Below are 123,593 nucleotides of genomic sequence, written 5' to 3'. Positions count from 1 at the left end.
CAAGTAACGTGTTGCAAATATGTAATGTGTTAATTGATACTTTACTTGACGATTAATTTAAGTATATATAAAAATCCTGATATAAAAACGCTTCACATCCAGGGAATTTGGAAATTTTCAAGTAGATATGTAGATAAGGATTACATCATCAAATAGATGAGATTAAGGGTTGAAGAAGTATGAATACATCATAAAATGCGATACGTAAGTGGATAGTTCCATACGTAGACCACATTTTAAGAAGAACAAGTCAGTGGAGAGTCAATTAGCAAAGAAAGTGTGGTAGGAATAGAGCAGTAATAGGTCTTTCTGCCCTTAATTAAAATATTTGTAGTTAAAGTAAACAAAAATCATATAGTAAGTAATGATTATGAAATACTTTACTTGGCACTATACTTGACAATTAAATTTACTTTAAAAATGATACATTTTGAAAGACGATGTAGCATTAAGTAACTTGAGAATTTTGCTATTCTTTATCCCATACATTTTGTCTTGAAGCACGTTACATCGCAAGTAAGTGTTGCAATATGTAATGTGTTAATTGATACTTTACTTGACGATTAATTGTAACTATATATAAAAAATCTTATATAAAAACGCTTCACGTCAAAAAACGATGTAACGTGCTTCAAGACAAAATGTATGGGATAAAGAATAGCAAAATTCTCAAGTTACTTATTGCTATATATCGTCTTTCAAAATGTATCAGGTAGTCGGATGACCTTTTTTTTCCTCTCTTTTTGTGGACCGTTACAAATGCTTTACAGATGTGCCGAAAATCAGATAATTGAAAATGGTTTCTAAACCCTAGATAATAAGAACAAAACGTGTACTGAAATCGACAATTGAGGAAACATTTTCCAGGAAGGTTTTTGTAATGGGTTTTACCTAACATAAATTGTTAGTTTTCTTTAAAATATGAAAACAAGAAAAGAGAATTTCTACAGACATACCAAATATTGGTTTCTTTTGAATATTTTGGTGAATTGTATGAAATTCATTGTTTACTATTTTTTTTTATGTAAATATCTTTCCTGTTGCATCGAACGTGCTTGTCTTATCTTGTATTTTACTTGGTTTGTTTAGGATTCGTCTTGTTTGTCAAGGGCCGTAAATTGGTAGATTTGTTTTATTTGCTCCAAAGAAAAACTGAATAATCGAAAAAAAATTGAAACGAATTCTTGTTTATTTTATATAAAAGTATGTTGTAATCATTTTAATTTAATATTATTGAAATTTACATTTTCAATTTTGTGCAAATTTTTATTGAATCTATTTGATGATGCAATAAAAACTACTTGTGTTTATTTTAATCTTCAAATTTGTCTTTTGTGTCAAAGAACTGCTGAAATATCAATTGAGTCGTTGTATAACTTATAATACATAAATATAGCATGAGAAAAGGTTGAGAAATGCAGCAGAAAATGTATAATACGGTATTCTATAAAATGTCTAGCCAATCCGGTGGCAATCACAAGCCCGGCAACCGAAATACTGTCAATATAATTCCCGACGGACGAAATTTCGACTGCATCGAAATCCCGACAACGATAATCCCGACTATATCAAAATCCCAACTGTATTAAAATCCCGACAACCATAATACTGACTATCAGAATCTCGACATCCATAATATCGACTATATCAAAATCCCGACTATCGAAAATTTTTACAATAACATTTTTAAATTATTCCGGAGCGTAGTGACTTTTAAATTGTTATTAATAATAAATAATAACAATTAATAATCTAATTCTATTTGAGATTATTTCATAATGTTAAGGTTTATTATGAATAATTCAACAAAATCAAATAAATTATGCTTGTCGAGATTTTGATAGTCTTGATACAGTCGGGATTCTGATACAGTCGGATTATGGTTGTCGAGCTTTTGATATAGTCAGGATTTCTAACGTCGGGATTTCAATAGACGGTCTTTCGGTTGTCGGGATTGCGATATAGACCCAACCAATCTGTAGAATATGCAGAATATTGCCTATGTATTATATAGAATGCCAACATTATAAAATTTTCCATAATTTCTATAAACAAAAAATAGTAATGAAAGTGCATTAAGATTTATTTATTTATTTGAATATGCGAAATGTAAATGTTACATGTCTACAACAAAAAAAAAAATCAGTCCTATCCGTTAAAACTAAGAGTTATAAAAGAATAAAAAGTGGAATCTTAATATCTATCACAGAGAAAACAGAAGAATAACAATCGTAATACTAAAGTCAAACGGGAATACATCGAAAGCACAATACATTGTTTTGTCCCGATTAAGTACACTTAAGAGTCCAGTAAGTATAAGTTTTCTTCTTCGAAAAGGCACTTGATACAATAATATCGTCGAGTTATTAAAATACATATGAACCTTTTTAAAACGTTGTAAACTTAGGCACATTCGAGATTCGTTTTCTATAAAATTATATTGTATATATTTATATATATATATAAATTATCATATCAGTGATTGCAATAAAAAATTCTATTATTAATTCTAATACTAATAATGTTAAGCTTACGAAATATTTGTTTTGTTTTTTTTGGTATATCAATGTTAAGAAGCGGAAGCTCACAGTGTTCACAATTTTTTTTGGCAGTTATTGTTTTCGATTCGAGTAAATGCGAATAAATATTTGTTTTTTAAATAATTCTCTAAATATAAGAATCTATATACACGCTCACTCCATTTTTCATAAGCAAATATAATAAACTAATTGAAGATTTAAGCGCGTTTTTAATTATTTTTTATAAAAATCTTCTTGGGAAGAACAAATTCCTTAACTTTTTCCTGCGTACGTGGGGTTCTTGAACGTGGACGTGGCTTGTTTGTAAATCGGATTTTCGCCCTGAAAATAAATCAAGAGATGAAAAATTAATTATTGATTGATTGATAGTTTGAATTTTTGATGTAATTACAGTGTCCCATTTGGCCATCATGCGTTCCTTCTCGAACTTGGCGAACTCCCGACGATCGTGTATCGTTGTCAACAGTTTCCATAGTAATAGGATAGCTAAACCTATGAAGACGATCGCTGCTATGACGCCTAGTACTATGCCAACAAGGAAAACCTAAAATTGATGTTGATTTTTGATTGTTTGCGTGTGATTTGTTTTATTCACCTTAGCTGGGCATTCGCGATCCTGCTGCGCTTTAACGACAACCTTATTGAATTCATCGAAGTAGTAAACGTACGCGAATCTGCAATCGTCGTCATCGTAAAACGCGCACAAATTCTCGTCGTTCTCCTCTTTGGCTTCGACCTGTTCCACGCCGATCGGAGTGAATTTGGTGCAGTTCTTCGCGCAAACGTTTTCATCGAATGGACCCGTCTTGTACATTTGGCATTGAACGCAATGCTTGAATTCCTCACACCGATCGGAGCACGTCTACAAAAAAAGAAACAAAACATTTGTTAATAGGTTCTGATCAAAATATCGACACAGACAATAATATCAAATTTCTTCATTGTCAGTATTTCGATATACTCTTGGTGAATGAATATACTTACAGGACATTTTTCGCAATATTTCCCTGAATACCTTCCCTCTTCAGTATTCTCGCATTTGCAGACACCGCACTTGCAATCGCCGTGACCAGAACAGATTTCACCATCGGCAAGTCCTGGCGCTTTGCAAGTCTCATTCGACATCCTACAATCGCACGCCGCTCCGCCCCAAGGTTCTTTGCAAACGCAAGAGCCGCAATCGCAGGAGCCATGAGTCGGACCGCTGCAAATTTTACCTTCGTGTCTGTCGCACGAAAAGTTGTCGCATTCACAAAAATTCCCATAAACTTTCTACAAAAGAAAAACAACAAATTCAATAAAATGATATTAACATTAACAAATTTACAAACCTCATCTTCGTTATTCCTGGAATTACATTCGCACCGCCCGCAAACGCAGCTTCCACGACCGGAACAATCCAAACTACTCGTGTTATCCGCGCGACATCCTAAAGTATTGTTGAAGAAATCCACTTCGCTAGCGGAGCACTCGCAGTATCTACCGAAATGCGAGCTGTCGCATTCGCAGATTCCGCACTTGTAATCTCCGTACATGTTGCAGACATCAGCAGATTTTTGGAATGCCTACAATAATTACAGTTTAATAATAATATAATATAATTGTTAAATTTAACACTTACAATGTGTCCGGGCTGTTCGCAAGGACACGAACAAAGCATCTCCAAATCCACCACCAAACTTTCGTTAATTCCAACAGGGTAAATCTGTAACGTCTGCTTCCAATCCTTGGGATCTTTCGGACATGCGGTCACTTCGATCTCAATCTTAAACTCAACAACATCCCCAACCTTGATGTTTCCGCATTTGTTCGTTTTCTTATCGCTTCCGGATCCGTTCAAACACCTCGAGTAATAATTGATCTTGATCGCGTTCGTCGCGTTATCTTTCAACTCAACCAGAGAAGAAATTTGCTATACAAATAATGTATTTAATATTATTTAATTCAATTATAATGATTGAAATTACCTGGTATTGATCTTTAACTAAATCAACGATGTTAGATGAATCATTGGATAATTGACCGCTGGAAGCTCCTTCGATGTGTTCCTTCAATTTATTGTAAACGGAAATCTGCTCTTCGGTTACAGCGAAAATCACATTGATCGCATTCTGCTTCACCTTCAAATTGATCTGCGAGATACTCGGATAATCTTGGAGAGAGGAGTGCGTGTATAGACCTTTCTCTAAATGGCAAAGACCGTCGTTGGGTTTAACAATTCCTCCAAGCTACAAACGATAAGTAACAAATAAATTTCCAACTTTAAGAAGAATTAATCTTAACATACTTTGCCATCTCCTGCGTAATGAAAACCAGCATCAGTTGAGAAGACGAGCAATCTTCGGGCCTTCTCGCGCCAACCGATTTGATCTCTGCAAACCACAGCTTGCATGATAGCATCGAAACCGCCCTCAGGAGCATCCAAATTTCCAGAAACTGCAGCTGCCTTCACCATAGTCTATATAATAACAAAACAAAACATTAACAAATTACTCCTTCAATGGAATCAATGAAAAACCCATTGATCAAAGTCGTTAAAAGCAATGAAATAAAAACAGTTATTAGCGTAATGCGTTTTTAATTGTGATAATATTTGGTTTATGAATATGTTTTTAGCTTTAGATGTCTTCCTCCAATGAGTATTGTAAAAAGCATTTGCTTGAGAAACTATGAATGGACGAGTAATAAGTTCGTTGTTGTTGTTTATAAATTAATAGCGTCATGCAACAAACACCCCGTTGTTAAATCGTGAATGTGTTGTTTTCTTTCTTTCTGACTTACTGAGGTGTCATTTTCTCCATTTCTCACAATTATCTTAAATCCTCCGGGCTGGTTTCACAACTATAACTCATGCAACAGAAGACTCTCAATTGCCGGACAATTATTTACACGGGCAATTGCTTCGAAACTATCTATATACGAAGAGTAGTAACAAGGTCACAAACAGAGGGGTATCGCATTTCTTTACGGGTCGTAAAGATCGTCCAAGAAATGAAGGTTTATAATAAGGTGGCTGACATTTGCATAAGACTCACCGAAAACCTTGAAGTGTCCGTATCCAGAGTCATGTGGTTCTTGAACCCGTACGGCGGTTCGCAGTCTTGGCAAGGCGCCTTCAATCTACAAGAACAATTGTCGTGTTAATTAAGAATTTAAAGAAATTAACATATTTTGGTTAATATACTTTTTCGGTACTGTGCTAACATATGGCATGACGACTTTATCGACGAAGCTACCGAAACCTAATCTAAAATTAGAGGTAATATTCTTCATGGAATCCGCCAACAGATTTCCTAGTAAAGACAATTTGCCTTTGTCGTCCTCCATGGATTTGGAGAGGTCCATGAGGTAGTACAGATCGACCGGGTAATCTTCGGCTTGAGTGTAGAATAAGGAAAACCTCAATGATTGTCCTGAAATTCAAAATCAATTAAACGATTTTACATAAAATTATTTATCAAACATACTCGCTCTTAGTTTCAAATTAACTCGCTGCGGAGAGACTTGTATGATATTAGATTCTCCGCTCGAAGAAGCAGATGAACCATCTCCCAAATTAGCTTTGAAGCTACCGCCCGCATTCACAGTGGACAACGGTTTATTCATCACGATTCGCTTCTGATTATCCGGATTGATCACGTACTTTTCCGGGCAAGTCATGGATCCGGGATTCGACGGTTGGAAACATCTTGTTCTCTCACCAAAATCCTACAAGAAAACAATTAAAAAAAGAACAATTTTGTTAGTGAAAATAAAGTGTTTAATTCCTTAAACGAATTTCCAAGAAAACGTTCATTGAATTGCTAAACAGTAGCTTACTTGTTTGTAGCACCAGGCACAGGATGGAGTCTGTATACATTCATGACAGGATGTCTTCGATATGCACGGATTCTGCACCAATTTTTCGGCGACTTGAGAAAACGCTCCGTTAATTGAAAGCAGCGCAAGCAGAAGAAATCTCGCACCAGCCATTCTGAAATTGAATAAACATCTGTTATAATAATTATAATAGTTGTTGCATTGGATGCTGCAGCAAAAAAACGCGTTTCACATGCTTATCTGTATTTGTACATTGCAAATAGTTTCCAAGAAGTGAGATATAAAAGCATTGAACTGTAATGTGACCATTAGGTCAATGCATTGCAGCCGATTGACAAGTTTTTTCTACTCTCTCACTTATTGCTTCCCCATTCCTGGCCTTGCTGTTCATCATCATTAACTTGTCCATTCAACCTGACCAACTTCCTATTACAGCGCAAGTGAATCCTTGATAGCCACAGCAAGTCTGCACTGAATACAGAGTGTTTGATTACATTGATGATAATGCATCAAAAGAGGAAAGAGTTGTTTATAAATATTTATGAATATGAGTATACATATTGATTTTAAATTGTAGGGGACTGCTCTGCAGAAGGAGGCAGATGTTCTATTAAGTGGAAGTTATTTTAAGAGTTTGCCTTCATTAAAATATTTGTGTTATCTGCAGTATTTACATATTGTTACAGATAACGAGTGTAGCGTTTTTTCATATTTTGTTAACGTTAGCTCAAATAATAAAATGTTTCGTAAACGAATTTAATGAGACATGAAGATTTGTTTATTCTTTTCTCCATTAAAGCAAATAGATTTAAATCCCCTAAACATGAATGAGCACTGCTTATTGATTCTTTCAGCTAAACTACGAGTTACGATATGTTGTGTTTACCTGTATCTATTGACTTGTTTGCACAAGTAATCTCTTGGTCAATTCCTTATCTTCTAGATACACTCATATGAAACAACTGAAGATAATCACTGCACATAACGCACACCAACTTCCTGCTCATCCGCTGCTCTTGTGTTTGGTTTATGCTGGTTGTTGGGTTTAGTCTGCCGACTTACCACGACCCTTCCACTCTAAACTAATACAAAGGCGACATCTCTTGCAAGACCTCAACAACTACAGGAAGAATTCCTTAATTATCTAAAAATTTAAATCTACAAACAGGCCTCGCAGCTACCCTTAAATACTGTTCTTGTTTATAATCGCATTGAAAAGACAACAAAAAACATAGTGTACTCATTGTTCAATACTTCTCAAGACAATAGCTTGAGCAAATTAAACATGTTTATTATGTAGAATAAGCTTGGTTCATTTAAATATAATGCAGAGTAGTTTGCAAAGGTTGATTTATTAAAATATTCTTCTATCTTCAAAAGACAACACCTTTCCGTTATTTATGCCACGAAACAATGCAGTCATTACAGAGAGTGACTATGCAAATTAAAGCTGAAGCTATAGAGAATTAAATGAGACTTGCTAATGTTATATTACCATACGTTTCTTTTGAGATGGAATGAACGCATTTTTAGCTTTTAATTGAATCAGCTTGTACTGTTTTTGGTTGAAAATAGAATAATTAAAGCCACATATAAGATTTCATTATAATTTTATTCATATGTATAATACAGAGTCAATAAATATATATATTTTTTTTTGTTTAATCAACTTTGATATTCGCTTATGAACTAGGAGAAAAAACAAACAAACTGGAATCGTTTCTGCCAGTGAAAATCCGAGGGCGGACGTGAAACGGCATTGATAAGAGTCTTCTCATTCGCTAGATAATAATTAGGTATGTACAAAATGGAAAGCAATTTAAATATTTTTTTTTTGTATATTAGAAAGCCGTCCTTTCAGTAACTGCTGCTGCTGCTCGTCTTTCCAAGATCCATGTTCGTGTAATATTGAGGATTCTCGTTAGTCGGTGTTTGCGCCCTCTTCGTCATAAGCTTCACCGGAGTCTCGTATCCTTGAGTCAAATCCTTCGCGGGGCTCAGCTGATTCGTGCCGTTATTATTCAACTTAGGCTCATCCAACAGCTTACTGGAATCCCCGCACTTCTCCGGCTCCTGGTTGCTCTCCAAGTTCTCCTCGAAGAGCTCCTCTTTGACGATGATGTTCTGATTATCGTTCTCATCTTGAAACGTAATTTTAGTTATATTGCGTTTAACAACCACGTTAAATTTAACTACATTTACCTTGAGCTTCGATAGTGCAAAAGTAGCTTCTATTGTGGATAGCGTTCGGTGTTAAATCTAAATACTCCATTTGATCTCCCAGCATCTCTTCCCATTTTTGCGAGAGCTGCTGGAAGCTTGGCCGATGATCCGGATCGATATCCCAGCAGCTTGTCATTATCTTATAACTACAAATTAAAGATGTTTTAATCAATTTATTGATTGAACAATATTATTCAAATGGTATTTACAGAGTTGGTGAGCAGTTTTCCGGTCGTTCCATTCGATACCCGGATTTTAGCAGGTGAAAGAGGTTCTGGACTTGTATGCCTGGATACGGTGTGGCTCCTAAAGTGATCAATTCCCATATCACAATGCCGAAGCTCCAGACGTCCGATTTGGTGGTATATAAATGATCCGAAAGCGATTCCGGTGCCATCCATTTCACTGGAACTGCAATAGAAATAGGATCAGGATTAATTCGTTTCGCATATATTCATCGGGCGAAGAAAGAGAAGTTTTAAACGCGGCGATAATAGATTGCTTTTAGTTTCGCGTGAAGTTTTTTTTCTTCTGTTGTAACAGCTCGCAACAAAAGGCTATTAATTATATTCAGAGAGAAGCTATTATTCTCGCATTTAGATGCGGTTTCTTCAGAAGCTTTACTTTTAAAATTTATTAATATACCTCGGCCCTTGCTCCGCTTGAAGTAAGTGTCGTCCTCGTAGATGTCTCTGGTTAATCCGAAGTCGGAGATTTTGCAGATCTTGTCGGAGGTGAGGAGGACGTTGCGAGCGGCCAAATCCCTATGGACGAGCTGAAAGAACACAGTATAATAAAAGTCTAAACATAGGAAACTTTTCAAGGAATTTTCTAGTGAACCAAAAGTAGAAAGTTCAAAAATCTCGAAAGTTAATTAGATCATTCAATATGTAAAGTAAAGATAAATCTATGATCATTCCAATTAGATCATGCTATTTATTCATCTATTGTCAGATTGGAGTAATAAAATGATGTAATCATAAATATTGATGATTAGGTTTCGTTCAAGATATATAAGAGTGTTGAAAAGTAAGTTTGAAAAGTGTGTGTTGTTACCTTAACATCGCTGAGATAAGCCATTCCATTAGAGATTTGCCATGCGAATGAGAGTATATCCTTCGGTGTAACTTTGCACTCTTTCGGCTCGTCGTAATTCTCGTGTCTTTTGGCCCCATCCAATCTAGCCGACGTCGGTAATTGGCTTTCGGATTTAACGTGCCTGCTTCGCCTCAGGTAGCTCCTGCAAAAGTTGAGCGTGTTAGTTCAAGGATTGAATTACAGACCGGAGAAGGATCTTCGTACCTCAGAGAACCGTACTGCGCGAATTCGATGATCAAATAGACCGGACCTCCGGGTACAGTCGAAACGCCGAGCAGCTTGATGATGTTTGGATGTGAGACTTCTTTAAGAAGTTGGTACTCTGACAATAAATCAGAAAGTTCTGCCTCTCGGGCGTCCTCTTTCAGTGTCTTAACGGCGACGATCGAGTATCCTGTTGTACAAATTAATTGCAGATTTAGTTTCGCGGTCTACAAATACTGAAGATTTTGTTTTTCATTACGTGCCTAATTGTCCGCTGATGTCTTTGGCCTTCGCCCTAAGCACCCTACCGAACTCCCCTTCGCCTAGAGTCTGCTCGATGATTAGTTGGCTCCGTGGAAATTCCCACTTAGGATCCGGCTGCAACGCAAAACTCAGCTTACAAGACGCAAACTAACGACCCACTTAATTATCAGACCCAATTAGCAGTGGAAAGATAACTTTTTCTTTGGGCGAAATTAAAGAAACGAGTAAATCACCTGCATTTTCATCTGGCCTTGCTGCTGAGTGAGCGACGTGGTCATGTCAAAGTTCAAGGACAAAGTATTTTCAGGCAGGATACCTCTATCAACGTAATCGGAAAGAGGAGCAGACAGATCGGCGTTCTCCTCGGTGAACTTTCCTCTGACTTTGTGAACTCTATCGAAACGCCAGCAGATCACGATCGTAGCTATAGCTCCCAACAGAAATAATCCTCCGGCTAATATACCCAGCAGACAACTCTTACCGCAAGCCGCTTTCTCGAGACCTCAAAGTTACAAAACCACAAAAATATTTTAAAGAATTTACAAGAGTGTATATAAAGCTCACCTCTATGTCTACTCAAATTGGGAGCAGCCGAACTGATCGGCGCCAAAGTGATGTTCAAGAAGTTCACCGTCGACTCAGTCTTCTTCGAATTCTTCTTATTGTCCTTCCTCGCCTTAACTTTCAACTCGCACACGCAACTCGACGTATTGTCGCAAATGCAAACGCCACGCGCTGTTTTTATACCTCGCCCAGTCTCGTCGTTCTTCATAGTCGGAAATTGGATGTGCTCTAAATCAATCAAACAATCAAACAATAGAATTCATCAATTAATTCAGGACTAACCGGAACAATCTTGTGGACAAATCAGACGGTTCAATCTCTCCAAAGAGTCACAGACTCCGTCCGGACAAGTTTCTGAGTCTGGTGTGCACGTGGAGTACAGTTTCGTGGAATGACGCAGTTCCGGTTTCCGGTCACCGCGCCACATACATCTGCGCCACTTTTCACCTTTTTTTCTGAAAAAAAAATAATAATAATAAATGAAACAAAACAATTTCTTATTACAATTTCCTTCAGTTCATGGTTTATTAATCGAATTTCCTCGACCACAGAAAACACTCATTTTACACCGTCTATAAATTTTACTTTAACACGCAAGCATCTTTCTTCTTGAAGCTAATCAAAAATTTAACCGCAATACAATACATTTATTTTAACAAAGAAAACTTTCAGAAAATTCACAAAAGTCAAAGTAAAATCTGTTTCAAAACTACACAATAAGTTATAAAAATATTCATATAAGTCTCTTTTTAGTCTTTATAATATATTTATTTTTTGTATGTATAAAATTATTGCTACAAGTATAAAATTACATAAAACTGTATAGATAAAAACCATAAGAAATTAGTATTTGTTAATAAATGAATACATAAACTATAGAGTTTATATTCAAGCAAATGCACAACTAACATTTGTATCAACGTGTATTTATCATTGTCAGAACTGTGGGTTTGCAATTACACAATGTGTTTCCTGTTTTGGAAAATATTATTGTTATATCTGTTGTCTGATTGCAGCACGGAAACTTAATTAATTAATTTGTATTTTAATAAATGTTCGTTTGTTCTCTACGTATTCCAGGTTGCGGCTTTTGATGCCATTTCGCAAAATACACTAATAATGTCGCAACTTTTTAATTAATTATAGAAATTTTCCAAAAAAAAATATATCTGTAAAATATATTAGGACAAAATAAAATGTTGATAAACAAATTGATAACATATTGAGATTCAAAGTTTTAACTCCTAAGTACTATGGATGGGTCAGAATGACCTAATCGAAAAGAAATAGTGTTTTTTTTTAATTCAAGAAAACAACAACATTTTGCGACAAATGCAAGAGACAAAACTTGTTCTACTTGCTTAGAAAAAGATTGTTCAGACTGTATTGAGCAATAACATATTGAGATTTAAAGTTTTAAATCGTAAGCACTATGGATGGGTCAGAGTGACCTAATCGAGAAGAAAGAGTGTTTTTTTTTATTCAAGAAAACAAGAACGTTTTGTGACAAATGCAAGAGACAAAACTTGTTCTACTTGCTTAGAAAAAGATTGTCCAGACTGTATTGAGCAATAACATATTGAAATTTAAAGTTTTAACTCGTAAGTACTATGGATGGGTCAGAGTGACCTAATCGTAAAGAAAGAGTGTTTTTTTTATTCAAGAAAACAAAAACGTTTTGTGACAAATGCAAGAATCAAAACTTGTTTTACTTGCTAAGAAAAAGATTGTCCAGACTGTATTGAGCAATAACATATTGAGATTTAAAGTTTTAACTCGTAAGTACTATGGATAGGTCAGAGTGATCTAATCGAAAAGAAATAGTGTTTATTTTTAATTCAAGAAAACAAAAACGTTTTGTGACAAATGCAAGAGACAAAACTTGTTCTACTTGCTTAGAATAAGATTGTCCTGACTGTATTGATTAATAACATATTGAGATTTAAAATTTTTACTCGTAAGTACTATGGATGGGTCAGAATGACCTAATCGAGAAGAAAGAGTGTTTTTTTTATTCAAGAAAACAACAACGTTTTGTGACAAATGCAAGAGACAAAACTTGTTCTACTTGCTTAGAAAAAGATTGTTCAGACTGTATTGAGCAATAACATATTGAGATTTCAAGTTTTAACTCGTAAGTACTATGGATGGGTCAGAGTGACCTAATCAAATAGAAAGAGTGTTTTTTTTATTCAAGCAAGAGCGACAAGAAAACAACAACCGTTTGTGACAAATGCAAGAGACAAAACTTGTTCTACTTGCTTAGAATAAGATTGTCCAGACTGTATTGATTAATAACATATTGAGATTTAAAGTTTTTACTCGTAAGTACTATGGTTGGGTCAGAGTGACCTAATCGAGAAGAAATAGTGTTTTTTTTATTCAAGAAAACAACAACGTTTTGTGACAATTGCAAGAGACAAAACTTGTTCTACTTACTTAGAATAAGATTTTCCAGACTGTATTGAGCAATAACATATTGAGATTTAAAGTTTTTACTCGTAAGTACTATGGTTGGGTCAGAGTGACCTAATCGAGAAGAAATAGTATTTTTTTAATTCAAGAAAACAACAACGTTTTGTGACAAATGCAAGAGACAAGATTTGTTTTACTTCCTTAGAAAAAGATTGTCCAGACTGTATTGAGCAATAAAATCATGAAAATGATGTTAAATTCATTAAATGGTAAGAATTAATCTGTATTTATTGTAAAAATCAATAATTTTTTCTATTTTTGGAATATTTAATAAACGGGTCATTTTGACCCATAGGTAGTACTAGTGATTTTTTTTCTTTTGTCCATAGTAGTTAGGTTATTAGCACATTTTGCACTTATTCACTTCTAAAAATTATAAAAATATGGCATAAAACTTTAATGTTTTGAATGAAAAACTTTCATAAATAAATGAAAAACTAAAATCGAGAATAAAAGTATTATATAGCAATTTCCAAGTAAAATATAAATGCTAACAATTAACTCAGACATAAAAATAGTCTTTAGTTGTAAAAAAAATGATATATGAATTAATATGAAATTGCGATATAAAATTTTATATCAGATGAAAATAATAGGAAATTTCGATGTAAAACTTCATTCAATATTCTGCATTAATTTCAGCGGTGTTGAATATTCACAGCGAAATAAATATTAAAGTCTGCTATTATTTTAAATGAAAAACTTAGTTTTTTCGTATACAAATATTTGATAAATTAATTAAAATGAAATTCCGATATAAAACTTTATTCTGTACTCTGCATAGACGTTAAATATTCACCACGAAATAAATATTAAAGTCGAACATTAAAAAGGGATTTTCATGTAAATTATGAATTAAAAACGATAATAAAAAAGTAATATTATATAATCGAATCTTGTTCAAAGTCAAACTGTTATAAATCATGGAATTTGCAAATGAGAGTGAAGTAATATTTGCCCGATCGATTTTGTAATAAAAACAAACCTGTCAAACATAAAATTAGAAGTTTTGCAGTTAAACTGAAATCTGTGCGTTTTTTTTATTGTCGCATTAAAATTTTATTTCAATCAAACTGATTATTCATTACCATTAAATTATGTGTAGACAATAGATCTTTGTATGTTATTATACAACAAATTTTGTTTATTATTATGTGTAAAACTAATAAGAAAAGAACATTTTGGATATAATTTTTGTGTATTGTTTGCTGAACTAAAATTTTATTTATATACTCTTAATTACAGCAACATGGAGTAATTAAGAGACTCTTCATCTTTCCTCCCCGTTAAATTTCCATGTTGAAACTTCATAATGTTCGCAGGTAAACAGGTGTGATAATTTTTTCGAAGAGGTGCGGGATGAGAGAATTTCCACGAAAGTTTCGCTTCGTGGAATTACAACAATTTTGCAAACTGGATGGAAAACATTCGGAAAATCTGGATGTTTTTCTTTTTACTTGGGATTCCAACGTATTTGATAAAACAATTTTAATTAATATTGCATTAAAATTGGAAAATTGAGCAAAAATTAGTTTATTTAGTTCGTAAAATTAGGCAGTTTTTACTTGTAATTTCAACCCATATATTTCAATAAATCAATATTTAGATACGAAGAAAATTATCTTGATATTAAATTATGTAGAGATTTTGAAAGATGTTTCTGTATTTTTTAAATGAAGTAATAGAATTGCAATGTTTGGATAGCCGGAAAATTGTGTAGTTTTCAGAGAAAAACCCTTTTAGCTCCGTTGATTTTACCTCATTTCCCTTAAGGATTTTGAGACATGACCTGATACATCTTCTTGTCTCCAAACGTTTGGAGCCAAGAGAGGAGCAAACATCGGTGAACTAATTTAATAAAACCCTCACGAAATCGTCCCTGCAATAACTTTTATTACGTTTTTCCCTTCATTTTACGATGACAAGAAAAGGAAACTGAGGTGAATAATGACCAAACGTAATAATAAAAAAAAAGAGAACATCTCAATCCATATAATGTAAAGGTTGGTTAAAGTTGTGAAAACAAAGAAAAACATAACTTGTGTTAATTAAAATAAATAAAATATTGGTTTTGCAAAAGCGTTTTGGGAATTTGAAAGCGATTAAAGGGAGAGTTGAAAAAGGTCGTGTCTCTGGGTATTTCCGGACGGTGTGCGAAGCCGGAAACGGAAACAAGAAAGAGAGGGAGGGAGGTAAATAAAAGGAGGACAGACGTTCGGTCCGCTGGGCGTGAAAGCCATTTAAGGAAATAACTTTGCGTCTCTGTTGTTAAATAATCAAAATGGAAGAAGTTCTCTGAACTTGCACAAATCAATTCCGCTGTGAGGTTTTTACGGAAAATAAAAGTCACGGTTCAAAGAACAAAACTATAAAAAATACACCTTGAGTTCCTTTATTTCTGTAAACGATTTTGTAACTACATGTATTTAATTATCGAGAAATACTATAATAGATTAAAAAAGTTCTATTTTTAATATTATTTAAATTTTGAATAATAATTTGTTTATAAAATTTTACAACCATTTTTAATTTTTCAGTAAACTATAAAAGTTTATTAGAAATTTTATAATTGTAACAGAAAGAGTCTTAAATTTCACATCTTTTGATATAATAACAGTTACGTAATATTAATTAATGACGATTATGACGATTTTACTACTTTTTTTCAAGTATTCGCATTTTACTTAATTACTCGATAACTGTGGATGCTAACTATCTAGCTAAAGAAGTAAATTAAAGATGAAATTATGAGCTTTCCTATGTGCCTATTATAATATTTGAAATTATTGAATTCCTTCTGTTATTTATATTTTATTTACAAATTTTATATTAGTTGACTTGTGTTTGTTGCCCTTAGGGCCAATATTGCGAGAAAGTCATGTTCGTTAGATTAATATTTATCCCTATAGAATAATTCAAGATATTTTATAAACCTTGCATGTCTGCATCATCCTCTTGGGATTTTGGGAATTTGTTATTTTCTATTATTCCCATGTATCCGGCGCATCCACAAAAAATAAGAAAAATATATTGTCTTCCTTTGATGATTGACATTTAAGGCAAATTTGTAATGATTCTTAGCATTTATCTTCAAATACTTGTAAATTAATCTAGTGAAGTGAATGATTTTGCTATGTTTTATTATTTCCAATTACCTGGCGCATTCACCAAAATATATATATATAAAAAATGTAATTTCATCTATTATCCTAATATACTTTAATTATAATATTTCAGGTCAATTTGTATAGATTCTATAAAAAAAACATTAAATATTGAAATACTCATAACATAATTTACTAAAGTATACAATTTAGTTATATTCTATTCATCCACCAAGTAATTATACAGAACTAATGTAATTTCTTCATTTGATAATTAACCTAATAACTTAATTATTATATTTCAGGTAAATTTGTAAAAATTCTATAAAAAAACATTCAATGTTTACTAAAGTATACGATTTTGTTATATAGCATTGATGGCCAAGCTTCTGGATAGTCCGAGTCATTTTTCAAAATTTGAAATTGCAAGAAAAGGTATACAAATTTTACTTCTCTTGATAATTCTTTAAAATTTGGTGAATAATTGGTGACAGCACTTCTCAGTATTTTTTTGACATGCTGCTGGCCTTTTTTAATTCAGGATACTTCGATTCTGGTACAAATTTCCAAAACTCAGTAATCGACGTCGACTTATATTTTAATTGTAGAGCTTGATCTTCTTGCATCTCTGTTAATTCTAATTCTCCAGATGCTTTTTGGGTCATAATTATATTGGAAATGGAAAACTCACCTTGAATTATGTCAATTTCAAATCGATTCAGAAAAAAATCAAAGAGACGATTTAAAATATTTCAAGTCTTGAAATCTATATTAGAATTCCGTCAATATTCGCTCAGTTTTCGATGAGTAGGGGGGGAATGAGTAAGGGAACTCGGGTACATTTATCGAGATCCACAAATAATTCTTCAAAGAGCCGCATGCGGCTCGCTCGCATACAACAAAAATATACAAAAAATGTAATTGCTTCATTTGATAATTGACCTAATAACTTAATTATTATAGTTTCTACAAAAAAAAAAAATGTTTACATACTCTCAAGATAATTTACTAAAACATATATGATTTTGTTATATTCTATTCATCAACCAAAAAAATATATACAAAAAATGTAATTTCTGCAATTGATCATTGACCTAATATACCTTAATTATAATATTTGAGGTAAATTTGTATAGATTCTATACAAAAAATATAAAGTGTTTAAATTTTCATAATAAAGAATACAATCTTGTAATATTCAATTATGTCCATTTACGTGGCGCATCTTTCTTCTATTTAATCAAAAAATAAATTCATTCAATTAACTTTTTAGGTCAATTATAAGTTAATTGTTACATTTTAAGAAAACTTGTAACGATTTTGTTATATTTTAATGTGTCAATTTTGTCAACTCATCCTTCGACAAATTAATATCTTATATCTACATTTGCCTTATAACTTATAACCTTATAACTTAATTACTATATTTTGGGCTATTTTGAACAGATTCCCCTCAAAAAAATAGTTATAAAATAATATACTAAATGGAAAATGGATTATTAGGAAGTATCAATTATAATAACTTAATTATTATATTTTAAGTCATTTTGTACAGATTCTATAAAAAAACATTTACCATTTTTTAAACAAAAATTTAAATTTATTCAATTAACTTTTTATGTCAATTATAAGTTAATTATAACATTTGAAGAAAACTTGTAACGATTCTTAAAGCATTCATTATTAAAATATAAGAAAATTTACTAAAATAAACGATTTTGTTATATTTTATATATTAATTAATCTAATAACTTAATTACTACAAACTTTCAATAAGTTTTCTTCATTATTCGTTTACTGAAGTATACAATTTACTTATATTTTCTTATGTATATGTATCTGGCGCATTCACCAAAAAAATATGCAAAAATGAAATAATTCTTTGATTTGACAATTGTAATAATAAGTTTGATTATTACAAATTCGCAGTATTCCATTACCAATTATTTCAATAAATCACGAATGCAAATAGACCTATTCCCATTTTAAGTTCGTTAATAATTCTAACGTTTAATCCACGGCCGTCGTTCGAAGTGCGCAATTTAAACAATTTAGTGTTCGGTCATTTTGTGGGAGGGGTGGACTGCAGTAAGCGCTTACGTAATAAATTCTCGCTTGTTTTTGGCGGTCGAAGTTGTTGTATTCGTACCATGCAGAAAAGTAAATTTCGCCTCTAGTGCATTTCGAAACGGATGGTAGAGAAAATGCATTCACGTACGGATGATAAACAACTGCGAATGCAACTGGTCGTGACACTGGAATATTGCTAGTAAAGCATATACTTTTAGTGTTCGTTCCATGTGGAAATGCAATGGAGAAATTGAGTCTCGTTTATATTCATGCACACTAAATATTTATGTTTATTTTGTTTACTATTATGGTATGCGTTTTTGGTTTCAATAACATATACATTTTGCTTTAAACCAAAATTTACACCTACGGAGCTTCAATTAGTCCGCATTAATTCTCACTATAGTCCGGGTTTAAAAATTTAAAAGCAAACTAAGTTTTAATTCAGCAATATAAATATAAAAAGTATCTAAAAGTAAACAAAAAACAGCAATTCCCAACATAACTATAAAATGAATCTAAACGAAAATAATATAAAGTAATACCTCGCATAGTACGGCTTCGATTAGTCCAAATTGACTCCTACTATAGTCCAGGTTTAATCAGTTCAAAACAATCTAGGTTTTGATTGAAAAACATAAATTTAAACGTAAACAGAATACAGCAATACCTCACATAGTACGACTTCGATTAGTCTGCATTCACTTCTAGTATAGTCCAGGTTTGAAAATATCAAAACAAGGTATGTTTTAATTGAGTAATATTAAAAATATATATATTTTTTCTAAAAGTAAACAATATACAGAAATATCTCGTATAGTTCGGCTTCGATTAGTCCGCATTATTTTCTGCTATAGTCCGGGTTAAAATAGTTCATAGCAATATAAGTTTTAACTGAGAAACACAAATAGGTATCTAAACGTAAACAATATACAACAATACCTCGCTTAGTACAACTTCGATTAGTCCGCATTATTTTCAGCTAAAATCCGGGATTAAACAGTACAAAGCAATATATGTTTTAATTGAGAAACATAAATAGTATCTAAACGTAAACAGAATACAACAATAGTACAGCTTCGATTAGTCCGCATTCAGTCCTAATATAGTCCGGGTTTAAAAATGTCAAAGTAAACTAAGTTTTAATTGAGCAACATAACTATAAAAAGAATCTAAACGAAAATAATATAAAGCAATACCTCGCATAGTACGGCTTCGATTAGTCCGAATTGACTCCTACTATAGTCCAGGTTTAATCAGTTCAAAACAATCTAAGTTTTGATTGAGAAACATACATCTAAACGTAAAAATAATACAGCAATACCTCGCATAGTACGGCTTCGATTAGTCAGTATTTTTTTCTGTTATAGTGCGGGTTTAAACAGTTGAAAGCAATCTTGGTTTTAATTGGGAAACATAAATAGTAGCTAAACGCAAACAGATTACAGCAATACCTCATATAGTGCGGCTTCAATTAGTCCGCATTGACTCCTACTATAGTTTGGGTTTAAACAGTTCAAAGCATTGTAAGTATTAATTGAGAAATTTAAAAAGTATCTAAACGTAAACAGAATACAGCTATACCTCACATAGTACGACTTCGATTAGTCTGCATTCACTCCAAGTATAGTCCAGGTTTTAAAATTTCAAAGCAAGGTATGTTTTAATTAAGTAACATTAAAAAGATAAATATCTCGTATAGTTCGGCTTCGATTAGTCCGCATTCTTTTCTGCTATAGTCCGGGATTTAATAATACAAAGCAATATAAGTTTTAATTGAGAAACATAAATAGTATCTAAACGTAAACAAAATACAACAATACCTCGCTTAGTACGATTTCGATTAGTCCGCATTCTTTTCTGCTATAGATCGGGTTTAAATAGTTCATAGCAATCTAAGATTTAATTGAGAAACATAAATAGTATCTAAACGTAAACAAAATACAACAATACCTCATATAGCACGGCTTCAATTGACTCCTACTATAGTCCGAGTGTAAACATTTCAAAGCAAACTAAGACTTAATTGAGCAACATAAATATAAAAAGTATCTAAAAATAAACAATATATAGTAATACCTCGCATAGTACAGCTTCGATTAGTCCGCATTATTTTTTGCTATAATCCGGGTTTAAAAATTTCAAAACAAACTAAGTTCTAATTGTGCAACGAAAATATAAATAGTATCTAAAAGTAAACAACATAAAGCAATACCTCGCATAGTCCAGCTTCGGTTAGTCCGCATTCTTTTCTGCTATAGTCCGGGTTTAAACAGTTAATTGAGAAACATAAATAGTACGGTTTCGTTTAGTCCGTATTCACTACTATAGTCCGTTTTTTGAAGTTTGAAATTTTAGAATCCATATAGGAAAATATGAATGTTACGTGGAACTGGACAAGAATTTATCTAAGCAATTTTTACAAAATATTGCTAAAAGGTTATTGACCATAGATCTCTTCATTCATAGTAATTATTATCATTTCATTAATTAATATTTTTCTCTTGTATTTCACACAATATTTGCAAATTTATATTTACTCAGTACGAACTCATAATTAAATATTGCGACGATGTAAACGGTTGTAAAAAAATATATACGAGCGTGCGACAATATTTGCTCGAATATCACTTACATAACGGACGGCAATTTCCTATGGACGGAAGAATGTAGTCGACAAAAAAAAAATACAAAATAAAATTGAACTCGATTTTAAACTGGAAATTGCAAAATCCAATATATCATACGCATGTTGAACGATAAAAAAATTGTAAGTTTTATGAGTAAATTTAATTCGTAGTTACTTTAGAATTATAACAATTTGGGAGATAATTCTGTTCTATTTAGGGCGACTAATAGCCGAATGGTTGACTTAACCTATCCACGATTTCGTGGGCGCCGGTTCGAATCCTGGTCAAACCAGGCCCTTTGCAGCAATAGGACAGTGAAATGAATGAGGTTTAGCATATGGACCTTCAGCCAAGTCGATGGACAATGACAGTGTTAAGGATAGCAGCAGATACACAGACAAGTGGAATCGCAGAGTATCAATATACTACTAAAGTTAACCTACAAGACAGCAGCCAACCTACAAATTGTAGACATTGGGCAGGATAAAATATGTTCAAGTGGTTATGTACATTTACTTGACAAGTAGCGCGTACTTTGGATTGAAAATTCGTAAGTTTTAAAGGTTTAATAATGATATAGAAAAAATACTTATAAATTTTATGAGTTATAAATTAAATTCATGTATATAATAAAGCTCACTTTAATTATTAAAGGTTTTGTATTAATATTTACATCTATATTAGTAATAAGTATTTTTTATTTCAAGAAAATTTGGTGGACAAATATTTGGTTTGTTAGAATTAAATACAATTTACAAACAAACAAATTATAGATATTTCGGGTTAGTATAATTATTACCCTAATGAAGACAAATGAAGTATTACTTGTAATGTAATTAATATCAATTATCGTAGAAAGAAATTACATTAATTTGATACACATTTCGTTTATTTATTACATTATCAAGGCCATATTTTGGAGCACATCTGTATAAGAATAAATACGTTATTTGTAAACATATTATTTAATTGCTTCTTGACATTTTCGTTACTTTTATATTAATGAAATGAAACATACGTTTTTTTTAATAAATCCGTTAATTATTATAGAAAAAAACACATTTTAATAAATTAATAACGGATTTATGTATTTTCTTTACGATCTATCACAAAAAGGACATTAAGTAAATTTGTTAGCTGTAAATTTGATATAAAAAAAGTAATAAATTAATGCTTAAATATTTTCATATTTTGTTAATGATATTGAATAATTTAGCAAACACAAAATGTCTTTTTGTTATACAAAATGTTTTTTTTATAAGATTTGTATATAAAGTATAGTAGTTTTTCAACTTACGACGTTCTGAGTGTCGTAAGTCGAAATTCATATAATTTTTTAGACAAAAATAGACAAAAACTAATGTAACTCGAAAAGTTATTATAATAAGAATTTCAATGTTATTAGCACAAGTAATATTTGTTGAAGGCAATTTTCTTGGCAATTAGTTTAGAAATTTAAGTAATTGGTATAAAGATGTATTTGCAGGTAATCCTTGAATACAAGTGTACTTGTTATCATTTAATTTATTTGAAATTGATTTACTTGGAAAGTTAACGCTGATGATGTTTAAGAAAATAAATAATATTGACTTACATGTGTTCAACGCTGACTGCTCCACCCGTCGAAATCCCGCAAGTTTCGTAACAATCATCGGGATTCTGTATATCGGCGCAATGGGGCCACAATTTCACTCCAACGCTGATGTTGTAACAGGCCGATGACGGTTCTTCGATGATATTGATGATCAGCTCATCCCAATCCATAGTACCGTTCAAGAAGAACCATTTCACATTGATCCTACAAGAAATAACAATATTTGTACTTTAAAAAAGATTCATGAAAATTGATTGATTTTTTAAAATTAAATTAATTGCTGCATTATCTCATGTAATGATGCTTCGATTAGTCCGGATTGATACATACAAATTCTATATATAATAATTACTATACAAATGATATTTTCTTTCCCTTTTATGTAATCAAACCTCTTTTTATGTATCTTTATTTTAATAAGGTTTTCAAGTCCTCGATTAGTCCGGTTTCTAAAAACAGATTACCCGCACTATGTAAAGTATTGCTTAGAAAATAAGGATATTTCGTCAAATTGATAATTTGCTTCGATTAGTGCGGTTTCAAATAATTTTCAATTTATACATAAAAGTTTGTTTTCTTTCTTTATGCGGTTTGAAAGTCCTCGATTAGTCCGGTTTCTTATAGACCGGGATATTGGCTAAACCGCACTATGAAATAATTTTATTTTCATTAAATAAATAAGAATTAACAAATCTTAGAAATTAAGGATATTTATGAGATCCGAAAAACGTCAAATTTATGATTTGCTTAGATCAGTTCGGTTTCAAATTTTTAAATAATTTTCAATTTATACATATGAGTTCGTTTTTCTTCCTTTGTGCTGTTTGAAAGTCCTCGAGTAGTCCGGTTTCTTATAGTCCGGGATATTGGCTGAACCTCGCTATGCAATAGTTTTATTTTCATTAAATATTGTTTTTTCTTTATTAATAAATCTTAGAAATGAAAGATATTTATGAGATAGGAAAAGCGTCAAATTGATAATTTGCTTCGTTTAGTGCGGTTTCAAATGATTTTCATTTTATACATAAAAGTTTGTTTTTCTTCCTTTATGCGGTTTGAAAGTACTCGATTAGTCCGGTTTGTTATAGTCCGGGATATTGGCACTATGGAATAATTTTATTTTCATTAAATATTGTTTCTTATTAACAAATCTTAGAAATTAAGGATATTTATGAGATCCGAAAAACATCAAATTTATGATTTGCTTCGATCAGTTGGGTTTCAAATTTTCAAATAATTTTCAATTTATACATAAAAGTTCTTTTTCTTCCTTTGTGCTGTTTGAAAGTCCTCGATTAGTCCGGTTTCTTATAGTCCGGAATATTTGCACTATGAAATAGTTTTATTTTCATTAAATATTGTTTCTTATTTATTAATAAATCATAGAAATTAAGGATATTTAAGAGATGCAAAAAGCGTCAAATTGATAATTAGCTTCGATCAATCCGGTTTCAAATAATTTTTAATTTATACATAAAAGTTCGTTTTTCTTCGTTTATGCAGTTTGAAAGTTCTCGATTAGTACGGTTTATCATAGTCCTAGATATTGGCATTGCACAAAGTATTGCTATAATATTTTTTCGTATTTATTAACAAATCTTAGAAATTAAGCATATTTATGATATCAGAAAAGTGTCAACTTGATTGATTGATTGTTTATTCGAAAATAAAAATAATTATAAGTGAAAAAGGTAGATTTGATCGGATTTCCTTTTACCTAACTTCGGCGGGGGACTTCCTCAATAAGCTAATGTCCTGGACGTAGAGGATTCCCTCTTTGGGGGTGACGTTGAACGTCTTGTTGTGTGTGCTGTTGTCCGATAGGACGAATCTTTCAATTTCCTTTATCGACCCGACTCTGGGCTGAACGATCCTCGCGAAGGGCCCAGCCGATCTGCACATAATCACGAAAAAAGCAACAAAAAAATATGTAATAAATGATGAATATTCTCGTGTTTTTTTTTTGTACCTGAAAACGGAAATGATTTGCTTTCGGTAAAGCGTGAGCGCCTTTAACGGAAGCGTGATGTGACCAAGGGAATGGGGATACTCGTCGGTGGAATTCGTGGAATGCAGCAGATGTATTGGAATTGTGACCTGCAATTTCAATAAATAACATTAATCCACGCATGAATTTCAATAGACTTTGGATTAATCGATATGTTTACCACAAATTTATATTTTGGTGTATGAAGATTAATACTGTTAATGCATACATAATATTGATCGTGTCTCTATTTAGGAAGTACATGATTTCTGTAAACTCAATTCAATCAAATTTTACTTTTAATAAAAGTTTAGCAACAATTTTTGAAACTTTTATATTGAATCAAAACTATATTTATATACAGTAAATCTCTTTTTACGGAAAAAAGCATGTATTTATTTTATATTAACGTTAATATGTGCACTTCTCAGAGGACACTTTCTTGGTATTCGACGTTGCAATACATTAAAGTTCACGAAATTCACCATTTTGGGAATGGGGAGAGGTTGTAAATATTTTAAAACTGTACTTGAGATAAACTCCTGGATGTTACGGAATTTACGGCGGATTTGCCTCTCGCATCTTATCTAATGCTCTAATGAAACTCCTCCACGTATAAAAGCTCTAACATTTACAGATTCCAAACACTTAAAACTTATTACAATCGAAGAATGGAAACGTTCCAAATACAATCATTACTTAAAGATAAGACTTATTTATTTCTCAATAATGTAATGATGAAATTTAAAAAAAAATGTGCAAAGTTTCTTATAATAATTTATGAATTTATATAATTAAATAATTATTTATAATTATGTTTTTTTTTTATTAATTCGTGCCTATTTCAACATAAATTATTACAAACAAAAATCGTATTCACATTATTCATATATTTTTGTTTATTTTCTCCATAGTTACCAATTAAATAATTACAAAAAAATAAAAATTTAAGAAAGAAATTTATCATAGATATTTTCAAGATTTTCATTGTTATTTCCTCCAATTATCAGAAGTATTGTTTCTATTAAGTTGTCAGCTAAATACTAATGAAAGTTATGATAATACAGTTTATTTCAACTAATTCTATAAATTATTTTGTTATTTTCTCTTTCAAATTGTAATTTTCAATTTATACATAAAAGTATGTTTTTCTTCATTTATGCGGTTTGAAACTCCTCGATTAGTCAGGTTTTTTATATATTAAATTTATATAATTAAATAATTATTTATCATTATGTTTTTTTTTATTAATTTGTCCTATTTCAACCAATTATATAAATTATTACAAACAAAAATCATTCACATTATTCATATATTTTTGTTATTTTATCCATAGTTACCAACTAATAATTACAAAAAATAAACAAGAAATTTAAGAAAGAAATGATATTTTTCATGGATAATTTCAAGATTTTTATTTTTATTTCCTCCATAATTTTAACAGAAATATTGTTTTTATTAAGTTGTCAGTTAAATACTTTTGAAAGTTATGACAATACTGTTTATTTCAATCAATTCTATAAATTATAATTTGTAATTTTCAATTTATACATAAAAGTTTGTTCTTCCTTTATGCGGTTTGAAAGTCCTCGATTAGTGCGGTTTCTTATAGTCCGGGATATTGACTGAACCTCACTACAAAATAGTTTTGTTTTCATTAAATATTGTTTTTTCTTTATTAATAAATCTTAGAAATTACAGATATTTATGAGATCCGAAAAGTGTCAAATTGATGATTAGCTTCGATCAGTTCGGTTTCATCAGTTTTCTCCATAGTTACCAAATAAATAAAGTTCTTTTTTATTTAAATATAACTAAATTACTAATTACGCTAATAATGTTGATTTCAATTACTTAAATAATTACAAATTACAAAAGTATAAATTTAAAAAAATTCTTATTAATCATGAATATTTTCAATATTAAAATACAGAAATAAATTTCTTAGTCCGGTTTCAAGCAGTGCAGTCTTTATTATTTTCTCCTTAGTCACCTATTACAAGTTTATTTCATCAACCTTGTGGGTTGATAGTATTATTCAATTAATTAGATACTAACATTTTTATAACGTATATTTAATTATAAGTCTATTGTTTAACCCTGACGCGTTTCTTGTGATCTGTTTGCTCTTTTGGCCCAGGTATAGAGAGAAACTCAATTAGTTTAATAGTCTATCGTGTATCTATTTCGGTAATAGAGTTGCCTTCGATATTGCACTGTATTGATCATTTGCGTCAAACATAAATTTCGCCTCGGAACGTGTCGGCCCTTAAGAAAAACTCTATCTCTTTCGGTCGCTTTATTATCCGGTCTTCTTTATCCTCACCATTGGCGAGACTCGATGCTAAATGGGGGGAGGGTGCGCCACCCTTTCCGTGCATCCACCCCTCAAAACCAACCGAAGGATATTATTATGGTTATAGTTATTTTCGGCAATTATCTTTCACCATTTTCGCCCTTACACAAATAATTGAACGAAAATTGGGCTTAATAATATAACATTGGATATTCTACAAATCTAACGTACTTTCATTATTCGTCAAATTTATGTTATGAAGTGATAATATTATTATGATTGCGATTTTATTATTTACCCAATTTTCCAAACTCGAAATAATTACTGAAATTATTAACTTGATTAGAGAAATTTTGCAAATTGTATAATCATTCAAGTTACATAAATAATTTATGAAATTTGGGCTTAATTTTGATATTTTACACTTCTATTATACTTTTTAAAATTTTAACTAGTAGAAGGATACTAATTATTAATTTTTGTAATAAAAACTAATTATTTTGATAATCATATACAAATTTTATTATTTACTTAATTTTACAAATTTTTCATCATTTTTAGATACATTTTAACCAAAGAGTCGAACCGAAAACCGTAAATCGAAACTATTGAAAAACCGAAACCAAAATTTTAATTACGGTTTATTTCGGTTTCAATTTACACAAACAATGTAGAGGAGAAATCGATGAAGTCTATTTGAATACTCGAATTCTTTTTGGAACGTAACCGTAAACCGGAACGAAATTAATTTCGGTTCGACTATCTGATTTTAACATAATCATAAAAATCGGTGTGAGTTATTATTATAAAGATACATTGATTTTATTACTTTCATACTGTTTATAAAATATTTTAAAACTAGAACATATTATTAATTTTTACAATAAACACAGATTAATACTTCTTATTTAATAAATTTATCATTAAATTATTGTTTTGAGCAAGTAGAACAAATTGCTCTTTTTTTCACTGTGCTCCATCCGTTAAATCGAGTTTTACCATATAAAAAATATAAATAAAGATTAAGTTCATAATAAGAAAATTTGAAAATTGTTGCTATAACTTGTTATTAAAGGAATCAAAGTTTTACTACATTGACAATGTAAACAAAGTTTTAGTTTATTATAAAAGATAATAATAGTTTTGAAAATTGTTGTTACAACTTATTTTTAAAAGGAATTTATGAATTAATTGAGTTTTTAAAAATCATAGAAAGACTAGTTCTTAAATTGAGTTTTACTATATAGAAAACCTAAAAGCTTTAGTTCATAAAAAGAGATAATAATAGTTTTCAAGATTTGTTGCTATAGCTTCTTGCTAAACGAGTTTTTGAATGAATTTTGTCTTTATAAATCATTCGAAAATACTTCTTGTATCGAATTTTATTATATAGAAAATATAAATAAAGTTTTAGTTCATAATAAAGATAATAATAGTTTTGAATATTGCTGCTATAACTTATTGTTAAAGGAGTTTTAGAATGGATTTCGTCTTTAAAAATCATAGGAAAATATGCCTTGAATCGAGTTTTATTATATAGAAAATATAAATAAAGTTTTAGTTCATAATAAGAGATAATAATAGTTTTGAAGATTATTGCTATAACTTATTATTAAAAGAGTTTTTGAATGAATTGAGTCTTTGAAAAGCATAGGGAAATACTTAACTTGAGTTTAACTACATAGAAATAAATAAAGTTTTAGTTCATAATAAGACATAATAAAAATAATTGTTAAGTGAGTTTTTATATGAACTTGGTTTTTGCAAATCATAGAAAAATATTTCTTGACTCGAATTTGACTATAGAGAAAATATAATTAAAGTTTTAGTTTATAATAAGATATGATAATAATAGTTTGAAAGGTTGTTGATATGACTTATTATTAATTTTATATCTAAATGTAATTAAATATTTGATGTTGGTGACAAAAAATCTCATGTGGGTGGGTTTATTTGAATATTTCATATGTGGCAGATGGATTTTCGGAAATCGATGCTAATTCTCATTTAATTACGATATTTTTGAGGCAGAACTCACCAGGCTTTTATTCCCAGATCCTGGAAGGAGGTTTGTGTCATTCAGTTGAAAGATGACCTCGTACGGCAAACGAGGGACATGCATGGTTTTGGCGAAAATTAATTCTGAAAAAAAAGAACATGAGAAAATTACATAAGCTTAATTAGATCCAAGCGTGGGCGGTTTTCACAACATGTAGAAAGACACTCCTTACCGCAGTAAATGACGGTTTGCGCTTCATCATTTCTGCTGTCCTCGAAAGACCTGAGGACGACGTCGAAGAGTCCCAACGAGTCGTTCAAAATCTTCACTTCGTAGTTGTTCACTGTGGGCGAGTCCAGGTCGATGAAGATCAGCTTGTTCCGGCGATGGAACGTCACCACTTCGCCCTGCAATTAACGAGGATCAAATTACTGATTCGGACGATTTAACCCATTTAAACCGGTGTATTTATTGTTCCCTTAAGGGTGCGTGGGTGTCGTTCGTAATGCTTTCAAACCCTTCCCCAAAATTCACCTTTTGTATGGACAAAACACACACACACACATTCACACAGAAAAAAAAAGTATGCCCGCACATTCATCAGCACGATAGGCATCGCCTTTATTCGTCGTGATTACAACTGATTAACGGAAGTTTAATGGTAGGAAAACGAAAAATAGGATTTATATTACGCCTTTCCGCGTTGCTAAAGTGGAGACTTGATGAATGGACGCGTGGTTATATCATTTATTTAATTTAATTAATGGATTGTACTTTTCATATTAAGATAAAAAAAGCTTTTTTTGTACATATCATTATTATCACCATAATTATGCAATGCTTTTATACATAAGGCAGAAAATTTCTTTAACAAAATAATTAAAAATATAAATATAAAACTTTGAATAATTATTTGCTAACTTTCCAAATGAGAATATTTCTAAACTATTTAAAAAAGAAATGAAACTTTGATAGATTAGTAATTATATCAATGTTAATTGACACAAACTGGCTATATTTTATATTTATTATTTTATATTGTATAAAAGTTGATTATTTTGTTAATTTGTATGTAGATTTACAATTGAAATGTAAAATTAAAACATTCTCAGAATAATGCAAAAAATAGACTAAATAATCAAAAAAGATAAATATAAAACTTATATAATTATCTGTTAAATTTGCAATTGAAAATATTTAAAAACTATTTAAAAAAAATAAATTTTGATGAACTAGTGTTAATTATGGTAGATTTATTGAATTTATTTTTATAAAACTATATAAAAATTGATAATTTTGGATGTTTTAAGTAGATTTAGAATTAAAAAGTAAATCAAATACAAATAAACTCAATTTTTAGACTAAAATAATATTAAGTTTTAATAAAATAATGGATGAAAATCTTAATATTATATAAAAAAAAGATTAAAGTAGTTTTTTCTTCTTTTGTCGTTTTAAGTAGATGAAGATTTGTAAAGGAAGTCTAAAATTTTCTCAGAATAATGCAAGAAATATAGTAAATAATCAAACAAATAAATATAAAACTTATTTAGAAAATAAATTAAATTATGTTGAACTAGTATTAATTAAATCATTGTTAATTGACATACAATTGTTTTGTTCTATAATCATTAGTTGATATGGTAAATTTACACAATTTATGTTAATAAAACTGTATACAAGTTTATTATTTTGCATGTTTTAAGTATATTTAGAATTAAAAAGTAAATCGAACACAAAAAACACAATTTTTAGACAAGATAAAAAAAAAATGGGTAATATTCTTATATAATATTAAGTTTTAATGAAATAATTAATAAACGTTAATATTATATAAAAAAATTATTAAAGTAGTTTTTTTTTCTATTGTCGTTTTAAGTAGATGAAGATTTGTAAAAGAAGTCTAAAACTTTCTTGAGAATAATAATAATGAAAAAAAAAGTATATAGAATTAAAAGAGCGTAAAAAAGTCCATTTAAAAAGTTTGAAACCAGAAAGTAAATCACTTTGTGTAACAAGTTTGTCCTCACCGACTTCCATTAAGAACTCTTCGCCGAACAGCATCAAATCTCCTAATAATCAATTCGTATCGTAGCTCATATTCTTATGACATACAATGAGAAATTCTGAAAACTGAAATTCATGTATTAAGGAGTAAAATTAAATTTGCATTTAATATTTCATGCTTAACTAAAGTATATGCAAATTTAGGTGCAAAAGTACAAGAAACTATTTTTTTTGCTAATTAGAACAAATTGCAAATTAGTAAATCTTGAAACCTCGTATTTTTATGCATATGTAAATTAAAGTTAGAAATACTAATTACATAACCGATGCACTTTGCCACTAGCACCCCCCCCTCGATGTATGGCATAAAACCCATACCGGGTGTAACTAACATCAAAGTAAGGCCACTTAATAAAAAGACGTGTGATCTACCTAAAGACCTTCAGGACAATAGAATTCACAGGCCAATAACAATACATGACCATAGTTAACACCTAAACTCTCCAAAGAATGCAGAAAATCGCGCAGAGTTGCTGCAGCGCTTGAGAAGACGATTTACAGACAACTTTAATGTTGAATTACGCGTCTGCTTTTCGGAACATCATGTTTATGTTCTAATGTTCGATGTGGATGATTGGGAGCGGGAGCCTCCTACGGATGTGAATCAGGGGACGGCTGGGTCTTTCATCATGAAGGGTGGATAGTTCGTGCCCCGGGCGAATTTTATCATTCTTCAGCCAAATTCAGAATATGTTATTATTTGTTCATTTTCAGAAGATTTACTTTTATCTGACTTACTTTTTTTTCAGAATTCAATTTTTGTATATGATTTATTCTGACAATTTATGTTTTTTTCTTGGCAGAAAAATTTAGGTCGATAGCCCTTGGTTGCATTGTAACTAATAAAGATTATTATTACTAATTACAATTTGATTAAATACAGATTTTTCACTGTAAAATTACAATTTTTTTGCACAAGTGATTAAAATATTATTACAAAATCTATTATTTGTCAAATGTAAACAAATTAGAAAATCATTAAATTCAGCATAAATTATTATAATTATACATTTTGTTTTATTATACAGGGCTTTAGTTTATTATTATTTTTTATTATTATTTTCAAATTTTATTCATCGAACCTTGTTACACCAACATGCAAAATTACACGAACTAGAAACGGACCAAAGTGGTAGAATTTTACTTTTCCAATGGTCGTTCAATTTTACTGACATTATTTCAACACCAGAGATGCACCTAGCCAAACCGCAATTAATCGTTTAATTGTACGGTTCCGACAACAAGGTTCAGTGTCAAACTTGCCACGAGGAAGACCGAGAATAGTGTAGAACAAGGTGAACATTGATTGTGTACGGGACAGTGTTGAAGAACATCCGAAACATCGACACGACATTTACACATGCATCCATACAAGGTCCAATTGGCCCAACAACTTTTACCAGTTGACTATCATCAACTACTAATTTGGGCAATACGCTTTCTGGTGTTGTCCGCAGAAAATAACGAGTTTCTTAATCATTTAATTATGATGAAGCTGAGTGATATAAGCAAATATGCAATTTTAGGGTACTTCAAACCCCCCGAGTTGTTCACCAGCGCCAATTGCACTCGCTCAAGTGTACAGTATGGTGTGGAGTAACATCACAAAAGGGTCAAAGGGCCCTACTACTTTGTGAATGAAGTTAGTAATGCTGTGACAGTGAATGTTGGTGTAACAAAGTTCTTATAATTTTATGTATGTGCTATGCTTATGCGGCTCAATAAATAAGTTGTAACAAAGTTCGATGAATAAAATCTAAAAATAACAATAAAAAATAATAATAAACTAAAGAGTTATTCAATTTTTACACATAAAAGTGACTTTTGGCTCACCTTGTATGAATAATGTGAGTTAGTTTCTAGTCAAATTATGACTTGCTAATTATTTCCTATTTAGTTTCGTCTTGAATATTATTGATGTATACAAAAAATCTAGGGCAAAGGTAAATCTTTTAAAAGTAACTTATGGACATTTTAAGTTTTGAAACACATTATAAAGCGAATTTTCTTATTGAGCAAAGACATGCGACTGTATGCAGCATAAATTGGAAAAGTTTTGAATAAAAAATATAAAAAGAAAACACTAATTAAAGAAAAAGTTGTGAACGCTGCATTTAAAAAATATATTCCTTTAAAAATTAAAATAAAGAAAAACCCCCATTTTCATAAGATAATTAAATCGCAGAGAAATAAGATTATATTAAATAATTTTTAATTGAATGTAACTATTAATTATTATTTACAAAATGAAATAACGTAATTTTCTAAGACAATTGTTAAAACAAATATGTAATTAATATAATTTTATAAAATACTAAAAATCGAAAATATTATATTAAAATTTATAATAAATTGTATTATTTATAACTTTATCATTGATTTTTTTTTAATATTTTTTTTTATATTAATTAATCGCAAACATAACATTACTTTATAGATAAATAAAGTTATGTAATTTTGGTATAATACATCAAATTTTTGCCAGAAACAAATATATTTATATAAAAGAAGTCGTGTGGATATTACAGGAAAATTTCTTTGAAAAATATTTAACTATTGGAACTTGTTATGAAAATTGTGTTTTTGTAGTTGTTAAGATTAGATTTATGAAATTGAATTAACGCTTCAAAAAATATTGTTTTGTGCATTTGTTGCCAGTATGTTCATTTCACTACGTTGCGCAAAACATGAACGGTTCACGTTTGGTGCAGTTGGTTTTAATAAAACCGATATCGTTTGCGATGCAAATGCCTGCCGTTATCATCATAAAATCCGCTCATTTTAATAATAAAATTTGCGCATTTCGGCTCTATAATATATACGCACGGACAACGTTTGCATAAATATGCATCATTTGCCGTTGCACATTCACGCAATCCGCAAGGTGAATCCGCAATTAAAATCCAAAAATAGGTCTCATCAAAACGAACTTTTTTTCCTCTAACGTGTAACATCAATTAAAATTAAGCAAATTTTATACATCCAACAAAAATAATATTATATAACTTTATTTAGGGCGACTAATGGCCGAATGGTTAAGTCGGCCTACCCAAGACGGCGCCGGTTCGAATCCTAGTTAAGCCAGGCCCTTTGTGAGCCCTCTCGGTGCTTGAAGTAATAGGGCCATCGTTCATCAAAGATGGACAGTGAAATGAATGAGGTTTAGCATATGGACCTTCAGCCAAATCGATGGACAATGACAGTGTTAAGGATAGCAGCAGATTCACAGTGAAAGGAAATATTGGAATCGCTGAGCATCAATATACTACTGCAGTTAACCTACAAGACGACAGTAACTATCCACCGGGATATATAACTTTATTTTTCTATACAATTTTACAAATTCTAAAAAATATTTACAAAAAATTTATTCACATTTTTAATTAATTTGAAGAAAGTTATTTCTATTTATAAGATTAGATAATATTATTTGATTGTAACCAACTACGATTTTTACACATATTTTAATTCATTCCACAGATTATTTTGAATATTGGATGTAGGAAAAAATTATATAAATTATTAAATAACCAACAAAAAACTACGTTTTTTTGTATAATTTTGAATATTCCTAAAATCAATAAGAATGTTTTCTTCAATACTTCAATACTTTGATTATTTGGAAGAAATTAAAGATTTAGAAATGTTGAATAGTTATTTTCATTTATAATAAACTAAGACAACATTGTATATTTTTTGTGTAACTAACAAAAGTTTGAATATAACATTTTTACTACGATTTTTATATAATTTTAAAATGTCTATAAGTAATTAAAAAAAATTTAGTTGAAATCTTCGGTTATTTTGAAGAAACTAAAGATTTTGTTTATTTATTAACATATTTGAAAAGTTGTTTCAATTTATAATAAGATTGGACAACATTAAATAAATTATTATGTAACCAACAAAAGTTTGATTATTACATTGATTGTGTAACTTACTACGATTTTTATAAAATTTAAAAAATTCCAACAAAATGTCAAGGAAATTTTAGATTATTTTCAAGAAAGTGCAGATTTGGTTTATTTGTTAACATTTGCAAATATTTATATTTTTTTTAAATAAGATAATTTGAAAATATATAAATTATTATGTAACCATCAACATTTGATTGTTACATTTACTGCAGTAAATTATAATTTTTATATAATTTCAAAGTTTTAATTAAGGAAACTGTAGTTAAATTCATTGATTATTTTGAAAAAAGTGAAGATTTAGTTTATTTATTAACATTTTCAAATATTTATTTTTATTTATAATAAGATAAGAAAACATTATATAAATGATTATGCAACTAATAAAAGTTTTATCATTATATTGTTTGTAGCCAACTATATTTCTTACAAAATTTTAGAAATTCAAAAAATCATTAAAGAAATGTTCGTTTATTTCATTGTTTTTTTTAAGATAGTGAAGTTTATTCAAATTTTGAGAAGTTATTTTTGTTTATAATTAAATGAGACAACATTTTACAAATTATTATGTAAACAACAAAAGTTAACTTATTACATATATAATCAATGTACAATTTTTGTATAATTTCAAAAAAATCCAAGAAAATATTAGTTCAATTCTTTGATTATTTTGAAGAAAGTGAACATTTTGTTAATTTATTGACATTTTTGTATAGTAATTTTCATTTATAAATTAAATCAATAAACTTTCGATTATTAGATTGATTGTAGAGATATATGATTTTTATTGAATTTTACAAAACAATTAAGAAAATTTTAGTTTATTTCTTTGATTAAATCAACAAAATTTTGATTATTACTTGTTTTTTCTTCTTGTTCCTGCTTCTTCTCTCTTGGAAGAGCCTCTAAAATTTAGCTACTTTGATTGTAAATAACTATGATTGTTAGAGCGCAACAGTGCTTGTGTATAAATGGTGACAACAATGTACACCACGAAGTTGTTGAAGAAGTTTAGCTTGGAGGAGTTAAGCATGGAAAAGATTCATTATTGTTAGTTAAGCATTATTATTATTAGTCGTTTAAGTAGTTTAAGTAACATTATTTGTTTAGTAGTTGAATAGAATGTTAGTTAATAATTCTTGAGACCACAGAAACGATTTCTTCCAATGACCCGCGCAACTAGATCCTTCGTTCAAAACATTGAAAGAGCATTATTGTTATTAGTTCGGTAGTTTAAGTAATATTCTTCATTAATTAGTTGTATAGAGTGTTAGTTAAGAATTGTATTAAGTATAGAAGTGTAAGATGTAGTTAATAAACGCCATCTTTAAACCACAAAACGATTTCTTTCTTCACCCGCGCAACTTGGTCCTTCGTCAAAAACAATGATTTTTATAGAATTTTAAAAAATCATTAAGAAAATTTTAGTTTATTTCCTTGATTATTTTGAAGAAAGTGAAGATTTTGTAAGTTGTTACATTCACTGACGATTTCTATTAAAAATACAACAATCATTTAGGAAACTTTTTCATTTCTTTGATTATTTTGAATAAAGTCAAGATTTGGTTCATTTAATAACATTTCCGAATATGTTTAAGACGACATTATATAAATCATTATGTTATTAACAAAAGTTTCATTGTAATTAACTTCGATTTTTATAAAAGTTTAAAAATTCCAAAAATCATTAGAGAAATTTTAGTTCAATTTTTAGATTATTTCGAGCAAAGTAAAGATTTGGTTTAAATATGTCAACTACGATTTTTATATAATTTTTATTGAAAAATAATATTCAAATAAATGAACTGAAACAAAGTAAATATTTGATTTATTTAAATTAAAATTTTCAACTAGAGAAATAATAAATTGTAATTTGTAAACAATTTAATAAATAAATATATTTATTGACAAAATATTTGGTTTTTAGAAAGAAATAACAAACATAAATTCCATTCAGTATTTCAATATTTTAAAAGACTACACTTGACGTAAACCATCGTCTTGTTTTCTCCGTACGCTTCGAATACGCCGTACTTGTCTTTCCCAGTTATTTATTGTAAAATTGATGGAGGTTTTATGCCCAATAAAATTGTTTTCATCCCGAAATTTCATGAAATATGGACACAATTTCCACCCGTAGCACATGGTTGAATTATTGTAATCCTGCATCCATTTCCCTTCGATTTATCAGGAATTTCGCATCATAGGAGCAACAAAAAAAAACAACGATTCCAAACAACTATTTACTGGAATTACTCCACCCTGAAATTCTCGAAATACCATTAGTTAATTAAAGCAGATATAATTGAAATTTAACTTTGTAAACTATTTAAACCAATGAAGTTTCAACAATTGCTAAAACAAATCACATTGTGTAAGTTAAAAGTCTAAAATTAAATGCATGAAATAACAATAATTTGCATGTGAATTAAGTCGTTAGAATATTAAAAGTTTCACGAAAAGCGGAAACTATTTTTGAATAGCGGCGTGTGAGAAATACTGAAGGGAATTTTCTCAATGCCAAAACGTAATTTCAATTCATATTAACGTTTTTTTTCCTCTCTTTCTCTTTGGTGACACGCAATTTTTATGTGTCGACCTTAATAATATTAATGTAACGTGGTAATATGTAAAATGAAACAGCCCACGCATTTTCGCGTTTATTTTCAAGAATTCCTTCGCTGCACAAAGTGTGGAATTAAATACAAAGTTTCCGTTAATTGGAAATAAAAAATTCTTGATTTAACGCGGTGCTAAAACTGGAATTTATAGCGACAACTGTTACAATTTAGTGTAAGATTGATGGATGTTTTTCGTAATTGGGATGTTTCTTGATTGCAGTCCTGCATATGGAGGGAACCAATTAAGATGATTGATCGGACGAAGCGGATGTTCGGGGCTTTGCCTGCATGTTGATCTTGGCAATGGGAATGCGGGATGCGGTATAATCATCTAATTCAATCAACTCCGGTCTGAAAACGTTTGCATAAATGGGAGCGACGAGACGCTACAAATGATCCACACGCGATAACTAGTATTTCATATTTTTACGCAGAAATCGACAGTCTGATGTAAAAAGATTGAAAGGGATTAAATGATTGAGTCAGATTTAGAAGAATTTGTGATGGGAATTACATAGTATTAAGAAATAAACCCGGCGCATTCACTAATTCACATTGTATTCCTATTAATTAGTAAAAAGCAGAGTCAAACCGGAACCGAACCGAAATTAAACGGAATTTTTCACTGAACCGTAACTGTAACCGGAACGAAAAAATAAAAAACAAAACCGGAACGAAATTTTAATTACGGTTAATTTCGGTTCAATTTAATTTTTGTTATATTAATTCATTGTTATATAGTCATATCAAAAAATAATAATTTTTGGATATTGTGTTGGTCGGTCTATAGTGAATAGAGTATATAAACAAATAATGTATAAGAGACATCTTTGAAGTCTTTTTGAATACTCCGATTTCTTTTTTCAAATAAACAAATACATAATAAACAAAACCATCCAGGAGAATTCCTTGGGAACGCTTAATTATCAATATATAAATAATGCTTCAATCATCACCAATCAAGCACCGACCAAAAAGAGAAAATTTGAAGAAAAAAGGACAAGCACAAGTCTTGCGCAACTAACATTAGAACAAACTCAAATTAAAGTGATTAAAAAGGATATTACTATAAACATGACTGCAGAAACATTACAAAGTACATGTGTTGAACTAGTCACTAATTAAGGTTTGTTTCTTTTTTCAATTTTATAATTAAAAATAATAGTTGATAAAATTAAATCAAAATTTGATATTGGATTCGATTATAAATTTTAACTAACCAATTTAAATTGCTTTTCTTTGTCGATTTTAAATTTTTATTTCAACCGGAACTGAACCGAAATTTTTAGAGGAACCGAAATCGAATCTGGAACGATAAACATTTACGTGGAACGTAACCGTAAACCGGAACGAAATTAATTTCGGTTCGACTCTCTGCGAAAGATTTATTCACTTTGAAGGGAAACCTATTAATTATTTTACTTACATATTTATTTTGTTAATATATATTCTAACGGTTTTCAAAATTAATTGACAATACATTGACAATTAACATAATTGACAAATACAGAAAATTTTCGTCTCTCTTTTTAAAACAATTAATTTCAATTTAAGCCAATCTATGGCAGGAAATTATTATTAGTAACAAGAAATTAATGAACTTTATTACTATTATTTTAATATTGTTTCAAGATCATATTCTTATATATTTATGTTTTTGATTGAAATAACTTAAACGAGGATATCTCAAATATTTTACTACAAATCTGTAATTATTTCAATATATTTTAGACTAAACACATGTATAAAATGATTTATTAAAATACTTACTGTAGTTTCAAATTAATAATATGAAATACTATTTTTTGATTATTATATAAGTCACAAACACATTTACAGTTTAATCATGTCAACATTGCTTGGGCTTAATTTGAAAATCTTCTATTTATTTTGTAATATAAAGTAAAAAATAAACTTCTGAGCGTTTTTCGTTAGATGGATTTAATGAGCCATATCTCACGATATATTGCATCTATTGCGACTTAAAGGCGACATAACGCTTTAAAAAAAATCTTGATAGTTTTGTGTTTAGTGAATCCAGTTGTGAGATAGAGCGTTCCAAAATGGATACATTCTTCAAAAGTGTGTTGTTTATGGACCCAGTACAGTATCGAATGCAATTGCAAAGCTTTGGTTTCAACGATTCATTTCTGCTAATATGGACGTCGAAGATGAGATACGCTTTGGTAAGTCAATCGGTGAAAATGTTGATAAAATCATGGACAGGCATGTTAGCACTTATTATATCGCCCAGAACCTGAAGATTAGCCAGAAAACCGTTTGAAACCATTTGAATAAGACTGGTCTCAAGAAGAAGCTCGATGTATGGGACAAAACCCTCTGAACTTTTTACTTCACCCTATTATATATTATAAATGTATATTTAAAGTTTCAATACATTTTTTTTTCTTCAAATTTTCATTTCTTCAGGTTTTTTTTTAATAAAAATATGTTTATGCGAATTAAATCATTTAAAACTTGTTTTCATGAAAAACTACTATTAGTTTGATTCAATCTCAAGATGAACCTCAACTTTGCCTTCGCAAATAAAATATTTTATAATTTACAAAACATAATTATTTCTAAGACTGAGCGTGATTATAAAAGTTTTCGTTTTTCTACTATAATAATCACATTTTTTTTTGAAATATTGCAATAATTATGTAAAAGTTAATTGAAATTTTACCTGAAAGATTTAGCAGTATCTTGAATTTATTATTCACGTTATTAGCGTAATAATAACTTATTTTTTTATAACAAAATTAATATGAAGTATTGAAATAATGAATTGACAATAAATTAACATAGACGTTTTGCAAAATAATTTAAAAAATTTAAAAAACACTCCTTCACTTAAAAAAATATATAATTTAATTTCGATTTGGAAAAAAAATGTATTTTTATTTCATCAAATTGAAATGTATTGATTTTTGTTAAAAGTTAATTAACAATTTACGTAAATGATTGAGCACTATTTCGAGTATTAATTTCTATCCCTCAATTAAATTGGAATTTGCAACACATGAAACACAAAAAAAGTATATAAAATTAAAACATTATTTTACTAAACCTAGACACGTCGGTTTGCGCAAACACAGTGGGGAAACACGGATTCGTGTTATATTTTCTCTGAAAAAATCCCCAGTTATTTATACAAATACGCTGAGGAACGTAAAAAGAATTTCTTTTGTGTGTAAAAATGTAAATTTTATATAAATCTCTGAAATAAAAAAAGTTTTACCTTTTTCACGAAATCTCCGTTTAAGGTGACGTTAATCTCGTCGATGTGGCGTTCTTGAAGTTCCGGAAGGTTGTCGTCTTCGTCGAGGACATGGACGGTGATGTTTTTGAGGATTTCCCGTTTGGTGCCGTTCGGATCTTCGATGGTGCATTTCGTGGAGATGCGAATGAACTCTCCAATTTGCTTGTTTTCTTGCGAAAATTGTCTGGCCGACTGGACGTCCCTCTCTAATGGTTTTCGGGTACGAAGCATCCACGATTTATTCTGATCCGTGGGCGGAATCACCTCCACTCTGTTTTCACCTAAAGAAAAAAGAGAAGAAACAAGGCTATTAACGTGAATATTTTACAAAAGAGAATCGGAGAGGAAAGTCCAAAGACAAAGCATCTATTTATAGATTTCTTGACCCAAAATCTTAATGCAAATTCAAGAATATATAATCATTTAACATATAGTCTGTTTATTTTCATGAAAATTAACGTTTTGAGGACGATCGGCGGATATATCCGCCATATTATTTACACAGGAGATTTTGCTTATGCTAATTGCTTTTATGGTCACTGTGGTAGCGCAGTAATCGAATCTTAGTTAAGAGCGTTGACGTTAGTTATCTAGAGGCGTCAGAGTTGAAATTGTGACCTTGAAATATCCCTTTAAGTACGCTAATTCCAAACTTTCTTCGAAAATTATTCTCTTTACAGAGTTTGTGAAATATTTTATATTGGGATTATCAAACTTTTTCAAATCCATTCAAATAAAATAATCGTTACAGAATATGTCCTTAATTACCATTTCAAATGGGTTAGGATTAAGATGTTGGTGATTAGGGTGTAGGTCAATTGATTCGGATCACCGCTAACGATTACCAAGTCAGTCATCGAAACAATGAGACGAGCAATTTGTTGAGGTCAGCTAACGGCGCATCCACTTTAAGGGTAAACATATTATCCGGAGAATTCGCAATTGGTCAACCACGTAAAAGTGTCCCTTCGCATCCAAACCCTTAGTTAAATAGAGTACTTCGAGAACTCTGTTACGTCGAGGCCATCGCACAGAAACCCCCACAGAACACTTCAAGTATTACAACCAACTTTCATCCCATTACTATCAGTATTAACAACCTTTTCCGACTTTACTCTCGTTTATTTTTTAAATTTTTTTTTGTTTCTTTGTTAAAACTATTAAGAAACGTTATTTGCACTAATTTTTCGTTGTAACTTATTGAAAAAATGTTAATACAAGAAAAAGTAAATAAAATGAGATAAATTAGTCTGATAAAAGCTTTTTTGTATGAAAATCAAGTAAATTATGATAATTTTCAAATACTCTTTCAAATTACGAGCAAATTAATTTACATTTAATTGAAAAACGTATTATTTATAAAATGATTCAATATATGTTGCATACAAGTAAAATATAGTCAAATACTGAAACGTTTCAAAACGGATTATTGTAGAATTTCAAGTATCTGAGAAATATTTCAATTTTTATGTATTTTGTGATTTTTTTTACTGAATAAAGAAGGATATTTGATAACATTCATGAAATATGTCATCTCTCAACTATTTTTCATTAATTTATTTTTTACAAAAGAAAATATAATTAACATAATTGTCAAATTTAAGTTAATTTTTATATTGTTAAGTTTTCACTGAATTATTTATAATTAAATAATAGTTATTGTATATTAAAAAACAAGTTTTTTGTATAAATATCTAAAATTTTATATATAACTTAAATATAATAATTTATTGCATATATGTACAAACTTTCGGTTATTAACAGCAGTATTTTAGCTGTAACTTATATATATTATATGGAAATGGTCAAATCTTCAAAAGTTCCGTATCGAATTCACAGAAAAGTATCATTTTTCAAGTGTCTCTAGAGACTAAAGAAAATATTTCATATTTTTTTAGGTCTTTTATCATGGCGATATTTCATAAAGTAGAAGAAGGAAATTTGATTAAATTTTGAACATTTATATTCCTCAAATTATTGTATTTTTGAGTTGTCACTAAATTATTTATAATTAAACCCTTTGTATGTTATTATACAATAAATTTATGTAAAAGTAATAAATAATAAAAGATCAAAATATTCATGTTATTTATTTGTATTCAAGTCAAATATATTGTGTAGAAATGTATAAGTTTCGTATTGAAATTCTTGGAGAATTCTCACTTATCAAGTGTCTCTGGGGGCTTTATAGAATAGTTCAATAGTTTTATGTGCTTTATTAAAGTAATTTTTCATCGAATAACACATGGAAATTTTATTAGAATCAATGTCTTGTCAGTTTTTCAAAACATTTTTTTTTAAATTTTATTTAATTTTTATCTAATATTTATTTATATAAATAGATTCACTCTAAACATTAAATAAACCTATATATTTTGTAATTTCTAGTAAAAAAAATGAAGAAACAATATTTTCGTGATTTTTGATAATTATTTCTGTTAATTAATTAATCGAAATCTGCAAAAGGTATAATTAATATTAAACATGGAAATTAAAGAGTAGTTAGTGTAATATTTGTAACTTCGGCTGTTGTGTAATAATTTATAATAATAATTGAGTAAATAAATAAGATAACTTGAAAAATAAGTATTTTCGTATTTTATTGAATTACTCGAAATTCACAAAAGCTAGAACTGACGTTGAACATTTAAATTAAACCTAAATATATATGGAATAATGTGTATTTAATGTAATATTTGTAAGTATAGCTGTTTTGTAATAATTTGCAACAATAATTGAGTAACAAAATAAGAAAACTTGAGAATCTAGTGTCTTCATATTGTATTGAATTATTTCAAATCTACAATTAAATCTGAATATACATAGAAAAATGTGTGTTTACTGCAATATTTGTAACTTCAGCTGTTTGGTATCTTCATATTTTATTGAATTATTCGAAATCTATGAAAACTAACCTTGAACATGGAAAATATTGCCGATATAATGAATTAATGTAATATTTTAATATTTGTATAATAAATTTAGAAAACTTGGAAAGGTAGTATGTTCATATTTTATTGACTTATTCTAAATCTACAAAAGCTAGAACTGATGTTGAATTTGGAAATTAAAGCTGAATATATGTCTTCTCTAGAAGTAGTCTCAGTAAAACCTTTAAAGATGAACATAATTTTAAAGAATCTTAATTTGATGAGCATAGTCTCAGATGAATCTTAAATCGACCAAGTAACAAATAAAGTGATGTAAAACCAAACGAATTTCATTAAATTCCCAACAACTGAGACTCCCCAACGACAACACCATACAATATTCCACTGTATTCATTCCTGGGACATAACATATATACGGAATAATGAGTACTTGCTATAATATTCGAAACGTCATCTGTTTTGTAGTAATTTACAATGATAATTGAGTAATAAAATAAGAAAACTCGAGAAAGCACTCTCTTCACATTGTAATGAACTTCTCCAAATCTATAAAACTGATGTTGAAAATGGAAATTGAATCTGATGATATAAGAAGTAATAGGTGATTTGTATAACATTTGTAACTTCAGTGATTTGGTTGAAATTTGTAGTCAAATATGAAGAAATATTAAGAATCGAATATTTTGACTGTATGTTTAACATGAAGATTAGTATTTAATATTAAAAGTGATAAATATGTTCATTTTCCACGAAAAAGAAATCAAATTGAGAAGTAAATTAAAATGTATGCTTATTCTAAATAATATTTAATGAAACAATTTTTTTTTATTTAAAGACTTTTGATTTTATTTACTGAAGACCATATAATGCAATTTTTCACAAACTTTGAGTAATTATTTTTTTTTAACATTTTTTTATGTGGCTGAAAACATAAAATTTTGCAGAAATTACTAAAAATCGTAAAGCGTTTCAATTACATTTTTGTTATTTGAATTGGTATAATTGCTTGATCCAATTACGGTTCGTGATTACGCGGCAGATCGAGTAAAGACAAACACGGATGTAATTCGTATCTGGAAAAGCTTTATAATGCCAATCAATTCGGAAATCCCATCTACGCTCAGGGGAAATGCGGATCGCACCGTGACCAATTAACACTTCAGTGGTTACAAAAACAAAACCACTTGACAAAAAAAAACTAGTTCCAAAAGCGTTAAATAAACAGTTCATAGATTTGAAATAATTTAAGATTTCAGCACGAATTAATTGAAATGAATTGTATTTTTGTTAAGTTTTTGAAATAGGAACGTATTTGTAAAAGCATTAATTAACAAATCCATGAAATTTGTAGTTGTAAAAGGAATAAATTGAAATCCATTTTCTTCAAGTTTTCAATTCAATTTCTGGAGAATGAATGTATTTCAACAACAATAGTAATTGTTATTTTTATTGTATAAAGGAATAAGTTGTGTTTTTTTTTTTACAAAAATCTATTTTTCAATATGTCAATCCTGACAATCAAAATCAGGAATTTGATTTTCGGGATTTCGGTTGTCGGGATTTCAATGTAGATCTGGTTTTTAGAGCAAAATTGAAATTTAATGTTGGGAATTAAAACAATATTAGTTTTTTTGCTTTTTGGTTGAAATCTAACAATAAGAAGATAGTTTTCAATATAATTAGACTAAGAATGTATTTCTTAAACAATTGAATTGAAATAGTAATAGTTTTTTAGTTAATTGGGGATAAATAAATTGAAATCTATTTTCTTTTTGTTTTCAATTTTCTTTAGGAGTGAAAGAAAACTATATACCTTTTATAAAATTAAACTGGAGTATTTTCGCTTTCGGTTATATCTTTTTTACTGAATCTACGACGTAATGTAATTCCACGTAATTTACTGTAATTCCCTCGGCCCTTTTCCCTCACTAAACATGTCTTCTCGAATCTCATTCAGATTTAGTGAAAACTACACCGACGAAAATAAAGAGAAATAAACAAATATGCGGAGAAAGATTTTTATGCTCTCTCCATGCAAGTTGTTTGTGAAACTTTTCCAGTGGCTTTTCTCCACTTTCAACACGATCCGACGCCGAGTTTATCTCTTTATAAAAAGGAAACGTAAACTTTTCTTGTTATTAAAAGGAAGCAATCTTCTAACGTAAACCCTATTTCTTGCAATATTGATTATAGTATAATAGTTTTAATTATATATTTTTTTGTTAGTGGAAGGGAAATATTTACCTTTGTTGATGGTGTAATTGAGTTTGAAGCCAGGACACAGATCGGTGAGGAACGGGGAGCTGAGTGTTCCAAGAATGGTCGGTTTTCTGTTCTCGAAGATCCTGTAGTCTGCGGTCTGCCAGTAACATAAGTCTTGAACGATGAGAACACAATCGAGTTTATCTGGTGGAGAGATATTAACTCGGACGCTCGTTTTATTTATCCTTCCGCCGTCCGACACAGATGCTGTCATATCGAAACTGACTGCTCCTGCGGAAAAAAAAAGAGGATAAACTTCTAGATAATTACTAAATCATGTGTTGAATGAAGAAAGAAGTTACGTTACTTTTTTTTATTCAAAATTGATTATACTATCATTAGTTCATTTAAATTTACCAATAATTACTCAAAGTTTATAAAGTAAAAATGAAACAATTATATATCTTTATTTTGTTGAAAAATGATTAGTATAAGCAATGATTTTATGTGAATTCAAACTTATGCAACGTTTAATTATTGGATTTGTAACAAAAGCACATTTAATAATTTGCGAACGCGCGGCGGATATATCCGCCATATCCTTTTCACAGGAAACTTACATTAAAATATTCCCATTTTCAGAAAATCAATTATATAATCATTATTTAATTTAAATTTGTTAATAATTACACAAAGTTTATCTAATAAAACTGAAACTATTATACTTCTTCATTTTCTTGAAAAACAATTATTATGCAATGATTCAATTTATTTGTATTCAAACTAACGCAACTTTGAACTATTGTATTTGAAAAAAAGCACATTTAATCATTTGCGAACGCGCGGCGGATATATCCGCCATATCCTTTTCACAGGAAACTTACATTAAAATATTCCTATTTTCAGAGAATCAATTATATAATCATTATTTCATTTAAATTTGTTAATAATTGCACAAAGTTTATTTAATAAAACTGAAACTATTATACTTCTTTATTTTCTTGAAAAATGATTAGTATAAGCAATGACTTTATGTGAATTCAAACTTATGCAACGTAACAAATTGGTAAATATTGGATTTGTAACAAAAGCACATTTCATAATTTGCGATCGAGCGGCGGATATATCCGCCATATCCTTTTCACAGGAAACTTACATTAAAATATTCCTATTTTCTGAAAATCGATTATATAATCATTATTTCATTAAAATTTGATAATAATTACATAAAGTTTATTTATTACAACTGAAACTATTATACTTCTTTATTTTCTTGAAAAACTATTATTATGCAATGATTCAATTTATGTGTATTCAAACTAATGCAACTATTGTATTTGAAGAAAAGCACATTTAGTCATTTTCCAACGAGCGGCGTATATATCCGCCATATCCTTTACACAAGTGACTAACTCACTTACATTAAAATATTCTTATGTTCAAAAAATCGATTATATAATCATTTGTTCTTTTTAAATATATTTCATAATTACACAAAGTTTATATAGACAAAATTAAACTATTATACTTCTTTATTTTCACATTTAATAATTTGAGAACGAGGGGCGGATATACCCGCCATATCTTTTTCACAGGAAACTTACATTAAAAGATTCCTATTTTCAGAAAATCGATTATATAATCATTATTTCATTTAAATTTGTTAATATTTACACAAAGTTTATTTAATAAAACTGAAACTATTATACTTCTTTATTTTCTTGAAAAACAATTATTATGCAATGATTCAATTTATACGTATTCAAACTAACGCAACTTTCAACTATTGTATTTGAACAAAAGTACATTTGAGCTTTTGCAAACGCGCGGCGTTTATATCCGCCATATCCTTTTCACAGGAAACTTACATTAAAATATTCCTATTTTCAGAAAATCGATTATATAATCATTATTTCATTTAAATTTGTTAATAATTACACAAAGTTTATTTAATAAAACTCAAATTATTATACTTCTTTATTTTCTTGAAAAACAATTGGCAGGCAATGATTCAATTTATGTGTATTCAAACTAACGCAACTTTCAACTATTGTATTTGAAAAAAAAACAATTTTAAACATTTGCCAACGAGCGGCGTATATATCCGCCATATCCTTTACAAAAGTGTCTAACTCACTTACACTAAATTATTCCTATGTTCAAAAAATCAATTATATAATCTTTTTATATTTATTTTGTAATTACACAAAGTTTATGTAGTAAAAAATAAAGTATTATACTTCTTTAATTTCACATTTAATAATTTGCGAACGATCGGCGGATATATCCGCCATATACTTTGCACAGGAGATTTCGCGGTATAAAAAGACAAAACATTATTTTCTTAATAATTTGTATATGAAAGTAGTAAATTTGAAATTCTTAAGATGTTCTTACAACTATTGTTAATTACTCTAGTAAAGCCTTATTTGCTGACTGAATGAATGGTGACTAAGGATATTCAATAATGCTTGAAATATCGTAGTTGAAGATCTACGTAGGCGGCGTGGGTGTAGGTCAGTGAAGTGAACTGAATATTACGGTTGGGTGGATGCGCCGGGTTACAGATAACTAAATCCTCAAAAAAAGGCATAATTCTCACACGTTCGAAGACGATAACTTCCTACTCTATTAATAGCTATTGATGCCAAAGTTCAGGCCAATTAATTTTCACTTCTGTCGACAATTTAATAAAAAAAGAACAGAAAGATAATACATTTCATTCAATTTACATCCCAAAAATTAATATAATTTTAACAGTTTTTTTTTTCTATTATATCTAACTTAAATTAGAAAAATTAAAGTAAAAAAAACTCAAGTTTGTAAACTGTTGCATTCTTTGTGCATTTATTTGAAATTCAATTAAATCCACGTTGGCTTAAATATTTTTGTTTTCTCTACAAATTAATTAAGGAAATTAAAGGATTCAGGTAATTTAAGAAGCTTTACATATTTTATTCCGGTAATCCCGAAACCGGTTTCAAGTTTACGCTCTTAAAGCGAACATTCGCAACTAAAACCTACTGACCTTTAAACCTCCGTTTTAACATGCCATAAACAAATGAATCTCATTAAAATACTTGATTAAATTAAAGATATATTAATGGTTTTTAAAAACATAATAAAATCTCATATAGATTTTTATTAATTTGAGAAAAAAAAAATAATGAAAATTAGTAAAATTATTAACAATATTTTGAAGAAAATATTTTAGAGCAGATCAAAAATTACTCTGTGAATATCAAGTAAAAAAAATTAATAAAAAGTATTTGGAATAAATGGAATTTCTTGATAAAGTTAGATTGTAAAGTAATTATCGTTGAAGCCAGTTCTTAGAAGTTTTAAGCAGTTTTCTGATTAACAAAAAAAAAATAATGAAGGAAATTTTTCTTAAAAAGAAAATATGCAAATTTTTACTCCATACATAAAATAATAATATTAAAATAATTTAAATATAAAAGGAACGATTGAATGCAGTTAAAAAAAACATAGTACATAATTCAATTGTACTAAAATGATTCAATTGGATCGTTAAAAGTTTGCTCAATTTATTCATTATTTAATATTACGTAAACACGTCACCAAGAAGAAAAACAAATGTAATTGATGAATGCGTAATAGGGCATTATTTTTTTGTTGTTTTTTTCTTCTTAAAGATCTTAACTGTACCCACGCAACTATGAAATTTATTTGCGTCGATGCATTATGCACGTAACACAATTTATGCATTCATGCATGTTGGATAATCTAAAATCAATGCCTTTTTAATAACTCCGAAGAAACAACGAAAACACGACACAAGGCATTACTTAGATTCAAATTTTGATATTACCATATGTAAAACAATAATATGTTTAGTATATGCGATGAAAAGAAGAAATTTCAAAGTGATATTTAATAGTTTTTTTGTATATTTTAAGAAAGTTAAGCAACGTGTGTTGTTAAAAAACAGTACATTTAATCATTAGCGAATGAGCGGCGGATATATCCGCCATATGCATATACAATATTTGTTTAGTATATGCGGGAAAAATGAAATGTCAATGTTACGTTTAAAAAAGTATTATTTTTTTTGTATATTTTAAGAAAGTTAAGCAATGTGTTGTTAAAGAAAAGCACATTTAACAAGCTGCGGATATATCCGTCATATTCAAATACAATATTTGTTTAGTATATGCGTGAAAAAAGAAATATCAAAGTGACGTTTAAAAAAGTATTTAAGTGTGTTATTAAAGAAAGGCACATTTAACGAGCTGCGGATATATCCGTCATATTCAAATACAATATTTGTTTAGTATATGCGTGAAAAAAGAAATGCCAAAGTGACGTTTAAAAAAGTTTTTTTTTTGTATATTTTAAGAAAGTTAAGCAATGTGTGTTTTTAAAGAAAAGAACATTTAACGAGCTGCGGATATATCCGTCATATTCAAATACAATAAATATTTAGTATATGTGATGAAAAATAAAACTGTATGAAAAGAATTTGAATTGATAAACATAATTTATTTGTAAACCTAATCAATTAATATCTCTTTTTTAGGCTTAATGTATAAATATTTCTGGAAGCACAAAAGATTGCTTCTTTTGGAAACTGAATTATTCGAAGATCTATTGTACTAGAAAATGTTTCTTGAAATGTTCAGGAATGCATAACGACTCATTTAAATAAGTTAAGAAATGTAAAATTTTCCTGATGGGATGAGATACTTGCCTTTAAAATTGGATTCCAGGTATTCCTTGGTGAAGGAAACGGCGCCGGAGTGTGGATGAATCTTTAAATATTTCATGTTGGGATTGAGGATGGAGTAGGTGAGTCTCGTCCGGTTTCTATTTGCTTCCGGCTGCGCGTGCAGCTTCAGCAGGATTTGCTTACTTCCGGTCGGGTACTTGCTCCTGTCACCAGGTACATTAACCGAGACATCTGTTATGGAAAAGTAAGCGCCGTCAACTGCAACAAAAGAAGAAAAAAAAAACGAATAAACTTCAAGGCAAAGATATAAAACTTATCTCGTGCATATGCAAAGCAATGCTCATAAAGATGTTTTGGACGTAACGTATTTTTTTTGTTAGAGGGCGCAGGTTTAGGGGATTCCCCTTTTGAATGTTCGTATTTATTATATAATATATATATATATATATATATTCATTCGACGAAACTTGTGGGGTGGCTTTATTAAACCGTTTTACGTCAATTCGAAAACAGGGAAACCGGCTGAATGAGCAGAGGAGGCCCGTGGATCCATTGTACAATTGCCCGCCTCTGCAGTCCAAAACCGACATTCCCACATCCCTGAAATACGGAACATGCGGCTTTCAGCACTTAGCATTTCAACGAATTTATTAAATCTACATTATTCAAATTCCTGACATATCTAATATGGTGGAACATCTTTTCCGAGAATACAAAGAAACTTGTTGAATCGCGGTTAAATTAATTGAAACATTAAATTAACTGTCTTTGTCACTGATTTAACGCTTTGAGTATTAGTGGTCTTATGATGAAACCACCTTTAATAATTTTTGTTGTAAGAGTCCTATAGATGCCCACACGATGAATGTGTTAGCATACCATTGTTTGTTATTTTAAACCTTATCCGACGAGCGGCTGATATAGTCGCCCAATTCTTTACAAAGAAGACACACTTTTCCTGACACTACACTTTTTCGCATAGAGCAATATTTAATAATCATGTATATAAATCAATATATTCATTAATCAAATAATGAATGTTACAAATTTTCAACTGAAAACTTTCCAAGAAGAATAAATAAGTAGTAATAATTACATTTTAATGTTGGATGCAATGATTTGAAACGTGTCTCTTGTTATTTAGTTGTTGTCAAGGAGATATATAACCTATTCAAGCTTAATTTAGTATCTACTGCTGTTTTAATTATGATACTTAAGATTTCTATGTACTTTTAGGTAAGTCAAATCACTGTTTATCTCTATAGTTTTACGTAATGTATAATTGCATATCTCATGATATAATTGAGAGGGGAAAAGTTATTTTTGAGAACAAATACAATCTATGTAATTTCATCAAACATTAAATTATTTCGAGGTTAAAATATCAATATTGTATTATTAAAGGTAAGTGTGAAATATAGCGATCAATAGCTTTTTGTACTTAGATATTCATTATATTTTTTATTACATAACTATTTTACAAAATATGACAGATCTGTCAAATTGTTGTCAATTTTCGAAATTTGAATATCGTTGATTATTCATACTTCCAAATATCTCTTATGTAACAACACCATCATATGGAAATTTAAAAAATACAATATTTTATTTGTTTCCAGCAATTAATTTTTTTTAAATATTTGAAACTTTTTTTATTCATTACGAAAAATAAATTATTGATTAATAGAAAGAAAATCAATAATTATTTATGAAAAAAAAAGGCTCTTTACTAATTCGTATTGATACTTAATTTGTCCTTGAAAAAATACCTATGAAAATTTACAATTATTCTTCTAAAATTTATTGTCGATTTAACCAATATTTTAAATAAAATGTGATGAAATTAATTATAAATATTTTTTATTATCTACACATTTTAATTGGCTTCCATTGAGACTAAAAAGGCTATAAATCTTATTGTGTCTGTTTTCTTTATATTTGTGCATTATAAGAAAAATAAACTTTATTTAATTTTTAAACTTTTGGTAAATTATTGCAACTATTGCCATAAATATCATTATTACATAAGATATAAACAAGTTTTGGTTTTACTTAAGCATATCTGTATTCATCTCCAAATCATGATATATTTTAATATAATTAATGATTATTAAAGTCCATTTGAAGAATGAATCCCATGTATTATTATCAGACAACAGTTTAATCATGATTTTAGTAGTTTTTTTTTTCTTAATGATTTCCGAAATGAAAAATAGGAGATGCGGAACAGAAAAACAAAATATAAAGAAGAACCACATTCACATTTTAATTAAGATATGCATTTCTAAGGCATGTACATTCTGGGAATAATAATCAGAATGTTAGGGTGGACGACGACGGCGAAAATTCCAGACGAGTAATTATGAAAAATTTTCCGGAAAGAATGTTGCACGCCCACGTCCCGTCTCAGCCCCCTTTTTATCCATTGCGTTGGATATGCCCTTATGCCATTCCCATTGTGCGCGCCCTATGGCCATTTTCATTTTCATTTTAACGGTGCGGCTTTCATTCGAGGATCGCTTTCAATGCATGCACAAACCGACAGAAATAAAAACATTAAAAGGATTGTTCGAGGGGTGGAGAAAACGAAAGGGGTTTTTGTATCGCGTTTATATTGAACTGTCATTTGGATTGAGAATTGTATACAAGCTATCTTCAATGTGAAGTGTTTCATCCTTTTCCTCGTCCACCGAACAGATCAATCCATATTTACAAATTCGCAAACAATGAGTGTGTGTGTAAAGAGCAGATAAAAGTAAATGAACCGTCCGTAATCTATTTCCCAATAAATGTTACGACCTATGTCAACACAATCGACCTATTTCCCTTGTTTTTTTTTGTGTTTTGTTTTATACGTAACAAAATCAATTGGGGTCTGGAAATAACCTTGCACCTCACATTTTCAACATTGATTAAGTACATACATTCAAGTAAATATAGTCAATATATGGAATATATCGAAAATAAAAACAATACATACCAAAATAGCTTTGAATCCTTCACAAATAACAATGTTGTACATAAATATGAGATACATTACAAACAAAAAATAAATATTTTGTTTTTTTCGGTAAATTTTATAATTAACGAAGTTTCTCAGACGCCATGCGAGTAACTAAGTTACGAAATGACGCTTATTTGTCTTTTGTATATATCATAAAACTTTGCTCTTCCAATGAGGTTCTCATTGGAAACCAAAATTATTCTACTTTGAAATCTAAATATTGATGATATTTGCTAAAGATCAGTCATTTTGACCCGAAATACACTAAATAAAATACTTCTGACCACGACTGCTTTTGGTCCTACAGAAAAGTACATTAGAAAATAGTAGAATAGTAAATTGCAATTGATTTAAAACAAATATCAGTTGGGTTAATCTCACCCAACTTTGGTACTTACGGGTTAAAAACGAAATATTTAAATTTAATAAATAGATTATTTATTTTGTTTATATATAAAATTGATTGATTTTGACCATAGTTAATTGACATAATGTTTTTTTGCTAAATATAAATTAAATGAATCTGAATTGAATTTAATTCAACAATATTGCGTGTTTTCAAAACAAGTTTTCAAACTTCAGCAATATTTTATGTCCATCAAATTTCAAATGAGTAAAATTTACTTAAATTTAGGTTTAAAAATAGGTTTAAAAATAAATATAAATTATTTTTATGTAATTTAAAATATTAAAATAATATTAAAATATTGATTTAACAAAATCAATTGGGGTCTGGAACCTGGCACCTCACATTTTCAACAATGCTTATGATACATACAATCAAGTAAATATAGCCAATATATGGAATATATCGAAAATAAAAACAAATAACAATTTTGTACATAAATATGAGATACATTACAAACAAAAAATAAATATTTTGTTTTTTTCGGTAAATTTTATAATTAACGAAGTTTCTCAGATGCTATACGAGTAACGAAGTTACGAAATGACGCTTGAGTTACAGAACTCTATTGAATTTTTTAGTTCAGTTTTATAATGAAAAATTACAAATTGTAAGAAAATAAATAATAAAAAAAATATGAATACTAAAATTTTATCAAAAATATTTATCAATTACATAATTTTAACCATTGTGGACGCGCGCGCATTCTTATTACATGAAGACCCGCACAGGGTATATTTTACCCACTATCTATTACATCAGTTTAAATGTTATCTTATGTAATTATGATGTATAATTTCTTATAAAAAATTATTTTAGAAGGCATTTAGTACACAAATAGGAATTTTAATAACATATTTTTTACAGATAATGATTTTGTAATTTATTGCTAATAATCAGAAATATTATTAATAAAAAAAAGTTAAAATAGATAAAATAGTATTGTTTATATTGAGAATAAAATCTACTATTAATAACTATAAGAACGTGTGTTTCCAATAAATCAATTCCATTTATAAACGACATTCAGCAAATACCTTATGTATCTGAGTTTCACATCTATTGATGCGATTAAAAGATAAACCATTATTTGTACCACCAGAAATAAACGTTAAAAATCAATTCTATTTATAAAACAAAACCATCGATTAAAGCCAAGTTAGCATAAATAAAACCAAACCATGGCAACAGCATACAATTTCAACAAAAAAAAATGAAACATAACCAATAAAAAGCAATTTTATTAATAGTAAAATACGCAGTTACAAATGGGACAAAATATCCATTCTCTATGCAAATAAAAAAGAAAAGCTTTTTATTAATTTAACACCGCAAATAAATTGATTGATTCGTTTAATTCTTTTACTAGTCAGAATTTTTGGATTGTTGTCAAGCGCTGCGATATCTCATTAATTGCGATTAGGTAAAATAAGCAAGTTCAAGGTTTCGTGCCGACGAACGAAAAAGGAATAAAAAAAAATAATGTAACTGCAAATAAAAATAAACCATTTTAAAGACACGCTCGTCACGCAAAGGTAAAACGGCAGTTTGAAAATACCTACGTTCACTCAATACTTTATGTAATATATATATGTATGTGTAGTTCTATAAAAATTTAAAGAGTGAGCTTTTTTTTGTTTTTCGAATTGTATCCTTGGTTACGAGGCTTTTTAAACAAATGCGGTGGATGCGCCGGGCGATAATTATGATTGCGAATCGATACGGCAGTAAAGTTCAGGTTCAAAGGTGTTTTAATTTAAGTAAAAGCTACGTTTAGTCGGCGGATAGTAAAAAAAAACTGTAGCGTATTAGTGCCCATCCCCTTGATAACATAGTAACAGAAGATATTGTGTATTTCTGATGAATTTCGTGCAATACTTTTACATTGTTCGCAGTTTAATGATGGTATAATTATTGATTGCAATTAACCAAGGTTGCTGATAATCATAATTATATGCGATAAGTGTGTTTGCAATATAGATAAAAGTACTTGACAACGATCTGATAAGAATAAACAACGCTGAAAAATGTAATATTTAAGTATTAATTACTGCGGACAAATAAATGAAATACATGTACTACCTGTGGGTCAAAATGACCCGATGATCAGATATTAAAAAAAATACAACGAATTATTAATTTTTTACAATAAACACAGATTTATTATCATTATTTAATGAATTTAAAGCTGATTTTATTACTGAAAACAGCTTGCACAATTATTTTTAAATAAGTAAAACAAATTGGTCTTTTGTATATGTCACAAAACTTTGCTGTTCTTATCGCAAACTTGTATAAGAAAAAACCTCATTGGAAACCAGAGTTATTCTACTTTGAAATCTAAATATTGATGATATTTGCTAAAGATGGGTCATTTTGACCCGAAATACACTAAATAAAGTATTTCTCGCCGCAACTGTTTTATTCCAACATTTGCAATTGAATTAAAACAAATATCAGTTGGGTCAGATTGACCCATATCAACATATTAAAAATATTGAAATTTAATAAATAAAGTATTTTGTTTATATATAAAATTTATTCATTTTGACCACAGTTAATTGACTGAATGTTTTTTTGCTAAATATAAATTAAATGAATCTGAATTTAATTTAATTCATTAATATTGCGTTTTTTTCAACAAAAAATTGAACAAGTTTTCAAACTTCAGCAATATTTATGTTCATCGATTTTCAAATGGATAAAATTGACTTAAATTTATTAAAATGCGAAGGAATATTTTAGGTTTAAAAATAAATATAAATAATTTTTATTTAATTTAAAGAAATCCTCAATTTCGACCAAATTCCGACGTTTTTCTGTAAAATTAAATGAAAATTAATCTGAATTGAACTCAACAATATTTTCTGTTTTATACAAAAAATTTAACAAGTTTTCAAACTTCAACAATATTTTATGTCCATCGATTTTCAAATGCGTAAAATTTAAGTAAATATTTTAGGTTTGAACATAAATATAAATTATTTTTATTTCATTTACAAAATCCTCAAATTCGATCAAATTCCGACATTTTTCTATAAAATTAAATGAAAATTAACCTGAATTGAATTTAACTCAACAATATTTTCTGTTTTATACAAAAAATTTAACAAGTTTTCAAATTTCAACAATATTTTATGTCCATCGATTTTCAAATGGGTAAAATTTACTTTAATTTAATAAATTTTAAGTGAATAGTTTAAAAAGTCCTCAAATTCGATCAAAAATCGTCGTTTTTCTATAAAATTAAATTGAAATTAACCCGAGAATTTCAAATATACGAAAAATTATTTAAATTTTATTTTCAAAATTTATTGAACAAAATCTGAAAAATTTCTAGAAAATGATAAAAAAATAACTTGAATTGTAATAATTTCAATAATATTTTATGTTTAATATAATAAAACTTAAATTCATTTCAATAAAATTTCTCAAATTCTCTATTACGTGTAGGAGATTATCAGGTGAAATTAGTGCGGATTTATGCTGGGATCCACGAAGTAAATCGGTTGCATTTGAATATGAATCGCTTCATGAATAATTTCGGACACGGGCTTTAGCACGGTTCAAATCGCGTATTAATGGACATTATCGACAGTATTTGGTTGGCATTAATCATTTCCAATGAAGTGATTTCATTGTTCGAAATGGGCACGCTTTGTTTTCTTTTGACGCAACGTGATTCACATGAATTATATTTTTATTTTTTTGGCAGATGAATGAGTGAATGTATGAGTATTGCTGGGTGGAAAGATTCTAAGATGATCGATGGACCCGAATAAAAAGTGGGACAGGAAAAGTGCAATCCGTGAGTGCAGCTGAAAAATGAGCTCAGACGTTTTTCCCAATGAAATAGAATTAAGCGTTGATATCTATTGTTAACTTGGAAAAGGGAATAATACAATGTAGGGATTTTAGTTTTTGTGCTTTTTGATTTACACTTTTTGATGCAGTTTTTATATATTTTAAGAAAAATGTATACAATTTATTTATATTTATAAAATTGTATACAAGTACAGCAATACTTTTTATAGTCAGGTTTGAAACAGTCCGGATTCACTATAATCAAACTGTTTCAACAATTCAGTTTCAAACAGTGTTGGATATTGGTGGAATCGGACTATGCGAGATATCGTTGTATAGACAAAGTAAATATTTTATTTTGATTTACACTTTTTGATGTAGTGATAATATTATAGGTTTTTATTTATTTCTAAAAAAATAAATATTTATAATTTATTTACATTTGTTAATTTGTATGGAAATAGATTAATAAATCGAATAGTCCAGCTTCGATTAGTCCGGATTCACTAAAGTACGGTTTAAAATTTGTATTACAAACTAGATTTTAATTGATCAAAATAAAAAAATACAAATTATAAAAAGTAATATTTTTTTTGCTTAATACAATCAAATCTCTATTTGTATTGTTTTAAAGTCTTTCATTTGTACAGTTTCAAACAGTGCATAGTTTTGAACAATCCGGATTCACTATAGTATGGTTTATTTTATTTCTAAATTTTATAATTAGCTTATTGTATAATGAAATCTCCTTCAGTGTTGTTTATTTACATGCCCTCTATTAGTCCAATTTCAAATAGTGCGGGATATTGGAGGAACCGGACTATGTGAGGTATTGTTGTATAGACAAAGTAAATTTAGTTTAAAGTCGTGTTAGATCTGTTTTATTTTGATTTCCACTTTTTAATGTAGTGATAATATTATAAATTTTTATTTATTTCTAGAAATTAAATATTTATAATTTATTTACATTTGTAAAGAAATAGTCCAGCTTCTATTAGTCCGGATTCACTAGAATACGGTTTAAATTTTTTGTTTATATACGCGGTTTTAAAGTCTTTTATTTGTACAGTTTTAAATAGTGCATAGTTTCGAACAGTCCGGATTAACTATAATCAAACAGTTTCAACAGTTCAGTTTCAAACAGTGCGGGATATTGGTGGAATCGGACAAAGTAAATATAGTTTAAAGTCGTGTTAGATCTATTTTAGTGATAATATTATATGTTTTTATTTATTTCTAGAAAATTAAGTATTTATAATTTATTTACATTTGTAAAGAAATAGATTAATAACTCGCTTAGTCCAGATTCAATTAGTAGAATTCACTAGAGTACGGTTTAAAATTTTTGTTGTTAATTTATATGCAGTTTTAAAGTCTTTCATTTGTACAGTTTTAAACAGTGCATAGTTTCGAATAGTCCGGATTCACTATAGTATGGTTTATTTTTTTTTTCTAAATTTTATAAATAATTAGCTTATTGTATAATGAAATCTCCTTTAGTGTTGTTTATTTATATGCCCTCGATTAATCCAGTTTCAAATAGTGCGGGATATTGGAGGAACCGGACTATGCGAGGTATTGTTGTATAAACAAAGTAAATTTAGTTTAAAGTCGTGTTAGATCTGTTTTATTTTGATTTCCACTTTTTAATGTAGTGATAATATTATAAATTTTTATTTATTTCTAGAAATTAAATATTTATAATTTATTTACATTTGTAAAGAAATAGTCCAGCTTCAATTAGTCCGGATTCACTAGAGTACGGTTTAAAAATTTTGTTGTTTATATATACGTGGTTTTATAGTCTTTTATTTGTATAGTTTTAAATAGTGCATAGTTTCGAACAGTCCGGATTCAATATAGTATGTTTTTTTTTTCTAATTTTTATAAATAATTAGCTTATTGTATAATGAAATCTCCTTAAGTGTTGTTTATTTATATGCCCTAGATTAATCCAGTTTCAAATAGTGCGGGATATTGGAGGAACCGGACTATGCGAGGTATTGTTGTATAGACAAAGTAAATTTAGTTTAAAGTCGTGTTGGATATATTTTATGATTTTCGTTATTATAAAATGTATTTTTTTATATAAATAAATAAAGAAATAATAAGTATATAAATTAATAAATATTTTGATGTGAAAATGGATTTAAATAAAAAAAAGTGGATTGAAAATATTTTCTAAAAAATTTTCAATCAAATTACTGGAATTGCATTTGAATGTGTCTGTGTCTCGGTGATGCGAACAATAAAACCGTAGTGGGAAGTCTGAGTCACCCGAAAGAGGATGAGGATGGCCGAACTTGTCGTGGGATGAGCATGATAATATCGTGAAATCAATGTAGAAACAAACTGAGACACCCCAGGAATCCCGATGATGCAACATCACCATAACGACCGGATCAAATAAGAGTCATGGAAACCGTAAATACACAAAGAAAATTCAGCAAAGAAATATGTATAGGAAGTAAGAAATATTAAGAGGAAAAGTAAAAGAGTTAAGTAAAAGTTATATAATAAAATCGCAAATGTTTAGTTTAATTGTCGATTATTATGGTTAGAAAGTTAAGATAAATTAAAAGTTAGACAATAAATATAAAAGCCGTAAATCCACAAAGGAAAAGTTAGAAAATAAGGTAATTTTTTCCTTAATCTAATGAATGATGTATTGACTCAGACGCCACGCGAGTAACGATGTTACGAGTAACGAAGGATTATAAAATAAAATGGCAAGTGTTTCCTTTAATAGCCGATTTGATCGTTAATTTGTAGAGGAAGTAAGAAACTCAGATAAAAAGCCTACGTTTAATTAAAAGTCAGTTAATAAAATTGCAAGTGTTTCGTTTGATTGCCGTTTTCTTATCGTTAATTGTAGTTTGCCAGTTGTTAAATTAGATCGATTTGTGGTAGAGAGAAGAAGTTTTTTTTTATGTTTGGTCGAAAGGAAAGTAGTTTTCAAATTGATGAAAATTTGCTAGAGGGAAAAGTTTCGTGGCTGAAGATGAAGAGGATGCTTGAAATCTTCATTAAATATAAAAGAGTTCTTGTGAGTTGCGCTATTGCTGCTGGGAATTGGAGATGTACGTGCATTCGCATATTCTCTAAGCTTTGAAAATATAACAGAGAAATTTGATCTCAATATTTTGTTACGTATATAAAAATTTGAAATTTATGTAAAATTTGTGTATTAATTAATATATTTACATCGAATTTCACTTATATCCTTATACATTTTATAAAATATACATACTCGCATAGTCCGGATAATCGGTTCCACAAATCTTTTGACTTCTTGAAACCGGAGTAATTGAGAAACTAAATATTGACAAAAATAAACGGTAGAAAAGGTAACTTGACTGTATAAAGACAAAAATCTATAATTTATATATACAAATATTTTTATGTATTAATTTTTTTAGAAATTATTTTTATTTTCCTCAATTAAAAATTAGTTTACTTTAAATGTTTCTACAGTGAATCCGTACTGCTTGAAACCGCACTGTGTGAGGTTTTTATATTTATAATCAACAGTGATATTTTTTTATTCTTTTTTTCAATTTTTAAGTAATTCATAGTTTAAATATTTGATTGTTTGAAAGCGGACTAACCGAGGAACTAAATAAACCGTAAAACAGGAAAGTTGACTATATAAAGTGAAAAATAAACAATTTATATATACAAATATTTGCTCAATTAAAAATTTATTTACTTTGATTGTTTCTATAGTGAATCCGCACTGTGTAAGGTATTTTTATTTATTATCAATAATGATAATTTTTCTTCTTTTTTTTTTCATTTTTTAAGTAATTTATAGTTTAAAGATTTGATTGTTTAAAACCGGACTAATCGAGGAACTAAATAAACCGTAAAACAGGAAACTTGACTATATAAAGAGAAAAATAAACAATATATATATACAAATATTTACTCAATTAAAAATTTATTTACTTTGAATGTTTCTACAGTGAATCCGTACTTTTTGAAACCGCACTATATGAGGTATTAGTATTTAAAATTTATAATCGATAGTGATGATTTTTTTTCTTTTTTTCAATTGTTAAGTAATTCATAGTTTAAAGAATTGATTGTTTGAAACTGGACTAATCGAGGAACTAAATATAAACAAAAATGAACCGCAAAACAGGAAACTTGACTCTATAAAGAGAAAAATAAACAATTTATATATACAAATAATTGTTCAATTAAAAATGTATTTATTTTCAATGTTTCTATAGTAAATCCGCACTGTTAGAAACCGCACTATGTGTGGTATTTGTATTTATAATCGATACTGATGATTTTTCTTCTTTTTTTCGATTTTTAAGTAATTCATAGTTTAAAGATTTTATTGTTTGAAACCGGACTAATCGAGGAACTAAATATAAATAAAAATGAACCGCAAAACAGGAAAAAGGGAAAAATAAACAAATATATATTTATAAATATTTGCTCAATTAAAAAATAATTTATTTTCAAATGTTTCTATAGTGAATCCGCACAATTAGAAACTGTACTATCTGAGGTAATTGTATTTAAAATTTATAATCAATAGTGATGATTTTTGTCTTTTTTAAATTTTGAAGTAATTCATACTTTGAAGATTTGATTGTTTGAAACCGGACTAATCGAGGAACTAAATATAAACAGAAATAAACCGTACAATAGGAAACTTGATGGGAAAATCCATAATATATATATAAAAATATTTATGTGTACTAATTTTTTAGCATTTATTTAACTCAATTCAAATTCAGTTTATTTTCAAATCTTCTATAGTAAATAAGTATTGATTAAATCCGCACTAATCGAGAGATATTGCTGTATTTAAAATTTGTGATTAATTGTGTTGATTTTTATATATTTTCTTGATGAATTTTTTAAAACTTTACTTAAAGATTTTTTAATAGATAAATACTTTAAATTTAATGTTGAATAATGATGATATGCATATTCATATTTTTAGATTAATGAAGTTATTAAGATTTCAGCGAAATGACTTGACAAGAATTTGCGAAATCTTAATCACTAAGCGTAGAATTACAAAGCGAAAATGAACATTTTATGGTAGCGAAAGGTTCCGGAGGGTTCGACCCTTCGGTCATGTTTCGAACAATTGCTTCTGCATATGCACATTTCCCTATTCCAACAAATGCGTAAAGGTCAACTTTTAATCGAGAGATCGATACAGTTGAAGAGTAAACAACGCATATGTCCAAAGCGAACAAATAATGTTTCGGAATGAAACATGTATTCATGAGAACACGTATGTTTTGTTCCTTCCACTCAATGATAAAGTCAACTTTCCGTGCGTTTAGTCTATATATATAGAAAGAGTATACAATGAGCGAAATAAACGAGTGTGCAGGAAAAGAGAGATAAAAAAAATGTGTTGTGAAACTTTAAGTATTCGCATAAATTTAAGTCGGTCGCATAAGGGAGAATATTGATAAGGACGATTAATAAGCACCTAATGGATGCGTGTGTGTATGCAACTTGAAAATTATCGATCTGCACGAAACCTCCTTCCTCCTCCGCGTGCTTTACGACCGAAGAAATTATCCTACGACGAAGGAAGTTTCGCAGCACGCTCTTAAGAATTATAAATCACAGACTGCGCACAAAATACTTCAATACTTACAAGATACGAACTTTACATAATTATTATGTTTATATAATAGATTCGTTTTTTCTGATAATAGTTTCATGAAGATGCTAGAAATACAGAGTTATAACGACAATACAACAAAGTTTTGTAATCCTGACTTGCATAATGTAAACTAGGAACAGTAACTTCATTAAGGAACGTACACACAATTCGAATTAGATAAGCGTTTGTAACAAGTAGCAAATCTAAACTAAAATACGTGATGCTAATTTTAAACTGAATTATATTTGCATTCATCTCTACACGAAAATTTTATACTTTTATGAATATATTAAATACAAATTGATATAAATTACTTCTTTGCAAAATATTTCAGTCATTGTTATTATTATCATCTGAAATGTAATTATATAAAAATAAATAATGTTTCCAATAATATAATTATGAAAACAGTCGATTTTTGTCAATATTCCGCACTTTTTGAAATTTGTTTTAGACAAGACAATAAGTTGTAAACAGGGATTTTTTTTTGTATAAAACATAATTTTATGTACAAATATTTTTTTTTGTATAATGAAAATTTATTGTATTATGAAATTTCCAAAACCGGACAATTGTGAATCCGGACTATGCAAGGTTTTGTTTCATATTGTTATACTAAGATACACTAAAATTTTATTGATAATTTGAATATAAATTTTGAAATAGTTTTAAATAGAATTATTTATTAATGTATATATATGCATTTAATAATATATCCATTAATTACAAGTGTTTTTGTAAATATAATCAGTGTGCAATATCTGATGCTAAAAATGGATTAAATTCTATTTTCATTCATAATTATAGGAAAATACTTCACATATATAAAACATATTTAAATTATGATAATTTTCGTTATAAATAACTTTTTTTTTCCAATTTATTAAAATGATTTGTGTTAAATAAATTGAAGTTTATTGTATGTAGATAATAAAGCTATTTATTAATATTTTTATGTTATTTTAAAGTACAAATCTATGATAATAACTTAAATGTGTAACGAATGATGTAATTTCCTATTGTTTTAAATACAATTTAGCAGCTGTTTTGATTATATAAAGTACAATTTTTTAATCAAAGTTAATCATGTAAATAATTATGAAATTTTCTATTATTTTATAGTTTTGATAATTTAGATTTCTTTTAAATTATTTTTAATAAATCTTAGCGCCGATTTATTTTGATTATCTTTGATAAAACAAAACAACTGATCAAAATATGTTAATTTCTAGTGTTTTATATAAAACTTAACAACATAATTTTCTATTATTTTAAATAATAATTTTTAATAATTTTAATTATATACATTTAGAATCTTTGATAAAACCTAAACAAGTACAAACTATGTTATTTTCTATGGTTTTATAGAAAACTTAGCCACAGTTTTGATGATTTAAAGTACAAATCTGCAGTCAAACTTAAACAATCAAAATCAACAAAATTAGCCACCGTTTTGATTATTTAAAATACATTTTTTTCTTAAAACTTCAACAATTAACAAATGATATAATTTTCTATTATTTTAAATAAAACTCAGCTATATTCTTGATTATATATACTTAGAATCTTTGATAAAACTTAAACAAGTTTAAAACTATGTTATTTTCTATGGTTTTATAGAAATCTTAACCACAGTTTTAAATATTTAAAGTACAAATCTTTCATTAAACTTGAACAATTAATAAGTGATATAATTTTCTATTATTTTAAATAACTGTTAGCAAAAATTTTAATTATATAATTTCGAATCTTTGATAATACTTAAACAAGTTTAAAACTATCTTATTTTCTATTGTATTATATACAACTTAGCCACAGTTTTGATTATTTAAAGTACAAATCTTTCGCAAAACTTAAAAATTACCAAATGATGTAATTTTCTATTATTTTAAATAAAACTTATAGTTTTGATTATATAAATTTAGAATCTATGATAAAACTTAAACAAGAAACAAAGTATGTTAATTTTAATACAATTTAGCAAAAGTTTAAATTATTAAAAATGCAAATCTGTAATAAAATTTAAACAATTAATAAATGCTATTTTATATTATACCATATAAAATTTGATTTGTTACTAATTTTAGTATAAATCTTTTAAAAACCTGAAACAAGTAATTAATGAAAATATACATTAAAAATAACTCTCTACAACTGTCGTATTTATGAATACAAAAGGTTATTATTATGATGCTTTTTCTCTCAAAAAAAAACTATTGAGGCATTAAAGCGAAAACTGTAGTAGTACATAATCCAGTACTCCAAACAGAGCAGAATCTGCATATGCATGCAAGTGCCAGAGCAGCAGCAATTTCACAAAATTGCTCTCGGAACGCGCTAATTCCCAGCACCACTAACTGTTGATCCACGAATTCCATCCAAAACCTTTTTATTATTTCCACTCCATCTTTATTTCTTTCTTCCTCTCATTCCGAATTTAGGCTCAAAAAATCCTGCGTTTTCATCAAATAAAAAAAAAAGAAGTTTTTCTATTCCTACACGCACTAACAGTTTTCACCAAAAAAAACATTAATATTTCCGCGTATCGGCATTAGCATTCTATTTTCAGGCGCACTTGTATATTAAATATTGGATTGCGAGGAGAGAAAAGAGAAGAGATATTGGAACGGTCCCAACCATCGTGCATATTGTTGATGCTACCAGTATCAATTTCCATTGCTCCAAATTTATATAATTAGACGTTAATCGTCTTTGAACGTCTAAAAATATAGTTGCGAATTGTGTTCTTCCAACATTGTTAATGTTATTGTTCTGCAAGACGATATATACACAATGAAATTGAAGAAAAACAAAATGAGTTTTTAGAAGAGATGTGAAATGTTTAGTTCTTTTTATGTTGCATCATGCTCATAGCGCTCTGTCCCATTGGGAAGGCAGTAAAAATGTAATACACGTAAATTACTCAGGTAGGTGTAACATTTTCCACCTGAAAAGCAATTACATTGAACGTTAATTAACGTTTTCTCTGTATGCGTATATTTTACTTCAATATAATTATTTTGATAAGTTTCTTCCTATTATTTCAATATTACAAAAAATATTTTTAAATTTCTAAATTAAATAGACTATTGTAAATTATGACTCTGTACATATTGAGAGTCATATGTATGTAAGGATGGACCTGAGCCATAATTTATGTTCCTCCTTTTTATAAGCGACAAAACGACGATTTAATAAACGGAAGGCAAATATGATAAATGCATTTTAATATGCGCCATTCCATTCGAGTCCTCACTTCCTTCCTCTATTCCTTCCTTGGCATTCCGCCCTTAATATCCTTGATTGTCTCAACAGGATCGGGACTTCTTAGTATGTCAAAGACGCTTCTTAATAATTGATTATATCAACATTGAAGTTCTAATGGGTTTCCTTAATTAACCCGGTTTTCTCTCTAGCACACATTCACACTTACATATACATTCGCTCTTACGTACATGGATTAGCCGTCCTTTTGTTCTGTTCAAAACGCTAGTTTTCATTAAGCAATTCGCGTTTAATGATGTGTGAAAAATACAGTTTGGTAAAATCGATATTTTGCTAAAATTATCTATTATTCTCGTACAAATTCACATTTACTTATATATTCGCTTTTACCTACATTGAATTAGACGTTATTTTGTTCTAAAATTAACAATTATATTCTATTATGTTCATATATATTGACATTTACATACATATTTGCTCCTACGTACATTGCAATTATGGATTATGGACATTTACTTATATATTCGCTTTTACGTACATTGAATTACACGACCTTTTATTCTAAAATTAACAATTATATTCTACTATTCTCGTATATATTCACACTTATAATCATATTCGCTCTTACGTACTTTGCCTTTATGGTTAAGACGTTCTTTTGTTCTGTTCAAAACGCTAGTTTTCATTAAGCAATTAGCGTTTAATGATGTGTGAATAATACAATTTAGTAGACTCGATATTTTGCTAAAAATTACTATTATTGCTTTTATTATTATTGTAAAAATTCACACCTACGTACATATTCGATCTTACATACATTCAGCTTATGGGTTGGACGTTCTTTTGATCTGTTTAACACACCAGTTGTTATTAAGCAATTCGCGTTTAATCATGTGTGAAAAATACAATTTGGTAAAATCGATATTTTGCTAAAAATAACTATTATTTCTTTATTACTCTCGTACAAATTAATATTTACTTATATATTCGCATTTACGTACATTGAATTACACGATCTTTTATTCTAAAATTAACAATTATATTCTACTATTTTCGTATATATTCACACTTATAATAATATTCGCTCTTACGTACTTTGCCTTTATGGACGTTCTTTTGTTCTGTTCAAAACGCTAGTTTTCATTAAGCAATTCGCGTTTAATGATGTGTGAATAATACAGTTTGGTAGAATCGATATTTTGCTAAAAATTACTATTATTGCTTTTATTATTATTGTACAAATTCACACTTACGTACATATTCGATCTTACTTACATTGTGTTTATGGGTTAAACGTTCTTTTATTCTAACATTAACAATTATATTCTCGTATATATTCACATTTACATACATATTCGCTCTTACGTACATTGCAATTAGAGATTAGACGTTCTTTTGTTCTGCCCAACACGCTAGTTTTCATTAAGCAATTCGCGTTTAATGATGTGTGAAAAATACAGTTTGGTAGAATCGATATTTTGCTAAAATTAACTCGTTCCATATTTTTTTTTCATTGTGAACGTACGATTAATTCTGCACTTTTTGATCTCCGAAGGTCGCCTCGAAAATTGTATTAGCAATTATTTACGTGCGCACCGCCTTTGATCTTGAATATAAAGTTCATTTGTTTTTATATCCAAACGTTTCACTTTCATCCATAGACAATTTTTTTTAATTAAAACATTTTAAGCAAATAGTTTAGTTAAATATAAACTAATAACTTTATTGAACAAAATCGATAAGAACTTAACTTTTCTTCAAGAGAAATGTTTAATTTGTAAACTTGCAGTAAGTATTGATAAGAAAGATCAAAATGTTGTATGGATTAGAGAAAAATTGAAAGAGAAATAGAGGTTTCTGAATGTGGAAAATTTGTTTAAAAATACGAAAGAGAGATGCGCATAAAATCAAAGTTTATTTACGCCGACACTAATAAAACAAATCTTTAATGCTCGCTTTTACTATTGACTTACTCTAAAAATAAATTTCAATAATGAAAATATTAATAGTTGAGGAAACCCGTAACAGAGTAGAACATTAAAACGAATCAAACTTCCGATTTTCGTAAAGTAACAATTTAAAAAAAAATATATTTTCCTAATTCAATTAAATGTTTTGTTCAGCAAATTTTTACAAATTTAAATAATTAAAGTAAAAATCTAATTTCAAAATTCTCGAAATTATGCTATAAATGATGTAAAAATGAATATTGTATTGAAAATCTTTATATTTCTGCAAAATCTATTTTTTCCATTAGATTATGTAAAAAAAAATCTAAATTAAATTTGGTGTAAATATTTATTATTTATTTATTGTTTCGTTTTCGAAATAATGAATTAAATTAGTTTATGTCATAAATCACAGTTACCATCAATAATGAATGATTATATGCAATCAAATCAATAACTAAATATAAAATATACAAATGAAGTTAATAAATATCCAATACAAAAAAAAATGTTTATAAAATTATACATTTTTAAATAATCCAGATTAATTCTGATAATCCAGACTATCTGATTTAGTAGACTGTTAATATCCGATAAGTCGACATTTATTGGAGCCTCAATCCAAATATTTGCGGGCTTCGCTTGCAGCAGAAAAAAATAATAAAATATTTCGGCACGCGAAAAAATATAAAATAATTATGTAGTTTGTGGTGGAAAAAGAAAGAACGAGAGAGTTTTGCGTGATGTTGCGCAGAAATTGGTCGTGTTGTGCGAGGAAAGAAAGAAATCACGAAAACGTAAATATTTACGTAGCAAAAAGAAAGAAGAGAGAGGAAACAAAAAAATGAAGGAAAATTCAACAGCGTTAATTATAATTTTCTAACGTTTTATCCATTAAGTAATTTTATTTTTGGTTTTGTCAGTATTCCAAGAAATGGTAATGAAAATACGTATTATATCTTTCTTTACAATACCCAAATTAATTGATGAATTAATATAAAGTTTTTTGATGATTTTTTTTTGCAGTATTTTAATTTAATTATCGTGAATAAATATGAGTTTTTTTGTATTATTATTCGAATTGTTACAACGAATTGTGGTCACCCATTCATTGTTTAACTCTAAAATGTAATATTGAAAATAGTAAACTATTTATTAAAGTGTTGTACTTTATTAATTTTATGATATATAATATGAAAGTTGTAATAATAGCTCAAGTTTCTGAATTTAATAAGAAGTTTCTGTCTCAAATTGTTATTAAGTGTCAAGATTTTTTTTAATGTAGCAAAATACGTGTGTGCTAGTTATGCATTGGTAAATATCACCCGTCTGTTGCTTAACTTTTGTAAATAATAGTAAAAATGCAGTATAAATATCCTTTTTTTGCTCCATTTATTATCTAAATGGTGGAAATGTTGAAAGGATATATAGAAAAGGCAAACGCTTACCGCGTAAAAGTGGAATGGTTACGAAGATTAGTATTAATTGGTTCATCATTTTACGAAGGACAACACACAGGACACGCACTACTATTATTAGATTCGACTGTATTCGACGAGGAGGACGAAGAGATTTAGTTCTTTGCCATTTAGCAGGAAGAGTTTGGCGCGCGTCTGCTTCCGTTGTGGACGAGCGCGAGCGACGTCGCAGGATAACTGTTCGGTGTTGTGGCGGCGGCGGCGTCGTCGGCGTCGACCGGCGTCTATCTGAGCGTCGCAACGCCTACACTCTGATAGCGCCTAAACTGAACCCCCGTTTTTTGCCGCCCCCGCGTCACGGCATTCGCGTGAGGCCTATCGCAGTAAAAATTCTTTCTCCCTTTGGGTCCCGTTTCGAGTCTAGTTGGCCCCGCGCCCTTCACCACCGCAACCTGCGATAAGGTCCAACCTGGATATGCTTCACAAAATAGGAAACTCATTAGTGGAGTAGAAAAATTACTATTAATGTTAATGAATTAGGTCGCATCACCCACGTAATAACTGACCACCAATAACTCGAATCGCGTTGATTTTATTTCCGTGTCATTTCGATGTATGGAAAGAACAGAATTACTATTTAACATCGATTATCAAACATAAATTGTTCTTAAAAACTGCTTGAAAAGAGAATTTCTTTAAACACAGAAATCATTATTAATATTTACAATATATTGCAAAACGTAAAGCAATAGAAATACGGTTATTATTGAGTGAATTATATTCGAAAATCGAATATATTTGAAAACTGAATTCATTATTAACATCAAAAAATTTATGTAAATTGTGGAATGTAAAGCAATTGAATTACGTGTAAATGTGAATGATGTTCGTAAACCGAATATCTTAAAAAAAATTAAATCATTATTAACATTACAATTTATTGCAACAAGAATATCTAAATAGTAGAACGTAAAGTAATTGAATTATTGTTATCCAATATATGTGAATGAAGTTCGAAAACCGAATTTCTTTGAAAACATTTAATCATATGTACATTGTACAACGTAATGCAATTGAATTATTGTTATTAAATGAAGTTACAAAACAGAATTTATTTAAAAAAATGTAATCATTATTAATATTTCTTCAATAGACAAATTTAATTAATTTCTAAACGCTGTTCGTAAACCGATGTTTCTAAAAATAACGCTGTTTGAAAACCGAATTTTAAATATCTGTGTAATAAAATTTTATGCATTTTCTATGGAATCTGAATTTATCGAGTAGCAAGATTCCATTATAATTATGTGAGTAAATTAATCTTTTATTGTTTGAATAAAACATGTAAATATATACATATATACAAAGTACTACAATTACATATTACTAGTTGAAATTACAATTTTAATTATCAATGGAAATTTTCATTGGTTACATATACTGTCAATCGATAATTCAAATACCGTTGATTTTATTATTACTGTATTGTTCGTTATTTTGATTTGAAAATCATAAAATACAAATCAAAGGGCAGATAGACCTATGGTCAATAGCCCTTTGTAAACAGTTAATCTTTTGTTTTACTATTATTATTGTTGTGATTTAATTTTGTTTTTGACTGTTACAATAAAGATTATTAATATTATAAATCAAATTTGAAAACATGATTATATTTCTGTATTATTTTGCCAAAATTACATGTTACAATATCTATTATAATTTTATCATTTATTGAGTAATTGAAGACAACAGCAGGAAATGGACTATTGAACATTTTTAATAGTTATATAAATCAATTGATTTTATAATTGCATCGTTAATTATTTTAATATTGACAATAATTACATATAATAATTCACAGCAATAACATTAATAAAACAAAAATAATAAATGCTACAAAAACCATAGGTTATTCTAAATAACAAAAAAAGATAATATTATTCTTTATATATATCAAGTCACATTCTTTATATAATTTATTCTCATATTTTACTACGCTTTCTTATTGTTTACATGTTTCATTTGATTGTTACACCTTTTAACAATAATGAATGTCAATTTTTTTCTTATTTTATCTATTAAAAAAATTCTTATGATTGAGTCTAACTTTTACGTATTAAGACATTTTTCTTTGCTTCCAAGAACAATTTTCTATACATGTTCATTCCCAAATATATGACTTATATTGTACTTATTTATAAAAGTAAATAATTTAATTGTGAAGGCATTATGCAAAAAACAATATATCTATGAATGAATACGTAACAATAATTTCGTTTGTTTTTCTAATTAGTGGCTAATTTCATTAACTTACTCAATGATGAATTAATTAGCATAATCCAACTTGATTACAGGTATCCTCCGAATTATGAACAAAAACAATTGCAATAAAACAGATGAGTACATCTTCCCAAAATATTTTATTAAAGAAATTATCAATTTTTGTTAGGACAGTTAATTTAACCCCTTGTAACAAGTTACAGTTTTAGAATTTTGTTTGTAAGTCCGGGAGTTCGTAAGTCGGGGGATAACTGTACATGATTTTAACATTTTGACTATTTTGATCAATAAAATCAGTTTTAAATGATGTTAAATTCATCTGTTTTTGCTGTATAAATTGTACTATTATTTTTAAATTTAATAAACTAGTCATATTGACCCATAGTTAGTTGTTGTGTTTTATGTATTTGAAGTAGTAGTTACGGGTAAAATCTATAGCCAAATAATAAATATATAAAATTGAATAAAAATGAACAACATGTACAATATATACAATAAAAATGATTTCCAAATCAGGAAAAACCTTGAAATGCATAACATTTAGATCGTGCAATTTATTTCCAATTACAATTATTAAAAACAATGAACAAAGAAATTGAATAAGATCTAGTGGCCTGTTTGAACAAATGTAAATAAGACAAAATAAAAAGTAAATAAATATAAAATATTTGTTTGAAACTTATTTAACTTACCTTACATTTTCTGTTGTTCTTTTTCATTGAAAATTAACTGTAAAATATTTTATATAATTTGAGATTTTAGATTAAGTCTATAAAATTGTTATAAGTCGTGTGTATTTAATTAATTAATTAATGTAATATTTTTAATTTAATAAATTTTTGCTTTATTTTTGTCAAATCTATCTAGGAAACAATTTAATTTACTTTAAATATTCTTTTGATACAAATTAGTTATAAAATATTTTGTATAATTTATAAGAGTTGTGATTTTAGATTAAGTCTATAAAATTGTTATAAGTAGTGTGGATTGAAATGATTAAACATGTATACTAGTTTGAATGAAAAGTAGAACAACAAAGTTATATAATAAATCTTGTTGCAGCGCGGATTGATCATTATATTTATGGTTAAAGATTAAAAAGGAGCGGAGAAGAAAAGAGCGAAATGAAAGTATGAGTTTTACGACGACGCGAAAAGTCTTTCTTTTTCGCAATAAAAGGGCCGCAGATTTCCGGTTTTCTACCCCAAGCGAAATTGATGAGCTCGAAATAAAAAAATAAAAAAAGAAACAAAAGGGCGTGAATTCACCCTTCTTATTTTATATTTATAATAGAGCAATAACTCCAAAAGTAACCAGTTCCATGCACTAAGTTCGGATTGCATCAGATACATAAATTAATTAAATCGTGCCGCTCATTAGGAGCAAACCAAGCCCTTAAGGCCCTTAACGAAAATGGAACAACAACAAAAAAAAAGAGAAATTTAATTTTGAACGTACACGCGTTTCGCACGAAATTCAGATTGCTCATCACATCCATATACAAAAGTCATAAAAGTTATTTACGACTTTACCATCATTGTCCTCGCGATGAGGGTGTATTTGGGTCGTCTTTTGAGGCCGCAAAGCTCAACACGTATTCGACAACAAAAATTATGCAAGAATTTTTTTTGTTAACTATTAATTTTCTTCAATGTTTTAGAAATTCATAGCGCTCCTCCTTGGGCATATTTAAAGGGACAATTAAAACTGTTCAAATATTTGCCGGTTGTGCAACGCGCCGTTTAGACGTAGGTGTTTATTGACGTTGCGGGCATGAAGGAAACGGAAAATAAGTTCACCCACTTCCGGCGTCAATTCGGCCACCCCACATTCATTAGAGCGATAACCAAGTAAACAGGATTAGTTTTCACCGTTCAATTAACAGAAAATACATCAAATCATCCTTTTTGTAAATGCAATACGATCAATATTCACATACTCATTGTTAATCCTACAAGAATAACAGTTAATTAACTGTTCAAATATATACGTTTGTTTATGCATTAAGAGATTTTGATGTTTATCCTGAAATAATCCTGCATAATTAATACAAATAATTAGTTTTAATCCTTGAAATACAACAGTTAATTTACATATGAAGTACAAATATTTTGTCTCTTATAAAATAAAAAAATATTAAGAGATTTTGAAGATTATCCTGAAATAATCATGAAAATACAGGAGTCTATACAAATAATTAGTGTTAATCCTTGAAAAGCAACATTTCATTTACATTTGGGGTACATATATTTAATTTACAGTGAAGTAAAACTATTAAGAGAATTTCAAGATTATTCTGAAATAATCCTGAAAATGCTAGAATCAATACAAATAATTAGTGTTAATCCTTGAAACACAACAGTTAATTTGCATATAAAATACAAATATTGTGTCTCTTTCATTTACGCTAAAGTAAAATATAAAAATATTAAGAGAATTTGAAGATTATCCTGAAATAATCCTGAAAATGTAGGAGTCTGTGCAAATAATTAGTGTTAATCCTTGAAAAACAACATTTAATTTATATTTGGAGTACACATATTTACTCTCTTTCATTTACAGTGAAGTAAAACTATTAAGAGAAGTTGAAGATTATTCTGAAATAATCCTGCAAATGCAAGAATCAATACAAATAATTAGTGTTGATCTTTGAAAAACAACATTTCATTTACATACAAAGTACAAATATTTTGTCCGTTTTATTTTTACTAAAGCAAAATATTAAGAGATTTGAATATTTTCCTGAAATAATCCTTCAAATGTAAAAATCAATACACATAATTAGTATTAATCCTTGATTCATTTACATTTGAAATATTAACAATTAGCATTTAGATTTTGCAGATTATCGTTAAATAATGTAATTAAATAATTTCTACTTTTAATAAATCTAATAGTATAATGCATTTGAATTATAACTTCTTTGACAGTCATTTCAATATTTGACATTGAAATGAATTTGATTAAAAGTCAAAAAATTTTCTTTGTTATTTAAGAAATAATAAAATAATAAAGTAAATTAAAATCATACATTCAGAGATTATTCTGAAATAATCCTGCAAATGCAAGAATCAATACACATAATTAGTGTTAATCCTTGAAAAGCAACATTTCATATGCATATGAACTACAAATATTTTGTCTCTTTCATTTTCTCTAAAGTAAAAAATATATTAAGTGAATCTGAAGATTATCCTGAAATAATCCTGCAATCACAACACGTAATTAAGATTAAACCTTGAACAACTACAATTAATTTAGATTTCAATTACTAACAATTTACATTACGACTTTGTTGATCCTCAACTAATCCAACACAATAAGTTTTACTTTCAATAAATCTAATAAGAAATAAACTGAATGCATTTCAACTAATAATGTCTTTGATATTTAATTAAATTTGATTTTGTATCAGTTTTTATGAAATCCATACTTTAAGGAAAAATCATGAAATATCCTGTCTTATTTAAGAAATAATTAAATAAGAAAATCATATAGTAAGAGATATTGAAGATAATCCTGCAAATGCAACAATCTAAACAAATAATTTGAATTAATCGTTCAACAACTACAATTAATTTACATTTGAATTACTAACAATTTACGTTACTATTTTGAAAATGATCATCAAATAAGCCAATTTATTAATTTCTATTAATAAATCTAATAAGAAATAAACTGATTCCATTTCAATTTCTTGTATCACTTTTTAGCAGATTTTCATTATTTTTTTTTGTCTCTATTCATACTTGAAAAAGTCAATTACATATCATTTCTTCTTTAAGAATTAATTCAATAAGAGTTTTGAAGATTATCTTGACATAATCCTGCCAATGCAACAATCAATACAAATAATTAGAATTTATTCTTTAATAACTACAATTCAGTTATATTTGAAATACTAATTTACATTAAGATTTTGAAAATTATACTCAAAAAAATCCAATACAATAATTTTTACAATCTATTAATCATTTATTAGACAGTTATTTCAGTATTTGACATTTAATTAAATTTGATTTTGTTTCATTTTTTCTAACGGATTTTCACAGGTCACTATGAAATTATTTAGTTTAATTAATTTTATTGTCGTTTTTCTTTGGATATTAATGAATTAGTTAAATATCCTTTCTTATTTAAAAAATAATTAAATAATCCAGTAAATGAAAATCATGCATTACCAAATGTTGAAGATTAACCTGAAATAATCCTGCAAATGCCAAAAATTATACAAATAATAACGATGAATCCTTGATCAACTACATTTAATTTTCATTTTGAAATACTAACATGGGAGGGCCGCTACTACCTAGGAAAAAAATGTGAAGATAATACACTCATGTATGATTTACAAATACTAACATTTTACACAAAGTTTTTTAAGATTATCCGCAAATAATTCAATACAATAATTTATTTGACAGTTATTTCAAAATTTAATTAAATTTGATTTTATTTAATTTTTATTAGTGGATTTTCAAAGCTTTCTATGTAATTATTTAGTTTAATTTATTCTTTGTCGCTTTTTATTCGCATTAATGAATGAATTAAATATTCTTTCTTAGTTAAGAAATAATTAAACAATCCAGGAGATGAAAATTATACATTAAGAGTATATTAAGAGAAATACCCTGCATATAGTTATAAAATAACACTACAAACCGATTAATGAACATTCTTTTATTTACATTAAGAGATTCTAAAGAAAAATCATCTCTAAATTAAGAATCAGAATCATTTCAGTTCACGAGAAAAAGGTAGTGTTAATAATTTCTTTGACACTTATGTCAATATTTGAGATTTAATTAAAATTGATTTTATTTTATTTTTTAGCGGATTATCAATTTGTTGTCTCTTTTATTTTGTTTCAATGAAAGCCATAATTTAAGGAAAAACAACCAAATATTCATTTTTGTTTTAGAAATAATCAAATAATCCAGTAAATAAATCAATTAATTCACATACTTATAGTTAATCCGTTTATAACATTATAATCCAATATTCTCCTTATAGTTAGAAATGAAAAATAAAAACATAAAATAATAATACAAATCCATTAATAAACATTCTTTCATTTAAATTAAAAGATTCCAAAGAAAAATCATCTCTAAATTAAGAAACAGTATCATTTCAGTTCACAAGAATAAAGGTTGTGGCTCAATTCTGGTAAGGAAGGTTACACTCTTTTTTTTAATAATGTTGAGTGTATTGCGTTTAATTACACATCCGAATGAGATTTTCAGTTGGATGGGTTCTCGGCTTCTGTCGCTGATTTGAATATTCGTGCGTGACGCAATATAATATAGATTTTTTTGGTTGATAAAAATTCCTCATTAAAGTAATTCTCGGAGTACGCTCTTTTTTTGTTGTTGTTGTACGACTAAAAGCTTTTTGTTAAACTAGAAAGAGGGATAAAACGTTCTCTTAATTTCGAGCCTATCTACCAAGTAAAACTACCCGTAGGCGTAGGTGATATTCATGTATATTTACGTCCGTCAGCGACACGAAATTGCATTTAATTTGAATAATTCAAATAAGAGAATTTTGATTGAAATAGATACGTCTTCTTATCTGAATTAATTTTAGCAGTATCTTTAATTAATTTAATAAATTTGATGGTAATTATTACTTGATAAAAATTCAAAAAAACATTCCATTTGAAACTCGCTAACGCTATTATGTAATGTCCCAAAATGACAGCTGTCACCTTTTGTCAAAGCGTTAAAAAAATATAAACAATTGTTACACACTACATTTGAAAAGGTCGTTAAAAAGGTTGAGAAACGATATTATATAATTAGTTTCAAAATAATAGCTGTCACTTTTTGTAAAAACGTCAAAATATTGTATTATAATTGGAAAGTAATATGTTGTATCGTGGGTCAAAAAAATTGAGGAACGCTATTATATAATGGGTCGCAGAGTGACATTTGTCGTCCTGCGTCAAAACGTCAAGATATTGTATTATAAACAATTGTGTCGCATTGCATTTAGAAACAAATACGTTGGGTCGTGGGTCAAAAAGGTTGAGAAACGTTGTTATATAATGGTCGCAAAATGACCGCTGTCACCTTACATCAAAATGTCAAAAAATATGTATTATAACAACTATAATTGAACTATAATTGGAAACAAATATTTTGGGTAAAAAAGGTTGAGAAACGCTATTATATAATGAGTCGCAAACTGACAGCTATTACCTTGAGTCAAAACGTCAAAAAAATGTATTATATAAAATTGGTTCACATTACAATTAAACGAGAGTTGTCACCTTGCGTCAAAACGTCAAAAATTTTATATTATAAATAATTCGAAACAAATGGTCAAGAAACAGCTGTCACCTAGCGTCAAAAAAAATTGTATTACAAATAATTGGTTCGCATTACAATTAAATGACAGCTGTCACCTTGCTTCAAAACGTCAAAAAATTTGAGAAAAGTTGAGAAACGCAGTGATATAATATACATTTTAAGTGATATTAACTGCATTATTACATAATACGGTATTAAATGAAACCAGTTTGATGAATCAATTTAACGATCAAACTCTACTTCAGATGTACAGCTTCCACTCTTCAAAGGTTGCGCAACGATTAAGGGTGGTCCTTTGAAGGAGCATAATGTAAACTCTGCATAAGGAAGCGGGGCTTACCGTGTTTGAACTACATTAGATTGGAACAGGTGCTGCTGCTGCATCCACGTATACGTATTTTATTTTACATAATATCAAAACGAATATACGAAAACATCAATATGGAAAGTCGATTTGCAAGTGAAATACATCTATTTATTTATTTTTCTTGATTATATAAAAATTTCCATTTTAATCGAAACCTGCAGACTCGAAACTTTTCTAATAAGCAAATTTGCATTGCAATAAAAGCAAGCACAGGTGCCTCAACTATTTTTGTTCTGTCTGTTCGAAACGAAGCGTGTTTATTACCTGATTTAAATTTGATTCGATCTTGTTTTATAATTTGCATTTCGACAAAAAATAAAGATTTTTTTGACGAAATGCAAATTTTGAAATCTTTAGTTGTAGAGCTAAATTTCTTTTTTAATGTTTGTTCGAAAACCGAATTTATTTTCTCCAATTAATATAATATTGGATATAATCTGTTCTCAAAGCCTGATTGATTATATAAACCATAATAATAGTATTTTAAACTGGTTCATTGTCATGCGGAAAATTTAAATTTTGTTTGTAAACTGAAATTATGTTCGAAAACCGAGACATTTTGGAAATTTCTTGTATGATTTTTAAGATCTATTTGCAGATGGTGCTGAAGTTGATTAATGTATCTTTGGTTGCAGTACGGTGGTGAAATTTTAATTTTAAGCAACAATTTTTTTTATTTGTATGTTTATAAATATTGTGCAAACACTTAATATTATTTTTTTTTAGAAAATTAGTCGAAACATTTATTCATTCAGGAGAAATGTGGACTTAAATAGACATAAATTCAGAGAAAGATATTTGCAGAAAGATTTTTTTAATTTATATTCTTAATGTTCTTCCATTCCTTATAAGGAATACAAATTTTTAATGCTAGTTCTATTCTTTTAAATGTAAAGGTACATTTTCATTATTGTAACAATCAATAAAACTTTATTTTTCTTTACATATTACAGGAAATATGAAAGTTTAGTTGCCTACCTTATATTCCTTGGAGATTAGGAAGGACTTATATATATGAAAATGCAAAAGATACAATTTTATTTTTACTACATTCTCATTCTTTATTATTAAAGCGTTGTAAATGAAGAAACGAATAATTCTCTTAGCTAAGTTAGCAACGAATATTTGGTTTGTCACTAGGCTAAGTATAATTTATTTCAGAAATTGTCCTTTTGATGGCGCTTTAATATATCTTTGGTTGCATACAGTTATGTAACGCAGTGTCAAATATTTTTTTCAAAATGGATTTTTTCAGTTGTTTTCAATATTTAATTTAAATTTTTACAAACAAATGTCTTGAATAAACAATAAATGACGCAATTTTAATTAATAACAGATATAAAAGTTATTTGATTTATTTTGTGATGTCTTCACAATTTAATTAATTATTCAATAACCGCTCATGATAATTACATCATTAAATACGTAAATCAAAGACAAAACTATGACTTTTGCAATGAGCCAAGTGCTAGATTTGTAACATTTTATTCTTATCAAATTTAAGAAATACTATTTGAGATTAAAAAACATCTTAATTTAATTAGAATATATTTATTAGTCTTTTGTCAATAGTCTGAGTTAGATAGTTAAAGAAGAAAGAAGAGGAATAAGTAGAAGACAGTGATAATTTACCATTGCTTTTCTTATGCTAATACTAAAAAGACTAATTTATTTATTTTCCATTATAATTAAATTATTTACTTCAAATTAAAATTGTTAATTAAAGAAAATAATCTAGATCATTTAAAAATACATCACCTTTAAATATCTTCTGCTTCAAACTGAGAAATTTAAGAATAAAGATAAAATATATAAGATTTGTTTTTGAATCATGAATAATTAATAATACAAAAAATAGTTTTATTATGATTTCAACATTAAAATTGTAACTTATAGAAATGTATATATAAAATAGATTACGTAAGGTGATTGATATCAGTGAATGCAACTGGTTAGGTAAGCACAAATCCTCGAAACATTAGTTCCGTGTGCAATTGCGGTGGAGGCAGGTACTCGTTTTTTCATTAGCATTCGGGGCACGTCTGCAACTTGGAATGAATTTCCACTAATTAAACCGGGTAACGTTCTTTTAATTATTTTAGGACAGAAATACGACTATTTCTCTAATGAAAGTCGTATTCAGGGTAGAAAAATAACAACATAAAGAAACAGAAACAAAAATGCATGAACTGATGACTATCATAGAAATATATATTAAATTTAGATAAAACTAAGCAGTTCTTGTTTTGCAAGTACAAGTTACTTGACAAGCAACGCGTAGCGAGTGAACGAATTGATAGATATTGGTTTATTTATACTAGATTTAATAAATAATACGCTTATTACTCAAATTATGAGGTTATTCTACATTTGGACGTAAGTTAAAATGTACGTAAGTTGAATTGGCATATGTAGATAAACAATTGATATATTTTTTGAATTCGTAAGAAAGCACGTAATTTTCGTAAGTCGAATCACCTCTCTACTTAGAGTTTTGAACATTTGAACGTAAGTTGAAATGTACGTAAATTGAATTTTTACAAAATATATAATTGGCATATATACATAAAAAAGTTTATAATATACAAGTAAATTATTGTATAAAAACAGTAAAAACAATGATACAAATTTTTAATTTGTAAGTGCACGAAACACTTAACACGGAAATTTGAATGTAGATAATTATTGAAAAAACTGTATAAGAAAATATACATTTTTTGTCGCAAGTTCGAATGGTTGTAAGTTGAAAATTTACTATAGTTGGATTCAATGTGAGTATAACTCTTTGCAGATGAAGATTGCTTTTGTGAACTGCTGTTAATTATTACGTTATGGGTTATTTCGATTGAAAAAGTTACGCCTCTAAGAAACAAACGTTAAAAAGACTAGTAGCGCCACGCTTAGAACTAAGATTCGATGACTGCGTCACAACAGTGGCATTGCATGCAATTTTGCATAAGCGAAGTCTCCCGAGTAAAGAATATGGCGGATATATCCGCCACAAAGGTTTAAATGCGACAATAACAATTACTTGAGAATTAACCAAGATTCGATGATTGCGTTACCACAGTGGCTTTAGAAGCAATTTTGCATAAAAGAAGTCTCCTGAGTAAAGGATACGGCGGATATATGCGCATCGAATGGTTAAATCTAACGAAAAGAAGTCCTTGAGATTTTACTAAGATTCGATGACACCTTAATATTGACCTTACAAGCAATTTTGCATCGAAGTCTCCTGAGTAAAGGGTATGACGGATATATCCGCCGCAAAGTGTTAAATGCAACGAAAAGAAGTCCTTGAGAATTAACCATGATTCGATGACTGCGTTACCACATTGGTTTTACAAGCAATTTTGCATAAGCAAAGGGTATGGCGGATATATCCGCAACAAAGGGTTTAAATGCAACGAAAAGAAGTCTGAGAATTAACTAAGATTTGATGACTGCGTTACCACAGTGGATTTACAAGCAATTTTGCATAAGAGAAGGGATACGGCGGATATATGCGCCACGAAGGGTTAAATGTAACGAAAAGAAGTCCTTGAGATTTTACTAAGATTCGATGACTGCGTTACTAGTGACCTTACAAGCAATTTTGCATAAAAGAAGTCTCCTGAGTAAAGGATATGACGGATATATCCGCCGAAAAGTGTTAAATGCAACGAAAAGAAGTACTTGATAATTAACCATGATTCGATGACTGCGTTACTACATTGGCTTTACAAGCAATTTTGCATAAGCGAAGGATATGGCGGATATATCCGCAACAAAGGGTTTAAACGCAACGAAAAAAAAGTCTTTGAGAATTAACTAAGATTCGATGACTGTGTTACTACAGTGGCCTTACAAGCAATTTTGCATAAGAGAAGTCTCCTGAGTAAAGGATATGGCGAATATATGTACCACAAAGGGTTAAATGTAACGAAAAGAAGTCCTTGAGATTTAACTAAGATTCGACGACTGCGTTATTACAGTGACCTTACAACCAATTTTGCATAAATGAAGTCTCCTGAGTAAAGGATATGGCGGATATATCCGCTGCAAAGGGTTAAATACAATTAAACGAAGTCCTTGAGAATGAACCATGATTCGATGACTGCATTACCACAGTGGCCTTACAAGCAATTTTGCATAAGCGAAGGATATGGCACATATATCCGAAACCAAGGGTTTAAATGCAACGAAAAGAAGTTCTTGAGAATTAACTAAGATTCGAATACTGTGTTACCACAGTGGCCTTAAAGGAATTTTGCATAAGGAAAGTTTTCTGAGTAAAGAATACGGCGTATATATCCGCCACAAAGGGTTTAAATGCAATGAAAAGAAGTCCTTGAGAATTAAGTGTAAGATTGCATCTAAATGCTTTCGCAAATCAATTTTATGCTCTACAAAAAAATGAAATTAGTATTGCGTGTGAGAAACAATGCGATTTGGACTGATGATTAAATATGATGGCAACAATAACACGAGTGCTTTGCAAAGGGGATGTCGGAAGATAAACAAATAAAGTATTGCATGCGATGTGTAAAATGTAAATTATTGCTCGCAGTTTGTAGCGTTTCGTTATAGGCGATGCGTTTGATAAATAGTGTATTTAATATTTGATTGGTTTTAGGTGTGGCATAAATCATGCTCGGATCGTGCGTATTTTGAGCTGTGTGTGTGTATGCATTCATATACGTAAATACAGAAAAAAAAAATTGATCTCGCTGCCAGAGAGATAAATTAAACTATGCGTAAAATATGATGTAAATTAGTCAAACGTTGGCACAAATTGCCGGAATCATATATGTACGGGCATAGATGTAATTTCAGCTACGAACGTTGTGGAGTTTCCTCGAAGTCTAAACACATACACACACATGTTAAATATGCAAAATAAGCATTGCTTCCTTCCCCTCTGCATGAGCATCGGAACAAGCAAGACGTTAGCTGCGTTACATCACCGGCATTATTGCTAATAAAATACGAGCTTATTGTCTCTGGCAACTTTGTATTTGATTTTATACGGAAATCAACGGAGATTTCAAACTTAAATTATCATAACGCAATAAACTTTATTACGATTTTTCCATAACTATACTATGTACAAAATATTCTGTTGCGTTCAATAAATAATTTCCTTTAAATATAATAAAAACGTATAATTTTCTAGTTTAACACTTGCGTCCAATAGCTTCAATCAATAATTTCCTTTATATATTATAAAACGTATAATTTACTAATTATAGAGGGCAGAACGACCTGGGTCTTTCACCTTTTGACCCAATAAAGATTTTCAAATAAATAAATATAGAAATTGATATTTGATAAATTCATCAGTCTCTTTTGATATAATTATTGTCAAGCAATTTTAAATGTAGTCGAAGATATAGCAATTTTTTAATATTATTTTTTACATCTCTTCAAGATTAATTTAATGCAAATTAATTCATCGATTATGAAAATTACATATGAACTCTGGCGTCTAATAAGTTCACTATCAGATTTGTGGTATTTATTGTTTACATGTAATAAGACCTTTTTGCACCCAAGAGCACATTCTAGAATGCCGGTCAGGCGGCGGGCACCATTTATTTTTTCAAGATAAATTTATAGTTGGACATAGTCAATAAATAATACACATAATGCACATAAATAAGGTATTAAAGGTGAAAATATTGTGTCTTCACGTTTTATTTAATTACTCATTTACCACAATTAAACCACCAAATATATAAATTATAGACATAACTATGACCTTTCAAACGAGACTACTGGCAATATTGTAGTTTTTTTATAGCTTTCATGAAATATGTTTTCAAATTTAAGTTTTTTGTTTTTTTAATTTTTTTTTTGTCGATTCTTGAAAATATTAAATCACTAAATTTTTATAATTTTACGGAATTACTGAAAGTCTATAGATTTTTTTTATATAATTTATGTTAATATCGATATTTTTATACTTTGTGGATTATATAATTCTAATGTAAAAATCTGTCAAAATTGGAATTGTAGTGTCTTTGCAGACAAAAATATGAGCTTTCAAGTAAAACTACTGCCACTATTATAATTTGTAGTATTCATCAAATAAATTTTAATATATGAGTTTCTTTATAACTGTAAAAGTTGTCAAAATTAGAGATGTAGTGTCTTCACGTTTTATTTAATTACTCAATTACCAGTCATGTTAATTAAATCAGAAAATATATAAAATACAGACAAAACTATGAGCATTTAAATGAAACTACTGGCAATATTATAATTTGTATAGTTTTCATCAAATAAAGTTTGAAATTATAACTGTCAAAATTGCTGACGAAGTTGTCAAAATTGAAATTGTAGTGTCTTCACGTTTTATTTGATTACTCAATTACTCGTCATGTTAATTAAATCAGAAAATATTTAAATTAAAGACAAAATAATGAGTTTTGAAATGAAACTACTGCCAATAACTTAATTTGTATATTTTTTTATCAAATAAAGTGTGAAATATAAGTTTTATTATAACTGCCAAATTGCTGTCAAAGCTGCCAAACTTGGAATTGTAGTATCTCCATGTTTTATTTGATTACTCAATTACCAGTCATGTTAATTAAATCAGAAAATATTTAAATTACAGACAAAACTATGAGTTTTCATGAAATACAGTCTAAAGTATGAATTTCTTCATAGCTGTCAAAATTGCTGTCAAAGCTGTCAAAATTGGAATTGTAGTATATTCACGTTTTATTTGATTACTCAATTTCCAGTCAAGTTAATTAAATCAGCAAATATTTAGATTACAGACAAAACTACGAGCATTCAAATAAAACTACTGCCAATATTATAATTTGTATATTTTTCATTAAATAAAGTTTGAAATTATAACTGACAAAATTGTTGTCAAAGCTGCCGAACTTGGAATTGTATCTTCACGTTTTATTTGATTAATCAATTACCAGTCATGTTAATTAAATCAGCAAATATTTAAATTAAAGACAAAACTATGAGCATTTAAATGAAACTACTGCCAATATTATAATTTTTATAGTTTTCATCAAATAAAGTTTGAAAAATGAGTTTCTTTATAACTGTCGAAATTGCTGTCAAAGCTGTCAAAATTGGAATTGTAGTGTCTTTACGTTTCATTTAATTACTTTATAACCACGTATGTTAATTTAACTTCTAAATATTTCAATTAAAGACAAAACTATGACCATTAAAATAAGACTACTGTCAGTATTGCAAGTTGTATAATTATCATGAAATTAGCTTTCAAATATGAGTAATATTTTTTTCAAATTGTTTTCAATTTTTCTCTAATTTTCAAGAACGTGAAAATATTACAGAATAAATGAAAGACTATACATTTATTATATAATTTAAGATAACATTAAAAGAGATTTTTAAAACTAACGAAAAATTTGAATTCCAGGAATATTAAATTTTGAAAATGCAATGTCTTCATATTTTATTTAATATATGGAAAATGATGTATATTTGAATTCAACAAAAAATTATGACCTTTCTAATAAGCCTATCAATTGCGTTGTGGTATATAACGTTTTTATGTAATATGTCAAAGTTGAATATTTAGTGTCTTCATATTTTCATATTAAATTTATTGAGCAATTAAATTATTTAAATTATAAAATATCCTAATTAAAGATGAGACTATGATCTTTAAAATTAGCTTATTGTAAACTTGATAGTATCAAATTTGAGCAACACAAAATATTTTCCCAAAAACAACTTTTGATTTAAAATTATGTAATTTGAATTATAATAACTACAATTTCTATTATATTCGTAGAGAAATTGAAAGTCTATTAATTTTAATTATTTGCCCAGATTTAGATATTTTCCAATATCCTTTAACATTATTCGAAAATTGTACGATTACTCTAAGAAAACAAATGATGACGTAATGAATGCAGTCCATTCATCGTTTGTGGCATAAATTCGAGTAGGCCATTGACGACTGCCGTTTGTCCCAAATTCCATTTCCGGTGTGCAATTAAGGTGCTGCTCATCAGAGATCCGCGATACGTCGACGTGGCAATACATTTTCGCCCCATTTTCGGTATTATCCGACAAACCGAATCGAAAGTCGAAATAATTGTAGTTTGAAGCGAAAACTGGGTAAATCGTGTTTTTCTTTCATCGATTTTACAAGTTAAAAATATAATCAATTTCATTATATTTGATGCAGGATTCTAAAAGGATTCGCCTCTCAATGCCTGCAGCGAATGAACCGAAATTATTTTAAGTGATTCAATCGATTTATAAGCGGGCTAGCGGAGCGAAAACAAGAGTATTTATTTACATCTCCGAAATCCCTGTTCGCCTCTTTCAGTAATTCTCGACGCACTTCAAAAACAATTTTCGGTTAAAACATCCGTTTTGCCAATTCGATTCGCGATTCTTGTAGAAGCTCGTCCTTTGAATGCTAATTAGATTATTTCAGTTGAAAAACAATTTTACGAAAATGAACTTATGCTTGGAAATTTTATTGAAAATAAACGAATCTTTTGTAAAATTGTAAATTTAAACTTACAAACGTTCGCACTTACGACAAAAGAAATATTTTAGATATTTAATTATATGTACTTAATAATTAAAAATGTAATAACGAGAAATAAAATATATTGATTTTGACATACATATAAATTCGACTTACGAACAAAGTTTACAGAATAGTTGTAAGTCGAGAAGTGACTGTAGTTACAGAGAATTTTGGAAAATTAGATAGGTTTCATACCCGGGAAATTTCAAAATTGAAAATGGCACTAAATAATATGTAGAGTGATTTCTAAATGCAACTTATGCAACAAAAGTTAATAAAATCGATGATAATCCAGGAAGAGTTAATTATATAGACTTGGACTTCTTAACTTATAAAGCTGTAGAAGATATATTTTCTGGCTGTTAAAATCAGCCATGAATTTATTTGGTATTTTAAATATCTCGAATCCCGAGAATTCCCGGGAATGCGTTGACAGTTGTCTGCTTCTGCTTTCTAAACTAAATAGAATATGGTAATTGTTAGATATAATGTACTTTGAGGATTGTATTGAAAGCGTAGTAGAAACTAAATTTGGTATGATGTAACAGTATTATCCAGGTCGTTGGTTAACTATCGTGCAGATAAGGAGGACGAAGAGACAGATGTTCTGCATGCAAAAATGTTCGCTTCGTCTGCAACAGAAAGCCGTTATCGGCAGGCAGGCCTCTTCTGCTCATCCTCATCCGAACGTGGATCCCGGATTTAGTATGCATAATATATCACCGGAGGCTGCAAATCAAACACGTGCTTAGAAACCTGGCCATTTGTATTAAACCTGGCGCAAACGGACGTACTTGGAATTATAACTTGTTGTCAGCTTTTCCTAATGCGTATTCGACCTCAGCAGATCCTCCGCACTCGCTACAACACAATTAGTTTATAGCCGAATCCTGAACGCATTAACCAAAACCGATTCAATACTTTCAACAATTAAATGTAATTCATTCAACGTTTCCCTTCAATTAAATTCCAAATAAATTTACTGTATTTTAAATTTAAACAATTTAGAATGACTTTTCAATTTAAGAAACTTAAAAATTAAGAGATTTAAGTTGTAAATCATCTCGTGGCCTTTTTGATGTTATTATTATTTTTTTATGCTTCTGAATGGATTATTCACATTTTCCTTGTTTATTTCCACTCGGCCGAAATTTTCCAAAAACAACCCTCAAGGCACAGAAACCCACGTACGCAAATCACTTCACTCCATCTCGGTGTTATGCAATATCCTAAAACAACATTTTTGGTTTAGATTTGGATCAAAAAACCATTTTTAATTAAAGTCTTAAAAACACATTTAGTCACGAGCCACCAATAATAATTGCGGTGACGACTCGATTGTTAGAACCGATGGAATTGTTAACCACTGAAACGATTTGATTCATTGTAAGAAATGTCTCCACTATTGGCCACGTTTTTTTTTGTCGCTAGCGTATTTTGGTATTTATGATGTGAATATATTCGTCATAAACACTACAATATCCCATGACGAATATATACGTCATAACTAGTTAATAACGATTTGTACGTTTTCATTTCCAAATCACCTAAATTTTGATTACTTTCTCATTGAACAAGTGAAATGTATTCTTTTTATGCCCAAAAACGGATTGTGAAAACGTTTCCTTGTCCAAGTAAGACCATTACTATTACGTACTTAATAATTAATATTAAATTGTGTGTTTCGTAAAAATATAAAATTAATTGAAAAAAGGACAAAACTTCAATCGTCGTAGCGATTGTATTAGATTTACAAAGCTGTTTATACTTTTTCAATTAGTGAGTAGTTAGGATCAGGGGATAGACAGAGAGTTCAACGGAGATAGTCGTTCGAAAAGAGAGTTTGTGTCCCTTTTATGGAAACTTCCGGAATCGTGCTCGAGTCTGTATGTAATGTTAGGCACCCTTAAGATATCTGAGTTCCGGCGTTCCGGTTTCCGACTAAATCCGATTGTATCAAAGCTTTCGCATAGCTGAAACGCCATGTCATCACATAGACTGCACGAGGGGGCGCTGCGCTACTTGCTAGGGTCGCGGAGGGGAATCCCCCCACAGCCCCCCGTTTTCAGCGGCAAACCCTTCACACACAGAGGAGGATGCATTCAAAACGCGACGAGGATCATACAAATCCTTCCATCCTTCAGCTTTTGCTTAAAATTCAATTTATCATTATGCACCCTCTCGCGATTTTTCCGACCGAAGGAAGGAAAAAAAGAAAGAAAGAAAAAGAAGTGTATGGAAGAGGAAAAGAAGTTCCATTGAACGTATTTTAAACACATGTTTGCGCGACGAAAGCCGCCTCTTTCAGATACAAAATATTCATGGCAGGAAGGATTAATTCCTATCTCTCTTTCTCTCTACATGTTAGAAAGGAATAAACTTTGTAGCGGTAGCAATTGCAAGCCCGACAACCGAAATACCGTCAATCAAATTCCCGACTGTATCAAAATCCCGACAACCATTATTCCGACTATATTAAAATCTCGACTGTATCGAAATCCCGACAACCATAATCCCGACTGTATCAAAATCCCGACTATATGGAAAATGGCTACAATAACATTTTGAAATTATCCCGAAGTGTAGTGACTTTTAAATTGTTATTCTTAATAAATAATAACAATTAATAATCTAATTGTATTTGAGATTATTTCATAATGTTAAGGTTTATTATGAATAATTCAACAAAATCAAATAAATTAATAAGAATGTATTGTTATTAATAATTAAAGTGTAGCACAAGGTGACTACGCTCCGAAACAATTTAAAAATGTTATTGTAATTTTTTTGATATAGTCGGGATTTTGATATAGTCAGGATTATGTTTGTCGGGATTATGGTTGTCGAGATTCTGATACAGTCGGGAATATGGTTGTCGAGATTTTGCTATGTAGTCGGGATTTCGATACAGTCGGAACTTCAAATCGTCGAAGTCGGTGACTTCCATCATCCAATCATCAAAAGCGGTGCATAATTCTATTTTATAATTAATATCTCAATTAAAACGCAGTAATTTATTACTTTACTGCGTTTTCCGTAATTATAAACTCACCTCAAAGAAAAACCGTAAAACATAAATAAATATTCCAACATTTATATGTGTTGCATTAACGCCCGCATGGATTATGCAATTTATAACCAGGTAATTGGATTTGAATTTTTAATTAAATTTCCTGCAGCAAGTTTATACGGTTATGCATATACGTCTGTTTTCCTCTGTATGTTTGTTTGTTTTTTGTAGGTCGTACGGAATTTGTTTAAATTTTTAATTATATGCCTTTTGTAATTAAAACTAAATAAACGCTACCTGCGGAAAATCGAAATCCGCGCGAAAATGCACGTGCATTTGAATCATCCCTCGTCATTAGCAGAAATCCTCCATCCGTACATACAGACACACACACATATAAACGAACATTTATAATTCGACGCGTTTTATGGTTTTGCTGCAAAACAGGATGGGGTGTTTTTGCAGCTCTTCCATAGAGAAACGTATTGCATGGATATTTGCCAGTTACAAACGAAAAGGGATCAAAAGGTCTATATACATATATAGACAGTGCGAGAGAGAGTGGAAATCCAGGGTTTATGTGAATTACGTGCGGATTATTTAATAAATTTTGTTTGCTCTAAGTGCTAACACTATATTATTAATAATAGCAAATCAATTAATAGCATTTATAACAGATATACAATAATTACGCGAAATTGTATTTTATTCTCTAATAACACCACTGATGCTGTTATACCTAATTACTTTAATATTTAGCAATATTTAAAAGCAATAGAAATATACACTTTCTTCATTTTTCATTCTTAAAATTGATTAATTTTAGTAAATTTATTTATTTATTTGATACTCGACTTATGTGGGTACAATTTCAGACGTAAAATACAAGAAATCTTATTTACAATTTGCCACAAATTGTTTTACAATATTACAGAAAAACGCCGATTATCCGAGTCTTTACTTCTTTTATAGGTTAAACAATAAAATTGTTTCTGCAAATCTATCTAATTTTACAAGTAAAACATTAAAAAATACAGATTAGCTTTTAAGACGATTAAAAGTACATAAATATTAAGTTTTTAAAGCAAATTTAAAGCAATGTTTGTATTAATCGTGTTTTTTAATTATCCGTGCTTTAACTTTCCTAAATTATAAAATAATTATAATTATAAATATTAATAGAATTTATACATTTCATATTTAAAAATTAAATTTATATCAAACTAAAAATAGTATGATTTAAAAAAAAATAATTCTGATGTTCACGTAGGTGTTCAATTACAACGCATGTGTTTATGCAGATGTTCAATTTAACGCAGATGTTCATGCAAGTGTTCATGCAGGTGTGCAATGAAAACGCATGTGTGCATGCAGGTGTTCCATTAAAATGCAGATGTTCACGTAGGTGTTTAATTACAATGCATGTGTTTATGCAGATGTTCAATTTAACGCAGATGTTAACGCAGGTGTGCACGCAGATTTCATGCAGGTGTGCAATGAAAACGCATGTGTGCATGCAGGTGTTCAATTAAAATGCAGATGTTCACGTAGGTGTTCAATTACAACGCATGTGTTTATGCAGATGTTCAATTTAACGCAGATGTTCATGCAAGTGTTCATGCAGGTGTTCAATGAAAACGCATGTGTGTATGCAGGTGTTCAATTAAAATGTAGGTGTTTACACAGGTGTTCAACTAAAATGCAGATGTTCACGCAGCTGTTCAATTACAACGCATGTGTTTATGCAGATGTTCAATTTAACGCAGATGTTCACGCAGGTGTGCACGCAGATGTTCATGTAGGTGTTTAATGAAAACGCATGTGTGTATGCAGGTGTTCAATTAAAATGTAGGCGTTTACACAGGTGTTCAATTAAACGCTGGTGTTCACGTAGATGTTCATTTACAACGCATGTGTTCATGCGGGTGTTCAATTTAACGCAGATGTTCACGCAGGTGTGCACGCAGATTTCATGCAGGTGTGCAATAAAAACGCATGTGTGTATGCAGGTGTTCAATTAAAATGCAGGAATTTAGACAGGTGTACAATTACAACGCATGTGTTCAAGCAGGTGTTCAATTGAACGCAAGTGTACACGCAGATGTTTATTCAGGTGTTCTCGTAGGTGTTTTGCAGCTGTATCTCATTTCTATTTTTATATTTGCAGCTGCAAAAGTTTCAACTATAACTTAAACAAACCAATACTAATTTAATAACAATAAAATTTAATTGGATTTGATTAATGTTTAAGAATCCGCTAATCAAATATGAATTTGAATTCACCGACTTAGAGTATAGTAAAGTCGAATCACAGCTGATTTTAACGTGAAAAAGTAAATAGTAGATAAGATTAAATGATCAAAATTTAGTTACAGCTGTGAATCAGCTAAACGAAGTTTCGGCTCTTTTCGTTTTTAACAATTCTATTGGTTCTAACGCTCGCGTCGGATCATCACTACATTTTTGTTACCAAACAAACATATTTAAATTTTTTTTTTGTACCCAAATCTAAACAAATCGCAAATGTGGACGAAAATGAATCTGTTTCGTTTCTAAATCTAATTTCAAAGTTTTTTAATATTTGATAAATTTTAATGCAAATTAAAGTAATAAAACACTTACATATTCCATAACAGTTGCCAACATTAAAACAATATGGGCACAAAAACACGATTCAAATCGAATTAATACATGTAAATTATGTTAACTTTTATCAAGTTATTCAATAAAAAGTGAAGTTAATGTGCATTATGCAGCGACTAAAGAGTATAAACCGTGTGTTCGATGTGGATTAATAATAAATACGTGGATGTTTGAAGTATGCAGTTTCTTTATTTAATATTTAATAAGGTGTTAAAAAATGATCACTGATCTATGATAGGGGGGATAGAGTATAAAAGTTTAATAAATGAGTAGAATTTATTTGGAAAGGGGAGGTTTGCTGCGTGATAAAACGATTGTGCCACCATCAATCTAAATCTCGTTTTGTATGTGTTTGTTCTCCGTTGTTGTTTTATTCGCTTCGCCCTCCAGTTCACTTCTCTCCTATATTTTTTTTTTGGTACGTTTTTCTCGTCGTCTCCCTTTCTCGTTTATTCTCTCTATCTCTTTGTCTCTCTCTCTCTTCTCTTTATATCAAATATTCTGTCTCTCTCTCTCTCTCCGATCCTCTGTACCCTCTTTGTTATCGATACACCCTCGTCGGCGTGTGTGTGTTTATTTTATGTCCAATCGATAAGTGCTTAATGAGGCATGTTTTACTAAGGGCCAGCAGCGGCAAGTTGGCTGTGACAAAGTGGACCCGGACCACCCGGGGCCTCCCGCACCGTCACCCTTTCGGCCCTTGCATTAACACACACAAACACACAACCAAAAACATAGGGTTTTAGATAAAAAAAAATCAATGCAGATCGTTGTGGATGTGACATAATAATAATATGACCACCACAACCCCATACCAAAACCGTTTCATGCCATAATACTGCGATATGACCACTTGACCGTTCTAACTGCTGTTTTATGTCCGCTCTTCGGCCGCAATTCAAAGCGCTACGTGTCGCGGAAGGACGCATAGTTCGACCCTCTCATTCCGGTCGAATGTACCGCCATTTCGACGTGAATTATATAATGCGACGTTATAATAATAGCGCTTTTCCTCCGACCGGTGCGCGCCTACAAAAGGGCAATCACGAAAGAATTGCTCCATTATGAAAACATCGAGTTATACGCAACAAACTGCACCTATTCATATTCGTCGAGGTGCACATTTACGTCGACCATTCAGGGAATTGCATGTTACCCCCGGACCCCACTTTACGCAACTGCTCCATTCTACAACATCATAGAGCAAATCGAAATGTAATTCGTCGTCAACTTGAAACAATAGCTGAAAATAGAGAAGAAAATAAATGAGTTTTTAAGTAAATATGTTGAAATTAAGGACAATGTAAGACATTTATGGACACAATTAACATGTGAATTGAAAACGTCGATTCTTATAAATCACGAAGCGAATTGAAATGTAATTTGTTGCCAACTTGAAACAATAGTTGAAAATAGATAAGAAAATAAATAAGTTTTTAAGTAAATATGTTGAAATTTGAATGCAACACATTTCTTTGACAGATGTCAAAATTGCATCAAATGTTGACAGCTGTCATTTCACGACCTATAGTTTGAGAAAAGCTGTTCTAGATATGAAAGAGTACCTAGAGAAAAGGTTACTTAGAAGTAAATTCACTTTGTTAAAATTGTTATGGACAAATTATAAATCACTACGCAAATTGAAATATAATTTGTTGAAATAATACTTAAAAATGGAGAAGAAAATAAATATTTTTTATGTCTATATATTAAAATTTGGGAAAATGCAACGAATTTCTTTGACAGATGTCAAAATTGCGTCAAAAGTTGACAGCTGTCATTTCACGACCTATAGTTTGAGAAAAGCTGTTCTAGAGATGAAGGTGTATCTAGAGAAAAAGGTTACTTAGAAGTAAATTCACTTTGTTAAAATTGTTATGGACAAATTATAAATCACTACGCAAATTGAAATATAATTTGTTGAAATAATACTTAAAAATGGAGAAGAAAATAAATATTTTTTATGTCTATATATTAAAATTTGGGAAAATGCAACGAATTTCTTTGACACATGTCAAAATTGCGTCAAAAGTTGACAGCTGTCATTTCACGACCTATAGTTTGAGGAAAGCTGTTCTTGAGATGTAAAAATATCTGTGCAATAAGAGAAAAATGTTTGTTAAAATTGTTATGGACAAATTAAAAATCACTATGCGAATTGAAATGTGATTTGTTGAAACAATACTTAAATAAATAAGTTTTTATGACAATATTTTGAAATTTGAAATGCAACACATTTTTTTGACAGATGTCAAAATTGCGTCAAAAGTTGACAGCTGTCATTTCACGACCTATAGTTTGAGGAAAGCTGTTCTAGAGATGAAATAATATCTGAACAAGAACAGAAAAATGTTGCTTTAGAAGAAAATTTACTATCTTATAATTGTTATGGTTAAATTAAATATCACTATGCGAATTGAAATGTAATTTGTTGAAATTTGAAATGCAACACATTTCTTTGACAGATGTCAAAAATGCGTCAAAAGTTGACAGCTGTCATTTCACGGCCTATAGTTTGAGAAAAGCTGTTTTAGAGATGAAATAATATCTGAACAAGAAGAGAAAAATGTTATTTTAGATGTAAATTTACTTTGTTAAAATTGTTATGGACAAATTAAAAGTCACTATGCGAATTGAAATGTAATTAGTTAAAACAATACTTAAATAAATATTTTTTATGGTAATATGTTGAAATTTGAGATGTAACACATTTCTTTGACTGATGTCAAATTTGCGTCAAAAGATGACAGCTGTCATTTAACGACCTATAGTTTGAGAAAAGCTGTTCTAGAGATGAAATAATATCTGAACAAGAAGAGAAAAATGTTACTTTAGAAGAAAATTCACTTTGTTAATATTGTTACGGACACATTACATTTGCATAAAGGTAAGTAGAGAAATTTAAAGTTATTCTTGTATTTAAATTTTGACATATACATTTCTATATTAATTCATCTCACAAAAAAATCTGTTGAGTAAAGTTTCTACCCAAGAAATTAAATTGTAATATTTAATTCAAACAAATGAAAGAACTCAAGAACAAAAATAAAACAATAGACATTTTAGACAGAAAATCAAGTGTAAAAAAAAGATAAAAATAATTATATTTTATAATTAACTTTTGAATAAAACAATTTGTGTAATAATTAATTCAAAAAATATAAATAAACTCTGTGACTATGTAATAAAATCTAGTACAATATTTATTAAACTAAATTATTTATTTCCATTTGTATTTTTTTTTCTGAAATAATATTCAATAATAAAATAAACAGATATTGAATAATACAAAATTGTAATAAACGTGATCTAGTTACAAACAAACATGAAATAGGAAACTTCACAAAAAAAATGGAAAAACCATAAAATGCTTTAGTGCAACGAAACGAGTTCATGCGGTGATTGCTAATCTAACAAAGGTGATTGTAATCGTGTTCATTTGCATATGCGCACGTGGGCTGAAATTTCAGAAATTGCTCGCTCGCATATGATGATAATGCGTGTGCAATTTAATTTCAGAGCAAAAGAAAAAACAGTTTATATAATGGGGAAAAGGGGAAGCAAATCGCCCTGTAATATGCGATATTCGAAAACAACCTGACCCTTTGAATTAACCTTTTCTGAAATATCCTTTGTTTCGAAGAAGAAACAAGCAAAGCGTAGTGGAAAAACGTGGATAGAACAGGCACAGTCCGAATGTAGTTTTCTCTTTGAAGAGAACCGCTGTAAAATGAGATTTTAAATGAAATAAGTTTAAAGAAACAACAACAATTTCATTGAATCCGTCTATTAATTAAACTGTTTCAGAGTTAATAGATTTACATTTTTTTCTATATTTACGTAAGATAAATTAATAACAAAAAAAATTATGTGACAGCTTGAAACCGGACTAATCGAGGATCTAAATACTAAAATTGAGTGTATAAAATGAAATCATGTAGAAATTTATTTGTATGAATTAAAATTTTGTTTGTTTTAAATTTTCAAACCGAACTATGTATGTAAATTCTCACAATAGTTATTGTTGCCGTACTATGTGAGGTATTGCTGTATTTGTTATAATTTTCAGTTAGAACTAATAATTTTAACAATTACATTTAACAAATCTAAATATAGACTTAATTCGCTAATAATTACAAAGTTTGCGAGGGACTATGCGAAAAGCGAATCGATTCGAGAACTAATTAACAATTAGCGTTATTAAACTGTACAGATGCGCAACGTTTGCGACGAATCTTCTCCTCCTCTTCGTTTCATTGAGTAAATTAAGTCTTGTTTGGAGGAAAAGTTCCACGTTGTTAATTTTGCAGGAAATGCGATTTAATTTATTTATGCTTTCATTTATTTACGTTTTCGATCATTTTCCACCTGCTTGAAGGGGTTTCGATGCTCCGTCCGTGCGAACGCTGCCAAAAGGACGATGGAGGATAGGGATGTTATGAAACGAATGAAAAATGTATGGGGGCTCGCAAGACGTCGAAACGTGTAAGTCAACATTCCAATTCAGTTATTTCGTATATTGCGTTGATATGGGGATGATATAAAATTCAATTTATGTTAGGTCAATATCTCCTGCATGCCGCCGCTGCCGCCGCCTTCTTCGATATTCTCGTTTTGTCTCAGGGAGAGACTGCCGCCTCCCGCTTTATTCTTATACGCCGTTCGAAATCCATTTGGATCATACAAAAACCTCATTCGAAGAATTCCTCCACGACCCAAAGGAGGAGAAGAAGAAAAAAAAGGAGAAGAAAGCGAGATCTACAAGATGCCGCTGCAAAACCACGTATGAAAACGGAAAGCGAAATAATGTATACGTGTTTTTCGCAATTTCCACGTGAATTATTGTCGTGCCCTTCGGGGATGTCGGATGGAGAATGTCTAAAGCGTGCAGCAGTTTTGATTAAAACGAATAATATAATTATATTTCTTTATACAACTACATGAATAACTTGGAAAAACTTTACTAAATGCTGTTTATAACGAATAAATATAGAAGTTGCCGAATTTGGACCGATTGAACCACTATCTTGATACATATTTGCATCATATACTAACCAACTTAAGTTGTCTAGACGTAAATAACAATACGTAATTTTGTATCTTTTTGTGAAGTAAAGCAAGAACAAAACCCAAAAATTAAGCCACTGGTCCATCTTAGAAAACTAGTTGCTTTGATTGGACCGATTGACGAATATTTAATTCTCAAAGTTTTACAATAATAATAATAGTATATTTGGTTACATCATTTTGAGGATAATAACTTTACATACATTTGTTTTTCTTGTGAAGAAGACATTAAATCAAGCTTGAAAAAATTTGCTAAAGCGAGAACAAAAATACAAATAATTACTTTATACTTAAAAACAACGTATAAAAGCACTGGTCTATCTTAGAAAAGTAATTGCTTTGATTGGACCGATTGACTAATATTTTATTTACACATTTTTAACATAATACCAATATACATTTTGATTACTTCATCTTGTGGAAAATTCCTTTACCTACTTTTGTATTTTTTGTGAAGAGTACATGAAGTCAATCTTAAGTTTACAAAGTTTGCTAAAACAAGAACAAAGATCAGACAATACTTAAATTATACTTAAAAACACACAAATTAAACTTAACTTGACTTGAAGTGAAGATTGAGTCTACATAGTTTGCTTAATAATACTTAAAAATATCAGAATTAAACAAGTAAACTGGTTACTTCGATTGGACAAATATTGTGATCATTTTGAACATAGAATTAGGAAAATTTCTCTTCTACAATTATTTTAATAAATTTTACGAAAAAATTAAAACTACAGTTTCTTAACTTTTATAGACAAGTTTATTAAATTATATAATTAGCATACTCAAACACCATGCATTTTCCTATTCATACATTGGAAATGTTATAAATATTGATGTATGTAAATAACAAATTTAATATTTAGTTGATTTCCCATATCAATGTCGAGCAAGTGACGCAACAGAAACTAATTTTGAAGGGCAAAAACCTTCATTTTTTTTCTTCTCTCGTTGGTGTATCAACTGTGGGGGAGATGCGGTGTTCTGTTTATTGAAACTTTTATGACCTTGGTTTATGTTGGGCGGGAGAGAGAAAAAAAAATTTGTAAAATTAATAAGTAAATTATGACGGGCCGTAAAAAAAGAGAGGAAAAAGTTTGATTATGCGAAATTTGCGGTTCACCCCATCTGTATTAAAACGAAATATACACTTTAATACCACCGTAAAGGTAATAAATATATTTAGTACTATTATTATCATATATTTTTTCACAGCCTTGCGCAGCTCTTACTTATCCAATTGCGAATTATTAAATTTATTTATTATACCTATAAGTAGTAAAAATAATTCATGTAAGTCTGAAATAGAAATAGTTATATTTAATCTTGAAAGCTTTATTTGGTGGACGCGCCTGGTAATTATTTTTCATTTACAAATCCAAGTCCAAACTATGAAAATCGTATAAGTTGTGAACTAAATCGTTGAAACTTTACACAAATATGGATTAATCGAAAAAAATAATTTTAATTATCAAATCCAATTAAATTTATTACCTCTAAGTTACAGAAAGCATTATAAATTATTGTATAATTTAAATATGAAAGAAAAATCACAGTAAACAATTTTATAGAATAAATAAAGTGTAATTGAAAGTAATTTTTGGTGGATGCGCCAGCTAATAATTATTTTTGATTTGCATTTTTTAAAATAATACCAATAGAATTTTTGATTACATCATTTTGAGGTAAATAACTTTTCTATCTTTTGTGAAGTAGACCTGAAGTTAAGTTTGAGTCTATATAGTTTGCTAAAGAGACATAAAAGAACAAATTATAATTAATAAACAACAAAATAATCCACTGGTCCATCCTAGGAAACTAATCGTTTAGATTTGATCGATTTATGAATATTTCATTTTCATATTCTGTCAATAAAACCAATAGTAAATAACTGTGAAGTAATACTTAATACGTCTATAAATAGTAACAAAAGAAACTTAATAAATTATTATATAATTACTATTATATTAATTTGCAAATCCAATTGATATTTTATGTATTATATTATTAGTGAAATAATGTAATAAACTATTACATAATTTTTGAACATCTACAATAGCAATTATATATTTTGTATAGAAAAAAATTCAAAGCATTATTTAACTTTTTGGTGGATGCGTCTGGTTGAAATTAATTTTTAATCGGGTATCCCTTTGAATCGACAACGGAGCATTATGTAATTGCATGAAGTGGGATTCGTGCGGAAGTTTTCAGCAAGGAGAAAAAAAAAAGTAAAGAAATAATACGGACGTCTGAAAAGGAATTTCGTATTCCTTTCATATTCCTCGGAAATATCTTGGCAGTAGCGGAGTTATTAGTTGGTAATGGAAAGAAAACAGTTTTTCGCGCAGAAGAAGAGGAGGCCCTTTGTGCGGGGGTTTTCCTATTTACGTACGAAAACGCAAACGATATGCAAATTCCGTATCAATGTTTCTCGTTATTACTTCGAAACTCTTTCATGTGCACTTCCACTGTTACGCAACAAACTATAATTACTTTTTTTACCCACAATGGAATCTAGTATTGTTACTCAAACTAAACTATTTTTTTTCAAAATTCATCATTAACAATACTACAATTTAATCAATTCAATTAACGACTTTCTCTGGTTAACAACTGTTTTGTAGTTTGCTTTGTAATTGTATTTATTGAACGGTATTATCGTAAACTGCGACTAGAACTGGAATGGAAACGAATAATTTGGGCGGCTCTATTATCAAGCTTTGTGTCTGCCGTGCATAACAATCGGCCATCAGAGCTATAAATTAATTAACAAGTGTTGTGTATTAATTAATTAATCAATTACCCGTCCGGACGTTAATCACGAAAATACAAATTCATTGCAATCTGAAACATTGCCAATGTTTTTCTTGATTCGTTTCTAACAATTACTTCAAATTATTTAGAAGAAATTAATAAATTGAACTATTTAGAATAACTTGTTTGTTTTTGCAAAAATAATGGTTTATAAACTAATAATTGAACTACTTTGAACTCTTTTTCTATACGGTGAATATGATGTCTATATACTAGAAACAATGTAGAACTATTTGTGTATATAGTGAAAGTTTGTTTTAAATACTAGGAACTATTAGATCTAATTATAGTACTTAAAATATGTGTGTCTATCAACTAATAGTTATTAGAACTACTTAGAGTTCCTTGTGAATATAGTAAAAATATTGTCTTTCTAACAAAAAAACTATCAGTACTATTTACATTACCTTGTATTTGTAATAAAATGTTTGTCTATAAACTAATAGTTATTAGAACTACTTGTGAATATAGTGAAAATGTTGTATTTCTAACTAGGAAATGTCAGAACTATTTACATCCTCGCGTATCTGTATTAAAATGTTTGTCTATGAACTAATAGTTATTAGAAATAATTGTGAATATAGTGAAAAGATTGTCTTTCTAACTGGGAAATATCAGAAATATTTACATCAAGTTGTATCTGTATTAAAATGTTTGTCTATAAACTAATAGTTTTTAGAACTACTAGTGCATATAGTGAGTAGATTGGCTATCTAACTAGGAAAAGTCAGAACTATTTATATCACCTTGTATCTGTATCAAAATGTTTGTCTGTAAACTAATAGTTATTAGAACTAATTGTGAATATAGTGAAAATGTTGTCTTTCTAACTAGGAAATGTAAGAACTATTTACATCACCTTGTAAAATGTTTGTCTATAAATTAACTAAGTTATTAGAACTACTTGTGAATATAGTGAAAAGGTTGTCTTTCTAACTAGGAAATTTCAGAACTATTTCATCACCTTGTGTCTGTATTAAAATGTTTGTCTATAAACTAATAGTTATTAAATATGGTGGTGAATAGAGTAAAAAGGTTGTCTTTCTAACTAGGAAATGTCAGAACTACTTACATCACCTTGTATTTGTATTTAAATGTTTCTCTATAGACTAATAGTTATTAGAACTACTTGTGAATATAACTTGTATCTGCATTAAAATGTTTGTCTATGAACTAATAGTTATTAGAAGTAGTTGTGAATATAATGAAAAGGTTATCAGAAATATTTACATCACCTTGTATCTGTATTAAAATGTTTATCTATAAAATAATAGTTATTAGAACTACTACTGAATATAGTGAAAAGGTTGTCTTTCTAACTAAGAAATGTCAGAACTATTTACATCACGTTGTATTAAAATGTTTGTCTATAAACTTATAACTATTGGAACTACTTAGAACTCCTTGTATATATAATTATAATAACAACTATCAAAACTATTTAAAATATCTTTTATCTATGTTAAAGATATGTATATACTAATTGCTATTAGAACAACCTATAACTTCTTGTGTTTATACTGAAAATATGAACTAAGAATTATTAGAACTATTTGAAAGTTCTATATAGTAAAGATGTTCATTTGTAACTTCATCTGTATATTGTGAAAATTAACTAAAACCTATTAGAATTATTTAGATTACTTTGTATATATAGTGAACATTTTGTTCAATATTGTAAAGTAAATTGAAATGGAAATTAGGTGTGTAATGTCGTGAGTTTTGGTTAAATAAGATTTGGGTTTGGGTATAAAACGTTGGATAAAATGCTTTCGGCTACATTATTATATACTTTTTTTTCTTATTTCTGTGTGTGTCGAGCGGATTACATTCGAGTAAATGGAATAGTTTCTTTTTCGGCTGGGATTCGAGCAAAAAGAAAAGAGAAAGAAAAAGAACGTGGCCCTCCTAAAAGTACCCTAAATGTAAAACGGGGGAGCCCCTCGCGCTGAATGCCGGCCGTAATAGAACGAAATCTGAGTAAAATATAAAGTAAAGCGGCGTTCGGATTGCAGTTTTATCAGTGGAAAAGCGATGTCGTGAGGCGGAAACGCTTGCATATTTCTGAAAGTGGAGCGAACTAAACTGACGTTTATTAGTACAGATTGGTGTGTGTAAGAAGTTAATAGAGTTTGGCGGCGAAAAGTTGTCGGCGGAGGCGTGGCAATCGGTGGAAAGGAGGAAAGGGTTTTTTCGAACTTGCAATTTCCTCTTAACCTCATCTCCCCCCCCTAAAAACGACCCTTAGGAACGGACAGGACCGGGTGGCAATCGATAGGTGTGACATCTGTTGGCGTTGCATTTATTGGCCTAGGCAATAATAACGCATCGCTGTACCGATTTAATGGGGATGGCGGCGGTGGTGGAAGCTAGGCTTTGCCGCCACCCCCACGTGACACGGTTTATTGCCGTTCGTCCCCTCCGCAGATGCATAAAATTAATTGCACCCGAAATCCGACAATTTTTGTTTAATATTCAAGCCCGCAATCCTAATTGGACTTTCCGACTAAAACAGCCTCCCGACATAACGTACGTACACATTCACATATACACACATAAAATCGGGGCCCTTTGGCCTCTGAAACACGGCAGTAGCATGCCAGGCCACGTTGGAAACATTTCGCTGGGAAAACAAGTTTCCAATAATAAAACAACGATACAACAAAACGCTGTACGGAAAACAGGCATAGAGGGAAAACACTTCATGTTCCCCACTGTTCCATGTTTTAATTAATTAAAATTTTCTATAGAAATTTATGTAAAAATCATGCACCAAAGACACACACACAATATACCAGAAATACATATGTTTCATATGGAAATGCATATTCAGAAAACGGCATTAAATATAAACATTCATCAAATAATTAATGGAAAAATGTGAATCAATGAATATGTTGAAAATAACATTAATTGCAACAAACTTAATAACAAAAAATAAAACTATATTGATTGCTACAAATATGTTGAATATTTTGAAAATATTAAATCAATTTATTATTTATAACAAATTTTAGTAATTAAGACTAAAACAAGTAAATTTAAAACATAAATATGAATTATTTGTTTTAATTGCAACAATTAAAAACTTTATTAATAATGATTAAAACAATTAAATAAAGAAAGAAATATTTGTTTTAATTATTACAGAAAACTAATTTATTAAATTCGCATTGTTTATAACAAAAAGATTTATCTTTTTAAGTTACAACAATTAATAATTGTACTAATTAATGGTAAAACAATTAAATTGAACAGAAAAATAGATATGTCTTTAGCTTATTATAGAAAAATCAATAAAAATAAATTAGAATTAACTTTCGAATTTGCAACAATTTATAATTGTAATAATTAAAAGTAAAAATAAATAAATTTAGAAGAAAAACTAATATTTCTTTAGCTTTTTATAGAAAATCTATTAGAATTAGCTTTCAAAGTTGCATTAATTGATATATTTATTAATAATTTCAATAACAATTACATTAAAAAAAATATTTGTTTAAATGATTACAGAAAATTATTGATAATAAATAATAATTGTAAAGAATACTAAATATTAATTAAATTCTTATTGTTCATAAATATTATATATTGCAACAATTAATAATTTTACTAATTATGAATAAAACAATTAAATTTTATAGAAAATCAATAAATAGAAATTGGAATAAGCTTTTGAAGTTGCATCAATTAATATTTGTACGATTAAATTTAAAAGAAAATTAAATATTTGTTTAAATTATTACAGAAAATTAATGATAATCAATAATAATTGTGAAATAATACTAAATATTAAGTAAATTCTTATTGTTTATATAAATTAGATTTAAGGTCGAGCAACTTTTTAATACACGAAACAAAGTTTCTAGAAATTATAACAAAATATTTGAAAAATGAAATAATTTCCTCTAATCAATACTCTATAACAGGGGTGACCAACTTTTGTGTACATAAAATCAACCTTTTATTTTAAAAATATGTCGAAGTTTGGCATCTCGGACTACTGTACAAAACTAAAGAAGAACTTGCCATATAATTATTTTAAAATAATTAAATCATACCTCGATAATAGAATGTTTCAGGTAAAAACAGAAGACAAATACACAATTTATACCCAATAGAATCAGTGGTGCCGCAGGGAAGTGTTTTAGGACCACTGCTTTACCTTCTATACACGGCAGATATTCCTAAAACTAACGATACTACTTTAGGGATGCTCGAAGTATAATGTTTATTTGTGATAATCATGGCTTGTTACAATATAGTGTGATACATAGAATACAAATCGAATATTAAGGTTTCTTACGGTATAATGAGTCCGAGGCCCGAGAGTCAACACAGAGAATACACACGAGATAATACAGAGAAACCTACATGTTATTAAGCCACAAGAGTAGCGGAAGTGAAGACAGGAAATAAGAGAAGAGCGCAAAGAGCGCGGGTACAATTATGTTGCCGCTTATATACCCTATACAGGTAGAGCCTTTATAAGACCTTCCCGGAATACCAGCTGCGGGCAGGAGTGAGCACCACACTACGATTGCAACATTCGCTGATGACAACACAACAATTTTGGTATCAGATGAGAATCCGGCAGTAGCATCTGAATATCTACAGGAAAATTTAGATAAGCTACTAGAATGGCTTAAAAAATGAAGAATAGCAGATAAAGAAATGAAATCCATGCATTCACGCTAAAGAAAGACACATGTCCAACTGTAAGACTTAAATGACAAGATCTGCCTAAAGCAACAAAAGTCAAATGCATCTAGACAAAAGACTCACCTGGAAAGATCACATTCAGGCTAAGATGGAGCAATTAAAAATAAAGTTTAGAAAACTTTACTGGGTTCTAGGGAAAAGGTCAAAATTATCAGTGGAAAATAAATTACTTATATACAAAGTAATACTGAAACCATATGGACGTATAGTATCCAATTGTAGGGTGCGGCCAGTAAATCGAACATACAAATTATACAAAAGTTCCAATCAAAATACTGAAGAAACATTATTAGAACTTCAGAGTATTCATACAAATACACGAATATCTTCATATAGATATGGTCGAGGATACAATAGCAACATTTAGTAGTAGATACCAAGATAGACTGGATACCAAGACATACTAATGTTCTGGCAATCAGGCTGAAGTGTTGCAAACCACTAGATTTAGTATATAGATTTAAGTAATTATTAATGTTCAAATCATCTTAATGGTAAGTATCCACATGGAAAAATTATCCATCTATTGTCAACCGCGATCTTAAATTTACTCAATGTTCACATTGATGAACAGATGTCGCGATCGACATAATTATTTAGTATGGACGTCGCGATTGATCAAAATTAGCTTCGCGATTGAACGGTCGATCGCTAACAAAGCCACCCGTGCTCTATGACATTGCAAGTTTATATTTTTTTTTTTTGCTTTTAATCATAATTTTCTTAAAATAACTTAGATTTATTCAATTCACTTATTAAACATGCAACATTACGTTTGTAACGATTGAACTACTTTTTTTTTCTTTAGTTTGTAATGAAATATCGTAGAAAATCAAATAATTACACCAACCATTATTTATACGCCCAAAATCGATAATTTCATATCTTTCTTAATACACCAAAAAAAACAATATAATTTATTTAATTTAATTCAATCTTTTTTTTTAATAAAATTATTAGTGTATTATTAATTTACTCAATTTAAAACAATTAATAATGAAAACATATAATTAGTAAAATAAATCAAATAATTATATTTAACATAATTTATATACGCAAATAAATAATTACATTAAACAAATACATCATAATAATATAATTTATTTGATTTATGAAAAAAATTATTTATTTAGCAAATAAATTAAATTTATTACATAAGCTATTATACATGCAATTTTAAAAGAATTGAAATAAATCGTATAATTAGCTCAAACATGCAATCATTTATTATTCATAAGAAAAAATGAGTGTTTATTTTTTTTATGTAAAATTTAAATTGTAAAATTTCTAAGTGTTAAATATTGAAATTATTTCATGCAATTAATTAATAATTTAAAATATATATAAATTTGTACAAATTAACTTATGTTTTGCGCATTCAATGTTAATCTATTTCTTTCATATAAAAATTGGTATGTTTTTGGAAAATCTAAATAAATTTGAAAATATTTGGTGTTATTTTTTGTATGTTTAGTTTTAATTTAATTGTATTTAGTTTAAGTGAGATTTAGTCTTGTTGGACATTTAGTCTTTTGAAGAATTATATTTTGTATACATTTCACGACGAAGTTTTTCCTTATTTATATGAGGAAATTTATTGGAATTCTCTCTAATTTACTAGATGCATCTTGAATACATTCAATCAATTAATCAATTGTGTTTGGCGAAGCTTCATGTTGTAGTGATTAAATACAGTAAAAAAACCTAAATCGAGAACGTTTAAATCGATAGTGGTTGTAACTTAAATTGAATAATCCAACCATCAGTAGAACCGTGTTTTAATTTTTCTTTGTTCTTCATACACTGTAATTGCTTCGATTTTGCATCTCTTCTTTGTAAATTCACGTTGTTTGGGTTAAAATTTTCCATTTTGAAATTACAGCGGTGACTATTATGTTTTTCTTAAAAAAAACTAATTTTTGATCTTCAAATTCCAATTTAACTCAAAAGAAATGACTGTCAAACATGTTATTTAGTTATCAATAATACCAATATAATGAGTATTGACAGTTGCTTTCGAATCTCTAAATAATCTAAGATTTTCTTTCAAATGTATATCATATTTTCGGACAGAGGGAGCATTGTTTTTAATATTTCATTATAAACTAATTGGAATAATAATTAACTTAGACAAAATATCTTAACTACAATCTATATTCATCATTATTTCTTTTCTTCTTAATTGTAGACTGGAATAAATGTATTGTCGTCATAATTTAATCTATGTAAAGATACAAATATTTAATAAAATCATTTGATTTGATCATCGATTAATTGCAACTACTTATTTTAAGATAAAAATATATAATTTGAACAATTTAAGTGAAAATAAAATTATATTATAAGATAACATTCTTTAGTTTCTCTCAATTTGAATGGTCCAATTTAGGAAACTTTGATAAATAATTGAAAATAAACGTTTGAAAGTCAAAATGAACCATACTTTAAGTAATCGACATCCATCTTTAGGTAGCTCACTCGTCTTTTTGTTAAGTGATCTTATTTTGATGTTAGGTATACCCAGTATGGGTTTTGTTGGCCTCTTCGGACATTTGGAAGACCATGCAGCATGATCCATGATGAAGTGGCGACGCGCATCGGTTTGTCGGATGTTTTATTTCTAAACTTAGTGGAATTACTATATTTACTGAAAAAAGAATGCAAAGAAAATCAATTAAGACGCAGACGAAATAAATTATATAAAAATAAATTCTATGTCTATACAATTTTTTACATTGTATTTATTCTCATGTGTTCATCAAATAAATTAGATTTGCTAGATTCGCACTGAACATGCAAGGTTTTCTTCCTTTTTTTTTTCGTATTCGGTAATCGAACTAGACATGTAGGTTTTCTTCAGTATGAGAAAGCAAATAATAAGATATTCGATTGAACACGTAGCATGCGAGGTTTACATTTATTTCTATTGGATTTTTTTTTGTGTTAAATTTTGTATAAATCTAGATTTATTTATACGCACGTCCACACAATGTAGCATACGGATTTAACACGAAAGCGGATTTTATAAAATTAATAAGGCTAGAATAATTCACCGAAAAGAGGACCACCAGAAAAGGGTGGATGTCTGTTGTTCAACTGAGCGGAATTCTCGTCGGTTTCAAAATTTCCCTTTCTTAAATTCCCTTTGTGATACGACCGCAACCCACGTACACATCAGCACACGTATTATCAATTAGTTGTTTGTATACATATTTTTGTTAAATAAATATATATTTTTCAACAATTTTCTTTCAACTTTAATCTAATGTATTTTAAGTGATTTCATTTGTTCAGTGCAAAAATATTTACTAAAATTTACAGAATTATCATTTATGCTATCATTTTTGATAAAAAAAAAACAAATATTTCTTAATTAAAAAAACTGTAATATTTTTCAAAATTTTCTTTAAACTTTAAGAAATTAATCCAATAGTTTTTTCAGAGATTTCAATTGGTTAGAGCAATAATCATTTAAATTTGTTATAATTACAATTTTTGATAGAAAATAAATATTTTTTTATCAAAAATTGTGGACAAAACACATAAAATTCAACATTTTCTTGAATTACACAAATAATGCAAAAGTTTTTAAGATATTTAAGAACAAAATAATCATTTTTTGAAAGAAGTAAGTATATTTTTTATAGACAAAAACACATTTTTTAATTACTTAATTTTTGTGAAAATGAAAAATTCTACAAATAGAAAACAAATCAAAATCTTCTTTACTATTCTTAAACCTTTTCAATTCAATTTCTTCAGTATTTCTCAATTATTTCAATTTTTAATAGAACAAAATCAGTCTATCATAAATAAATTTAGATAATCTAAGTAGATAATTAAAATAAGTTATATAAAGAATTTCATAGATATTGATATTTTCTCATTTTTTAAACAATAAATTGAAATGTTTAAATTTAATTTTTACAAAAAATTTCAAATGAATATTGTACAAAAATATATATTAAAACTAATTATAAACATTGAAATAACAACACTACAATTAATATTATTTTGTCAACAGTATTATTTAAGTTATTTCTATATTATCACGTTTCTCTCTACATAATCGTGCACTAATTCCACTAAAGTTGTTTCCAGAATAATACTCGAATTCGTTCGGTTTTAATTCCATTCTCGCGTGAATGATTTTCTCAAATAACCTAGAATTATGTTTCATTAACAAATCTACTTCTTATGCATACATATATATATATTATACATTACAATTTTTTCTCTTCTTGTTCTTTTGGCCCCCAAAAACGTCGACACGGAACGCTGCCAAAGCCTCCCCCGAAAAGCCTCGGAATAAATTTAATTCTATTGAGTACTCGGAAAGTTTACGTTTCACATACATTCCACCTCTGTTTTCTTTTCCCACTCACTCTTCTCTCTTTTTTTTTATTTATTTATTCCCTTCTTGCTTTTCGTTCATATTTCAGCTCGTGTTTTCCATTTATGCTTCATCCAATATAAATAAAAGAAATCCGATAAAATACACATCAATGTGTGTTCTCTTATACACACAGGTATTACTATTTTTTCTAAAGGCAAATAAGCAATCATCGACACATACAAACAATACCTGTAATCATGACAATAAATAATAACTAATGAGTAGACAATGTAAACATTTTTTTTAACATTAATCAATATCTAAGTGTGATTATGTTTATGAAAAATTGGATACTTATTATATTCCTAAAAAATTCACTTTGAAACTTCCAATTATATACAAAGTAGCGATACCTTGATTAACGCTGATCTATAATCCAGAAACAAAGCTGTACATTTACATCAGGTTAATATGATATTTATTGATTTCCTAAAAAAAAATCACTTTGTAACTTCGAATTATATACAGTAAGACCTAGTTTAGGGATTCCTTGGTTAACGGTTAATATGACTTCGTTTAACGCAATTTCGTTAAGCACTAAAGTACTAAACGAGGTCTTCCTGTACATATTCTTTAATTACACTTTATAATGCACATTAAATAACTTTGATAATCAAAACTAAGTGTGTTTATAAGAAAAATTTGATATTTACTATTTTTCTAAAAAAATCACTTTGTAACTTCGAATTATATACAGTAATACTTTGTTTAGCGATACCTTGATTAACGCTGATCTACTCTAATCTTGAAACAAAGCTCTAAATTTACTTCAGGTTCATATGACTTTGTTTAATGCAATTTATTAAGCACTAAAGTGCTAAACGAGGTCTTCCTGTACATCTTCGTTAATTAAGGTATGACAATAGTTGTATATTTCCACATGTCTATAACTCACACCTATACACTTTATAGTGAACATGAAATGGCTTTGATAGTCAAAACTAAGTGTGTTTGTAAGAAAAATTTGATATTTATTATTTTCCTAAAAAATTACTTTGCAACTTCGAATTATATACAGTAAGACTTCGTTTAACGATACCTTGATTAATTCTAATCTACTCTAATCCTGAAACAAAGCTCTAAATTTACTTCAGGTTAATAAAACAATTCTTCGTTTAAAGCAATTCAATTAAGCACTAAAGTACTAAAAACGAGGTCTTCCTGTACATCTTCGTTAATCAAGGTATGACAATAGTTGTATATTTCTACATGTATATAACTGACACCTATACACTTTATAGTGAACATGAAATGGCTTTGATAGTCAAAACTAAGTGTGTTTATAATAAAAATTTGATAATTACTATTTTCCTAAAAAAATCACTTTTTAACTTCGAATTATATACAGTAAGATCTCGTTTAGCGATTTCTCGGTTAACGCTGATTTACACTTATCCTAGTTCAAAGCTGTCAATTTACTTTAGGCTAATATGACTTCGTTTAACGCAATATTATTAAGTACAAAAGTACTAAACGAGTTCTTCCTGTACACACACGTTAATCAAGGTATTACTATATTTGTATATTTCCACTTGTATATAACTCGCACCTATAAATCCTAAAACAAAGCACTAAAGTACTAAACGAGGTCTATCTGTACATCTTCGTTAATCAAGGTATGACTGTATAACTCGCCTATACAACCTATACACTTTATAGTGAATATGAAATGGCTGTGTTAATCAGAACTTTGCCCTCAGAGGTGTAATAATATATTTTGTATAATATAGTTTAATTATAGAATTAATTTGAAAAATATTAATATTAGATAGTAAAATATCAATATCAAAAATTTTGTCTTATCAACGTAACTAAATATAATAAATATCTAAGGAAATATTTTTTTTTGGTTAAACTATATAATCATCCTATATTAGTTAAATTTTAGTATCAGATTTAATTAAATAGTTTTTATTAATTAGATTCTATTAGTTTTAATTAGTTTGAAATTTTCACCAACGATAATTCTACAACAAAATCCTACGAAAACAATAAACTAATCTTTGTAATTTATTATCCAATCACATTTTAATATTTACTTTGGCTCCAAATTAAAAACAAACGAAACGAAACAACAACAACAACAATGAAAACAAAAAAAAATATATATTTTCAGCACCGCTGATTGAGTAAATAATGAACAGGATGAACTAGGTTTTTCGGTGTGCTAGGCCTTCGATGAATTATAATCAAATGAAATTCGCAAATATTTGCATCGGCGGAGCGACGCAACAATAATTATTACAATATTTTCGAGCCCCGGGTTTTGTAATTCAAAACCAAACCCCTATCACCCCCTAAAACCCCTACGAATGAGAGGGAATGAGTGAACGAGCGTATGCATCATAACCCGAGGGGTAGTCGCTTCCAACCTCGCTCACTCATTCACTCACTCACCCCCTTTTTGCAGTATTTATTTAACTCGACATAATAAATATATACACGCGACATCGAAATTACGCTCCGTTACGATTCTGCGGGGCAGAAATTATATTTTCTATTTGCATAACGCGGCAAAAAAAATAACAAACAAACTAAAGTAAAAATATGGTATTATTATGTTGAAAACACGAAAATGTATAACAAAATCTAATTGTTTTTTTTTTGTGGACAATTTTTTTTATGTAGCTATTAATTAGTGTTCTCTCTCATTAACGGAACGCTTGTCATAACAACGCATTTACGTTTAGTTTACCAAACTTTGTACTCAAATCAACTGAAGCACTTGAATATTTAATGGCACGTGTGTTATTATTAGTATATTGATTGCCTTTTACTATAATCAACCTAATTTTCTTCTAAATATGGAAATTACAAAACGTAATGTTTATTCAGTATTTAATATTTTACCTCGAAACTACTTATTATAATTATTTGAACTTTCAGATAATTATATACAATTTTTATATTGTATATTATCAATTAAAATCAGTATTTCAGAAGAATATTAATTTGAGAAGAGATGCTTAATTTGGTCTGTTTCCTAGGATGGACCATTATCTAGACGTACGGTTTCCCACTCAATATTAGGTCGCATCAATGACGCAGAAATGACAGCTGACACTTTGTGTCTAACGTTTTATGCTATAAACAATTGGATAGCATTACAGCTCCAAATAAAATAATTGCGTTGCGCAAGTTGCAAAAAAAAGTTGAGTTTAGTATTTTCAATTTTAATAAATAAAACAAATATATTTTAAATGATTTTGTTAAAATTATCAATTAACTATCAATCAATAAATATTATCAAATTTTGTATATAGAAAATATTGATTAGAGAAGAGTTGCTTAATTTGGACTGGTTGGACTATTGTCGTTATTTGATCCTAAAAAGTATTTTCACCGTATTATTTGAAATAATTGTGTTTTCTATTTCTTTTGACATAATAAATAATACAGATTTTGTCTTTTACGTGAAACAAAAAAACTAAGAAAGAACGCATATTAAAATGTCACTTTTAGTTAGTCTACTAAAGTGACCAAATTGTACATTTATTTAAACTATACTTGAGAAAACTACAAATAAATAAATGGTATTTACTAAGAAATCAGTTGCTTTGATTGGATATATTGGCGCAAAGCTTAATGTCAATTTTTACAAATTTTAAATTATTTCTTTTTAAATAAGTCATAAACAGTAGCAATTGTTTACTCCGCATTTTTTAAATATTGCCTATGTTTTCTTCCATTTTATTTCAATGTTACTTAAGTAGTAAAATTTGAAAAAAAAACTAAGAAAAGAAATAAAGTAATTATATAAGTAATAAAGTTTAGTTTTTTTCCCTTGCAAGGACAGTTAAACTTTTATTTTGTTTGTTTTTAATGTCCTTCAATCTCCTAGCATTGATCCTAAGTCTCAAATAAGAATTTTAAATTAAAATGTGACTTTTATTTTTTACAATGTTTAATTCATTACATTCTATTAAAAATGTCCAATTTTTATATGTTTTCTACTTCAATACGTGTAAATAATGCAAAAGAATCCTCTGTGTTGCTTTTTTTTTTAAATATTGCATAGGCAATAACGTTATTTCTTAAATTTCTTAAATAATTTACACTATAATGAATTTGTAAGGAACTTCAATATATTCAGATCAAATCATTTTTAAAAGTTATACAAAAATTCAATAGTTTAATAACTTTCTTATATAACAAAATCTAAACTATTTTTGTAATTTTTTATTTAACATCTACATATTACAATGGAATTGATAAAATTTATTCTTTGAATAATAACTGAACTGTTTATTTTTAATTTTCTCGACTTGTATAGATTTTTTCAACTATATTAATATTTTTAATTAAAAATGAATGTACACGGAAAAATTCAATCGAATCATAATCAAAGAATATTAAAATTGAGTTGAATTAATTTTTTTTTAATAGATTTTAATACTTTTAACAACGTTTTTACTATATATATTTATAAAAATATAAAATTTAAAAATGGATATGCAATATTCATTGTACATTTATGTTTCCTCCACATTCATTTTAATGTTCTTTGTTAAAAAATACAATTTATATATGCAAATGAATGTTTTATACTTAAATACGTGTCAATAATGTAAAAGAAATCCTGGTTTTCTGTGTTTTGTTGAAAAGAATGGGTCAAAAAATCTTTGTTTTTTTTCTTACATTTTCAAAGTTTTTATTTTTCTTAGAAAGAAAATTGAAATTATATTTTTGTTTTTTTTCCACTTTCATAAATTTTTCACTAAATTTATCTTGATTATAAATGTACAATTCAATTGCTTAATAATTTAATGTTATCTAAAACTAAAATCGTTGTTCTGTATTAAAAATGTACAATTCATATAAGTACGTCAATGCATGTAAATAATGTAAAAAGAATCAGCTTTTCTCAGTGACACGTTGAGTGCTGCGCCTTTCGGGAATGTTGTTGTAAAGAATGCGACAAAATTCAAATAGGTTGAGAGCGTTGGCAGAGTTGGTTGTGGGTGTGCAGAAGCTATTTGTAAGATTTTTGCAGTTTCGGTTATTTTCACTCGACCATAAATATTAACTGGACGAAGTGCAGCTGGTCCGTTGATTGGCTAATTGGCCGTCGGAGACGGCACGAGCAAATCCCCAAAGCACTTACACGCCGCTATATTTTGCCAACCGGTTTTTGCTGAGAGAGTGAGAACTGGGGAACCCCCCAAAAACCCGAACGGTTTTATCCTCAAGCCACCAATCAGTCCTCGCAGACGCAACACTCGGCCACCCATCAATTAATATAAATTATATAAGGGTTTCTCAAGAGAAAACAAGGTATTCGTCCTTGGAAGTCTTCAGTTTTCATCCGATGAATCGATGGTAATGAACTTGGGTAATTTTTACTCTCCTGGTGGCATCCGCATCCTTTTCTTTCATCGAGTGGCGAGAAAGAGAAAGGATCCATCTTCATTCAACAAGTAAATTAAAACGGCGCCCCCGGAAAACCGGAATCCTGTCGAGATGAAATATTTTCTCGGGTCCACCGGAATATAATTTCCCCAGGAATCCGAAGGAATTCCAAACTTCCACCCTCCAACTCCCCTCAACAGCCTTTGAAGTGCACACCTATTTAAACTAACTTATTTAGCGGTTTCCATTTCGCTAACTGTGTTTGCAGAATTTCGCAGCGTTTGTTTGGTCATTTTGCATTATTAAAAGGTTTCGGTACATAAAGCCACAGCCGCCTCCTCATACACCACCGCTCCTATAGAATTTCTCCGTTTTTGATAAACCGGTTTTTGAAAGAAATTTATATAATTCTAAGCTAAAAAACCGGTTTTTGTACCTAGATTTAAAATACAAATATGAATTATTTATACATGGCATGAAACGGAAATATTATTAAATGAATCAGACAAAAATTTGGAAAGGGATTGAAATCTTATTCTTAATTGCCAAATGCGATGAAAAATAGAAAAATCATTTCATCAACTTTATAATATTAAAGGGTGAAAAAGGAAAAACGTAAAGTTCTTAACTAGGGTTTAAATTATATAATATGAATAAGTTTTTTGGAGATTTTATTTTGATCCATTTTTTAAAATTTTGTATAAAAAAGAAAAATAAGTTGTAAAAATCCTTTCTCATTTTTTTTTTGGTGAAAATTTGAAAACCGGTTTTGTAAAAAAGTTGAAATTAGTAAACCGGTTTTTTTTTTAATCGGTTTTTGTATAAACCCTAGTTCATTGAGATGTGCGCGAATTCCGTTCCACAACTCTCTCAAGCCCTTTTACTTCTCTCCCTCTTTCACGTTTAATCAAATTTTAAGATTCACTCGCCGACGAATTATTTATATGCACGTCCACTGCATTACACGAAAAGGATCAAAGGAATACTCCACCACCACCACCACCTTCCTCTCTGTCCGAATCCACCAATTAACAGCATTCCCGCTGCCCGTCAAAATGTTACGAAACAGAAACGCAACAACGGGGATTTTCGCGTGCCGCAGCAAACCGGAAAACCAGTGGAGGGAATTTATAAAACTTTCGAATTGTTCGTCCGGAAACTATTTTGCGAATATTACACGTTTTCCGGTAAACCAAGTGCCGACAAATGAATTAAAAATACGCAACGATGGAGCTCTAAAAATTAAATCCGCACTACAACTCTCTTTTTTTTGTATCTTTCTCTAAACGCATTCAGTGCACTGCGGGGACGTGGAATTTATGGAGAAAACATGAGCTGAGCTTTTATGTAACATCCACGCATAACATTGAATTACAAGTGTATTAAATTGATGCACCAGATACAAATTAATTACATTTAAAAACATATACAAAATCATCGTTCTTTAATGCTTAATCCTTTCAGTGCTTATGTCGTATATATCCGTCATGGTCTTTTGTATTACGTAGCGCTTAACAACAAAATGCGCTAGCAACAAAAATACTTGGCCACTTCACAAAATGCATCAAACCGCTTTAAAGTTTAAATTATATAATCTTTAAGCAAGTTAACTCTTTTATATACAAATGTGTAAATGTAAATAATAACAAATATATTTTTTTTTCTCTAATTTTTTCTTACTTTATATCATTTTGTTTAATTAATTGTTTGAATCGATGAAAGCAAACAATAAAGCTTCAATCGAAACTTCAAAGTAAAATAGTTTCTGAATTGTTCTGATGTTTCGGTTTCAAGTAATTGCCTCAAGTTAACAGATTGTTTCGCCGAAAGTTTACTTTATTATTTGGCTTTCTCGGTGTATTACGTAATATAACTTTTTGCACGCATCTTGTGCATCAAAACTTAATCTCAGCTAAATTGAATTACATCGCTTCGAAGACATTCCTAAATTTATACAAAGATTCTACTGTTATTTCCAGATTTCGTACATGATATACAAATTTGTAAATGAAAATAAGAACAAATACAATTTTTTTTCGTTACATTTAAATCATTTTTAATTAATTATTTCAATCTAGAAAAGCAAACAATAAAATAATTTCTAAATTGCTTTTTTGTTGTTTTGATGCTTTGTTTTCAAGTAATTGCTTCAATTGAACAGATTGTTTTGCCGAAAGTTTACTTTATTATTTGGCTTTCTCGGTGTATTATTCAATATAACTTTTTGCACGCATCTTGCGCATCAAAACTTAATATCAGATAAATTGAATTACATCGCTTCGAAGTCATTCCGTGCTTGGAACATTCTACAATTATTTCCAGATTTCGCTAATTCACGTAATTAATCTGCGTGAATGAGAATCCAGCTTTCGCAAAGATCCATACGCGATTATAATTATGTATTAGACCTTCAGAATTTCTGGAATATACGCGTATAAAGCATCCAATTCATCTGCATTAATATATGCAAATATCAAACGTTGTAGTACTTTAGAAATGAATATAATTGAACAATTATAAAATACTTTAATTAACCTAAATTTCAGAATTATTATACTAATCTTTTCTTTTAGAATAAATTAAGAAATGTTTTTGTTTAGGTTCATAATTATTAACCTTCTCATATAGATTTCACACAAGAAATAAAAATATATCAAAAAATATAATTGGTAGATAAATTATAATTATTATTGCATTTTTTTTATTTCTAATATTTAGGCTGTTTTTGTTAACGAATTTAATATTAACATAAAGTATTAAATTATGTTACAATTTTTCAATTTCAATGTCAAACATAATTTGTTTTTAAGAAATTTAGATAAATAAAGTTATATAACCGTAATTCAAGCAGAAAATCTAATTTAAAAACATATGTTTTTGTTGGGTATAGAAAGATGGTTGCATTAAATTTAATTATATTATTCAAATACTCTACTTTATATATACAAAGTTCTATAAAAAAAACATAATTGTTTCTTAAGATCTAACTGACACAACAATGTAGAAACTTGATACTTTTCAATTAAAGTTCAAAAATTTCGCTTTCAGCTGTCTTCATTTAATTAATAGTAATCTTTGTTCTGTGTGTGTGTGCACTTGCGGCCATCCGCTTTGGAAGTTGGAAATACCAATTAGAATTAGAGACAAGAAGGCGGCGAGTGTTTCAATTTTGGTGTGCCTTCGTGTTGATTTCCGAGGAAAACGCGAAATTTTCCAGCAAACGCGATTTTAATTAAAACACAGAACCCTGTACAAATCCCGAAAGGGGTGAAGCAAGCGTTTTTCTTTGTGCTTTTAGCTCGATACTTTTCCGGGTGGTTCTTCTTCGGATATGAAATTAGAGGAGGGGTGAGGAAGTCCCTAATTAATTGGTGCGATATGGCAGGCAGTTGGGATTGACGCGCCGCCGAATTTATTATATCTAATTTCATCGTGTGTATGTATATATTGTCTATGTGGACGAGGAAGGGAATGAGAGAGACGTGGAGAGAGGATAGGGTGAGTCCTGGTGCGGAAACTTGTTTTCCTGGCAGGCCTCCAGTGTTCGCCATTCGCCAGGGCCAAATTGAAACCATTCCGTCCGTCCGTCCGTGGCGTGTGCATAAATTATCGATATCCTTGCCATCCTGTAATTACGTCCTTAATGAATTTATGGCCTGCCAAATCGATATGCTCCGAATTTCGGGCATTCTTCCGCATGCACCAACGATGCACGACGATGTTCTCTCCTCTCTCTGATGATCATGATTACAATGATGATGATGATGACAACGAACCTTTCTGTTTTCCTCCTCCTCTCCTTCCTTCAACAGTAAATAACAGCATCTGCCGTCGCCGCTAAACTACCGTGTCATAAGGAATTTATGCTTCTGCTTTGCTCTGCTCGCCTTTCATAAAAGGGTGACGTTTTTGGGCTTTCACCACGTGCTCTTGATAGCGGCCTAATTTACCCCCACACCCCCCCACAACACAAACACCGAGAAAAAGTTTCAGCAATATATATTAGTTCTCAACATTGTTTTTTTTTTCTCATATATAAAATCGGACGTAAAACAAGCAGCAAAGAAAATTTAACCAAACTGTCGGTATATTGGTTGCAAATTTTTAAATAAATTATATTTTTTGTCGGCATTCAAATTATATATTTTGAACTGAATTTTTGGTAAAGAATGGTGTTAAATTATTGTTTTATGTCTTATTTTTGCATTAGATTGTTTTTTTTTGTCAGATAAAACAATGTTAATTGTCATAAGTTTGTATTTTTTTGACGTATTCCAAAATACTGATTGTCAAATTGTTGTCTTATGTCAATTTTTGTTTTAGATTATATTTTTTATTGTATATGAAAATATTAGTTGTCACAAGTTTTTCGGAAGTTTTATTTTTTTGTCGGTTTTCAAAAGGCAACCTTTCGCCTTATATTTGTGTTTCATTAAAAAAACAATTATCGGATATTACAATATTAGTTGTGACAAATTTGTCAGACGTGTTTGTTTTTTGTCTATTTTCAAAATAGTGATTGTCAAATTGATGCCCCATGTCAAATATTTATATTAGATTATATTTTTTTTATATTATATGGAAATATTAATTGTCTCAAATTTGGCAGTATTTTGACGATTTTCAAAACAGTGGTTGTCTTATGTTATTTTTTTAATACATATTATATTTTTTGTTGGATTTTCAAATGTTAATTGGAAAAAGATTGAATTTTTGTCTTATGTTCATATTTTTGTACCTTATTAAAACATTTTTTGACAGTTTTCAAAATAGCTGTCAAATTATTGTCTTATATCAATTTTTCTCTTGGATTATATTTTTTGTCGGATATTTCAATATTAATTGTGAAAAGTTTGTCAGACGTGTTTTTTTGTTTATTTTCAAAATAGAGATCGTCAAATTGATTTCTTATGTCAAATATTTATATTAGATTATATTTTTTATAATATATGGAAATATTAATTGTCTCAAGTTTGTCACAATTTTATCGATTTTCAAAACAGTGGTTGTGTTATGTTATTTTTTAATACATATTATATTTTTTGTTGTATATTAAAATTTCAATTGTAAAAAGATTGAGTTTTTGTCTTAAGTTCATATTTTTGTAACATTTAAAAAAAAAATTGTCAGTATTCAAAATGCTAGTTGTCAAACTATTGTCTTATATGAATTTTTCTCTTAAATTATATTTTTTGTCGGATATTACAATATTAATTGTGAAAAGTTTGTCAGGCTTGTTTGTTTTTTTTTTGTCTATTTTCAAAATAGTGATTGTCAAATTGATGTCTCATGTCAAATATTTATACTAAATTATATTTTTTTATATTATATTTTAATTGTCTCCAGTTTACCAATATTTTGTCGGTTTTCAAAACAGTAGTTGTCTTATGTAATTTTTTTAATAAATATTATATTTTTTGTCGGATATTACAAAGTTAATTGGAAAATATTTGTCAGACGTGTTTAGTAATTGTCAAGTTGTTGCCTCATGTCCAATATTTATAGATTATATTTATGTATTTTGTTTGAAAATATTAATTGTCACAAGTTTGTCAGTATTTTATGTCAGTTTTCAATGTTAATTAATAAAGATGTTTGTATAATTGTTTCATTAAAAATAGGAAATTAACCGAACATATTTTAATAAACTAACCCCTACAACTTTTTCCGCATCCCTTATTTCCTTTACGCTCGATTCATTCAATTATAATATTTGTTTTATTTTCGCCACGTTGGCATCCGCTTATATTTTCTTGATCTCATTCATTCATTAATAACTTTTTTCTGCCTGTTTCACTACGCTTCTGTTATTCCGAAGCTCTCGGTAATTGAGTTTTCCCCGAAAATTAGTTTTGAATTAATTCGTCGGACGGTCGGATGAATCTTCTGGTCGGCGGTTGGGGATGGGGTCGTGCGGTCAAGGAAGCTTTTCGGTATCGCCGCTTCCATTTTCCCGCATTATGTCCACTCCCCGGAGAGCTTTTCACTTATCTTCGCTCTTTAGCCGACGCGGGAAAATTGCATTTTCTTTCCTCGATATATACTATACTTCTTTTCTTCTCTTCTTTTTTCTCCGTTCGCGTTTGTCCTCTTGTTTCACCATCTACGCCCATGTCGGCTGTATGCTCGAGCGAGATAGCGGAAAGAAAAAGAGCAGAAGATAACGAAAGGAAAAACCGAAAGGAAATGCTTGAAAGCACCCCCTCGAGTGTCAAGGACAATTCTGGTTTAGGAAGCAAAAAAAGGACAAAGCTTTTGATCAATCAATAAAATAATAATAAGCGATTATTTTTATTCCAATATTATTTTTACATACAAATCTTTATATAATATATTCTATGTATATTTATATCAATTAACAAATTGTAGGAAGTTTTTATTTCTTTGTCGGTTATCAAAATAAGTGTCAAAAAGTTGTCTTATGTCAATTTATGTATTAGATTATAGTTTTTGATTGATATCAAATTATTTATTGTCAAAATTTTGTCTTGTCAATAAAATAATAATAACTTTTCGTAATGTCTGTGCAATTTTTTTCTCATCCTCAATCAATATTATTTTTGTGACCTCAGACTCTGTGAAAATGGATCAGATTGGAAAAGTTTGATTGAAGTGCGTTTGAGATAAGTATTTCCTTCTATTTACTTTCTAATACTTTTTATGTGTTTTCTGCAACATTGTTTCTCTTGACGTCCGTTCTCCGCTTAATCGCAGATGAGATCTTTTGGTTGTAAAGAATACCAGATCTTAAAGTGACTATAAACAACTTCAGTATAAAGTAAACATTGTCATCGACAAGATTTCATTCCAGTTTGAATTAATGTGTAAAAATTAAAAAAAAAATACCACCAATAATATTAGCCAATCTCTAGAGCAGCTTTTCTCAACTAATGGTTCGTGAAATGACAGCTGTCAACTTTTGACGTAAGACAGCTGTCAATTTTTTTTTAAATAAACAATTGAGTTACATAAGACGTATGGCTTTGAAAATTGTCTATTACAAACAAAAATAAAAAGCATGTGTTTTTATGTTTGCTCAGGAAATAGATTTTGATTTTCCATATTAAATTGGTTGGAATTAATCGAATCTAATAATAAGTATTACTGTTTGTTTATGCGCACGAAATTGGTTTGCATTTAACCCCAAAGGTTCGCATGCGACGACCCATTTTCTAATGTCATTAGGTAAATGCTGTAGGAAACGGAAACGCAGCCGAACGTAATGAATGAAAGCACCACCAAAATCGTAAATAATAAGCTTGAATGCGTCGGATCTGAATTGCATATATTAACATATGTATACGTAAATGATTCGGATCTATATCGAAATACCGACAACTAAATTCCCAATAGTATCAAAATCTCGACAACCAATAATAATAATATATTATTATTAACAATAAAAAACAACAATAAATTATGTAATTGTGTTTTAGATTATTTCTTAGTGTTAAGGTTTATTATGAATAAGTCTTTATCAAATAATAAAATATACTGTAGGGATTATGGTTGTCGGGATTTTGATTGTTGGGAATACGGTTGTTATCGAAATGAATCGTACATTAAAATCTTGGATCAAAAAAAAAATGTGAAAAAAAATCGAGGACAAGCTGCATATTTAAATGAATTGTACATAAAAATCTTCTAGGAACAAAAAAAATGATGACAAGCTGCATATTTATATAACGAATGTGCGTTCGTTGTTTGATTGCCGTAGTGCTCAAATGAATATGCATCGAAATAATAAATAAATCGTGGAATCACGGGGAAACATCGAAGCACACTTTTATTGTTACGGGATTCGACAGGAATAAAATGGAGAGAAAAAAAAATCCGTGCATGAACGGATTTAACATAGGAATAGAATACAAAAAATGAGAGTGAGAGGAATTTTACATTGAGCTGAAAGTAACGATCGAGCAAAATTTATGGTGGAAACGGTGATTATTTTATTTGGAAAGTCCCAATTTGCACGAAGAAACCAATTAAATGGGGAGCTGCTAATTAGGCTGTCAGGTATTTGGTTACTCCGACGTGCTAAGCATCTTAGATACCTAACAATTCCAACGGCGAAACCTCCTATTAATATTTATTATACAGTGTAACTTAGGGAATATTAGTGAGCACGAGTTAA

The 123,593-nt window shown here is 29.0% G+C and overlaps 2 protein-coding genes across 2 annotated transcripts; both read right to left on the bottom strand.

The window, feature by feature from the left end:
• Positions 1–2,505: 2,505 nt before the first annotated feature.
• On the bottom strand, positions 2,506–7,421 carry LOC108566822 (integrin beta-PS-like). The gene is made up of 13 exons (XM_017926889.1): positions 7,246–7,421; positions 6,360–6,513; positions 6,008–6,248; positions 5,725–5,953; positions 5,576–5,660; positions 4,828–4,998; positions 4,508–4,768; positions 4,162–4,452; positions 3,872–4,105; positions 3,525–3,812; positions 3,136–3,402; positions 2,932–3,084; positions 2,506–2,861 (listed from the first exon to the last, which is right to left on the bottom strand). Exons 2-13 carry the CDS (start codon positions 6,510–6,512, stop codon positions 2,793–2,795), a joined length of 2,442 nt encoding a protein of 813 aa, XP_017782378.1. The 5' UTR covers position 6,513; positions 7,246–7,421; the 3' UTR covers positions 2,506–2,792.
• A 782-nt stretch (positions 7,422–8,203) lies between these two features.
• On the bottom strand, positions 8,204–70,230 carry LOC108566823 (proto-oncogene tyrosine-protein kinase receptor Ret). Its single transcript, XM_017926890.1, has 19 exons — positions 69,998–70,230; positions 50,536–50,772; positions 45,867–46,115; positions 40,711–41,012; positions 29,100–29,274; positions 28,907–29,010; positions 24,555–24,682; positions 24,303–24,479; positions 22,586–22,789; positions 10,995–11,167; positions 10,713–10,940; positions 10,382–10,650; positions 10,148–10,262; positions 9,885–10,074; positions 9,639–9,822; positions 9,228–9,357; positions 8,792–8,993; positions 8,562–8,728; positions 8,204–8,500 (listed from the first exon to the last, which is right to left on the bottom strand). The coding sequence occupies exons 1-19, from the start codon at positions 70,044–70,046 to the stop codon at positions 8,217–8,219; spliced, it is 3,567 nt and encodes a 1,188-aa protein (XP_017782379.1). The 5' UTR covers positions 70,047–70,230; the 3' UTR covers positions 8,204–8,216.
• Between the last annotated feature and the right edge of the window lie 53,363 nt (positions 70,231–123,593).

The sequence above is a fragment of the Nicrophorus vespilloides genome, unplaced genomic scaffold (genome assembly GCF_001412225.1).
Source record: "Nicrophorus vespilloides isolate i.1.1-1 unplaced genomic scaffold, Nicve_v1.0, whole genome shotgun sequence".
Lineage (NCBI taxonomy): Eukaryota > Metazoa > Arthropoda > Insecta > Coleoptera > Silphidae > Nicrophorus > Nicrophorus vespilloides.
The sequence above is the reverse complement of the archived record's forward strand: the minus strand, read 5'-3'. Positions and strand labels throughout refer to the sequence as shown.

Bases quoted from the DNA above. Each gene is read 5' to 3' on its own strand.
- LOC108566822 (XM_017926889.1), bottom strand. From the start codon at position 6,512: ATGGCTGGTGCGAGATTTCTTCTGCTTGCGCTGCTTTCAATTAACGGA. The intron at 5,954-6,007 runs GTATGTTTGATA...TTTGAATTTCAG, and splicing joins TAATTTGAAACTAAGAGCGA to GACAATCATTGAGGTTTTCC. The intron at 4,769-4,827 runs GTATGTTAAGAT...TATCGTTTGTAG, and splicing joins ATTACGCAGGAGATGGCAAA to CTTGGAGGAATTGTTAAACC.
- LOC108566823 (XM_017926890.1), bottom strand. From the start codon at position 70,046: ATGATGAACCAATTAATACTAATCTTCGTAACCATTCCACTTTTACGC. The intron at 11,168-22,585 runs GTAAGTCAATAT...TTTTTTTTTCAG, and splicing joins GCAGTCAGCGTTGAACACAT to AAAAAAAGGTGAAAAGTGGC. The intron at 8,994-9,227 runs GTATATTAATAA...TTTCTATTGCAG, and splicing joins CAAGCGGAGCAAGGGCCGAG to TTCCAGTGAAATGGATGGCA.